Source organism: Pinus tabuliformis, chromosome 7, assembly GCF_031772625.1.
Source record: "Pinus tabuliformis cultivar Carrire ecotype Pingquan chromosome 7, CPIR1, whole genome shotgun sequence".
Lineage (NCBI taxonomy): Eukaryota > Viridiplantae > Streptophyta > Pinopsida > Pinales > Pinaceae > Pinus > Pinus tabuliformis.
This window is the reverse complement of record NC_142293.1, coordinates 10,110,379-10,254,557: the sequence shown is the minus strand read 5'-3', so window position 1 is coordinate 10,254,557 and position 144,179 is coordinate 10,110,379. Positions and strand designations below refer to the sequence as shown.

At 39.0% G+C, this 144,179-nt stretch overlaps 1 protein-coding gene across 1 annotated transcript; it reads left to right on the top strand.

Moving 5' to 3' along the window:
- Positions 1-23,014: 23,014 nt before the first annotated feature.
- On the top strand, positions 23,015-100,548 carry LOC149244875 (keratinocyte-associated-like protein). Its single transcript, XM_089457580.1, has 5 exons — positions 23,015-23,178; positions 37,565-37,728; positions 58,699-58,750; positions 58,849-58,915; positions 100,121-100,548. The coding sequence occupies exons 1-5, from the start codon at positions 23,172-23,174 to the stop codon at positions 100,212-100,214; spliced, it is 384 nt and encodes a 127-aa protein (XP_089313706.1). The 5' UTR covers positions 23,015-23,171; the 3' UTR covers positions 100,215-100,548.
- Positions 100,549-144,179: the final 43,631 nt, after the last annotated feature.

The window sequence follows — 144,179 nt, the reverse complement described above, 5'->3', positions numbered from 1 at the left end:
AGGAACACTTCCTGGAATCAGATGAATAGCATGATCATGATCACGAATAGGTGGGATACCTTTGGGAGTCTCAAATACCTTGGAATGATTGTCCAAGACTTTTTGGAGATATGGAGAAATAGATGATTCCAATGTGGAAACGTCTAGCGAACATAATTGTGCAATTACACCTATTTGTTCCTTTTTTAGAAGCTTTGTCATACCGTTAGAGCTGATTATCTTTCCTGGTTTCCCTGCATTACCCCTTAATTCAACTTCCTTTCCTTCCACAGAAAATTTCATGAAAAGTTCTTGAAAGTTAAAAGCTATTGTACCCAAGGATTGTAGCCATTGGACTCCTAGTACAACATCAGCACCTCCCATTGGAATGGAAAGCATTGGGCTAGTCAATACATATTCTCACATGGATAGCTTGATATTATGGCACTTTCTAGAGCAATTTATTGTTCCTCCATTTGCAACCATCACTTGACACTCTGGTGCTGGATATAAGAAGCAATTCAATTCTTTTTCTACCTTACAATGAAAAAAATTGTGGGTACTTCCTGAATCAATCAACACTATTACCTTTTTCTTCTTGATTTGTCCTTCTATCTTGATGGTTTGAGGAGTGGTAATTCCTGCGAATGCATTACAAGATATGGTCGGATTCATTTCTTATTTATCTAGGCTTTGTTCTTGGAGTATATCCTCTTCTTTTGACCTTTCTTGCTCCTTTTCTTCTTCCTCTTCCTCATAAGTCATGCTAGAGCTTTCAGGTTGCTTACTAGGTGTTTTCATTTTCTTTCTTCTGGGCATCAATTACCGATTCAAACTAATTTTTCAAACCAAGCTTACGCAAAAATTTAAAAAAACTACACATCTTTTTTCACTTTGTAGAAGCTTGATATTGAATCTGATGTATCTTTGCAATTTCAGATCATCCAGTTCTGAAATTCTGACCTGTAGTAGCCCTTTGTGCCCTCTTTCCAATGCCACTAGTCTGATCCAAGTTGGATTCTCCAAGGGAGAGTTATGCACAATCTCCCAAGATGACCTGATTATAGACTAGTTCAGTAGAGCGAACTTGTACGACGTGCCACGAGTCACTATTTCGACCTTTGGATTTGAAAAAGATTTACAAGAAACTACAGTCCGTCCTCTTTCTGTACCTTCTTACGAAATTTCAATCTGATGCTCAGAGAGAAAGTCATGACGATTTTCCCCAGGTCACCTGTTTGGAATGTAATTCAGGAGTCTGCAAAAAGACCAACTTCCGCAGATCATAGCTCCGCAATATAGTGCGAAAAGCTCTGAAATTCGGACCTAAGATTCAACGCAATTTCTTCTCAAATGGGTTTTTTTTTAGATTCTGAAACATCGCAGAAAAACTTTTATAGCGAAAATGCCACGATGACCTGTTTGGAGCAGTGAAACCCTAGAATCCAAAGCTCTGATACCAAATGTTATGAAACCAGCTTAGAAAAAAGATAGAAAAGAGAGATCCATGCCTTAGAATTCAGCCTCTTCGAGGGGGCAACCTCCTTCACATTACATAAATGAGCAATTCTTGGATAATTCAAATGACAAAACCTCCTTTCTATATATAGGAGTCTAAGGAGTCACAATATAACCCAGCCGACCTAACAATAATAATATAACGCCACAAAAATAACAATAGAGGGATTCTATGGGGCACAGTAATAACAATATGGGGACAATAGGGGCACAACAATATTAATAAGGGATACAACTACAATAGTAATGGGGTAATCACTAGTATTATAAGGACCCAACAATTATCCTTAGGGAAATGGTTTGGCCGAATATACAAATAAAAATCTCATAAGGATCATCAAATGAACTATTGATCAAAGTCAGAAAAACTAGCATAAATCTTTAACATTTTCTCTATGGGCAAATCGAATAACATAGAAGGCCTCAATAGGCACTTCTCCTTTTAATTTGGTCTATGGGAAAGAGGTTGTTCTCCCTACAAATGTAGTTATTCCCTCTCTAGCCCTAGTTCAATTTATTGAAGAAACTCCTTCCTCTTCTATGCAATTAAGGCAATCACAAATCCTCAAACTCGAAGAAGAAAGAGACAAAGCCAAGATCATACATGCACATCATCAACAGTTAGTCAAATCTTCATTTGATGCAAATTCTGTAAGTCCTAAATCCTTTCAACTCGGAGACCTTGTATTGAAGTGGGATAAAGCACACGAGGAAAAAGGTAAGCATACCAAATTCCAAAGAATGTGGCTTGGCCCATTTCAAATTGCGGAACAAATCGGCCCATCAACCTTTTTATTGCAAGATTTATCAGGCAAGAGAGATTCTCTGCCTGTTAATGGGCAGATTTTGAAGAAATATTTTTCATAGAAGATAACCTCTTCTATCCCTTGTACATTATTGCCTTTACTTTTCCTAGGAAAATAAAAATTAAATAGTATTTACTTTTGACCTTTCAATAAAAAATCTCTTTTATATTTTGATTTTTCGCTTGTATAAGTAGAGATTGTTGAGAAGATAATTTTCACATTTGAGACATAAGCTAAGTTCTATTTCTCTGAAACTTGCTTTTTTTCCACCAAAATCATTTATCCTTTTGTTGGGCGTGGAATCCCCCCAAGGCATGTTTTGGGGCTTAAAGCCCAAGTTTTTACCAAGTCCTTTGTAAAGACTCCGCAATTTGTGGGCGCAGAGCGCGAAGTCATAATAGAGTCACAGGGTTGTCCACCCTTGTTTTTGTAATGTAATGTCGTCTTGAAAGATCCACCCATGGTCCGCAAACCATGGGATTGTATAAATAGAGCGAGGCTCTAAGTGTAGAAAATAGTTAATAGAATCTAAGCATGATGATTCTAAGGAATTGATTGAGTCGAAGTGTAATTTATGTCTTTGGGTCGTAGAGTAAGAGAAGGCTCTGCAGCTATGTGCACAGAGGCCTAGTAGTCTGCAGCTGAGTGTGCTGACCCCTGCAACTGAGTGTGCAAGGCATATTGAGTCTGTAACCATGGGAAGAATTAATAAAAGAGAATTTATACCTTATTTCTGTGTATATTTTCCTATTTTATGTATTATTGGGTATGAATTGCAAGTTTACTATTTATTTTTCTGCACAAATTCATATGAATGTGCTGTATAAATAAATATAACATAAGGCATCCATTTACGCAAAGATAACTAACTAGTGTAAGAAGATAAGTCAGATCTCGGGTGTGACTTAGGGAAATAGTGCGAGCACTGATCCAACAGCGCGGAAGCCCCACAACCCCTGGTTAGGGCTACACGAAGGCCAGGGAAGTGTGCGAAGTAACCTGCGCGAAGTTGGACCAACTCAACCTCTCAGATATTTCAAGGGTGTGGAAACCTAGTTCCAGTGCCCCCCCATACTACTTCGAGTGGGACTTTAGTATGCGCTCAGTGGATTGTTGCCGAAAGGGCCAGTAGTATAGGGATTTGTTTGGCTAATTAACTCTGAACCTGGGTCAGGCCCCAACAAGCCAACAAATGGTTCCATTGTCGGAACCAAGATCTGCATAGAGATGTCTGATGTCGTGTCAGTGGAATCCAACTAAGAAAGGAATTGAGGATTGGTTCGATAGGAAGATTCACGAGTTCACGGCGCAGGAGAACAGGAACTCGCGACTATCAAAAGAAGAGTGGTTAGACTGCTACTTATACATAGAGATCCACGAATTTTTCTTCACATATTTCCCTACTGAGTTATACGAGTGGATCGGGAAGCTAGCTGATAGCCAAGGAAGGTGCAAGCTCATCAGACCTATTGTGTGGACTCCAGAATTGGTGTGCAGATTGGAAGCATCAAAGGATAAGATCACGTGTGTTGTTGATCACTGGCTCGATCGAATTATAGGAGGATTCATCATTGATTTCGCGGTAGATACTTCAATCAGCTATAGCGAGGCAGAGCAACGCTTCCTCAAAGGACCGCGAGGTAAGTACGTTAAGTCTTTGAACACTTGGATTAAAATGCTATTGTGTGAAAATCGTGTTATGCGAATAAATTGATGTTTGGGGCTACGCGAAGTGGGAGGATCTACAGAAACGAAGGTAGTTCGGAACTAGAAACTAACCCCTTGATTTCACCTCCGCGAGGGGACAAGGAAGAGCTCGCAAAGGTCTCACCAAGAAGTGCGATCAATTTGATAAGGCAGAGGATTCCGCGCATACCACCCCCACCCACACCACCACCAGTTTCACCATCTTCACCCCCATCTTTGCCCATACCACCTCCGCCACCACCGCGAGTCAATATGGCGAGCGCGATAAAGTTGCCAATGTTCAAGGGAGTAGGAAATGAAGATCTGGACCAGTTTTGGTTCATGATAAAAGCTGTATGGGAAGCATAGGGAGTTACAGATGACAATATAAAGAAAGCAATGTTGGTCAGTGCTCTGCAGGATCGCGCGCTGACCTGGTACATTAAGCATTCCAATGAAAATCCGAATGCAGGGATTGTGGATATCCAAACTGCGCTAAACAAAGAATTTAGCAGGCCAAAGTCAGAGGCGCAGTCGATCATTGGGTTCAAGGAAATCACAATGCTACCAGGCGAGACCCCTTGGGAGTTGGATCAGAGACTGAAGTGCACAATTCGCGAAGCTAACATGACATTGATGGATGGACAACACTGCGAATGGTTTGTAGCATCGTTAACGCCGCATCTAAGGAACGCGCTATCACAACAAAGGCTAACAACTCAGGCCGAGGCCTTGGAGATCGCGATGAGACTGCACGAGACCCCGATACAGGATCCCAACCTGGGAGTTCAACAGATTCACACGCAGTTGAAAAACTTGTGCCTTGAGATGTAGAGTCTGAAGCAAGACAGGACAGCTCGCCCAGAAGTGCGCGACGAGGTATGGTGTGTAAAGTGCAAGGGTCAAGGACATGACAAGGACCACTTCCTAGTGTTTATGAATTACCTCGCGGGAGGAGGACCAATGCCATTGAGACCGGAGGCACAAGCAAGACCTAGCGCAGCACCTGTGTTGTGGTGCGCAATTTGTAAAATAAGACGAAAGCATGCTACAGATAACTGCCATTTGTTGCAGAAGTACACACAAAATTCATAGCAGTTATTCTGTAATTTCTGTAGATCATTGGGACATGATGAGCGCACCTATAGAAGTTATGAGCTGATGATGGATCGAACTCCTACCTACAAGGTTCAGGTTGAAACACGGCCCCTTGACCAGAACGGAGGGATGGCGCGAACCAGATTTCAAGGGCGCGGATGAGGCCGAGGTGGAGGAGGACCTGGAAGAGGTCGCAGATAGCTAATATGCTACAATTGCAGAGGGCCAGGACATTATGCCCGCGATTGTACGAATCCAACGTGTCCATCATGCTTGTATTGTACATTGTTTGATCATGAGATGGAGGATTATCCCACACCAATAACATGGTTGCGTAATAAAGGAGAGATCCAACCTCCCCCGACTTAGAACCTGCAAATGATGAGGTTTGAGCCGTGCGAGGAAGACCCTAATGTGAATATTGTGCTCCGAAGTGGAATTACGACAAGGGATGACAAAGGCAAGCAACCTGAAGAGAGTACTTGGGTTCGCAAGGCTCTGACGAAAGAACCAGAGTTTGATTTGGAGCGTGTTAAGGAAACCTTCATGGAAGCCAGGAAGAGCTTCGCTGATGCCTCCACTTCAGGAAGCAAAGATAGACCGAAGCCGGAAATGGACCCATCGATTCTCACAACATTCCTGGAAACATGCATGAAGCTACTACACGACAGCAAGGTTGTAAAGGGGCTGCAAGAACTCATAAATAGATGCGCTGGGACCGCGTCAGGAGAACCGCGCGTAGTCTGGAAGCTCAGAAAGCACACGACAAGGACAAGAAGGGAGATGAGATTGACCACGCAGATTGGAGAATATGAGATGGACCAAGTGATTCTAGACCTAGGATCAGACGCGAACGTTCTGCTGAAGCAAACATGGGAGCGCATGGGAAGGCCTACATTGCAATGGTCTCCTATCCAACTGTGAATGGAAAACCAACAAAAGATCCTACCTATGGGAAGATTGCAGGGAATCACAGTGGATATCGAAGGAGCAAGCGCGCTAGCAGACTTCGAAGTGATAGAGATTGTTGATGACAGCAATCCCTACCCTGCGCTATTAGGAATAGATTGGGCCACTGACATGAATGGGGTGATAAATATAAAGAAGCACAAGATGATTTTTAAGAAAAACTCTCTCCGCGTAGTTGTACCGTTGGACCCTGCAGAAGGATCTTGCCACACAGAGCCAGTGCGCGACTATGAAAGCGACGACAACTTGGACTACATCTACAAGATAACCGTGCGAGAGAAAGACTGGGTAAATACAACTGCGGATAGACGAATCTCATGGGAGCGCGAAAGCTCCTACACCTCAGATTCAGATGAGGAGATAAAATGATGGCAGAACCGGTTACACGAGGTGACCACGTTGAACTGTAACATGATGATGAGATCATTGCACTATGTATCAACGGAGGTAAGGGATCTGCTTACGTATGATGGTTTAAGTGAGGTAGATGACTTCCTAAACAAATTTGAAAGAGAGGTGTCGAAACAGCAATGTTTCGAAGCTTTGAAATGGGTACTGTGCACTACGCCCGCAAGGTGGTGGGGTACGCACCAAGGAAGCTTTGGGGACTGGCGCGAATGCAGGAGAATGATGTGCATATGGTTTGGGAAGCCTCAGATGCGATTCACCGACATAAAGGCCAAAAGGAGTGATCCACGTGTGCACCTTTCTAAATGGGTGCAGGCATATGTTACAAAACCTGCGCGGATGCATACTGACTGCGCGTTCAAAACATAGTCAGTAAGCATGTGCGGGCGAGGCAATTGCACGAACGACCTCTTAGGTTGGAACAATAGAGTATGGAAAGAGCAGGTGGGCAGAAGCTTATCCATGTGGAAGCCTTTGACAAAGTATGTGAAGCACTGAACAAGGTACACTATGCGCATCGCACTGATTGGTACCTGCACGTACCAGTAGTTCTGTGGGTTTATAGGACAACGTGTAAGAAACTGACAGAGCAGGTGCCTCCGAGGCTGGAGTCAGGAGTGAATGTTGTAATCCCCATAGAATATAAAATGCCTTGTCCACACATAGCAGCACCAGATACGACGGTTTGTGGAGCCTTGGAAGAAGGGATCGCGCAGCTGAAAGAAGCAGAATGCTTGGGACCTGTTGTGGTAAAACACAACCCCCCCATTTTTTTTTTATCTATGCACTTCAATAATGGGGACCCTTTCTATTAATTTTTGGCTAAACACCTTCTATGATTTTTATTAAGTTAATTATCCTGCAATTTTGTTATTTTTCATTTTGTCGGATTTCCATTTTGATTGTTTCATTGAATCTGATTTTTCACAAGCTTTCCAACGATACTTGTTTCGCTCCATTTGGTCAACCAGTTTGTAAATGACACTCTTTTGAGTTTGATCATTTGTGTCACCTGGGTTAGAAAATGTATAAAATGTACCAATATTTTAATTCTCGTAGTTAAAATAGTCGTTTATTGTAAATATTAATCTTTAGTTGAATTTTAATTAATTTTTAATTTTTCTCTAACGATCTTGCTAAATAACCCAGCCAAATCATAGAACACTTAAAAACGTGTTTTTCAGAATTTTAGTAATTCATTCTAATTTCCTATTTTAAAACGAAATACGAAACTTAAAATTTCATAATGGCAAAGTGGTTGTAGTTCATTTTTACAAAAAATAGTTGTAGTTTAAAAAGCAAAATCTCACTCTAAATAAACCCCACTTAACTTCATTTGATAACTTAACCAAACCTCATTAAACTTGGACCCCAAATAAAATAAAAAGAAATAAATAATAAAAAATTTATAACATGATTGTGTCCATCACAAATCGCACTTCGCAAAATTCACAAACGAATTAAGTTTTCAAAACTCGACGGAGGCCCTTAATGCGATGCGATGTTAGGTTTTTATGCCATGCGATGTTCAATGCCAAAGTCCTTTCCCCTCACATGTGTTTTGGGATTTAACTCACGTTATTCATTGGATGAGTAAATGGGTAATGTAATATGAGTACTTTGACTTTTAAAATATATGATATCAAAACATTGTAATATAATTAATATATAATAATTTAAATTAACTAATATCTATATATATAATGGGTAATGTAATATGAGCACTTTGACTTTTAAAATATATGATATCAAAACATTGTAATATAATTAATATATAATAATTTAAATTAACTAATATCTATATATATAAATTAAAATTATTTGTATATTTTAGTTAATTAGATTAATACTAATTATTAATTAGTTTGTAAATAATTAATTTAGTTTATAGTTAGATTATAATTAATTATTAGATAATTAAAATTTAATTTAGGATTAGAATTTAATTAACAAATTTTTATTTTTTGGTCGAGACAACAAAATTTCCAGAATTCTGGCAGTTTTGACTCATCAACTTTGGAGACTCATAGATTAAGTTTTACTTGGCCAAATGAGGCCCAGGATGGCTCATTGGAAAGATAAAATCATGGAGAACATTTCTGAGGAGGATTCACTAACAGATTTGATCATTTATTGGGTCTAAAAATAGGCAGAAGATCAAGCTCCGAATTTTTAAACAAAATCAATTTTCTGAGTTTTATTCTCTGCATTTTCATTTGCCCAAACCTCTTCTGAATGCAGATCCATTCGTCAATGATATCCTTGGCCAATTAAATCATTACAGGAATCAATAGAAAGCTAAAATTTCATTTTCAATTATTTATTTAATTGAAATTAATTAGATTTGTTTCAATTCCAGATTTGGCATTTTAATTGTGTTTTGATTTGTTTTTCAGGAAAGCAGTTGAGAGAGATGAGGAAAACAAGATCTCAATCAATGGGAATACTCCAACAATTGAAGAATGGAATTTTGAGCAAATAAAATTGATTGAACAAATTTCTTCTTCAACAAACTTTCCTACTTTGTAAATATTATAAATAACAAATTGTAGAATGTAATAATGGCTTCTCTCCTCTGTAATTTTGGAATTCTAAAAGAACTTCTCTAATATGGATTTAGAGATGTAGATGGGAGGAGTAAAAATCTCAGATTTGGAGATTATTGAGGTTTTTATTTTACATTCTGAGTTATGTATAATGAACATAGTTTGCACTATTGTAGCTCTGCTTTTGAAAGCAGAAACTCGGGCATTGTAAAACATTGTTGGAGACTGGAGCTAGAGAATGGATTCAATAAATTGGTATTTATAATACTATTATTCTAAATGCTGGTTTCATTTTCTAATGATAGGATTGTGTCAATTTACTTTTATATTTGTGCACTTTTGTCGGTATGGGTAATTTGTCTCTATTTTATGTTATTATTTATCTCTGCTTTTATGGATTAAATTCTAATTTCTGAGTAACTATTTACTCATAAATCTATATTACAAACTGATTTATTGAATAGTGATATGTTGTGAACTTCTTCCGCATATTATTATTTAATTATTTAAGTTATTGATTAAATGATCAATATCATTTTACGAACTTCTTCCTAAGTGTTGTTGATTGATTATTTCAGTTAAGATGTCTCAATAGGATGTGTTTCGGTATTCATAATTTCAGTTAATTGAACTATTTCATTAAATTGATATTCATTATAAACCAGACATATTTAAGTCTGTTATGAATCAAGCTGACAAAAAGATAGAAAAGATAGATCAACGCCTTAGAATTCCGCCTCTTCGAGGGGGCAACCTCCTTTACATTACACAAATGAACAAATCTTGGATGATACAAATGACAAGACCTCCTTTCTATATATAGGAGTCTAAGGGATCATAATATAATCAGAGCCGACATAACAATAATAATGTAAGGGCACAATAATAAAAATATAGGGCACAATACTAAAAATATGGGGACTACATGGGCACAACAATATAATAAGAGGATTGTACTAATAATAATAAGGGGTTACACTAGTAGTATAGGGACCTAACATGCCCCTCTCCTTCAAAAAGTGTTGTCCTCAACGCTTGAGTAGTTCTTGATGCTTCTGTATAAATTCTTGTCCTCCAATGTGGAATCTTCAGCGGGTAAGTTCTTCCACTTGATGAGATACTCTGAAATTGATCTATTGCGTAGCTTCCGATTTCTCGGTTCTGTGACTGCTTCAGGTTCCAATATGGTTTTTCCTTCATTGTCAAGTTCTCGCGATACTGTTTGAACTGGGATCTTCTGCAACTTTTGAATGAGTTCCCACTCCTTTGGGCATATGGATATCTGTAAGGCCTGATGTTTGGAGGAACACTTCCTGGAATCAAATGAATAGCATGATCATGATCATGAATAGGTGGGAGGCCTTTGGGAGTCTTAAATACCTTGGAATGATTGTCCAAAACGTTTTGGAGATCTGGAGAAATACATGATTTCGATGTGAAATCCTCTAGTGAACATAATTGTGCAATTACACCCCATTGTTCTTTATTTAAAAGCTTTGTCATGCTATTAGAGTTGATTATATTTTCCGGTTTCCCTTCGATACCCCTCAATTCAACTTCCTTTCCTTCCCAAAAAAATTTCATGAAAAGTTCTTGACAACTAAAAGCTATCGTACCAAAAATCATAGCCATTGGACTCCTAGTAAAACATTAGCACCACCCATTGGAATGGAAATCAATGGGCTATTCAATACATATTCTCCCATGGATAACTTGATATTATGGCACTTTCTAGAGCAATTTATGGTTATTCCACTTGCAACTATCACTTGACACTCTGGTGCTGGATATAGGAAGCAATTCAATTCCTTGGCTATCTTACAATGTATAAAATCATGGGTATTGCCCGAATCAATCAACACTATTACCTTTTTCTTCTTGATATGTCCTTCTATCTTGATAGTTTGAGGAGTGGTAATTTCTTCCAATGCATTACAAGATATGGTTAGATTCATTTCTTGATGCTCGATGTGATCTTTCACTTCTTGAACATTTTTCTTCTCGATATGTCCTTCTATATTGATAGTTTGAGGAGTGGTAATTTTGGCCATTGGATTACAAGATATGGTCAGATTCATTTCTTCTTTCTTGATGTGATCTTTCACTTCTTGAACCTTTTTCTTTTTGATATGTCATTCTATCTTGAGGGTCTGAGGAGTGGTAATTATTTCCAATGCTTTACAAGATATGGTCGGATTCGTTACTTCTTTCTCTGGGGTGGGTTCCTGGTGTATATCCTCTTCTTTTAATGTTTCTTGGTCCTTTTCTTCCTCCTCTTCAAAATCTATGTAAAATAATTTCTTCTCAGCACACTTATGACCTTTAGTGTATTTGTTATCACAGTTGTAACAAAGCCCTTTTTCTCTTTTTTCTTCCAATTGTTGTGGTGTAAACCTTGTAGGTTGTGGAAGGCTAGGAGAAAAAACACTTCCATAATTATAGTCGTGAGTGGTGGGATTCCTTGTTTCCATAATTTTTCTTTCAATTTTTCTTGCCAACCTGAATGCCTTCTCCAATGAATCAAGTTCCCAAAGACGAACCTCATGTTGAAGGTTATCCTTTAAAGTCCCTATGAAGACATCAACCATTTTCTTCTCTAGAATACCATTTACCCTTATATTCAATTTTTGGAAGTCCTCAATGTGTTGTACCATTGAACCCTTTTGTTTGAGATTTATCAATTGGCTAAAGAAGGTGTTTCTCTTTGTATCCTCATAATGTGCTATCATTTCCTCCATGAAAATTAACCACGTGACAAGTGGTTTACGAGAACAAAGCCCTTTATACCATAAAAATTGATTCGATTCTAAATAATTAGATGCAATACATACCTTTTGTAATAGTTGTACACCATGTATATCAAAATATTTCTCCATCTGTAGTATCCAGTTTACCGGATCCTTGCCATCAAACTTCTTCATCTCATTTTTTCTTGATTTTAGGAGATCGATCTTGAAATGACTGTAACTCTGTACTTTTGGATCTTTAAGTTCTGAAATTTCGGTCTGCAATATCCCTTTGAGTCCTCTTTTTAACTCCGCAAGTCTAATCACAATTGGATTCCTGAAGAAAGATTTATTCCCAATCTCTCGTGATGACCTAATTATAAACTAGTTCGGTAGAGTTAACTTGTATGACGTGCCACGTATCACTATTTCAACCTTAGGTTCTAAAAATTATACCCAAACAAAATACAGTCTGTCCTCTTTCTGTAACTTCTTACGAAATTTCAATTTTATGCTCAGAGAGAAATTTATGATGATTTTCCCAAGGTCACTTGTTTAGGATTTAATTCAGGAGTCTGCAAAAACTATAACTTCCTCAGATCATATATCCAAAAATATAGCAAGCCAAGATCTGAAATTCATACCCGAGGTTCAGACCGATTTCTTCTCAAATGGGGTTTTTTTTTTAGCTTTTGAAACTTCGTAGCGAAAACGTTATAGCGAAAATTCCACGATGACATGTTTTAGATGAAATTCTAGAGCTTGCAAAAACCCTAACTTCCTCAGATCATATCTCCGAAAATATAGCGAGACAAGATCTGAAATTCGAACCCGATGTTTAGCGCGATTTCGTCTCAAATGGGTTTTTTTTTCACTTCTGAGACGTCGCAAGGAAAAAGTTAGAGTGAAAATGTGACGATGACCTGTTTGGAGCAGCGAAACCCTAGAATCCAAAGCTCTGATACCAAATGTTATGAATCCAGCTCATAAAAAGATAGAAAAGATAGATCAACGCCTTAGAATTCAGCCTCTTCGAGGGGGCAACCTCCTTTACATTACACAAATGAACAATTCTTATATGATACAAATGACAAGACCTCCTTCTATATATAGGAGTCTAAGGGGTCATAATATAATCAGAGATGACATAACAATAATAATGTAAGGGCACAATAATAACAATAGTGGGCTTCTATGGGGCACAATAATAAAAATATGGAGACTACATGGGCACAACAATATAATAAGGGGATTGTACTAATAACAATAAGGAGTCACATTAGTAGTATAGGGACCTAACAAAGTCTCAATTATTCAAAATTATCTTGCTCTTAATTAGGTTAGATCTATATCTACCTAATTGAGATAGGATTAAGATAGTTCCTTTTGCTTGAATTATAGAATAAGTTTGCATTTAGATTAATTTCCACATTCTTTTAAGTCCTCTTCCCAAAGAGAACTTAAGGTCCAGACCACCATTCCAAATGGAAAAGGAGCTACTTTAAGGCTCAGGCCAGGTGGTCACCCCCCATGTTGTTGCAACGAATTTTGAGGCTTCAACAACTTGGCGCTAGAAGGAGGGCCTGAAACTTGTTGTCTATTGAATTCTTTTTGAATTTTAGAGTCTTTTTGAATTTTAACATTTTATTTAATCACGATGACTCCTCTTAAACTTCCAATTTGGAGTTGTATCCATGGACGTGCATCTTCCAATACTCCACCCAAGGTGGTAAGACTCTTGTCTCAGGTGAAGTTCAATGGTAAGAGAAATTCTTCTGCTTTTAATCATGTCTTTCAATTTTTCCAAATTTTTTCTAATTCTACTTTCCAAGGAATTGATTGAGGCATTTTATGAAGAATTTTTACTCTCACATTCACGGCAAAAGCCAGAAACTAGTGTAGAACTCTTCCAGTTGCCTCAATTCACAGCTGGGATTAATTTGTTATAATTTTCATTTGTAAATTTGACGACTGTGATTATGAACATGTATGTACTGAAATTGAATATCTACGAAGGTTTGAAAATGAGTCTGTTAGATATTTTAATATTCGATTTCATTTGAATTGTTTAAAATTTAAAGTCGAAGATAAACCTCTAGAAGAAGAATCACTAGATTGGTTTGAACATATTTGTTCTCTTCCTCCCATTCCCAATCCATATGAAATTAGTTCAAGCTTTGTTCCATCCCCTTCCAACATAAATGAGAATTCCAATATGGATGTGCAAATAAATTATGATGAAGTGGTCTCACAAAGCTTGGAAAATATTTCTATCCAAATGCAAGAAGACAACAACAGCAATTTTGGAGAAAGAGCTGCCTTGAAATCTGAAAATTACTCTGCATTGAATTCAGAAAATCAGATCGCAAATCAACAAGTACAAGCAGCAATCAAAGTAACCAATAACACACAAACTGTTGTACAAATTTCTGAATTCTTTCATGATGAGAAAATGCCAAATTCAGAGCAGCAAAGCAACCTTCTTCAAGAAAGCATGAGTACACAAAGGAATGATTTAGAATCTGAAATTTATAATGAACAGAATGCACAAGAGTTCTCAAACAGAGAAACTTTTAAGTTCATTATTTCTGATTCTCATTTTTCCCTTTATCCTGATATTTTTACTGATGGTAATTTTTCCCCTCTTGGTATTAATGATATTTCAGAAAATACAGAGGCTGATCTAAATGAAATGCCAATTAGTTTTTATCAAGATAGAGAAACAATAATTGATCATTCTTTTGGCATTAATAAACATGTACTTTATATTCCTTCTTGTTTTGATACATTGGATGAGATCGAAGGGAATTCTAATAAATATCGTGAAGTCATTTATGATAATTACTCTGACAATGAAGATGTTGATTTGTATTCTTCTCAAGTCAATCCTCATGAGAAAATTCAAAACACATATGAGGATGAGGAACGCTTTAATTCAAAAATTATTCCAACTAATCCTCATTCTCAAGCAACAAATTATCTTCATGATTTTGACATCCAAGAAATCATTCCAATTTATGATTCATATCATGATCAAGCTCTCATTCCTATTCATGGTCATAATTCTCTTTCTAATTCACAAGTTGGAATTGGCAATCATTCAAATTCCATTATTCTGGCCAAATCTTGTGAAAAAGAAATTATTTCAAAACAATCCCAATTGTGTTGTAACATTAGTTGTACCATTAGTGATTTTATTTTATTTTTGTTTCCTCACTTATTTTGTTTAAAATCAGATTTAACTTCTGATTTTATTTTTCAAATTTTTGATACTTTATGCTGGCATATTGAACATTGCACTATCAAACACTCAATTGATGCATTGCCCTATTGGGAAATTGAAGTTTCATATTATAATCATGAACATCAAAAGCTATCAATATTTCAATTTCAATCGATGCTAATTTTTTATCAAAAGCTTCTATCTTCTCAAAAGCAATATCAACAAGAGAGTGTATTTTTACAATCTGACCAGCAATCTAATTCAATTAATAATCTTCCATTGTATCTAACATATTTCCATCCATTTCTCATTAACTCATTTGAAAAATATTTGGAAAGTTTTCCTTCATGGAAGATTGTTAATAGTTTAACACTTACACATAACACTAACAATTTTTTTCAGGCCTGTGAATTTAAAAGCTCATATCCACAATCTGGCCTATTATCTTCTCTTTTTAATCTCTTCCAATCATTAATGGAAATCCATTCAGATTTATATGATCCAATTGAAATCCAATTGGAAAGGGCATTTCAAAATAAGGAGATCTTAAATAAGTTGCTAAGTTAAACAAAATATTTAATCTAGCCTAAAACTAAAATGACATACGCATATATCATAACCAAAATACCTATGCTAAACCTATGGAACGCTAATACGATAACCTCAAATGATACGACTTACCAAAAAATCGAGTTTTTTCTTTTGTTTCTGCTATTGTGTTTCAACGTGTGCAGGCCTGGTGAGTTCGATGGCAAAAGGGATAGCAGCACGCAGGGTTTTAACACTGGAATGACAGAAACGCAGGAGTAGTGGGTTCTATGCTTTTGTTTGTAGATGTGAGGAATCATGGACAAGTGTGAGGGTTTGGGAGAAGGGAACGCAGGTGGCTGAGGGACATGAGAGGAAAATTCGATGGCGGAGAGGAACATTCGATTGGCAATGGAAAATGAGTTCGATGGCGGAGTTTGTTGCAGGTCTTTGGCGTGGAATGGAAGGAAGACGTGAGGATGCAGCTAAAAATGGTAGCGTGGAGAAGGACGCAGCGTTGGGAGAGGAAGATTCAAGTGGTGGTAGCAGCGAAATGGGGAAGGGATCGAGCATATTTGGGCAGCGAACAGGAGCTGCGTGATGAGTACGCAAGAGCAGAGAGGAGAAATGCTGGGAGAAGTTTGCGTGGAGGAGAGTTTGAATAACGTTGTGAAAAAATGGAGCCGGTTATGGAGCAACGTGGGGAAGGAAGCAGATATGTATGGCAAGATTGGCAGCGTTGAATGTGAGGAACGTTGGAAGGAGGGTAGACGCAGGCAGAGTGCTGCGTGGAGAATGCGCAGGTTCTGAATGGTGAAATAATGGACGCTGCTTGATTTTGATGGCAGAGCTGCAGCTTGAAGGACGCGGGTCTCGGGCAGCAAAGAAACTTAAACCGGAGGAAACATATCCGTAATCAAGAAATTTAATCAAAATTTTAAATCCTTCCTACTCTAGATTGCCTGATAGAAACCCTGAAAATTTTTCAAAATCTGTACCTGCAACCTGTAAAAAAACGAACACCCAGAAATAAAATGTGCAAGAGACAAAACCTAAAAACCTAAAACCAGCTAAATAATTACAGTAATTACAGCTTAAAGGCTCTAAATAGCTAGATTTGTCAATATGCCATAGAAATATTTTTAGAATTTTAAATTTAATGTGAGGTACTTCAGAAAACCTTTCATGCATTTGTAACAAAAATTCTAATGATAAGCCCGGGATTAAAACTGGCCGGGCTTTTTCAGAAAACACAATCTAGGAGTTGGTTGGTTCAGCCGAGAACTTCCCCTAACGCCCAATAAACTCAAAACTAAAGATATCCTGCACAGCTTAAATCAACCATTAACATAAAGGGAGAAAACAATAGTGAAATTCAGATCAAATGGAGATACCTGCCATTATATTTCAGAAATTAAACTATCATCCAAACCCCAGAGATCAAACAAGATACCTGTGCCTAGATCAATCTTCATCAAGCTATTATCAATGGCTGAAAATAAAATTATGCAGAAAAATAAAACATCTTACAGCATTTCCAAAAGAGTAACACCAGCAAGATTTTCAACCCCAAAGTCTTTCTTTATTGCACAAAAAAATGACTACAAGAGAGCTTTCTTTAGCACTAGACTGTAAGATCCAATCTAATCTCAAATGACCCCTGACACCCTATTTAAAGGAAAAATTCCCAATGGCTAGTTCGAGTGATCCATGTCAAACTAATTTCGACCGTCGATGAGGATCAAAATCCCTTTCAATCTCATCCGTCGAAATTTTAAATGCATTTTAATATATTAAAAATTAAAATTTTGCATTTATTTTCTCAAAATTTTGACTTATTATTATTTTATTTTATTTTTTAATTTTAATTTATTTTTTTTTTAGTTTTTTTTTTTTTGGATCCTCGAAGTTAGCCTTTGGAAAAATCACCTAGGACTTAGGAATTAGGACCTATGAGGGGATAAAACTCTTTCTAACCCTCAAGACACTTTACATCATGACTTTTACAATTTTACATCTCAAGGGGGAAAACCCATTTGACATAGACCCTCATAGACCACCTACTTCTGCGACACAAATATAATTTAGCAGATCAAGCAATTTGTAATAACTTAACCAATGGTTAGAATTATTTCCAAAATACTTTCACATAGACTCGAAGGACACTAGGATTCCCCTAAGATTCTAATGACAAAATCGATTCCGGCTTTGGGGTTAGGCTGAAGGAAAACTCTGTTGATCATGGATCAGTGAGACAAAAAACATTCTGGAACATAGATTATCACTAGAAAATTAGGTTTGCTTAGGTAATTTACATACATGACTCAAATCTGATAAGATTATTTACAATTTACACATGCAAACTGGGTTTACAACATAACATGATCGGGCTGATGATGACAGTTGAATGGCACAGACACGTCGATCAAGCGTTATCCCTTTTGTCGAAAAAGGGGGTGTACTGCTATGGGTAGTTGACACGTAGTGGTCAACAATGCCATATCTAATACCTGCTAAGCCAAAAAGTTGTTATTTCCCAAAATAACGAAGTCATCTTCTCCATTCCCCTGAAAGTATTTGCTAGGCCCTGCAACTTCAATACCAAGCCTCTAATCATCCTTTCTCAATCGATGTATTGATGGAATTATACAAAAAGTTGATTTTCCCTCAGAGAGCACAAATCTTCGAATGTTTCCTTCCCAAAAATGTTGAATTACCCCGGACCAATCCCCCATACCCAGTCTCGATCTTCCCAGAAATGTCCAAACATGTAATTTCTATGGTAACTCGATTGCTTGGGTATTATAATGATCAATGGGTAGATGAAATAGTTTTGGGATTTTTGTCAATTTTTGTAGTTGGCAAAAAGCAATCCATTCTTTTCAATTACAATAAATTTTTGTCCAATGCAATGCATGATCAATTTGTACATTTCAAAGCCGAAGGTGTTTTCAAATATCAGCCACTATTGGTTTATCTTATGTTATTTCATCAGTCAAACAGGTTCAAATTTCCTTTAAAGAAGACAAATAATGAGGGCAATCCTTTGTCAGTGATTCACTAGACTTCTCTGATTATAAATAACTCAGGATTATACTTACATTGATTTTGTTGATAAGTTTCTACATACCTCATTATGCTTGCTTTGCAGTGATGTGATCTTGAGGATTTCACTAGAGATAAAGAAGATATCGCACTTGTCAGAGCAATCAAAAGTTTAAGACCGGTATTTATACTAGAATTACACTGAAATTAGAATATATGGATCAAAGTTACCTCCTCACATGTTACTAGTGTTTGTACCAGTTAGAATATTTGCATTAGAATACACTAGACAAATGCTGAACATGGATGAGCTACACTTTGTATCCTACAAAAAGAAAGCACAGTTCAAGCTAAAGGCTCATATAGGTCCTTATATTGTCAACACCAGAGTTGCAACAAAGAAGGTGGAAGCTATTTTAAGTCAAATGAAATTTAAGCCTAGTTTCTCTTAGTCTTATGATCCTTTGGGCATCATTTCAAAACTTAGAATGGAACAAAAGAGTACTTCCTATGCACATACACCAAGGCCCGAAATTGAACAGTATGTGAACTAAGAGGAATGGAGAGAAGACACTTTATAAGAAGCTAAAGAACGACTGGTTAGTTAGTCATCCATGTAGGCGACTATTCCTAAGGAAAAGGAAGACAAAAGGGAGAGAGAGGCCATGTCCCCTACTGAATCTGAAACACAAGGTGCATAATTTATTGTTTTTAAAAGAAGAAATAAGGACCCAAATAGTACTAAAAAATTAGACCCTCAAGTTGATCCTTAGGTGATTGCTATCCAAGATGAATCTCCAGAAGAAAGGGATACATAGCAATCGACCATAGTAGTTTTGACAGGAACTCTTGTCACTCCTTTTCCTCAAGCAGAAGAAACAATTCAGTCACCTACTGTAGAACCAACAGTTTAGTCTCCAGTATCTTCTAGTTCTCAAATTTCAACTCAGCAGAGTATATTTTCAAGGTACAGGGTGATAAATTTAAAAAACGAAACTTTAAAGGCTTCAACTTACTCAGAATTTTGGAAGTAGACAATGAAAATGCAGCATAGATTGCTCTTTGCATTCAGCTCAGAGAAAGGACAGTTCCAAATGGCCTTCATAGAACCTTTAGTGCCAACTCCCAGGAGTGTTGAAGACTACAAAGCCTCCATTTTATTAATTGATACAAAGTAGATACATGAAACTGATCAAATCGATTTACACAAACAAACAGGGGAGCTGGTCTTTTCAACAATTACTAGTTCAGCCATGACTGCTTCCAAATTACAGTCATCCTTGAACAATGTGCATTCTCAGTTGAAGATTGAGAAGATGCCCTCATTTGATAAAGACAACGGAATCAAATCTCTAGAATGTTTGATAATAAAGCTAGGACATGACCCTGCTAATCTAAATGCAACATAATAGCTTATAAAGAGAAAAGAGGTAGATATTCAAGCATTAAGAAAGCAATTGAAGCTACCATCCATGGAACATCCTCAAGCTAAAGAAGTTGCTAGCATAGAAATGGAAACAGAAAAATTATTTACAATATTTGTTGAGCAGAATGCACAAATACAGAAAATGGAGTAGGACATGGAAACATTGTTAAGATAAAAGGAATAGTTGGAAGCAGCAGGGACATTTACATCAGGCACAGGTACAATAGTAGAGACTTTAGCAAAGGCCACATCTTCATATTCTACAGAAGAGCTTGCTAAAGCTTTGGAAGAATTATCATAAGTTAAGGTAAAGAAATAGAAGTTATTAGCAACATTAATTCGAATGGAGGAGAATGAAATTAAAGCTGGTAATGCCTATTTAACAGAAGTGCAGAAGAACTTCAAGCTCATTCAACAAATTCAGAAATATGAAGACCAGTCTTTTATCATTCAGATGTTGGCAGAGGCCAAAAATAACATTTGGCATAATATAAATGCTAATATAACAGATATGTGGCCATCAATTCAAATCACTTTTTAGCAGGAATAACTCATGCAAAGAGTTAAGACAACAATACAACATACTAAAACAGATTTGGAGCATAGACCAAAAGAGGCACAAAGGATTATTGAGTTGTTAAATTCCAAGACCAAGGATGAATTAGAGGACCTAAACATTCCAGACAGGACAACAACATTAATGGAGGTTAAAAGAGTTTTAACAAAAAAGAATTTGATGATACAGCTAGAGAACAAATGCAAAGAACTCAAGTTGCAAGTCAGAAGATTCAACAAAAAGTTCACATTACTACAAGACAAGGGTCTACCTACTCTCAGGAATTCTAATGGCAAATTGATTCCATTAGAAAACTATCAAGAACAACTGTGTAACATAGCTACTAACGCTTCAAAGTTTGTAAAGGCCAAAGGAGCTATTAGTGGAGAAGCATTTATAGAAGGCCTATAGTTTGATTTAAATATTCAACATGAGATTCATCACCTTTTTGTCAATAAGCCAACTTTTGACATTTACACTGAAGTGGATGAAAGGTTTGGATAATATTTTCTATCCCAAATGAAGAAAGGCAAGACCAGTTGCTAGAGTTGATCGAGTAAGTACACCTAAAGCCCTGAAATTTTGGCAGTAGAGAAACGACATTTGTAGCAAAATAGCCACAGTCAGCACCAGATTCCTTCAAAGCCTCAACAATGCATCAAATTTTACCAGACTTTCCTTATCTTCTTCTATATCTAAAATATTTGTCTTTAACAAATATTATTTTGTAAATCTATTTTATTTTGAAGTCCGATCTGAGATGTGATTTTTTTTATAAATACTTAGTAAAAGGACTTAGAAAAGGTTGGAACTTGTATGAAGAAAGGAGCCACATTTTGATGTAAGCTATGCATTGTACTGAAGTGATCAATTCACAATAATACAAAGAAGTTTTTGTTCAAGGATTCCCATGTCAAGCAATTGGTGATGTACTTTCTCACGTGAAATTGTTATTTTCTCAGTTTTCCATATGTTTCCAGTCTCTATTGTTTCAAGAAGATAAAGGGCCGAATTTTCTTAAGTGTACTCTGTTATGGCTTGTAAACAATATCAATGTTTTCACTCTGATGTTAAGTATAGAATTCATCTCAGCATGCTCTATATTTAATTGAACTTAAATCATTTTCATCCCAGACGCTCCATAAATACTTTGAAAGATCCAAAAGTTTGCCTATTCTGCCATGTTACATATGCTCTATTATTTTTGTATTTGATCATCCAAAGTCTCATGACTCCATGCCCAATGGTATTTCCCTGCAGTTTTCAACCAAATTTTTGAAAAACCAACCTCAGAACTCAATAACTAGCCTAATATCTTAAGACATAAATCTAAATCAGATAGAGAGATCCCTCTCTAAAGCTGGAAAGGCTAGATCCTAGCTTTAAAAGTGGTTTTGTGGTTACCTCTGGGTTTCTCTCCACAACCTAGGGAAATTATGGAGTGATAACAGAGGGGATCGATTCAACTCTCGAGTGACCTTTAGTTAGCTCCAAATATTTGATATGCCATGATGTTCTTTTCTTTCTGTCTTGTCAGCTCATGAACAACTTATAATATTTGTCTATAAATATTTTATATCTTTTTTTCCATCAGGAGATTAGTGGTTCAGTCTCATTAGTTATGTAATGTTTTTGCATAAATCTTGTTTAAGTTATTTTCAACATATAGCAATATTTGTCATGCCCATTTTTGGTTACTATCAAACAATTTTGTGTTGGTGGCTTCAGCTGAAAATGTTGTCTATGTTTGATCATATATATTAAGCCATATATATTTTCTTGTAACCGTATTCCTATATATTAAGCCATATAAAAGAGTTGGGTAGAAAGAAGAAATATTACATTGATGAATTCAAACCTACGTGTGATCTACAACAAAAAGAGTTCATTGGAGCTAGCATTTCATGGAGGGAAAATGTTCTTATTTCTCAATTAAGGACCAACTCACATCAACTTCGGTGTGAAACAGGAAGGTGGAAAAGGCCTAAAGAAGCTTGGGAAGAACGTGTGTACATTTTGCACATCTAGGGCTATGGAATCGGAAAAACATTTTATTTTGGAATGTTATGCATTCAAAGACATCAGAGAAAGTTATGCGAACATGTTAGCATTAGTTTATTGGTATTGCTTTTTTAGCGAGGGGATTGTTGGAAGGTTGGGCCAACTCATCATCAATTTGAATCAGAAAATGATTGAATTGCAAAAAGCGAAAAACAAGTAACTAATGGTCTCATAAACCATTTTTAGTCTCATGGACCTTAAAATATCATTTCATTTCATTTCTAAAAAAACCACTTCTCTAAAAAAAACAAAAACACATTCTTAAAAAAAAAAAAAAAAAAAAAAAAAAAAAAAAAAATATTTAAAATAATATATATATATTTTATTATTATTTATAAAATAATATATATATTTTTAAATCTTTTATGTATTATTCATTTTTTCAATTCAATTTTAACGGAGATATCAGATAAACAAAGTAGATCACAAAGTAAGCGTCACATAAATATTTTCTATATAAATATATAATTTCTTCCTCCCTCCCTCCGATGCATCGATTGGTCGCTCAGGTTCTATGTTTTTTCTCTAAGCAATTCTGCACTTTACACGCGCAAAACCTCCGGCATTAGGGTTTTGATCCTTGGATCTGCTCAGTCATGGCAGGTAAGCAGATCGGTGGACTTATCTTACGTTATTTATTTTCCATTTTATTGTCCCTGCTCCGGATGATGGGTTTGTGTGCTTCGTCAATCAATTCTGTTTTTTTGCCTTAAATTCTCTCCCGGGCTAGAAACGTTTGGGCTCTCTATTTTGCCAATTTCGCTGAGGGCTTGTATATCGTCTCCTTTGTTTGCCCAAGACAGTCTGCTCAGGGTCAGTTAATTATGAAATATTACTGAATAAACTACCGAACTGATCGCATTAGCACAGCGGTATGTTCTGCCGGGATAAAACGAGGTCTTCATGGCGAAATATCTTTGATTTACCACTTAACTACAATATGGTTGAAGACATCCTTCATTTTGTTATGTTAGGACTCTGAATACTAGTGGGCTAAATCATTAGTCTGGTTATATTAGTATTAGGGTGTTTTTCGCTCTCGAGTCTCAATTTTTTCGATTTTACCAAGGGCAGAATAATGAAGCTTTCCTATAGTCGGTCTGGTTAATGTCAGTAAAATTTTAGGTTGTCTTTGCATTAAATTATGCTCGAATCTGATTTGTACAAAAAATGATAATATGTCTTATGGTGAAATTTTTAGCGTACTTGTTATGGTTATTCAAGTGTTTGGAGTTCAAGTTCTTCTGAGTGTGTCATGGTTGCAGAAACAGAGATGAATAGAGTAGACCCCCAGAAAAGCTTTAGGTGCATTTGGATGATCTGGTGCAAGGCTGTGATGGCTTTCATCGATTCCTAAAAAAAGAGCATCGATTTTTCCTCTCTTTCTGTACTCGTTATCAGCAACTCTGATTCATTGGCAGGATTTCAAAATTGGATGACAGTTGTTCTAAACTACACATAACTTGGTAGCACTTCATAAGTCAAGTACTTAATCTTCTCTTGTGGATTCAACTTTCAAGTACAATTTTGATGATTATTTATTGGTTAACACATGTCAGATCCAAGCACAATTTACTCTATCTTGATTACTATATGGTTTAATAGTCCAGATTACGTTTATGAATGGACTTTATAATTTTACATTAGATTGTTGATACAAGAATAAACTTCATGTCATCATATTTTCAATAACTTGCAAATTTGATGCTGGTTTATTGATCTAAATTGCTAGCTATTACTAAATCCTAGACATTTGGAGTTAATATCACTATGTCAAAGTCATAACACTCTTTGATAACATGTAATGGCGATGTTTCTTATTGAACGGTTCATGTATAAGTAGAGGCATAACTGGGCAAATGTCATAAGAAAATCTGGTCTTGCAATTTGACGGATGGGATTTCTCAAGCTTGAGTACTGTTGCACTCAAGCATTGTGAGCCCTGTTATGTCGAAGTCATAACACTCTTTCACAACAAGTGATGGTGATGTTTCTTATTGAACGATTCATGTGTAAGTAGAGGGCCGAGGCATAACCGAGCAAATGGTCATAAGCAAATCTGGTCTTCCTTGCAGTTTGCTGGATGAGATTTATCAAGCTTGAGTACTTGTGCACTTAAGCATTGTGAGCTTAAATACGGATTTCAAATGTGATATCTAAATTACAAACACAAGCATAAAACTTTGTTGATGTTGTAACCTCTTAACATCACTTTGGATTCCAGCATTCTTGGATGGGATACATAGTGGATTCATCATTTGTGATCTGATCATAACTAGTAATATAATATGGTCACAATCACTTAAGTCATTTCCAACACTTTAACACACATGTATATCTTGATCTTGCAATTTACTTGGAACTTGTGTAAATACTAAGTGATCTAACAATCCGCTAGTAGACTAAATTTTCTCCTCATGCTAAAGTGAGTTGATTGTGTAGATTTTTTGTAGCTTGTGCATGTACTTCTACCTTGGCCATCCGTCTAAGCGTGCATAAGTTGCCCACATTCGCCTTCGAGCACTTGCTCTAGGTTGAGCAAGTTGTTGATGTAACTTAGCCTAAGTCTAATTTAGGAAAATACATTAATATGTTGGCTTATTGAGCTAATAGAAACTTAGGAAAAGTAAAGTAATTTACTTTAGTGATTTTGTTTTAATCTTAGCCATTGATCTCAAGTGAGGTGAGATCTAATATTGGTTGTTAATCACTTTGAGATTAGGGTTGAGATTAGGGTTTTAGCTCAATGTAAAGTTATAAAAACAAGTCTAAGGAGAGTGGAATCTCAGTTAGTGGCGTGTTGGGTGCTAGGGAGTGTAGATCTGTAGGGGAGTTAGTGGCGTGTTGGGTGCTAGGGAGTGTAGATATGTAGGGGAGTTAGTGGTGTGTTGGAGATCTAGATCTGTAGGAGAGATCGACCACCAATCTAAGGCAAATTTGCCGGTTCAAATTCAGGTTATTGTATCTATATTTTCTCAGGTGGACCATTATTTGAGGACGGGATCCCATGTAAGTTTGGATTTGTTATGAAAAACTTATTGGGCAAAATTCTATTTGTATCGTTGTGATTAAGATCGTTATATTTGCTTCTCTAAATGTTTTGCTAGGAACCTAGCTATGTGTTTATTTAGTATGTTTTTGCTAGGAATTAAATATTGGGTGCTAGGTTCGTAGGAAAATTAACATGGTATCAGAGCTGAAACACGAAAGAAAATTGATCTCGGAACAGGTGCTAGATTCGTACTGGATTGTCGGGGCCAGGTTCAACCGCGATCTACGAGCGAAATATTTTTAAGGGAGGTTGAAGGAATCAATCATACAACCTAACTGCCATTGTAGCGAATTTGTTTTAAAAGAGAAGGTCAATTATTTATTTATTTTTTAATTTCTTTTAATAAGTATTGTAGACAGTGTCGGGTTGTTGTGTATAGAATTAAAAAAAAGGAGGAAAAGGGTTTGATCGATAGTAGACAACATAGTTGCAAACCACCCAACCGCCATACTTGACAGTCTACCAGTAGCACTTAGGGCAGAGGAAGTAGATTGTCGGCACTGAGGAAGAAGTCATCAACGACACAGGTCATGTGAAGTAGATGGCTACGACGAGAGCGAACTAGAGGCCACGCGAGGAAGAGGCACGACGACAAAGCACATGATGTTGTGTTAAGAGGAATTTTTTTGTTGTAGACAAAGCAGTGTTGGGTTGAATGATTGGGAGTTGTTGACAAGTCTAACTTGCAACCCATCGACAATAGTTTGGAGATAAGCAGTCGAAGTGGTTAACAACAGGCCTAAACCACACAACCCACAAAACTCACCGCTATCACAAGTTGCTGTCAAGAATTTGGTCATGAGGACAGCGAGCCACCAAGATGAAGAGTGACCACAGTGACAATCGAGCTAGCATGTGAGGAAGAGGTGCTCAGTGCAGTCGTCAAGACTGACTACAGGGGTTAGAGCCGTCACACAAGGCTGTCGAGAGGAGTGGGGGACCAAGCGGTAGAAAGACTCAGTCGACCGCCAACACATAGGAGGACCATTCGTGCAACAAATCACTCAAGGGACCAGATGCCATAGAAGTTGTAGCTGCCCAGTTAGTCACAGAACCAACACAAATCAAGGGTTGAGGGAGTCGAGTTGCAGTCGCTCAACGACAAGGATTGGTAGTCGGTAGAGTGAGGATGAGAGCTTGGGGGCCACTAGCTGAACGCCAACAGATAACATGCAAAAAAAGGGGCTTTGAGAAGGCTGAGAAACTATAGGCAGCGCAAGGAGTACATGTATCTTTTTCATCGAGGAAAGTTGATGTTTGGCAAGGTTTGATCAGATGGAAAAAGATGGTTACCGGTCTCAAGTTTGAAGATCACTAGGATGGGTTGTCTAACTCAATGTTATCAGAACTGGTAGACTCCCTAGACCGGAAATTGGTTAGAATTGGACTAGAACGGGTAAAAAAACCAGATTAAAAAATTGGTCAACCAAAAACACACAATATTCATATTTTAAAGAAAAACACATATATTCATGTGCATCCGTATGAATCCAAACCATTTATACACAATTAAGGAAAAGTTCTCAGTATATAGCATTTAAGGGCACACATAACCAAAATAACATAGAGTGCAATCCATCTTTGAACATAAAATACATAAAAAACAAACCCTAGATGGCCTATAGTATCCAGAAATCATGCTACAACAAATACCTACATATCATCAAAATATTTGCTTATATTGGGATCCTCATCATTAATATCACCCTCTAAGCATAAAAATAAGATAAACAATTCTTAGCATGTCAATTCAAGATTTTGTTTGGTGATGGGTACATTTTTAGTAGGATCATGATAGAGGAGTTTAATAATCATTGCCACTACCATCAAGGTATATAGAGGATTTGGTGCTCTTGGTGAAATACTAGTTCTATACCCTTGCACATGACAAAATCCAATGGAAACATTGCAATCCCCCTAGTCTTGAAATCCTGAAAAACTATTAAGTCTGCTGGATTTTGCGTGAGATATAAAATTCTACTTTCTACATATGAAATCCAATGAGGTTGGAGCCGCTCTCAAACATCCTGAGTCATTTCATGGTAATGTTGAAAATTTAAGAAAAAGGATGAAAATGAATTGCATAGTAAGAGTAAGGCCATAGGCTTGAATATTAGTCACCTATTACCGACCAATACCCAGCGAAGACAAAAAAAATCAAAATAGGTCCCGCGTGCTGCATTGTATGCAACTTTATTGAACCGGTATCGAACCTGCCGGTTCCATGAAAATTTACTGAACCAATCGTTTGGTACCAAACTGGCCAAAAATGGCTTAGGAGGTTGATCCAAACCGTTTTTTCCCTCCAACCGGTCGGACTGGCCCGTTCAAACCAGTTCGGTCCGGTTCTAATAACTTTGGTCTAACTGTAGTATCTGAAGGAGAGGATTGCGTTGGTGTTAGAGGAAAACAAAATCTGGGAGTTTGTATCGCAAATTCATATTTGCCCTACAGATGCAACATTGTCGGCTGCCCATAATAAGAAGGACGTGAAAGCGAAGAGGATTACTTTGGACGATGTGAAGGATCATATTATTTCTTGTTGAAATTTCTAAGTCTAACCCATTAGAAATTCTTCCTGCACTATCTGGTTTATCTCACCTACTTGTTTAATTTCTTAACAAGTTATTTAACCATATAAATACTGAAAATAAACACAAATGCAATCTCAACCATCTAAAGATCATCAACTGAAAGAATAGACAAACACACAAGGGACACCGTTATTTTTGGACAATCGTCCCTGGAAAAACCCGACTTGGGAAAACTGGTGCAACAGTTCTGAGGGTTTTATTATTGAGCAGCTTTCTTGAGTACAACTAGGGTGCCACACTAGCTCACCCAACAGAGAAATCAATCTGGTAGTAATACCTCTCTTCGGAAGTAGATATTTGGCAAGTCTGCTCCATGAAAATCTCTCCAACGCCTCTCTGAGGCTTTGCGTCAACCCTCCTGGCCTCTGTGTTAGCCTAGAACCCTCTACCTTAGCCTACAGATGCTCCGCGTTGGCTCTCTGACCCTCTGCGTCACTCACGCAGGCCCTTTGGCCTTTGCGCAGTCACTCTGGCCCTCTGCGTGGCTCCTGTTGGCTCTGCGTAGCCTTCTCTGCCTCTGCGCTGGTCTTCCGGCACTATTTCTGCCTCTTTGCTATGCACTCACTGACCCTCGCTGCAACTCATATCACTTGTTCGATTTCTCTCAGCAAACCCCGCTCTAGAAAATCGAATTCACTGATCAATCTTGGTGTATCTCCAACTGACCCTCAAGCCTCCTCTTATACTTTTTCTGTTGAGTCTTCAACGACCGATATTACATCTCTAATCAACGGCTAAGATTAGATTTGGCTTGATCCGTGTCATTTAGAACCTTCTCACCCAGTTTTATTAATACCCATTAATATTTTTATTTTCCTAAGTTTCGACTTAGGAACCCATTAAAAATGTTAATTATTTTAATATCTCTCTAACTGGGTGGAATTTCCCCAAACCTTATCCGGGTCTTGGAGATCTCATGTGCTTTAGTCTCCCCACCAATTTTCATGGGTAGAGCACATCCGATGCTACCCCAAATCAACACTCCCTCTTAGCGAGGAATGTGCTTTAGTAATGCTCCACTACTGAACATCACCCTGATCATCCGATATCGGTACCTGTGATGATGTTTGGCCTGCTGCCCAACATCCTTTGCCCTGCTGCCTCCTGTACTGTTGCCCATGGTTCTGCCGTTGCCACTGCTACATCTGTATTGTAGCTCCCTCTGCATCCGTGCTGCTGCTGGTCCTTTCTCCCAACACTGCATCTGCATTGCAGCCCTCTCTCATCATTTTGCATCGTGCTGCCCATAGCACTACTACTGGTAATGCTGCACTGCAACTCAGTTACTGAGACGTTGGTAACTGATCCACCCAACTATTGACATCCTTGTCAGGCTAGAAGCCCTCCTGATGCTAAAGCTCTCTCTGCTGCTATCCTGTGCTCCCTCTGCTGCCTCTGCCTTGCTGCAACAACTCTGTGCCTCTTGCACTGCTGCAAACACCTCTGTGCCTTCCTGCACTGTTGCAACAACTCTATGCCTCTTGCACTGCTGCAAACACCTCTGTGCCTTCCTGCACTGCTGCAACCTCCTCTATGCCTCTCGCACTGCTTCACCCTCACTGCGCTGCTACAGATCCCTGCACTCTAGCACTGTTCCGCCGCTCCATCCGCATCTTGCTTCTACCGACATTCGTCATCCTGCTACTGTCTCTCGGGGCTCCCGTAGCCGGATATGATCCAAGAGTTTGGGTACCTCAAGGATCCTGCCCCGCATCTTCGGTTGTCCTCATGACTACAACTCGATGTCTCCCCACCTCTTTTCTAGATACATGAGCACTCATGGCACAATCGTCATCAGTTTCCACTTCCTTCTTCGCCTTAGCCGACGCTACCTTGGAGTCAGAAGCCTCTCCCTTATTCTTCTTCCTGGGAAACTGGGTTGCATAATGGCCCAACTCCCCACAATGGAAGCACTTATCTTGGAGATGTCCTTATTCTTCCTCTTCCCCTACTGTCTTGTAGATGCCATAGCGGCATCCTCTTCCTCCTCTTTCTTGATTCGACCCTCTTTGCTGCTACTTCCCGCCTTGGTCAGCCGTTTGATCTCTTCTTAGCGAAGAGCTACCCACAATTCTTCCCAATTTGGAAGATTCGCTCTGCCCAAAATGCTTTGGACGAATGTCTCCCACTCCTTGGAGACTGCGTTTAGGGCAATTCTCACCATTAACTCCTAATTCGGCGTTGCCCCTATGGAAGTTAGTTGGTCTCGAATCTCTTGCAACCTGTTGAGGAAGTGATCTATCTGCTCCCCCTTCTGCATTTGATATGACTGCAGCTGATTCTCCAGTAGCATCTTCCTCTGCACGGAAGTGCCCTGATACAATGTCAAGGTATCCGACATCTCCTTTGCCGTATTCTTCTCGGCAATATGCTGAACTACATGATCCTTGACCCCATCAAGGATTATGCATTTTGCCTTGGCCATTGCATCCTCATACCTTTTGTTATCAGTTGGGTCAACTGGGATAGCCACGGTTCTCAAGGCAAAGGCCTTGATGCGATGTCTATCCAGAACAGACAGGATCCTGGCCTTCTAGATGACAAAGTTGGATGCCCTGTCCAACCTGTCCTGATCCCTCAGTCCGTTCATTGCCATCTCTGCTCTTCTCTTCAACTCCCCCTGAGCCTCTACTTCCCTCCTGGAAGTTCTCTCTTAGACTCCCTCTGAGTCTCGATGTCCCTCCTGGAAATCCTCTTCTCGACTCCCTTTGAGTCTCGATTTCCCTCTGGAAATCCTCTTGCCAACTGTCGAATCGCTCCTCTCTGATCCCTTTGCTCCTGCAATACTGATCTGGATTTCTTGGCTAGAAATCCGCCTAGGTAGCGACTCCCTCTACCTTGGTTTTGTCCTGTTAGGTACTGTTATGCTTCGACAACAACAACACCCCACCAACTTCACAATCCACAATCTGCCCACAGCTCCCTAGGCCCCAACAATTGAAGAAACTGAGCCTCTTGGCTCTACGCAATCCCAGCAGTGGCTGAATCGCTCCTCTGGCCAACTGTGTCACTCCTACCTGGCTGAGCAGGATGACGTGGCTCTTCGTGAGCCTCTTCTGCCTCTCACTGCTTCTGTGCTGACCCTTTCTCTGGCTCGGAATGATGACGCAGGCCCTCTGCGTCACTCCCTCTCTGTTGCCTTCTGCTTAGGAACAACTCTGTCTCTCGGGACAACTGTTTTTGCTGCAAATCTTCTGATTAAGTTGGTGCCTTCAGTTCCCCTGTGATCTGCAATGCTTTGATACCATGTTGAAATTTCTAAGTCTGACCCTTTAGAAATTCTTTGTGCACTATTTGGTTTATCTCACCTACTTGTTTAATTTTTTAACAAGTTATTTAACCATATAAATACTGAAAATAAACACAAATGCAGTCTAACCATCTACAGATCATCAACTGTAAGAATAGACAAACACACAAGGGACACTGTTATTTTTGGACAATCATCCCCCGGAAAAACCCAACTTAGGAAAACCGGTGCAACATTTCTGAGGGTTTTATTATTAAGTAGCTTTCTTGAGTACAACTAGGGTGCCAAACTCGCTCACCCAATAGAGAAATCAATCTGGTAGTAATACCTCTCTTCGGAAGCAGATATTTGGTAAGTCTGCTCCACGAAAATCTCTCCAACGCCTCTTTGAGGCTCTGTGTCAACCCTCTTGGCCTCTGCGTCAGCCTATAGATGCTCTGCGCTGGCTCTTTGGCCCTCTGTGTCACTCATGCAGGTCCTCTGCGCAGTCACTGTGGCCCTCTGCGTGGCTCCTGCGGGCTTTGCGTAGCCTTCTCTGCCTCTGCGCTGGTCTTCTGACACTATCTCTGCCTCTCTGCTATTCCCTCACTGCTCCCTGCAATTCAGATCACTTGTTCGATTTCTCTCAGTGAACCTCGCTCCAGAAAATCGAACTGATTGATCAATCTTGGTGTATCTCCAACTGACCCTTAAGCCTCCTCTTATACTTTTTCCGTTGAGTCTTCAACGACAGAGATTATATCTCTAATCAATGGCTAAGATTAGATTTGGCTTGATACATGTCATTTAGAACCTTCTCACCCAGTTTTATATTAATACCCAGGAACCCATTAAAAATATTGATTATTTTAATATCTCTCTAACCATGTGGAATTTCCCCAAACCATTTCTTGGTCTTGGAGATCTCATTTGCTTTAGCCTCCCCACCAATTTTCATAGCTAGAGCACATCCGATGCTACCCCAAATCAACATTTCTCATATATTTGAGAAGAAAACCGTCAGATATGTGGGAGGCGTTGACCAAGTTATACCAAAGTGACAACCAAAATCGAAAAATGGTGTCGAAAGAGAAACTTAGGGGCACCAAGATGTCCAAGAATTAGACATCTCTTCTTATCTCACTTGAATTTCTCAAGCACGAGATGAGCTTGTTGTAGTAGGGGAGACAATGTTAGACTCAAAATTGGTAAAATCCAACTCTGAATGGTTTCACAGAGCAGTGGGGTACCTTCATTAAGGGAGTGGTGGGACAGGAGAATCTCCCAAACTGGGATAGGTTGTAGGATGACATCATCCAATAGGAGACTTGCGAGGAGGCTCTACATGGCAACCTGGTAAAAGGTGAACGTTGCTCTTTCAAGAGGAGAATGCTGCTCTTTCAGGTCATGTAAGAAAGGGCAGGGGGTTGCGAAACTGAACAAAGGAGAGGGAGGATCCTCTCATGATGGGAAGAAGGACATGAGCAAAGTCAAGTGCTTTGCATGTCAGAAGCCAGGGCTTTATGCAAGCCAGTGTCCAAATAGATAGAAAGAAAATGGAAAAGCACAAGTTGTAGCGTCAATAAAGATTAAAGATTTTGCAACAAAATTTGAGGAGTTCTCATTAGTGGTTGCTTGTTTTTTTGGCACTAGTGTTAGTAGTGCTCAGTTTGTGGATAGTAATGCATGATTCATGGGTAGTGGAGCATGTCACCATATGGCATGAATGAGGGAAGTGTTCTTTAGTGTTTCATAGGCGGATTTAGACATACTTGTGAAAGTTGGTATGAGTACCATACATGTAGTGAAAGGTGTTGGAACAATGTTATTCTAGCTAGGTTTAAGAGGATCTTTGGAGGTGGTGGAGGTGTTATATGTCCCAGAATTGAAGATGAACTTGCTCTCAGTCTCATTTCTGGAGCACGAAGGGTATGATGTGAGTTCTAGAAAGGACAAGAATTCATACATTCCGAGGAAGCTTCTTAGGACGCAACAATCAGGCTTGGTGTCAAGAAGGGTAAGTTGTATAGCTTGTAGGGCCAGCCTGTACACGGTTCCAAGGGCATGTTGGATCGAGGATTGATGTTAGTGACAAAGATTGAGCGGGAGGCTCTAAAGACTGAGTTGAGACCGTGGACTCAGTTTTCTAATTTGGAAGATGGGCATGAGGCCTTTTCCAGATTTGTCAGGACCAGTTGGTATGAGCTAACATTAATGGACGTTCAGGGGCAAGGTCCTAGGAGCATGGCTGGGAGAAATAAGCCTTTAGTGCAGATTCTAAAGTAGGTAGCAGGGAAGTCTTTCAGTTCGGAGGGAGTAGCTACAATAGTTGATGATGTGGTGGGATTGGAGACAGATCCAGGTGGAGGTTGTTCTAGAAGTATCTCACTCGCTAAGGAGTGCTGATTTTTTGTAGCCCGGGCAGGTATATTTGCACAAGACTTGTGTCTAGGCCTGTAGAAGTCATCCACAATCTCCTTAGAACACTTGCTCTAGGTTGAGCAACTTGTTGATGTAACTTAGACTAAGTCCCTAGGAAAAAGCACATATTAATATGTTGGCTTATTGAGCTAATAGAAACTTAGGAAAAGTAAAGTAATTTTGTTTTAATCTTAGACATTGATTTTAAGTGAGGTGAGATCTAATCTCGGTCGTTAATCACTTTGAGATTAGGGTTAGGATTAGGGCTTTAACTCAATGTAAAGTTATAAAAGCAAGACTAGGGAGAGTGAGAAAGACACACCAATAGCACAAGATAGAGAGGAACATCTCAATTAGTGGTTTGCTGGGTCTGAAGGAGTGTAGAGAGGTTGGAGATCTATATCTGTAGGAGAGATCAAACATCGATCTAGGGCAGATCTGTGGATCAAATCAAGGTTATTGTATTTGTATTTTCTAAGGTGGGCCATTACCCTAAGACAAGAGCCGACGTAAGTTTACATTCGTTATGAAAAACTTGTTAGGCAAAAATCAATTTGTATAATTGTGATTGAGATCGTTATATTTGCTTCCACTGAATATTTTGTTAGGAACGTAGTTATGTGTTTATTTAATAATTCTTTGCTAGGAATTAAATATCAGGTGCAGGTTCACAAGAAAACTAACAGATTGTTGGGTACTTGAGTCATACACAATCTACGCTAATTGAGCTCCCATTCTTACATGATTTAGCTAGATTGACCTTTACGGGCTCCCCTTAAATTAGGATAGTTTCCTTTCCTTACTTTTAAAAGTGGGGCAAGGCCATTGAGATGATATGTTAAAATTTCCTTGAACCCAACAACTTGGCTATTCACTACCTAATAGATTATCTACTGAATGACAATTGGGATCTTAACAAAACTTAAACAACGGAAGCAAAGAAGACAATCAATCTCAATCACATAAGCACACAAATATTTTCCCAATAAACAGTTCTTCATTAAAAATAACTTTAGAACTAACTCGGGCACCCTTGTTGGGAAAATGGTCCTATGAGGAAATTACATATACAGCAATGGACCTGGATTTGATCTAGTTGATCTCATCCTTGATCTATCTCCTGGTTGATTTGGATCTCCCTTGCTTTTCCTTGCACCTTCCTCGGACTAGGCACACTTGAATGGAAGTCCTCCTCCACCCAAACATTGAGATCTCACTCTGACTGTGTCTTGTGTGCCTTCTCCCTTGGCCTAGCCTTTCGTTTCTAAGCTTGAATATGACCGAATCCACAACCCTAATCTCCAAAGTGATTGATGGTTGAGATTAGATCTCAACATTACTTGAGATTGACGGATGAGATTCATGTAATTCATTAATGCAAAAACCTTTGCATTTCATTAGATTAACTCACTTTTATCTTATAAAAAGAAATTGCTTTAATGACTAAAATAATTGCTAAGGTATGGGTGTATTAGGCGACTTTCACACCCCCAAACACTTAGCCCTGTGGAGAAGTACTTGCGTGAGCTACAAACATCAACATGATAGTTGGTGGCTTGCCTGGTAGTGACTCTATGGTTTCAAAATTTGTGGTTTGGATTTTCTTCACCTATTGGAAATTTGACCAGTAATAGGGTTCACAATGGATCCAAGGAACATTTATAATAATTAATTAATTATATAAAATAATCAACCAATGCACTTTTAGCACCATGTGCTATGTTATTGGTTGTTTTGCAAAATGTGCTATGCATTGTTGGCCACCTTGTAGTTCCACAATGGATCCTTAGCTTCCTTCTAGTTTTGTAAGTCTTCTAACTGGCCAAGGTGGTCACTGGAAGTTCCACCATCAATACTATCACTAAGTTTGGTGGATTCCCTTTGTTTCAACACTTTGCGTCTATTTTTTTGTAACATAATAAGTTAGGAGAAAAATTATAGTGAGATGGAAATGGGTAAATAGTTTGTCAACTTGGTCAAACTTGACCATTAGAGAGGCATGCCTGGTTGGGTCCATAGCAGGCCCAAGCAGTACTTAGTACTTACAATGATTAAATAATTACATAAAGGTCATCCATTAGGCTTTTGACACCACACACTAATCCTGACACAACAATCACCTACTTTCTACAAAAAGGTTGACTTGCAAAACATGTGTTATTACTAATTAGCTTCCTCGTGGTGCCACATAATGCATCCTTAGCTTCTTTCTAGTTTCTTAGGTCCTCTAATTGGCCAAGGTGGTTATTGGAAATTTCAAAGTACTAAGTTACATGCCTTTCTCTAAATTTCAAAGTACTAAGTTACATGCCTTTCTCTAAGTTTGGTGGGTTCCCTTTGTTTTATGATTTTTGAGTTCTTTTTATCTCTTTGTAACGAAAGAATTTAGGAGAATTTTCACTATGGTTGGATTTTTAGCAGTTTGGAATTCAGGCTTGAACCAGACTTTGAGGACATTTGATTTTGAGAGAATTAGAAGCACCTTTGAACTAATCCACTCAAAGAAATACAATAGATTTCATCTAAGCATGACTTATTGATCTTTATTTTCTCATGGTTTGTTATGGTTATTTGATGACAAGCATTTGGAAGGAGCCTTCTAAGTTAATGTTCATATCGTGAATGAAGAATGTTGTGACCTTGGTCCTTGACAATAACGTTACATAGGATGAGCGAGATCTTGAGGAGGTAAAATTTAAAGAAGAGCTAATGGAGCCCATGACATCGGGAGGAGTTATGTTTGGGCTTTGGAGATTTTGGAGTCTTGACTCATTTTATAATCCTACATATTTTACAGAACATGTACAATGAATAAGTTTTCTTTTTAATTAGTGATTGTTGCGCTTTTGACATACTTCAAAGTTGCCAAACCGACCTACTTTCTTGTATGTTGTGGCTATGTTATAGACATTACTCATGAACCACCTCGTCTCATATTGGTTGTAAGAGCCACTGATAAATGTAAATCTAATTGATGCTGCCTAAAAGCATGCCAAATAAATAACATCTTGGCTGATAGAGATGAAGGGAGAACTATCACGGTGGCAATCTAATATCCAAGAGAGGAGAAGAGAAGAACAACGTTTCCATTTTGTCACCATGCCCATTTCACGGAAGCATACCCATTTCATGGTCTTTGACAAAATTTGGGAATGCGTGGTGTGAGATTGTTAAAAACCATGTCTGTTTCCGAGGGTTGATGTCTTGACTAAAAAGGAAGTAGAGAAAACATTGACATTTCCCTTTCTTATAGCCAAGCAGAATTTTAAATGTCAGCTTACATGGAGGAAAAATCACAAGCAGCATTCATAAAGGTCTTTTGGATAAGCAGGCATGAAATATAATGTCATTCTTTGTTTCTTTCCTTTGGCCTGTTTCTTTATTGTTATTTAGTTCCTTTGACATGAGCCTCTCAGCTATTTAACATGCTTGTTAATAGAATTATTAGAGAACAGTGTAAATGATTTGTAATATATCCTTATCAAGAGAAATAACAACTCCTCTCATGGTCTCAGATTTATTGACTTTTATGGTATTGTAGTCCAAAACTCTGACTATTTGTTTTTATGAAATTATCATTATGACTTTAGTTAGATCAACAATTGAACTTCTTCTGTAGACATGATATGATTACTAGGATTACATGCTTGCAATATTTCAACTAATGCCTGACTTTGGTGTAACCTTTTGCAGCACGGAGTATGACAGGTCCAGGAAACTCAATGTTATATTCATTCCTCCTTTTTGTAATCACACTTTCTTTGCAGCAAATGCACAAAGAGAAGTTGGCCTCAACAGAACTTTACACAATTTTGGGTGGCTTTGTCAGCTCCCTCATATTTCTTCTTGTATTAACGGTGAGCCAGTATTTCCATTGCTAAAACATCATCTTGTTTTTCCTCTTTGGGATGTCTGCATTAAGAGAGGCTTGCATGAAATGGTTTTCCCAAAATATTTTTCATTGAGGCCTTGTTCAAAATCTCATATCGTTCTTTATGGGATTTGTTAGTTTCTCTTTAAAGTTTGTCATGTCATCTATCTAATATTGTCATTGCCACTTCTCTCTCTTTGGTTTATATGCGGTAGCTGCAGATGTGTAATGTCAGGAGACCAATTGAGCCATTGTTTCTTGTGGCCATATTTTAGAACATCTTTCCAATTGAATTGGTCCAGATGGCATTTGGTATGAGTTTAACTTGTAAAGACTAAACAAATTTGAATAATGGTTTCTCGAAAACAATGTCAATTTTCATCGACAGATATGCTGTTTTGTTTAATAAAAATCTAATTATGTTGAGAGGAGAGATTCACAGCTTGTGTGAGAGGAGATGTTCAATATTTTTGTGTTCAGTGCTAAAAATGAAAAAAAGAGCTGATGTCTTATTTATTGTAATTACCATAATTTAAAAAAAGAGTTGATGTATTGTCCACGGGATCTTGGATAGACGGTGATTGGGTGCTTTGTTAAGACACTCCTTGATGTGAAGTCACCGGTTCAATTCCCTGCCCCGATTGGGGTGATATATTGGACATGATGAAGATGTAGTCCTGCCAAGCCTACAAAAAAAAGAGTTGATGTATTATTTATTGTACATCACCTGTATTACTGGATCCACAGGGTCTTGATGTTGGATTTGCGGATCCACATTTTGGATATGGATATGGATGCAGATCCACCTAGATCCACGTAGGATCCGCCATGTAAACGGATCCTTGAACAGGTCCCATGCTACTGAAATGGATCCTGTGTCATCTAGCCATCACACACCTGTTCCCAAGAAATTAGAGTTATTGGTTTATTTTTTATGTTTTTAAGGATATTTTCCACTTGTTTGAAATCCTATAAAGCAAATACTCTATTTAGATTTTTGGTTAGATTACTTATTAGCAATCTGTAGGCTGTATAGTTGTATAAATAAGTTATTATCTATAGGATGCATAGCACATGATAATGCTAGTAGGAAAGGTCTGACGCATCAAAATTTTAACTTTCAATTTTGATGATGCTAACAGGAAAGCATTGAGTCTATATATATAGTGTACGAAGGATGGCCATCACCTCTATAATTTAATTAGATCAATCACATCCAACGCCAGGTGAAGACTCCTCTTAGAACAACATGATACATAGACTATAGCATGTCCTCAAACAACGTACAATAGTTATTTACCATTGTAACTAGATGGGAATTTTTAGATTTAAAGGTAAATTTCAAGGAAGATGAGAGGTTGATCATGATGTAGAGATGAAATATTTAAATGATGAGCGTGTAGACCATTTTTGGACATGTAGTTAGATCTACTCTACATCATCATTCAATAGAGTGATCATTGATGAGACACTCAATTTTGTATTTACAATTATCCTTTTTGTAAAAGTCATGATGCATCTTGATTTCAATCTTTAGATTTATAAATTATTTAATGCTTTCAGTTTTAATGTTGTGATTCATAAATGGTTTTGATTTTCAACTTTGAATATGTTTTTAAAAATAAAAAAATATTATTTGTATTTTTTGTATGTTGTGTTTCCTCACCGTATCTAGATCAAACACTGTTTAATAAACATTGAGGTTTGTAGCTCACATTGATTTGTTGAGAGAAGTGAGGTGTTTCCCAACATGGGTGGGGAAGATCCTTGTTACGTCGCAAAGCATCCTACTTTTCTCAGTAAATTAAATTATAATTTAAATCCTTCTTAACCCCACATCTATAAGAATTGATTGAAGTTTATCACTGGTCCTCAAACACTTTTTAATTAATGTTGAGGTTTGCACCTTATTGAGAGAAGCGAGGTGCTTTACAACCTGGGCGGGGGAGGTCATGGGTTTGAATTTCCTTTTCCCCTTGGGGGTTAGGGTATGTAATAAGGGCTGATGACGTACTTTATTTACCATCCATGGATCATGGGGAAGTACTTAGAGGGTTTTCCATGAGTATTTTTATTGACACACACACACAGACCTCTATCTCTTATGAAAATGTTAATACATAACCCAACTCACAGGGGACACGAACAACAATTGTTATGGAAGTCTATGACCCTCAATACTTAGTAAAAATCACCCTTCAACCAACAGAACTTGACTTGGGTAGCAAAGAAGGAGTTCAAACCCCCTTTTAGCAGAGAAACTCATTCCTAGTGAGCCCACAAATGACCACTTCGACCCAACAATCTTTTTTCCAAGCATAGACTGTCTTCAATGGTCAAATCGTTCTCAGCTGTAGCATGTGCCTCCACCTGTGATAAGAAATATAGAAAACACAATCTAAGGAAATAAAATCAACTGATAAAACCTCTTCCAGCTCAATATCTCTTGCAATTTTTTTCTCCATGAAAGCACAATGGTGAAATCTGAGTGATTTCACTCTTGGAACCATCTAGGGTGTCTAGTTTCAACACCGAAGCTAGCTATGGCAGCTAGGGTTTCTCAAACCCTAAGCTTTTCTCCAAAAAAAACTCTTTAAGGGGTACTTTTCTCAAAATGCAAGTAAAAGAATGAAGAGAAACTCCTCACTTTTTTCTTTTTATAATTCAATGAAAACTAGTCAAAAGAGAAATGGGGTCTTAAAACCCTTAGAGCCTCAGTGTCAAGAAAAAAAGTAGACAAAATGATCCAATCCAATTATGCCTCAAATGATTCTAACCCTTTTGTATTTATAGATTTCCTTGATGGGATTTTTCTCCTTAATTAATTGAGTTATGTTCATAACAAACCCAAACTTTGGGCTTTTTTCCCCCAACGGTCCCAAAAAATGCCCTCTGCTGCCCAAACATTGGGTATTTTGGGTTTTTCCCCTTTATCAAAGACTATAGCCTACGGAGATTGATAGGCTACTTCGTCCCTTGGGCCAATTAATCCCTTGGGGACATTACAGTCCCCCGTCTTGACATGGCTTGTCCCAAGCAATGGCAAATCTAGGTGCAACAAATTTCACCCTTCCAAAAACTTTTCTTCAGCCTCTAACTTCCTTCCTTTCCTAGATAATTAACGTGCTGACAGGGATCATCACAAGTGTAGTCTGTGCAAAATATACAATTATAAGTCTTTAGAATCAGTTTGTTGGTGGTGGATCGTCCCTTAAGTTGTGAACCCTTTGCAATATTTTCCACATGTTGTCCATCCTTTGCTGTTGGCCCCTTTTCCTTTAAAGGTGACTTATTTCCAATTTCCTAAATGCTTTCTTCTAGGCATGGCTGGTCATTGAAAATCTTCAGCCTTGTGTGGGAAAACTACTGGAAATGTAACTAGATTCATTCTTCATAATGATTTTTGTAATCATGACATTGTAATTTTATATAAAAGAGAAGAAGAACTTTTATTTATTGAGGCATGGTCATGCTCAAAGTCTAGGTCAAAGCATGTTCTTCATGCTTCTAGGGCTTGTTGAGTCAAAGAAGATTTTTTGTCATGTACTGTAGTCCTATTTGGACTTGTTGTAACAAATGAAAATCATAATTTTTGAGTCTAGAAAGTCACTATGTCCTCCAAGACCAAGTCGACCTTGCTAAGGATAAGTCGGCCTAGGAGAGGCTATTTGACCTCTTGAGATGCGTATATCTAGGAAGGGACTTCGACACATTTGGACAGACTTTACAAGTTTGATATAAAGGAAGAAGAGAAGGCAATCTAGAGCGAAAAGTTAAGGAGGAAAGGAGAAGTTAATCGAAGGAAGAAGACCTAACAAATCTAATCTTTTTTGCCCACACGTGCGAGAGAAATAGGGTTTCTGTGAGAGTCGCAGGGCCAAGAGTTGTAGGTGCGAATTGCAGACCTAAAGTTGTAGAACTGAAGTTTTTGACAAAAGTAGATTTTGATGAGTTTGACCTTCGTTGAATTTGATAGAATTTGACTTGTTTGGAAGAGATCTTATTGGAGGGTTGACTTGGTGCTTGGAAGGAATCTTGTCTTTGGGTTTTGGAGGTCTCATCTTGATCTGATTCTATAAGAAGAGGATTTTTCAGGTTTTCCCCAATTATGGGGTTTTGCCCTGACATGGAGCCTATATCTTGTGATCTTCATGTTTTGTTAATTGCTTGATGAAGAACAAATAATGAAGTAATAAAAGGCGAACAAATCTCACAAGTAATTATCAAGTAAGGAAAATCAACCATAATCTACAATGTCCTTGATTTTTCAACATGGTATTAGAGCTATGGTTATTGGAAGGCAACTTGAAGATCACCTTTGTTGGCATGTTCGAAGATACCTCTATAGCAACAACAGTTAGATTTGAAGATCATCATCAACTACAACAACCATCATTCAAAGGCATTCTTGATAGTCTCTACAACTAGTCTCTTTACAACTTGCAAATATTCTTCGTGACTTATGAGTAGAAGAACAAAATTTATCTCTGTAAGAGGCACAATACCTTTGTGATGAGAATTAAAGGAAGGAAATTAATATTCCTATAAGACGAGCTACTTAAATGCATTTGTTCCTCATGTGAAGAAAGAAAAGAGGGCCAAATTCTCCTGACATAGTTGCAGCCCTAGAAGCCTAGCGAAGGAGGAGATCAAGTTTGGTTATGGGTTGATTCTTTATGTTTTGTTTGGGCTATGGTTAGGCAACTACACACAACAACGAAAAGGAGACTAGGCTGGGACTTTTGAGGACAAAATCTAAGCATAAAAACAAAAGTAATTTGTCTCTAATAGGCCAATATTTCTGAGGTGTTATAGGTGGACGAAATTGTGGTTTTGGAGGGCCGAGTGGTCTTCTTGGAGCCAAGACTAGGCCGCATTCACCTAGAACAAAAGTAAAGCGATCAAGGACTATTAGAGTGGGTTTGTAGGTATTTAGAGTTGCTTCAAATTGCCCTAGACAGGGTCGTGTCTCTCAGAAATGTCTTGCTCAGATCCAAGATGCATTGGTAGAGCTGTGTGGACATTCTATAATCATGCCTCATACCTTTGTGATTTTGGCAAGAGGGCCGAGCTTTGAACTTTAGGTTTGAAGAGGGTCGAAACGCCTAACGGGCTAGAATCAGCCGTAGAAGCCAATGCATGAGAGGAGCTTGAAGGAGGAGGAAGACTGCAACTAGAGGAGGGGTTTTGGACTAGATTGGTAGGGTTGAAGTGGACTGATAAGAAGCCCTAACCAGGCTGAGATCCTACAACAGATGCACAAACCCAGAAAAATGTAAAAAGGTATGTTGTTTGGTGTCTTCAAGTTGATTTGTTGCTAGTGAACGAGAATCCTAGTTTAGGACAATTTGAAGGATATCTTATGGTTGTTAGGGGGGCAACAAGTAGGTGTCCTTATGTGCCCTAGTGTAGGGCTCCTTCAAATGATGTGTTGCCCTTAAAGGGATGCCCTAAACTCTGTGTTAATTTGCTCAAGAACAATGCATAAAATGGGAGGCCGAGACCCTAAGTGAAGAAGGTATGACCACACTGTTTTGAGGGTATCATGATCTTCAAGTGGGCAATATTAAGCCTCAGAGAATGTACAATAGTGAGAACAGATGGGCAGTAAGGAAGGGCTCACATAGTGAAGGATGAAAGGTCTGGTTTTGGATAGTTAGAGAAGCAACCTATGTACGGTGGCTAGAGGACTGTTAGTGGCTGTTTGGGAAGCCCTAAGTGTTGTGGACAAGATGTAGACTTGTCACAACAAGTGTGTTGTATGTTGATGTCCAAAAAATTGACTTTTGAAGAAAAGTCGTAAGGAGAGTGACAAGAGCAGTTGACTTGTCACAAAGTTAGGGCAGTTTTGGTTGCCCTAGGAGCAGTCTTTTGAAAGGACTAGAAGAATGGAAAATGGGCAGATCTGAGAATGGAAAGCAGTGCAAGACATAGTGCCAGATGCAGTAGGTGAAGACCTCTAGTATAGGATCATAGACTGTTAGGAGGTAGATTTGGAGCCTGTTACCGCTCAAACTAGCAGGGGTGCTAGTCTATGTCACAAGGTTTGTCAAACTTTAACCTCGAGGTTCGAATTTTGGCGAACCTTAAATTTTTTTTGAGGTTCGGCGAACTTCATCGAACCTCATAACCATTGAGCAAGTCCATATATCAAAACTCATAACCTCATGTCACAACTCAAGCTTGTAATTTATCCTTGCAGTTTCCATGTCTGTGATAACATTTTTGATGTTTACTGATGTTGATTTCTTACTATTTTATCCTATAATTCATTATATATATATATATATATATATATATATATACGAACCTAATGGCGAACCTCATCAAAAAATTTGAACTCAAACTGAACCTAATCATTGCCGAACCCGAACTTGAACCCAAACCATGTGAAATTGGTCTTAGGAGGGGATCCTATAGAGCAACTACTAGGTCAAGGGCAATAATGGAACAATGGTCCACTATCACCTCAGCTAAAGCTCCCTGCTCTTTACGGACTTTCACTGATGGGAGGAGACCTAGTATAAAGGGGAATCACTAGATGAATGGAACAATGAGAGGGACAGGAGTGATTCCTAAGGCCTATTCATAAGAGAGACTCAATTATATGGCTTTCTTGCTCGGGAAGCACGGTGATATGCTCTCTAGAAAGGGCTAAGAGGATTCTCGAAGGGTTTGGGAATATATCTAGCAAAGATGATCCCTGGGCCCGAAAATCCTCATGGAGAATTGGTCTTTATGTGATCTTTGTGGAATTGGTGTTAATGGGTTGTGGGACCACACGGGACAAAGTAGACCCAAAATTAGGTCAAGGGTATGGAGTTGATGACCAAATGAGGGGCTATAGGGAGGAGAAGAGGATTAAAGAACAAATTTTCTTTCAGTTTTGAATTCAATGATACTAATGAGGACACTAGCCAAGAGAAAACTAGGGTAAGAAATGGTCTTTGAGCTAGGGCTTGCTATATGTCGAGATCCTATTGTAAGATTTGCTTCAACTTTGAAGGGCATTTAGAGCAAACCTCAACGTAGTTGTGGACCAAAAATGGAAGTGTTTTGAGGGCTAGATTGTGAGATAATTGATGCCCTAGGTCACCTATTTAGGCTAGGCCTAAAAATAGAGGGAGGTGAAAATAATAAGCGTTGAAAATGATCACCAATGGAGGATTAGTGCCCTTGTCCTTTGGGAGAGATGGAGTCAAGGAGAATTTATGGTTTGGGAAGAATTCACCCAATCAAGGAGGCCTTCAACAATTTCGCATGGCATCATGAGAACAACTGCTGCAAGGAATTTATACTTCCGTTTGCAATAAATGATGACTTATCGAGATATATTTAACATAAATTATCTCTAGGAACATTCACCCATTCATACATGGCTCATAACATGATGCAATGCTATAAAGAACAAAAAATCCCACAATTTCATATAGAGCAACAATAAATTTCAGACTTGTATAGCGAAAATCCCAAAAACATTCATGTGACAAAAGTAAATGACAAAAATAAGCATTAAAAGAGTACTTACATGTATAAAAGAGTATACCCAATCATCAAATTAATAATTATGCCAATAATGAAGCTCCAACGACAAAAGTGAGATATCCAACCATCAAAATTCATCCATAACATCTAAACTTGTCCTCCAAAAGGGATAACGAAAATTTCACAAGAGCAAATAATCCAATCCAAATGATGATGATCACAATGAATCATCTCACTTCTATATATAGACTCTCTAATGAATTCGATTTAGCTAAATTGGCCTAATTGAGCCCCTAAAATAAAATAATGTGCATAATAACAATACTTTTGGTGACAAGCCCACCAAATAGCTCAATAATGTAAAGATAAGCCTCTCAAGAGGGTCGAATGATCAACAAAGTGAGTCGTTGGGCCTTTGAGGAGGCCTAATGAAGTCCAATGTGTCCCATGATGTAGAAATGGACTCCAAACATAGTGGATAAGGGGTTGGCCCCTTGTTTTCCAAGCAAGAACCTGTGGTGCTCCCAAGTGGGTGTGGGGGCACAAGGACATCCTCATGGGTCTCCAAGTGGATCAAAAATGCCTGTAGACCATCTGTAAGGGCTAGGATGGTGATGTAAGCCCTCCCTCTGCAGTGGGAGATATCCTCTAGACCCTGGAACATTTGCCAAGTGCATGGTGCAAGTGTGGAGCTGGTTGGGCATGGTGAACTAGGTGCATCATCCTCATCCAAAAAGGTGGAACATGAGCAATCAATGATTGGTGTTGGGGATCCATGAAGTAATATCTGTTATGGTGGAGGCCCATGGCTCTCAACGCTCACCCTACAAGTGCCAATGTGGCCCTCTGGAGGGCTAGGACCCCATATAGGGAGACCAAGCCCCAAATGAAGACCCACTTGCAATCTTGCATAAGATCCAATGCGTCCCCTTGCCTTCTAATACAACAAGTCATTAGAATAATCAAGTAATAAAGCTTACAAGTCATGGGATCAATGGGGCACTTCATGGTGGCATGTACAAGTGTTTCCAAGCTCAATAGGGGGTTAACCAAGGACCCTATTAGGTGGTTTCAACCTCTAAAGGGGGTGACATGTCCATGGTACATCCCTTAAGTGGTAGGTGGCAAATGATATAATAATGGAATGGAGTGGGGATCAGGGGAATCATCCAGACCACATGTCAAGGTGCAAGGGTAGCTATAATAAGGGAAGCCCACACTTGGGTATATGAGTGTAGGAGGGAGCAAATCGTGGTACATGAGTTACCTCGACCTTTGTTTTTCCACCCTTCTTCATATGCCTTTTGCCTTTGATTGATTTTTCTTCATAATTGCTTGGGGCTCCAGGGGATGGAGAGCATGATGTGTAATATGTAGCAGTGGATACCCCTTGAGGTGGGGCGGTTCATCGCCCACCAGGGGTTGGGAAAATCATGGGTTCCTTAATGATGGAGAGAGCTCATGAGGGCTCATAGGAACTAGGGTGATGGCCATGGATAAGGGGTAGAGCTCATGTTTGGCTTTTGCCCACGTGCTAAATTTGTGTGTCCTGACCATCTTTTGCATTTTGTGGTACATTTCTTATTGAGAGAGGCCAAATTATGATTTTTATTTTCTTTTTAGCTGTATCAACCTCCAGGGCATCATTCCAGGCCCGATAAGGGGAGGGGGAGGCTAACCTTATGTGGACTTAGCTGACACATGTGGAACCGAATGGAGAAAGAGATGAATGGGGCTAAAATGAGTGGAAGGGGAGTAATGTAGTTGGTATCGGGAAGTAGGTTCACACAACCAAAATCAGGATTTCCCATTTAGTGCCAGCCCTAAAGCTAATGGCCAGTAAGGGAGATCCCACAGAACTAGGATACAAGGGTAACCATGAAATCGAGCAATGGAGAATCCCCCGACCAATTCATGCCCAAGAGTGCCCATGACAAGTAAGGAAAATTACTTAACTATACCAATGAAAAGCCATCCCAAATGCCATATCATTGGGGTTGGGAGGCCCACCTTAAAACATACATTCATAACAGATGGGCGAGGGACCACATGCCTGGCTCAGTTGGTGAAGAAAATGGCACATCGAGCTATCTGGGGGCTGCAAGGGGCTGCCGACTGAGGATCATCTAGGAGAAAATTTTTCTCCCATATACACTTCCCACAGGTGGCGGGTAACAGAGCCCTAGTTCAAGAAGTTTCAAGATGAGCAAACTCAGTGATAAGAGGGCTGGTTGAGAAAGCTACAACAATTGCAGGTAGTTGATGTAAGGGAAGTATGAGTACTTTCGACAGAAGCTGAGACTTGTTGATGCACTCTCCCTGTTTGAGAGGGAGTGAGCATGGATTTCTCCTCTCAAGTTGAGAGGGAGTAAGGTTGGACACTGGTTCTCCTTGTGTCAGGTACTGTGATAGATTGACTGATATCCTAAGTCAAGTACATGGACATGGATAAGGAGAATGGTGGATTAGATAAGCATTTTGGACAAACATTCTTGAGTCATGTACTGTGATGGATTAGGATGGAGATCCTAAGTCAAGTACATAGACTTGGATAAAGGATGGTTCGATGGATAGACATTTCCTTGAGGGAAATGGTCCAGTTGAGGACATACTCCGGGTATCTTAGGGGGAGTATGTACGTCAGTGAGGCGGTGTGGTGTCCCATGGAATGTCTCCCAACATTGTGCTCCGATCTTGTGGAGAGATAGAGTATACTTGTCAAGGCTTTGGTAATGTGACAATGTTGGCTATGATGATATTATCATCATTGATGCTTATCAATCTAGATCCATTCTTATGAAAATATTTCAACTTGAGATAGACATATTGAGTCATTATGAGTATCTCCCTAGTTAAGAGGGAGTGTTGGAAATGTAACTAGATTCGCTCTTAATAATGATTTTTGTAATAATGACATTGTATATTTTATATAAAAGAGAAAATGAATTTTTATTTATTCAAGCATGGGTTTCATGCTCAAAGTCTAGGTCAAAGCATGTTCTTCATGCTTCTAGGGCTTGTTGAGTCAAAGAAGAATTTTTGTCATGTATTGTAGTCCTATTTGGACTTGTAACAAAAGAAAATCATTATTTTTGAGTCTAGAAAGTCATTTTGTCCTCGAAGATCGAGTCGGCCCTGCCAAGGATAAGCCGGCCTAGGAGAGGCCTATTCAGCCTCTTGAGATGCGTATATATGAGAAGGGACTTCGACTCATTTGGACAGACTTTACAAGTTTGATTTGAAGCAAGAAGAGAAGGCAATCTAGAGCGAAAATTCAAGGAGGAAAGGAGAAGTCAAGCAAAGGAAGAAGACCTAACTAATCTAATCTTTTCTGCCCACACGTGCGATTGAATTAGGGTTTCTGTGAGAGTTGTAGGGCTGAGAGTTGCAGGTGCGAATTGCAGACCTAAAGTTGCATGACCAAAGTTTTTGATAAAAGCAAATTTTGGAGAGTTTGAGCTTTGTTGACTTTGATGGACTTTGACTTGTTTGGAAGAGATCTTATTGGAGGGATGACTTGGTGCTTGGAAGGAATCTTAACTTTGGTCTTTGGGTCTTGTAGGTCTCATTTTGATCTGATTCTATAAGAAGAGGATTGTTCGGGTTTTCCCCAATTGTGGGGTTTTGCCCTGGCATGGAGCGTATATCTTGTGTTCTTGTGATCTTCATGCTTTGGTAATTGCTTGATGAAGAGTAAATAATGAAGTAATAAAAGGCAAAATTCACAAGTAATTATCGAGGAAAATCAACCTTAATCTACAATGTCCTTGATTTTTCAACAAAACTAGCCCATCAAACTGCGAAGATTTAGTGGCAGCAATTTATGTTGCAATCTTGCAACTTTTTTCCTTCGATGAGAATGATTTGGTAGGCTTCATAATGATTACCTGACTTGGAGGTGGGCTGTGAATCGTCTTATTTCCATGGATCAAATCTTTTCTTCCTGTAATTTCGGCCACCCCAAGAGGCATTTTTGCTATTGCATACCCTTTTCCATGTTCCTTGAAGTGCTCCTTATAACCAGTGTGACTTGTGCTTCTTCCCTTAAGCTTTTTGGAAGGATATACTACTACAATTTGCTCTTCTTCATGGTCCCAGTTTGCACTAGTAGTCTGATCTATACATGTTGTTGTATAGTTCTTGAGCTGAGGGTGAGTAATTCTAGCTGGTTTGTTATGTGTAGTTCTCACGAGTTTCTTCCTGAGTGTAGATTTGGGGACAAAGTATATCTCATTTTCATAAAAGATAATCTCGTTTCCCTCTTTGTACCTATCATCATGTATGAGTTCGACCAATACTTCGCAAGCAAATTTATTCTTGGAGTACTCTACTAAGAGATGGGCTCTCCATTCTCTCAAGAATGTTTTATGTTCCATAGTCTCTTCATACTTGAACTCCTTAGATTGTAAGCTGTTACATGTAGTTCTGCAAGCTGACCTGCAAGAGACTTCTCCTTGTTTGGGTACAACCTCACTGGGCTGTGACAATTCGGGGATCCCCATTGGTCATGCCTCTTAGCACTATCTTACTGCCGTTTGGATCTTGGAATTCAATTTCCATCACTTGGTAGTTCATTAAGATCTTTCCAACGAGTATAACCATTGTACTCCCAACACCACATTAGTATTGGCCAATTCTATTACATAAAAATCATCAGTAAGTTTATACTTATCTAATGCGACGCTCAAACATGGAACTACTTGGTGCATGTCATATGATATCCGTCATCCACCCTCACTTCGAAGCCCTCAAATTCTTAGGCGGGGATGGCTCTTCTTACCACTACGGCTGCATCATAAAGTTGTATGTTGCTCCACCATCTATCAATGCTATGATTCATTACCCTTGTATGTCACCCTTGATCTTGAATGTGTGATATTTAGGAATCCCTGAGAGAGTGGCGATAGTACCTCCTTCAATTCTTGGAAGTGGCTTCCTCGTTGCTTTTAGGGGTGGTGCTTCTTCATAAATGCTAAGCTCCTTGCTTGGTGGCTGTGTTGTATCACTCTCACTATCGCTATTGGGTAGTACTTCAATGTAGTGAATCTTACCCTTTCCCAAACATCGGTGACCTGGTTCCCATGGCTCTTTGCAAGTGAAACAAAGCTTCTTTCTTCTAAGCTCGTTTTGAGTCTCTTCATCCAATTGATCCTTCTTGGTTTCGTTGTCTAGAGATATCTTCTTGCCCTTGTCTTTTGGAGGGACTTGTGGCATGGGTGGAGTTTTCACTTTTGGTGTTGCACCTCCTGTATCTCGAGTCTTCTTGGTGGCGTCCTATAGTGTCGTAGGATTGAATGCCTTAACTCAGTCTTCTTGATGGCGTTCGGATAATCCTTTTGTGAAGAGGATGATTAGTCTTTCTTCAGCTATGTCTGTGACCATGACTGCAGTTTGTTTGAAACCTGCGATATACTCTTCTTGCGATCCGGTCTTTTTGAGTTGTGTGAGCTTTGTAAAGTGTATATCTAGGTTCTTTTGATCAAATCTATTTATCAATCTTTGCATAAAGTCTACATAAGAAGTGATGTTTGCATGCCCCAATGTAACCAATCCATGATGGCACCACTCATGTGATTCTCCTTCTATGTGTTGTGTCGCGAATTGAATAGTGTTTGCTTCTAACATTGGATTGAGCCTAAAGTAGGTGTCTAATTTTTGCACCCAATCTTGTTGAACATTTAGATGATCCATCAAAAGAAGGGAGGGATAGTTTACTTACCTTGCACATTAAATCAACATTACGCTGCCCCCTAGGTCTATTTCTGTATTTAATGTCGCTGTATTCTTGGAAAGTCATAGCTGCTTGGGTATTCTCTTTTAGTGCTGCATACTCGTGAAAGTAATCATCACAAGGTTCCACTGGTTGCCCTGTTGTGTTTGAGTAACAACATTGGAGGAGCCAGGGTTATGGATGTCGCTTCCTTTAGTACTAACCCTATTACCTGCATTCAATCCACTGTTACCAAGATTATTTATGGTTTGGACAATAGCCTAGGTCATCTGTTGTTGTCCTTCCAGTAGCACGTTGGTCATTGTGTTGTTGCTGGAGTATTGCATTTAGTTGGGCACAAGTATCCTGTTCCCCTTACACTTTCCTATCCCCCATAGCTGGCTTATGGGTTTTCCTCTTTCGTCTTACAATGACGTTGCTCGTATCGTCTGGAAGCATACAAGGCTCATGCACTCACGAGCTGGCAGGATGCTTTTGCTTTGATACCACTGTGGTGTCCTAGGAAAATTTCTGCCCTAGGGTTTACGATAAAATATCTTTGCTGATTCAGTAGTGAATCAAATAACTCATTCAATAGTATAGTATAACAAGATCCATAGTAATATAACTGTTCATTTAACAATAACAATACCATTGCTCCGTCAACAACAATATCACTGTTCACTGAACATATTTAGTGCAATAGTTCACAGTATGGTAGTTCAACCAATCAAATACAGTTCCAACTTCAACAGAATGTAACTAACCAACAATTGTATTGACCTAAATTTCCTGCACAAATATGCAGACTATTAGTGGTATATAGCTTGGACTCCTTTGTAAGTTCATATCAGAGAATTGATGGAATAACCTCAGGCTAAATCTGCTATAGGAAGATTATTGGTCAAGCCTGAATTCCTCAAGATGTCAATCGATTCTGTTCCAGGATTTGTGGAATCCGTCTTCTACTCACCTCAGGAGACTCCTTCGAATCCATCTCAGGGTTTGTACCAGTGAAGCACGACCCGCATAAAACTCACAGGTAAGGACGTGTCCGATGCTGGGCTGGGTCACCCGCATAGAACCTGTGGTCTAGACCCGGACCTGGCGGGTTTTCCATAGGATTCAGCCACCTGTATCAAACCCGCGGGTAGCCCATTAAACCCTTATCGGACCTGTATAGGACCCATCGGGCATGAAAAGGCACAAACAGTGCAGAATTTCATTTTTTTTTTTGGAAATAAGGTGGAGGGAAAGGGAAATTGGAGGGAAAAAATGCTTTATAAGCACCTCTCTCCCTTCCATTTCTCATTCACTTGTCATTTGAGTGTTTGGCTAATTTGTGTGAGTGTTGAGAGTGAAGCTAAAGGAGGCTGAAGGAGTTGTTGGAGGAGGCTAAAGGAGGCTTCATGGGATTAGACTTAGCTTTAGGTAGGCTTCATGAACCTAGTTAGAATGTTTTCCATGCATTCATTTTTGTTTTTATGTTTGCAATTTTTTTTTATTTATTTTTGTTTTTGGGGCTGCCTGTGGCTGAGTTTCTCAGTGACACAACCAAAAAAAATTACAAATTAAAAACAAAATTCAAAACAAAAAAAAATTAAAAACCAAAAAAAAATTTAATTTTTTTTTTTCTTCTAGATTTTGTCACCATGCCACCAAAGGGTTTCAGGCAGTGTCGTGATCCGGCATGGGCACATGGTCAATGAATCATTGCCGGTAATTGACCATAACATCAAGTGCAATTATTGCAATGCCACAATGCATGCAGGCATAAACAGGCTGAAATACCACCTAGCTAGAATTCTTGGAATGGTGTGGGATGTTGTCCAAGTTGCCCTGATGATGTCACTACTGAAATGGTAGTTGCTTTGGAATCCATTAAAGAAGCAAGTTCTAAGAGGGCAAGAAGGAACGATGAGATTGTTGGGATAGGTAGATCTTCATCTTAGAGTGAAACACAGTTTCAAAGTCCAGGTATTGGTAACTCCTCTTCAAGTGCTATGGCAAATAGGAGTATAACTGCTTCTTTCTTCAGTCCTCGTACAACTCCAGGATCTCAACCAACCTTGGACAGTTTCAAGGAAAAGAAGAGGAAGGAGGTAGATATGGCAGTGAGGAGGTTTTGGTACCATAAAAGTTTTTCATTCAACTATGCAAAGTCTTATTTTTATCAGCCCATGGTGGATGCCATTGCAAGTGTTGGCCCTAGATACAAAGCCCCATCTTATAATGCACTTAGGGGGAAAGAGCTAGATTAGGAGCTTGAGTGTGTCAAGGAACAATTGGAGAGCACCATGGAGATTTACAGGTTGTACAATTATGTTTGATGGGTGGACAGATTAGAGGGGTTGAACAATAATAAATTTTGTTGTAGCTTGCCCTAAAGGAAGGAACCATGTTCCTAAAATCCATTGATGCATCTGCAAATGTAAAAGATGCACATTTGATTTTTTCGTTGTTGGCTAATGTGGTGGAGGAAGTTGGGGTTGCAAATGTTGTCCAAGTAATCACGAACAATGCAACAAATTGTGTGGCAACTGGAAGGTTGCTTTGTGCCAAATATCCCACCATTTTTTGGACTCCATGCGCTGCCCATTGCATAGACTTGATGCTAGAGGACACTGGGAAGTTGGAGTGGGTGCAAGATGTTGTGCAAGAATGCAAGCAAATTACCAAGTATATTTATAATCATGCTTGGGTGTTGAACCTTATGAGGGAATTCACACAGGGTGAGCTTAGTCGCCCAACTGTCACACAATTTGCTACAAACTTTCTTTCCCTCCAAAGCCTTTTGTATGAGTACCAAGCTTTGAGAAGAATGTTTTGTAGCCAACAATGGGTATTTTGGAAAGATAACACAAAACCAGAAGCAATGTTTGTGAAAACATCTATCTTTGCTGATAGTTTGTGGGACAAAGTCACTGAGATTGTCAGCTTCACTGAGCCCCTTGTGAAAGTCTTGAGATTGATGGATGGAGAGAAACCAGCAATGGGATATATTTATGAGGGCATGGACAAGGCCAAAGAGGCCATCAAGACTTTCTATAGGGGAAATGAATCTAAATATTTCCCTATATGGCAAATTATTGATTCCAGGCGGGACATGCAACTACATTCATCATTGCATGCAACAGGAGCATATCTCAATCCGAGCTTATTCTATAATGAGGGGTGTAGCATTCAAAGAGATCCCGAGGTGATGAGAGGTGTCATGATATGCATTGATAAGATGTTCCTGGATCAAGATATTCAGGACAAAATCAACATACAACGAGATATTTACAAGGAAGCATCTAACATGTTTGGATTCAGCTCAAGCCAACGTCTCAAGGACGAGAAAATGCCTTATAAGTGCAAATTGTTAGAACTTAGCTTGTAATTTTGCTAGTTCTCTTTTATATGTTTGGCATTGCGAACTGATAATCTTTGTTGTTATATTTTTATAGCTCATTGGTGGATAGATTGTGGCACTGAGGCACCACAATTACAAGAATTTACCATCAGAGTTCTAAGTCAACCCTGTAGTGCCTCTTCTTGTGAGTGCAATTGGTTAGTGTTTGAGGCTTGAGCACATCCACAACAAAAAGAGAAACAAGTTGGAGCATGAGAGGTTGGAGAAGTTGGTTTTCATCTACTACAACCTTCGAATGCTCACAAAACAAGTGCAACCAAAGGATACAGATCCAATTTTATTGGATACTATTGATTTAGAGTCTGATTGGGTTGTGGAGGAGGAGGCCCCTGATTTGAGTTGGCTTGATGAAGAGACTAAGGATCTCTCCAGTTTGCCATCTCAAATGGAGATTCCAAATACACCTGCCTCATAGTTGCTTCAGCCTTCCGATGTTACCGCTAGCTCCACGAGGTCTTATTGTAGGCCTGGTCGTCCTTTGAATGCTCACAAAACAAGTGCAACCAAAGGATATAGATCCAATTTTATTGGATACTATTGATTTAGAGTCTGATTGGGTTGTGGAGGAGGAGGCCCCTGATTTGAGTTGGCTTGATGAAGAGACTGAGGATCTCTCTAGTTTGCCATCTCAAATGGAGACTCCAAATACACCTGCCTCACAGTTGCTTCAGCCTTTCGATGTTACCACTAGCTCCACGAGGGCTTATTGTAGGCGTGGTCGTCCATGAGTGATGAGACTCAAGATTGTTATGAGACAATCATTTATCATTTATGACATATGTATTTGAATTTTGAACTTGCTGACATTTTTGATTTTAATTATGGAATCACGAGCCCTTTTCTTATTCAGTATCTAAATGTTTTGCTTACAAAAATCGAATATGCTATGTTGTACTTCTATAGATATGAGATGATGTTATGAATTATTGCATATATTGTGGTTTTTATAACTTATAAGGATTGGAATTGTCATTAGTTTCTTTTTTGTGCTTAAAATTTACCATATTTTAAGTTTTTGTTTGTTTGTTTGTTAATCTAATTTTTATTGACGAGTCTTATAAGGGTCGTTCCCGAGTCTTATACAAGTCGACAAGTCAATGCCTTGACAAGTCTTATACAAGTACGAGTCGTGCAACATTGGGTGGGATCACCTCCACTGAAACTAGTCGAAGGAGAAATGGGGTCTTAAAACCCTCAGAGCCTCAGGCTCAAGGAAACAGAGACAAATTGATCCAATCCAATTATGCCTCAAATGATTCTAACCCTCTTGTATTTATAGATTTCTTTGAGGGGATCTTTCTCCTTAATTAATTGAGTGGGTTTCATAGCAAACCCAAACTTTGGGATTGTTTGCCCCAGCTGCCCCAAAACTGGCCTTCCACTGCCCAAACGTTGGGTATTTTGGGGTTTCCCCCTTTATCAAGGACTATAGCGTACATGGATTGTTTGGCTGCTTCGTCTCTTGGGCCAATTAATCCCTTGGGGACATTACAATTTTATTATTGATGTTTTTATAGTTTTAATATTTATATTTTCATATATTTAAATTTAAAATATTTGGGGCAGGGTCCCTGATATCAGCACCCTCTGTGATTCCCTGATATTGATGGAATGTTGCTTCACATAGATATATGTGGTGACACTATTTGCTATACAAAGGGCATATATGATTTTTCAGTTTAACAATACATCAGATGGCAATATGATAATCACTGATAAAGCATATGTGCTACGCACCATGGATTATTGCATACCTTAGATTGTTTTTCACAGAAATGGCTATATTTTGTATTAAAAGGAGTTGAGGCTGAACCAGACAATGAGGAAATACAAAAATGATACAAAAAGGTGACTACCTATTATCAAGAAGATGCTGTTCTCCAGTGAATTTCCTAGGACATCCGACTTTAACTCAGTGAAAATGACCCTGACAGGTAAATTTCCTAATAAACTAAGATAACAAGACTAAAACTTTGCAAATAACAAAAACTATAAATTTTGCCTATCTGGGCCTACCTGAACTTCCATTGTGGATTCCTCAGGGTGCCCATCAGTTTCCACTTGTTCCATGAGGGTAAAAGCTACGAGTGAGGCCTCTTTTTCATAGCAGAGTGCATGGCATGTGCTTCTTCAGAATGTGCTCAAAAGAGCCCACTTTTGGGAGGATCACCGATTGACACACATCAAAGGGCAGGGAGAGTGAACTGCCTGTTGTGGTAATTGCAGAAAGGATATAATCCTATTAACCAGTGCAGTCAATGCCCCTAGCTTGATATCAAGCTTCAAATACTGCTGTTATGAAATGGTCACAAATGCAGAGAATTCCTTTTCTGCCTCCCTGAGCTTGAGCAATTGTGATGTTGTTTCCATGGTGCAGTGGTTACACTCCTCAGTCCACCGACTACACTTCATAGTGGAGTTCACTACAATGCTTTTTACCTCGGCTATCTCTCTCTCACATCTTTGCAAACCAAGCTGAACCTCCTTTAGGTCTTACAATACACAACAACAATTTCTGTAGTGACAATGGCTCATTTCTGCAGTAGATTGATAAAATTAGGCCAAAAGGGGAACCGCTGTGACCAGCAGAAACCAACTACAAGCCAAAGGCCTCCTCTTTGTGTTCATGCTGCGAGAAAACTGATATCAGAATTTGGGTTGAACTTTGTCAACAACAGCCAAACCTCCCACCTAAAAAACTGACATTCGCTTTGACAGGGATTCAGTACTATCCATGAATTCACATGCTGTTGAGGATGTAATAAGGAATTGTGTGGACAGTTGTTTGAATTCCCGTGCCCTGCTATATAGAATAGAAAGACACATGCATCTTGGAGGATCCTGTCATAAATGTGCTATATTAATTGCAGGGGTGTGAAGATTGGCACCTATCCATTTACATTGAGATTCCCTCTTCTAACTTGTTGTGTTTTTTGTTGGCCACCTTGTTTGCTTCTGCAACAGCTAGAAGGAGGAAATCTGTGTGATACAGAGACTTAGATCTTAGGTCCTTTCAATAATGCATGTGAGCCTGATATTTTTTGAAAAACAGTGCTGAGTTATAGATTTGATAATGATGGCAAAATTGCCAATCACTGTCATCTGGGTCATTTCTCTTTCCTTGAGAAGGGAGAGACCTTCGATACACTGCCCAGGCCTCACCTTCGTTGTTAGTCAATGCCCCCAATCCCCAAACAAATTTCAAGTCTTTCTGTCCTCAGGGGAATACATACCTTAGATTAACGTACTTGATAACCATCATAATACTGGGGGACATTATTCCTGTGCAGCATATACATGCAACCTAAGCCGCATGATTTGCCAGATTTGATGAAATAAGTTTGAAAATGAGCTAATATGAAAACAAGAGATAAAATTTGGCCAACTTCACCAATTATTAATGAGAATAAAGAGAAAGTGTTTGTCTATTACCTGTTGCCATGTTGCCAAGTTGCCATGCACTAATTATTATTCACTGCTTTTTAATTATCATATACTTTTTCCTTCCTGAAATGACTGCCACTGTGGAATGTATGCCCTAGAAGGGTGTTATAAGCATCATCGGTGCTCACTGCTTTGTTTTTGTTTTCACTCTTCTCTGTCGGAATGTGCCTGTATGTTGTGGGTTGCCCATTCATCATTATGGGGAAGGATCAGCACATGTTCTTTGACATACCTGCATCCTCAATGGTGAGTAGGTTGTCTCACGAATTTAAAATTTGATTTGTGAGAGAGAGAGAGAGAGAGAGAGAGAGAGAGTTTAAAAGGTAAATAACACATATAATTATTATCTATATATCAGTTGAATATATTTATATACACATACGATAGGAGTGTCAACTATAGCTAATCCAAGGGGTTTAGCCCAACTCATTGCCAATGTTGTCAGGCATTTGGTTAGGTCTTGTGCCAGTAAGGGCCTTTTAGAAATCCCTTGGGTGAGGTGCATTGGTCTGTGGATGGGTTCACTAGGGCTGCCATCAACAAATGGTTCGAACCAATGAGGTTTTCCTTGAAAAATGAAAGTAACTTCTATAAGTTTGAAGCTTTTATATATATATTCAAATTTTGATTGAATTTAATGACAAATTTTATCTGGTGATTTTTTTCTGAATTTAGTTGCTGTCGAATTTGAACATGAGCATGGACACCAATCATGTGACATAGCATGCAAACATAGTTCACATAATTGCTGCATAGCTTATTCTTTTGTTGAGAGTCTGGATAATTCCTAGGTTGTCAATGAAACAATAGTGCACTGAAAAAAGAAAGAAAAATTATAGCGAGTTATGAGCTGGTTATATGATATACCTCTCTGACCACTTATGGCGTGATGTCTTGTGCAGTTTATTGGGAATTTCCAGGAATCAGTGGGTAGTAGAACTGGATGGGGAGCTGGTAAGTTTGAAACTTCCTCTTTAAATTTAACTTTGATCACATTTGTTGTTATATACTGATTAGTTATAACTTATTTTATTTTCCATTGCTACTGTTAGTATTTTTGGCAGAATCTATTGCACTTGTGGCCGCTAGTACTGTACACAGAGTCTGCATTACTACTTGGTAAGTTTCTTGACATGTTGTTTCGATATTTAGACTGATTTTTGTGAAACGGAATGGTTATTATGCTCGCTATAGGATGTATCCCTAGAAGTAAGATCTGCAATTTCATTATTCTCCATTAAGCCTGTTGCAAGCACTCAAGTTGTAATCACTGAACTTGGACTCGGGATTCATTTCCAATAAATACCACCTTTGTTGGTCTTGTGATTGTTGAAAATGTAGCGAGCAAGGTCTTCTGGCTTGTGCCTTAGCCAGTGAAGACCTCAAATTGTCTTCACGAGTTAGAGTTCAGTTAGGACGAGCTATTTCCAGTTTAGTGAAATAATCATTAACATGCGTAGAGTTGGAGCTTCAATTAAGTGGAAGTCTTCATCAGTTTGACTACAGAACGAGGTGGCAGTTAGCAGTTTAATTAGAGTGAGTTAGTCTTCAGTGTTGATTGAATGAAAGGCGTGTTAGTCGCCAGTGTTGATTGGAGAGAGCATGAGTTAACAACTCCAGTGATGATTGGAAGGAGAGTGAGTAACACTCTCAGTTAACTCGCTCTTAGAGCTCGAGTTTTAAATTAAGTTGGGCCTTGCTGCATGGATCGAAGTTGACCTATAAAGAGAGGATGAAGCCACAAGTAAATTACAATTGTTTTGTGTACAAAGGTTTGTGACAAGAGAAAGCTCACGAGATTGTTTGAGAGAGCCTTGATTGTGGAGCATAGGATTTGTGTCCTAAAGAATAGGAGGCACAAGTGCGCTAGAATTTAGGAGAATTGGTTGTGCGCAGGTTGTGTGGAGCTGGGGTCCTAAAAAATAGGAGCTCAAGTGTGCTAAGAAATAGGGCCAAGAGTGCGCTAGGAAATAGGAGATCAACGCAAGGAATAAGGGGACCAAGTGTGCAAGGAAGGAGGAGCATAATTGAAGCAAGACAACAAGGTTTGCAGAGCAAGTCAAGGAGGTAGTAGAGGATCAATTGTGTGCAGGAACTAAGATCAAGTAGTGATTAATGGATGCCAAGAGCAATTGTATTAGCTAAGATTTGTGTGAGAAGCAGAACACTTCTTAGAGAGACAGTTTGCTTTTTAATAGATTCAATTGCTCCAAGACAATCAATAAAAGTGTGTCAATTTGTGCATGTGTTTTTGTTTTTTTTCCGCTACATATGAATTGTTAAGAAACTATGTATCTTGGAGAAAGTAAACTAGCTTTGGTTTTCAGTTATTCATCTAAGTAGTTGCAAAGTTTCATGGAAATTTAACGAGATCAACATAAAGACCAACACCAAGTTGCTCAGTGAGTGAAGAGCATAGATCAGTCAGGAAGAGAGTTGAGCAGTGAAGAGAGTATAGCAGTTCTTTGGATAGCAGTATGGCGTTCCAAGAACAAAGGTCAGATCACAATTTAGAGGGAGCCTCAAATTTTTGTGCATGGAAGGAGAGGATATCAGTGGTGTTGGAAGATAGTGGGGTGCTAGAATTTGTGAAGAATCAAATAATGCCACCTATAGATCCCCAACAATTGGCCCAACATAACAAGAATGACACCAAGGTGCGGAGGATCATTCTTAAGGGTATTAAAGACCATACTATCCCTCATATCCATGAGAAGAAGACAACATATGAGATGTTTAGAGCCATATTAGATTTGAATTAGGCTTCCAATGATGACAAGAAGCTTTCTCTTAAGGAGAAGCTAAGAAGTATTCAGATGAATAAAGAAGCCATCATCACATATCTTTCAGAGTTCACTCAGGTTCGGGATAAGCTAGGTGGTGTGGGTGAGACGGTTGCAGAAAAACACCTTGTGAGTCTTGCGCTTCTGGGACTCCATAAGTCTTGGTATAGTTTCCTGGATGGAGTAGGTGGCAGAGATAATATTCCCAGTTGGGAAAGGTTATGGAGTCACTATGTTCAAGAAAAAATTCAGAGAGGAACGAGAGTTGGTAGAGAAGGTCCAGTAGAGGATGATGAGAACTTTGCCCTGGTAGGGAAAGGTAGCAGAGCCAAGCGAAATAAGGGCCAAGGAGAGGCCGAGTCTAGTCAAAAGGGTGAGAAGGAGAAGAAGGATTTGAGCAAGATGAAGTGCTTCCATTTCCATGAGTTTGGGCACTATGCCACTAAGTTCCCTAATTAGAAGGAGTCCAGTCACGGTCATGTAGTTGCATTAGCTGAGGTAGATGCATTTTCTACTTAGTTCGAGAAATATTTCTCATTGATAGCTTGCATGGAAAGCTCAACAGACAACAATGTATGGTATATTGATTCAGGAGCATCCTTCCACATGACTACTAAGAAGAAGTATTTCAACCACATGAAGGAGAAGGACATGCGGTTTCAGATTGAGCTAGGAGATGATGGCATGTATGTGACTAGAGGAGTTGGTACTGTTAGTTTTCAGAGGGAGTCACGTAGTCCTCTCCATCTTAGAGATGTCCTCTATGTTCTAGGCCTGAAGCAGAATCTTGTTTCAGTAGTTATCCTTGAGGACAAAGGTTATGATGTCATCTTTAGCAGAGGTAAGGCTTACCTGCAACACTTAGCTTCTGCATGGAAGAAGCAAATAGGTGCGAGGATGAAGAACTCTACAAGTTCTAAGTAGAGATAGGTGTAGTCTTGTGCAACAAGGCAAGAAGTTCTCAGAGTCGAGAAGTGATGGTTGAGGAGAGCAGAGCTTTGAGAGAGTCCTTAGAGCAAGAGCAGGTTAGAGTACCTGAGAAGAAGCTACTCAAGATGGAGCCTTAGCTAGTATCTTAGTTTGAAACTCGATTAATTGGCAGTTGGGTCGACCAACAGGATGCTGAGGTCTTGAGGAGCATAGCCTAGGGCGAGTGGAGGCAACCACTCAATCAGTGACTCCCAGTATAGGGAGAGTTCGAGCGAAGTGGGTAGAAGAGTTGTTTAGGGAGGATCAGAAGAGAGTTGGACTTGCTAGTACCGCCTTTAGATAAAGTAAGCAAACACAAAGGTACACGGGGTACATGGCACTTATGATTGAGGTGATAGACTCGCAAAGCATGGTTGTAAAGAACACGTATTTAGATAATATTCCACAGGAAACAACAGGGAAGTCTTCTAGTTTAGAGGGAGCAGTTGCCGCAACGGAGAACGTGGTGGTGTTGAAGACAAATCCAGGTGGAAGAGATTCTTCCAGAAGTACCTTGTCGCTAAGAAAAAGTGTTGAAAATGTAGCGAGCAAGGTCTTTTGGCTTGTGCCTTAGCCAGTGAATACCTCGAATTGTCCTCATGAGTTAGACTTTAGTTAGGATGAGTTATTCCTAGTTTACTGGAATAATCATCAAGTTAACATGTGTAGAGTTGGAGCTTTAGGTAAGTGGAAGTCTTCATCAGTTTGACTACAGAAGGAGGTGGAAGTTAGTAGTTCAGTTAGATCGAGTTAGTCTTTAGTGTTGATTGAAGGAAGAGCATGTTAGTCTCTAGTGTTGATTGGAGAGAGCACGAGTTAACAACTCTGGTGATGATTGGAAGGAGAGTGAGTAACACTCACAGTTAACTCATTATCAGAGCTCGAGTTCTAAATTAAGCTGGGCCTTGTTGCATGGATCGAAGTTCACCTATAAAGAGAGGACGAAGGCACAAGTAAATTACAATTGTTTTGTGCACAAAGGTTTGTGACAAGACAAAGCTCACGAGATTGTGAGAGAGTCTTCATTGTGGAGCGCAGGAGTTGTGTCCTAAAGAATAGGAGGCACCAGTGCGCTAAGAAATAGGGCCAGAAGTTCATTAGGAAATATGAGATCAACACAAGGAATAAGGAGGCGAAGTGCGCAAGGAAGGAGGAGCAGAATTGAAGCAAGACAACAGGGTTTGTAGAGCAAGTCAAGGAGGCAACAAAGGATCAATTGTGTGCAGGAACCGAGATCAAGTAGTGATCAAGGGAGGCCAATATCAATTGTATTAGCTAAGACTTGTGTGAGAAGCATAACACTTTCTCAAGAGAGACAAATTGCTTTGTGATAGATTCAATTGCTCCAAGACGATCAATAAAATAGCCACATCAAGCAAGCAGGTTTTGCCTGTTGGGTTTCCTAAGAAAAATGTGTCAATTTGTGTGTGTGTTTTTATTTTGCTGCATATTAATTGTTAAGAAACTCTGTATCTCGGTGAAAGTAAACTAGTTTCAGTTATTCATCTAAGTAGTTGTAGAGTTTCATGGAAATTCAACATGGTATTAGAGAAAAGATCAATATAAAGGCCAACATCAAGTTGATCAGTTAGTGAAGAGTGCAGATCAGTCAGGAGCAGAGAGTAGAGGGCAGTGTAGTTCTTTGGATAGCAGTATGGCGTTCCAAGGACTAAGGTCAGATCACAATTTAAGGGAGGCTCAAATTTGTGTGCATGGAAGGAGTGGATATCAGTGGTGTTGGAGGATAGTAGGGTGATAGAAATTGTGAAGAATAAAATAGTGCCACGTATAGATCCCTAATAGTTGGCTCAGTATAACAAGAATGACAACATGACGAGGATGATCCTTATTGAGGGGATCAGAGACAACATATGAGATGTTTAAAGCCATCTTAGATTTGTATCAGGTTTCCAATGATGCCAGGTGATCCTGGAGGATCCAGGATGGCCTGAAATTCAAATCCCCCAAAGTTTGATGGAAATAGCGGCAATTCGAAGAGCTCGACAAGACGGTTCCAACGCAATTTGAATTGCGTCAAGTGGAGTCCTTCTGAGGAAGATATCACAGTTTGAAGAATTTTAACTATTCAACAAAAAGTCAAAGTCAACATGCCATGACACGTGACAACTTCTTAGAGTGACACGTGGCATGCCATACAAATGACAATTTGAAGATGTGAATGATGTGGCAGTGATGTAGGTGATGTGGCAGTGCAACACGTGGCAGAAGTTAGGCAGACTGGGCAGATTCTACGAAACCGTGAAATCTGCTATGAAACTGTGAAATTTGTTACGAAGTCAGATGCTATGAAACTTCAAAATCTGCTACGAAACCAGATGTTGCGTATTATATATTAAATATGTTGGTTATAACAACAACTGACAATGATCACGTGGGTGTCATATTACGTTGGTCATCGGGTATATTATATTAAATATGTTGGTTACATACCATGTTATGGTTGGTTCAGTGATACGTAATCTTGACCACGTGGACGAAGTATGTATCGATATATAGTTGTTGTAACCACATCCAAATGCGCCGTTGATATTTTAAAATGGTGGATATGTTAATTCCCATGTTTGATGACAACCATAAAATACGTGGACCAACGAATATCGAATACGCCAAGATGAGGATTGATTCAAGGTATATCGGCCAATGGTTTATGATATACGCGCTGAGGATAGTTATAATGATATGCCATATATAATGAATGGTTGTAAAGCATTTTAACATATGGTTTGTTTGTTAATAACAATATACCATTTTTATATGTGTTGGGCCGTACCCCTCGCGTGCTCGACCTTGGGGTGCGGACCCTCAAAACATATTTAATGTAAAATGAATTGCCAATGTGCATAGCTTTGTGGTATTGTTTTTTTTGCCTAATGCTTGTCTTTTAAGACCTAGTTTTACATTGTGTATTATGTGTAAAACATTGTGTTGGCCCTTTTGAAGTGTAATAAAAGGAGAGATAGGTGGACAAGAGTTTGTAAAGGTCATTGTGTAGCTACAATAGAGATTACAAAGTTGTGGTTTGTAGAAAGGCTAAGCCCTTGCCGTATTGTAGCATGGTTATCATTGTTTATGTGATAAGTCGTGACTCATAGAGTTTTTCCCTTTTGGAGAATTTCGAAAGGAGAGTTGTTGTGAGGGTTTTTTAGAGTCTTTTGAGAAGCTGCAAAGTAAAGAGCCAACTTTGGAGATTGGGGATTTGATGTAATTTGAGTTATTTTGCATCATAATTGAAGAGGCCACTCCTCCGTTGGCAGTGGTCCTGCAGACGTAGCCCACACTGGGTGAACTTTGTTATCAATCTCGTTTGTGTTCTTTTTGTTATCTGCAGTTGTTTTATTTATGTTATCATATTTTTAATAGCTTTTATCAAGCTTGGTATTTCACATTTAATTTTTAAGCCCGATAAATCATAGGCTCATGATAAAAGATCTTGATCACCAGGAAGCTTGCTCTCAAGGAGAAGCTAAGAAGTATCTAGATGAGCAAAGGAGAGCCCATCATCACATATCATTCAAAGTTCACTTAGGTTTGGGATGAGCTAGGTTGTGTGGGTGAGATGGTAGCAGAAAAAGACCTTGTGAGTCTTGCACTTCTAAGACTCCATAAGTCTTGGTATAGTTTCTAGGATGTAGTGAGTGGTAGAGAGAATATTCTGAGTTGGGAAAGGTTATGGAGTGTCTACGTTCTAGAAGAAATCCAGAGAGGAATGAGAGTTGGTAGAGAATCTCCAATAGAGGATGATGAGAACTTTGCCCTGGCAGGAAAAGGTAGCATAGCCAAGGCAAATAAGGGCCAAGGAGACGCTGAGTCCAGCCAGAAGGGCGAGAAGAAGAAGGATCTGAGCAAGATCAAGTGCTTCCATTGCCATGAGTTTGGGCACTATGCCACTAAGTGCCCTAATCGAAAGGAGGATTCTAGTAAGGATAATGTAGCTGCATCACTAAGGTAGATGCGTTTCTTGCTCAATTTGAGAAAGATTTCTCATTGATAGCTTGCATGGCCAGCTTAATAGACAACAATGTATGGTATATTGATTCAGGAGCTTCCTTCCACGTGATCATGAACAAGGAGCATTTCAGCGACCTGAAGGGGAAGGACATGTAGTTTTAGATTGAGCTAGGAGATGATGGCATGTATGCAACTAGAGTAGTTGACATAGTTTTAAAAACCGTTCCGGTCCAACCGTTACCGGCCTAACCGGCCGGTTGGGAGGCTCACCGGTCAGAACCGGTGAAAAAAACCCGGTTTACAGCACCCTTTGCCCGGAAAATTGCCCTAACCGGTAAAAACCGGCCGGTTTAGGGCAGAACCGGCCGGTTTATTGCTAACCGGCCGGTTCTGTCCTAAACCGGCCGGTTTATGGACAAGTCAAAACAGATCCAAGGAAGATAGTCAATGCTGGTCAGAAATGTGGGGCCAACTTGTCTTCTACGAGGCTGACTTGGCCAAAGTCATAAATATTAAGTTTCTCCATTAATTTGCTAACGAAATTCTGACCGAAGCTGCCAATCTTCAACAAGATTGACAGTTCTATGATCTGACTGATCATATTCTTGTGAAATCAACCTCTTGATACATGTCTTTTATTCCAAGCCTTGAAATTTTTTAAGAATGATGCCAAAGCAAAATCTTTAATATTGATTAAGGTCACTGTGGGTAAATCAAGCCATGATGCATACCTTTCATTTGCAGACTTATAATTTTGTTAGACTCATTTATGGCTGTGAGTTATGAGATGCTGAGCTACCCATCATTGTAATGTCTTTTGCATGGAGATCTTAGAGTCCTTCAAACTATGAAATGATTTGTATTTCAAAAAAGCACAAAATAAATCTCAAAGAGAAATGAGGTACTTGACAGTGCAATTCAAAATCTGTTTGTAAACTTCACGACGGGCCTTCTTTAATATGTTTTGGACTTTGATTTCTGGCTTTGTTTCAATGATCTTTTTGTAGGTCTGCATTCTCATGACTAATTCATTACTTCTTTCCTGTATAATAAATTCTTGTCATGCATCTTCGCTTTGTGATTGAACCTTTTATTCCACAGGTTGCTGGCGTCAGTCCATCAACAAGGTGTCATCAATATGTTTTAAATATCTTGATCAAGTTCTGCTAGAAAATATCTGCAACAAGGCCTAGATTAGGCCCTTTTAGGAGAGTTCAGATTACACAACAATATTACAGAGATCTGGCTTTGAACTTCTTTCACGACTCAGTCTCAAACACATAGGTAACTCAGACCTTACTCTGACTTGTGCTGAGGCATCCTCAGACTCTGAACCAGATGATGTCTATGTAGCTCCTGATGATGATCCTGTGTCTACTGTCTAGTAGTGGTGATGGACTTGATGATTGATCATGTGTACACTGTAGACTTGTAGTAGGCCAATGGCCTCATAGCTTGCAGCATTGTTTTTGGACTTTATAGGCCATTTAGAGCCTCATTTCTTATGTATTTTGCTATTTTGTCGATGATATGTATTGCACTCGGTGCCATTTTGATATATTCACCTTTGCATGGTATATAAATGAGCAAACTTTGCATATTTTGTCTCTATTGGCTTGGAATCATGGTTTTACATCTTAAAAATAGTTTTGTTTCATTAAAAATTAATTATTTAATGTATTTTTTAAAAACCGGTTCGTTTAGACCAAACCAGTCCCGGTTAGACCGGTTCCGGTCGGTAAACCGGTTAGCTAGGTGGACCGGTTCGGTCACCGGTTCCGGTTTTAAAAACACTGGTAGTTGATACTGTCAATTTTCAGAGGGAGTTAGGTAATCCTCTATGTTCTAGGGCTGAAGTAGAATCTTGTTTCAGTAGCTACCCTTTAGGACAAGGGTTATGATGTCATCTTCAACAGAGGTAAGGCTTACCTCCAACTCTTAGCTTTTGGATGTAAGAAGCAGATAGGTGTGAGGATGAAGAATCTCTACAAGTTCCAGGTGCAGTCTTGAGCAGCAAGGCAAGAAGTTCTCAGAGTAGAGCAATGATAGTTGAGGATAGCAGAGCTCTAAGGGAGTCCTCAGAGCAAGAGCAGATTAGAGTACCTGTGAAGGAGCTACTCAAGATAGAGCCTCAACCAGTGTCTTATTTTGAGTCTTGGCTAGTTGCTAGTTGGGCCGACCAGTAGGATGATGAGGAGCATATCCTAGGGTGAGTGGAGGCAACCACTCAGTCAGTGACACCCAGTATAGGGAGAGTTCGAGCCAAGTGGGGAGAAGAGTTGTTTAGGGAGGATCAAAAGAGAGTTGGACCTCCTAGTACCACCTTCAAGTACAGTAAGCAGCCACAAAGGTACACAAGGTACATAACACTTATGATTGAGGTGATAGACTCGCAGAGCATGGTTGGAAAGAACAAGTCTTCAGATAAGGTTCCGCAGAAAAAAGCAAGGAAGTCTTATAGTTTAGAGGGCGCAGTTGCTACAATAGAGATAACATGGTGGTGTTGAAGACAAATCCAAGTGGAAGTGATTCTTCCAGAAGTACCTTTGTCACTAAGAGAAAGTGTTGAAAATGTAGCTAGCAAGGACTTCTGGCTTGTGCCTTAGCCAATGAAGACCTCAAATTGTCCTCATAGTTAGACTTTAGTTAGGATGAGTTATTCCCAGTTTACTGGAATAATCATTAATTTAACATGTGTAGAGTTGGAGCTTCAGTTAAGTCGAAGTCTTCATAAATTTGACTACAAAACGAGGTGGTAGTTAGTAGTTGATTGAAGGAAGAGCGTGTTAGTCTCTAATGTTGTTTGGAGGGAGCTGTTGTATTTGTTTCTCGAAGACAGTTCTTGGCTGCGAAACTATGTCGAAGAGGGAGGGAGCTGTTGTATTTGTTTCTCGAAGACAGTTCTTGTTTGAGGGGGCTCCCTCAAATGTTACGAGGCCATTTTTAACGCTGTTCACTGTCATTGGACACCAGGCTATGGAGCACAATGGCCAGATCTATAATTTATAGTGGGTGGTTGCTGATGATTGTACAATCTTTGTCCATAATTAAATCCCTCTCTTGCAGAGTCCTTGGTCAAAGTGCCAACATCTAGTTTGACAAAATAGCATGACTTTTAGAGAATTTGACAGAAGAATATAAGAGAAGTCATGATAATTAAGCAGTCATACTGAATACTTAATCAACCAGACATAGTGGATGCATATAGAATATTTCTACAGCTAAACATAACACATTCAAATGATGATAGAAGGCAACCATTAAAAGATGTAGAGGAATTAACTAAGACAGACAATTCAATAAATTAATCTCTTTAAATAATTATAACTTTGCAAGGGGCTTTCAGAGAGATTGACACCCAATCTAATCTTACCCAGATCTCCTATGTTACCTTGAACATGTGTAGAAATAATGTTATGAAACTAGCTCACAAAAAGATAGAAAAGATAGATAAACGCCTTAGAAATAAGCCTCTTCGAGGGGGAAAACTCTTTTACATTACACAAATGAACAATTCTTGGATGATACAAATGACAAGACCTCCTTTCTATATATAGGAGTCTAAGGGGTCATAATATAATCAGAGCCGACATAACAATAATAATGTAAGGGCACAATAATAACAATAGTGGCCTTTTATGGGGCACAATAATAACAATATGGGGACTACATGGGCACAACAATATAATAAGGGGGTTGTACTAATAACAATAGGGGGTTACACTAGTAGTATAGGGACTTAACATACCCCTCTCCTTTAAAAAGTGTTGTCCTCAATGTTTGAGTAGTTCTTGATGCTTCTGTATAAAATTATTGTCCTCCCATGTGGAATCTTCAATGGGTAAGTTCTTCCACTTGATGAGATACTCTGAAATTGATCGATTCCATCGCTGTTGGGTTCTTGTTTCTGTGATTGCTCCAGGCTCCAATATTATTTTTACTTCCTCGTCAAGTTCTGACAATATTGTTTGAACTGGGATCTTCTGCAATTTTTGAATGAGTGGCCACACTTCTTCGTCCTTCTTCCATTCATCCCTTGCTTCGTTTATCCAATCTGATTGGATAATAGAAATAACACAAAATAATGCTTTCACATCCACATCCTTTCTTGAGAGTGCATCTGCAACAACATTTTGCTTCCCTTTTTTGTAGATGATTTCAAAGTCATAACCCAACATTTTTGTGACCCCTTTTTTCTGTTCTTCTAAACATAATCTTTGTTCTAAAAAGTATTTAAGACTATCGTGATCCATTTTTACCTGGAAGTGTCTTCCCATTAGGTAAGGTCGCCATTTCCTAAGTGCATGTAGGATTGCCAAGATTTCCGTCTCATAAATAGCTTGCTTGAGATGTAGCCGTAAAAATACCCAATCCCCTACATCAAAACTTTTTTCACTACAATGTTGATTTGCCCGTTGTTTCATTCGATTCTGCACCAAAGTGGCGTTATCCTTTAAAAGTTGGAGAACTTGTTGATGCTCGATGTGATCTTTCACTGCTTGAATTTTTTTCTTCTTGATATGTTCTTCTATCTTGAGAGTTTGAGGATTCATAATTTCTTCCAATGCATTACAAGATATGGTTGGATTCATTTCTTGATGCTTAATGTGATCTTTCACTTCTTGAACATTTTTCTTCATGATATGTCTTTCTATTTTGATAGTTTGAGTGGTAATTCCGGCCAATGCATTACAAGATATGGTCGGATTCATTTTTCTTTCTCAATGTGATCTTTCACTTCTTGAACCTTTTTCTTCTTGATATGTGTTGGACACCTAATCCTAAAGGGTTAGCGTGGAAGTTGAATGGACAAAGCAGTCCAAGAGACCTTGGGATCTGAAACCCAAGAGTCAGATATTGTATTATAAATGTACATCTATTGTTAATAAAAAAATTACACTCACTGATTTATCTTTCCTATTGTTTTCATATCCATGTGTGTTTAACATGGTATCAGAGCCACTTGTGTTTTTGTGGCCTGTTATATGCATGGCAGTCCTGGCCCTTTGTCTGCATAAACTCATCTGTCCACAATATTCTCTGCGCATATGCCTGACATAGCGCTGCCACAGCTGAGTCTATCGCCCTCTGTCCTGAGCGCTGCTCTGCTGTAGACTGTGCCCTCTGTCCTCTCTGCCTCTGCGCTCTCTGGCCTGAATAGGCTGCCTCTGTCATGCGTTTTATTCAGGCAATTCGCTGCCCCTCTCTGCGCTGCCTCTGACATACCTGCTCTGACATACCTGAGCGCCTCTGTGCGGTGAGCGTGGAATGGGCTGCTGAATGTGAGCGTTTTTTTGTTGATATTGAACACCTGAGCGTTTCTATCACTGATTGCCCTACGGCCTGCACTCGCTTTCATTCCCTTCTGCGTTATTCATGAAGAGTTGAATGCTGTAGCCAGTGGACATTCGAGTATCTGCTGCAATCACGCAGAGTCCCTTGAGACATCACAGCACCAGACAACACCGTTGTGTCCTAGATAGGTCCCAAGGCGCTCTCCGTTGTGTCCATACCAGACGGTGGGCGTGTGATCCTTCGCACCAGAAAATCAGTGGGAGTGTGATCAAAATCGGCCTCATCTTGCTTGCATGTATTACTTAAGTGTAGACAATCCGCGAGCACTGTGGACCAAATACTGATACAATGACCTTTGTATTACCGAATTCAGCATAAGCAGACCCTGCCGCTGCATTCACCGCCCCGGTCTTCTGATTCTTTTGATTTCTGATATGAAGAGCACAGTCTTTTGAGCACGGTCTCTGAGCACGGTATCGTTTTATTGTAAGAACTATTGAGGCGAAGGTAAATATCATAACCTGTTTGTATAGAAGCCGGAACACTCACATCTTGAAAACATCTCGTGGTTTCCCTCAGTTTTTAAAGAGGCCTTAAGTTCTCTGCGTTTTTTTATTGAAGACTGATATGGTTCATTCAGTGCGCAGTTTTGAATGGTATATACACGTGCTGTAGACTGCGTTTTTTATAGATTGAAATGGTGACTGCGTTTCTGACAAAGTAGTGCTGTGACCGTGGATTTGAAGACTGCATTTTTTTATAGATTGATATGTTGACTGTGTTGTGCGTATATGGTGAATATATTGGTGGTATATGTTGACTGTGTTATACGTATATGTTGACTGTGTATGGTGCGTATATGGTGAATATATCCGCTCCCAATTTTAATTGGTATATGCTGAAGACCTCGTCCGATACAGTGGCTGTGGCAGATCAGAAAAACGCAGCTCTACTTTTACCTTGGGGTTCAGAAGATGCGATTTCAGTATTGCCATCATTCAGAGACCCCTTTCTGAGGTCATTGAATTGACGGGGCTAAATCTTGCACTTGTAAAAAGCTGATTCCCCTACACGCTGGTTCCATTTCACCTTCGTCAAAGGTAAATATCGGTAGCAAAAAAATTCAAGCTCGGCTTGGGGAGAGAATGGGATAATATCCTGAGCCGGTCCTCATTCATCAGAATACTCTCGTCAAACAATTACTGGGCTTGCCTCTGAAAATAAAGTGTTTACCTGTGTTCTAGGACGCTCAGGACCAGGCCTAGAGACGGAAGCTGCAGATCCGGGCGAATCTCCAAGTCATTTCGAATTTCCCCATGTTGTGTTTTGGGTTCTTCTCGAATCTTCTAAGTGATTTCGATTTTCACTATATTGTGTGTTATGTTGTCGAGTGTCCTCCCTCCATAAACCAACATATATGAATCTTTACTTCCGATTTGTCACTCTCGACAAGTGGAGAGATTACATATAACGACCAAAAGTTTTCAGAATTCGTTGTCCAGAGGACATCAGCATACGTTGGGGTATTCTATCAAACACTTGGCGCGCATTCTCGACAGTTCTTCGCGTGGAGTACACGTCAACAAGTTTGGAACCTAAAAATGTATCTTTTTCAAATCCATCTGTGATCATACACTTGCCCCACTGCTTCGATATTTGTATAAATTTCTAACACAGAAGCATAGACTGCAGCGTTGGAATCCACATTAATGCCTCTGTGTCGTGTTCGATTCATCGGCTTTGTTCTCAATTTTTGTGGGTAGTGTTGCTTAAGATGATGAAATAAGCGCGTAACAATATGAATTTGCATGCCATGACGTCTACAGGTTTGAAAAGAGCACGCTAACGACATTGCAGAAGCAATGATAATCTGATATTATGGATAACAGTGTGGCAAGCCATGTGGGGTTTCAAAACTGTGCTGGTAATACCGATCATTAAAATTACTGAAACGGCGGCAATGGCTATTGCAGTGTAAATATCTTTGTCGAATTCAAAGTCTCAGTCTCAGTGTCGATGCTATGAGAGTGAATATACTTATATGTTGTATCCATCTCATCGTGTAACCAAGTTCTCTGCTTCCCAGCTACTTCTTCATTACAGTCTGTTGGCCAAGATGTTTTTTTCTGTGTAATTTTGCGCACAATATGTTCATGGAAAAAATATGTCATATGGTATGAAATTGTATGGTATATGGAAGTATATTGAAAAGCTACATACTTGAAGATTTTTTTTTGAAGACAAAGTGGTACACCTATCATTTTTTTGCAGTCAAAATGGATAGAATGGGTGTTGTATTAGAATTGCTGAACACTCTAATACATTCTACCACGGACAATACAATTATGATTGATAAAGCCATTGTCGCAAACATTCAAATCTGTTTGAAAAATGTACAAGAAAATATTGAGTTTTTGCAGCTGGAAACAAAGCTACAGCAGGAAGAATTACAGCAGTGGAGTCATCATTCTGAACCTGTTTCTGTTCAGAACATTGAGACTGCAACCCATCAACAGCAAGTCAGTAATGTTACTGTTCATTCAAATAAAGCAGCAGTTGTACATGCAGATGCAGAAACTCAGCCTGCACCTCCCAAGCCCATCATCAGACCTTGGGAACAGCTTGTCCACAACAAGCACAGAACTGGTCTTGGATATGACAAGGACTTGTCCTTTCATATTCCAGACTATGCCAAGCCCATTCAGTTTCAGAGTGCTGGTTTCATTAATGACGGTTCACCTGCTCCTAATGACAGTTCAGCTTCAACTGTTCCAGACTCTGCCCCTCTTCCACAGCAACAACAACAACAGATCGTGAAATGCCAACACTGTGATCGAGTTGGCCATTTGAAAGATCACTGTTTTGATCTTCATCCATGTAAGCACTGTCATAAAACCAGCCATTCTTCACACAGATGCTTCAAAAACAAACGTCCTGCAAGAACAAAGATTCATCTTGGATGGATCGCTTCTTGGCAATGGGCATCAACAGCCAAGAAGATATTCCAAACACATATCAGAACTTGTTCCAAAGTATTGAACAGTCTTGCAGTTGAGTTTTCTCCATCATCTCACCTTGTATCTGACAGGGGGGGAAATGATGGTCATCTACAAGCTTCAAAGTCACATCAAGCGAGCCTGAGCCACAACCTGCCACATCAGTTTCAGAGTTGCAGCCAGAGACAAAGATGCCCGTGAACACAGATTGAGAACACTTCCTCTAGCAGAAGACTCCAGCTTCTTGCCAGCTTTGGAAGAGTTCCAGGAATTGCATTAAGCATTCCAGAGTTGTTGGTTATCCTTAAACCATCACAGGTTGAGACTTCCCTTTTCAGGTTGAAGTTTTACCTTTTATGCAGGGTGAGACCTCCCTTTTATGGTTGAAGGTTTTCCTCTTTGAAACAATAGGATCACTTCCTCTAGCAGAAAACTTCACTTTCTTGCCAGTTTTGGAAGAGTTCCGGGAACTGCACTAAGCGTTCCAGTGTTGGTGGTCATCCTTAAACCACCGCCCTTTTTTACCAACATTTCATAGAGCACATTCAGCCTAGTGTTGCCATGCATTTTTTGCACATGTTGTATTACACCTCTCTTCTTGGACTCATACACAACCCTTCGGATTACGGGGGGGAATGTTGGACACCTAATCCTAAAGGGTTAGCGTGGAAGTTGAATGGACAAAGCAGTCCAAGAGACCTTGGGATCTGAATCCCAAGAGTCACCTATTGTACTATAAATGTGTATCTTATGTTAATAAAAAATTACACTCACTGATTTATCTTTCCTATTGTTTTCATATCCATGTGTGTTTAACAATATGTCCTTCTATCTTGCGAGTTTGAGGAGTGGTAATTCTTGCCAATGCTTTACAAGATATGGTTGGATTCATTTCTTCTTTCTTTTGGGTTGGTTCCTGGTGTATATCTTCTTCTTTTGATGTTTCTTGATCCTTTTCTTCCTCCTCTTCATAATCTATGTAAAATAATTTTTTCTCAGCGAACTTATGACCTTTAGTGTATTTTATATCACAATTCTAATAAAGCCCTTTTTCTCTTTTTTTTTCTTTCCAATTGTTGTTGTGTAAACCTTGTAGGTTGTGGAAGGTTAGGAGAAAAAACACTTCCATAATTATAGTTGTGAGTGGTGGGATTCCTTGTTTCCATAATTTCGCTTTCAATTTTTCTTGCCAACCTGAATGCCTTCTCCAATGAATCAAGTTCCTAAAGACGAACCTCATGTTGAATGTTATCTTTTAAAGTCCCTATGAAGACATCAATCCTTTGCTTCTCTGGAATATCATTTACCCTTATATTCAATTTTTGAAAGTCCTCAATGTGCTCTGCCATTGAACCCTTTTGTTCGAGATTTATCAATTGGCTAAAGAAGGTGTTACTCTTTGTATCCTCATAATGTGCTATCATTTCTTCCGTGAAAATTGACCAAGTGACAAGTGCTTTATGAAAACCAAAGCTCTTTATACCATAAAAATTGACTTGGTTCTAAATATAAAGATGCAATATGTACCTTTTGTAAGAGTTGAACCTCATGTAGATCAAAATATTGCTCCATCTGTAGTATCCAATTTACCGGATCCTTGTCATCAAACTTCCTCATATCGACTTTTCTTTATTTTAGGAGCTTGATTTTGAAACGATTGTCACTCGGTAATTTCAGATCTCCAAGTTCTGAAATTGCGTCCTGCAGTGGCCCTCTGAGTCCTCTTTCTAACCCCGAAAATCTGATCAAAATTTGATTCTCCAAGAAAGAGTTATGCCCAATCTCCTAAGATGATCTGATTATATAATATTTCAGTAGAGTGAACTTGTACGATGTGCGACGTATCACTGTTTCGACCTTCGGATCTGAAAAATATACACAGAAAACTACAGTCTGTTATCTTTCTGTAACTTCTTACAAAATTTCAATTTGTTGCTCAGAGTGAAAGTTATGACGATTTTCCCAAGGTCACCTGTTTAGAATGTAATTCGGGAGTCTACAAAAACCCTAACTTCCTCAGATTGTATCTTCGAAAATATAGCGAGAAAAGATCTGAGATTTGGACCTGAGCTTCACCAAGATTTCGGCTCAAATGGGTTTTAATTTCAGAGTTTGAACCTTTGGAGAACAAATATTATAGAGAACATTCCACGATGCCCTGTTTGAGATGAAATTCTGGAGCTTGCAAAAACCCTAACTTCCTAAGATCATAGCTCCGGAAATATAGTGACACAAGATCTGAAATTCGGACCTGAGGTTCAGACCAATCTCTTCTGAAATGGTTTTTTTTTAGCTTTTGAAACCTCGTAGCGAAAAAGTTATTGCGCAAATGCCACGATGACTTGTTTGGAGCAGCAAAATCCTAGAATCCAAAGCTTTGATGCCAAATGTTATGAAACCAGCGCACAAAAAGATAGAAAAGATAGATAAACGCCTTAGAAATAAGCCTCTTTGAGGGGACAACCTCCTTTAAATTACACAAATGAACAATTCTTGGATTATACAAATGACAAGACCAACTTTCTATATATAGGAGTCTAAGGGGTCATAATATAATCAGAGTCGACTTAACAATAATAATGTAAGGGCACAATAATAACAATACTGGGCTTCTATGGGGCACAATAATAACAATATGGGGACTACATGGGCACAACAATATAATAAGGGGGTTGTACTAATAACAATAAGGGGTTACACTAGTAGTATAGGGACCTAACAAATAAAGTATGAAAGCATTGGAAAAACATACAGGAAAAACAAATTCTGCCATGAACTAGAACTAGAATACTTCAATTAGGAATTCTGTAATAAAAGTTTTACAAAGTGATAGGGTTTTGGCATCAAAAGCCCACCACTGTTCATTACAAATCAAAGAATATATAGAACATTACATCAAACTAACTGTGTCTAGCTTTCTGGAATAAAAATCTGAACAATAAATAAAAAATAAAAACAATCTCTGAAAAATTGTAGGAAATTTGCAGCTGTTTGCAAGTCTTCTGCCTTGAACTCTTGAGCTGCTTAAACTGTCTGTTGGAAAATTGCACTTTGATCCCAGTTTGTTGATCTCCTGCTGCTAGGTGTCCTTTGAATGCTGATATCTCTGCCTCTAAATCTGAATAAGAATGACCGCTAATCTTCCTCCTTCAAATGCTAAAATCATGTCTATAATCTGGTTGATTGATCCTTTTTACTGGGTGTCCTTTGAACCTCCAATGCTTGAATTGACCAATGATTTTTTGTCACTCTTTAATTTCCAAAAATATAATTCTTTAATTATCTGGGAATAAAATATTTTGATAAAAATATTTCCCAAATATTTGTTAGCTTGTAAAGCCATATTTCTATACTTCCATAGAAAATCATTTATGCCTATGGTATCTTGAAAAACCATGTCTCCTATAGAAAACCATGTCTTGTTTTACCTTGATTTTATATACTTATGAATAAATTAAATCATAAACATATTTCATAAAACCATTGATTGATTGCCTTCCCATGGTTTTGAAAACCATGTCTTGTTTTGAAATCCATGTTTTGTTTTGCGCTGAATTTATATATTCATGAATAAATAAAATTCATAAACATATCCTTCCCATGGTTTTGAAAACCATGTGTTGTTTTGCCATGATTGGTAAAATATCGTTTAGTTTCCCTTTTTTACTCTTGTAAAATATATTTGGATAAGACTTTATCGAAATTTTATGTTCCTGTGCATTTCCTCTTCATAATTTCTTTTCCTCCTTAAATTCATATCAGAAAACATTATTTCTCTGCTCTGTAAACTTTATTTTTGAGCTCTGTAAAATTATCCCAAAAGGAAGAAACATTTATTTCTAGCATTAGAAACTCCGTCCTCATTTTACCTCATTTTACTCCGCCTCCTTTTACCTCAATCTTTCTCCCGTAAGCTCATTTCATAAAAATACGACTTCAAAAGTCTTCCCTCCATTATCTCCTTTCGTACAAACTTTATAATATATAAATTTTCTTGCATACCTCGTAGACCTTCCCGCCTCATATTCATAAAATTCAAATCAATATAAATAGTGGTTTTCGAAGGGGGTAGTAGACGGTAAATGGTTTAGGATGGGTTGTAGGTTAAAAGTAGAATAGGTAGCTCCCCTCATAAAATTCAAATCAATATAAATAGTGGTTTTCGGATGTTGAAATTTGGTACCGGAGGACAGGTGGTTCCCTAAGGCTTCGATCTTTGGCCTAGGGAAAAGTGTCCAAAAGAATTTAATTTTTCTCCTAAAGTGACTATAATTTTAATAAAGTCAAATCTAATTTAAAAGTGACTTTAAGTGATAAAGTTACTAAAGTCTAATTTTAGAGTGATTTTAATAAAGTCAATGTAAAATTAGAAAAGAAAAGTGACTTTGGAAATAAATGACTAAGTGGGTCTTTATTGATGATGATGATGATGGTTAACGTCCACTGAGACCAAATTGGTCTATCGGACCTACAATTTTCTTAATTTTTACTTGACTGGCTCCTCGTCTTTCTTGGCGAGATTGGTGTTGTAGCTTTCTTTCTTTTCTCTACGGTCTTCCAACTTCCTTTGTCTTGCATCTCCTTCATCTCTTCTGGTTCTTGGGACATTGGTGTCTTAGCTTCGCGATCTATAGTCGGAGAAGTTTGGTCTTTGCTGTTAAATGAAGGTTTATTTTCTGCGGTATTCAAATCCTCATAACTGTTGATTTGTTGGGGCGGGCTTTCTCCTTGCTTGCTTTGAAAGTTGTTTCCTTCTTCCTTGATTTCTTGCGGCTCAGAGTTTTCTCTAGAATATTCTTCTTTGATGACAGTGTAGTGTTTTTTTTGTGCTCCTTCCCACCATGTAGATCTGTGGTGGTTTTTTCTAGCAAAATTTTTCTCAGAGGCTTTTGGGCAATTTTTGGCTAGATGCCCCGTCTCAAAGCACGATCGACATCTGAAGAGGACACTTTCATAATCAAGCTTCTGGTTCCACACATAGTCTTTACTTGTTAGATTTATTTCAGCTGGGAATCCGGCGCTGAAATCCATTTCCACACAGATGCGTGCATAGGTGGTTCTGGCATATTCCTCTGTTTCTGGGCACCTGCAGTAAAATTTCCCAATTGCATTTCCGATGGCTTTTAGCGAGGAGAGATTCCAGAGATGCAAGGGTAGGCTTGGCAATCTCACCCAAACTGGTGCTGACGTTATCACTGCTGTAGAGGGATCGAATGATGGGTTCCATGGCTTCATGAATAGGCCTGATTTTTCCCAAAACCAAGGGCCGGAATCTAGAATACATTGTCTGCTTTCAGGATTTTCAAAATCTACTATAAAGAAACCTCTAGCACAGGGGTAGATATTAATTTCATCAGAAATGATAGGCTTCCATACCTCCGAGATCCAATTGTGGAGTGCTGTAAGCCGTGGCCAAAAACCATTGAACCAACAAATTAGGGCACTTTCGGAGAACTTCAAAGCTTCATCGAGTGAGTCCTGGACCACTTGGATAGTGGGAGCTGAGGCTTCACTCACGATATGGGCAGGAGATTGCCCTCCAGAGGCGGATGAGCCACCAGTTATTTTTGCGAAGCTCGGAGCCATATTTTACGCAGATCTGCACCAGATCGAAAGCCAAACCCCAGATCTGAAAAGATACGCAGCTCAAGCCGCAGATCTGAAACTCACAAATAAACCGCAGATACGCAGCTCAAGCCGCAGATCTATTTACTTAAGAATGATCTATATACCAGCGTTAGGCTTCGCAAGCATTCGGAGCTGCCGTGAGGAGCGTTAGCTGTCGCAGATCTATTTACTTAAGAATGATCTATATACCAGCGTTATACCAGCGTTAGGCTTCGCAAGCATTCGGAGCTGCCGTGAGGAGCGTTAGCACGCAGATCGGAAGAGTGCCGCAGAGAGATGGCTGCAGATCACTATGAATCACTATGCCGCAGAGAGATGGCCGCAGAGAGATCACTATAAGTCACTATGCCGCAGAGAGATCACTATAAATCAGAGAGATCGGAAGAGTGCCGCAGAGAGATGGCCGTACAACAGTTTTGGTTCAGATTCCAAGGAGGTGAATTAAAAAATAGAAAGTGAGATTTAAATGAGCATTTAATCTCAGCCTTAGATCTCAATCTATTTCAGCCATTGGATTTAGGGATTCCCCAAAAGTCACTTAGGGTTAGATTAAAGGAGGGAAAGGAGGAAAACTCATTCATTCTTTCATGAGCAGATTGAAAGAACGAGAGCAAGAGAGCAAGGGAAATTTCTGGACAGTGAGGAGGAGGAGGCAGCAGCTTGGCACACATTCCAAGGCAGCGTTTCAGCAAGTCCGTACAGCTGAGTTAGCACACAGTGAAAGGCAGGTTTTGGGCACGATTTTCTAGAAAGGCCGTACAACAGTTTTGGTTCAGATTCCAAGGAGGCCATACAACAAGTTAGCACAGAAATCGAGGAGCAGAAAATATGAAGTTTGCTGGCACATTTTTCAAGGGAGGTCGTACAACAAGTGGCTGTACTTGGGCACACTTTTCTAGGCAGAAATCCGTACAGCCGTATTGCTGTTTTCTGCACAGAAATAGAGGAAAACTGTACAATAGCATTTATGGCAGCATGCACACTTTTCTAGGCAGTCTGTACAACAGCATTTAAGGCTGAAATTTGGGCACAAAAATCGAGGAGGCCGTACAACATTTATTGCTGTTCTGTTTTGTTGTTTGCAAGTTTTTCCAGTTCGCTGTGAGGCACGGAAAACGAGATAAGTTGTAAAATTTTGCTTGCTGATTTTTTTTTTATTTTTTTTTTTAATTTTTAATTTTTATTTTTATTTTTATTTTATATTGTGTTTTCTGAAGAAAAAGCGAACTTTTTACATTGCATATGTTGCGCATTTCTGTTGCTGCTGTTTGACTGCCCATGCAATCAAAAAACGACCTACCTTCGGGAGGGTCTATCTGATCTAGAAAAAAGACAGCTGAAAACAATATAGATCGGCTGCTTTGAACTGTCCAGCCATGTACCGTATCAACCCTTTCAAAAAGAGGGCAGCAAAAAAACATCATAAAGCGGGTCTCCTCATATGAGGAAAACAACCCTTACAAAAATAGATAAGTTCTGAGGTGTCTAACATGTAGTTTTTGAATCAAAATTTCCATAATAAAGTCTGTGTAGCTGAATATTTCTCTTACTGTAAAAGCATTTTCCAGAAATAAGGAGCTTTCGAACTGGTTTTCCCCAAGAGTTGTAGGGGGTTTTTCCAGGGTCACCTTGACCAAAAATCACTGTGTTTAAATGTGTTAAATGACTGTTTGTATGTGCTGATATTTATTTATGCATTTTTCAGCGTTTTGTTATATTTCCATAATTTGTGTTTTCAGCAAAATTTATTTTCCTGTTGTTGAATGTATGGATATGGGAAATGGCATTTAACTATTTTTGGAGAAATAAGGTGAAACTGAAAACCGGGGTGGGAAATGAGAAATTTCTACATGGAATCAGAGCTTGAGTGCTGAAGTGCAACTTGGGACAGCAAGGAAGAAAATTAGAGCCAGCTGATTTTTCACTCAGAAAATTCCAGCAAGTTGATTTTTCACAAACAGTAGTTTTATCTTTACTACAACAGTGCTATTTTTCAGTTTTATGACAACAGGATGTCATTGGGATTGAGGGTGGAGGATAGGTTGGATGGGCATACCAATTACAACGTTTGGAAGGAGAGAATGCAGAGTATCTTTGAGGAGGTAGAAGTCTGGGACATTATGGTGCATACCACACAAAACCCTGTTGTTGTGCCTACTGATGCTACTCAGTTGGCTGCTTATAATAGAAAGAACAACAAGGGTAAGAGATTGATTCTAGATGGAGTCAAAGACCATTGCATTCCTCATGTGAGAGGAAAGAGAAATGCCCATGAGATGTGGACAACATTGTCCAATCTCTACAAGAGTACCAATGAGAATCGGAAAATGGTCCTGAAGGAGAAGCTGAAGACCATTAAGATGGGTAATGATAGTGCAGCTGGATATCTCACAAAGATTACTAATGTGAGAGATGAGTTGGCAGCAGTTGGAGAGGTCATTCCACCCACTGAGTTGGTGCGGATTGCAGTGAATGGCCTCCCCCTTTCATGGATGAACTTTGCTGATGGGGTTTGTGCACGTGAGACCCTTCCCACATGGGAGAGGTTTTGGATGATTGCATTCAGACAGAGATTAGGAAAGGTCAGCTTGGGGCAGCCAAGCCAATTGAGCAGGATGAGGATGTAGGACTGTTGGCAGGAGGCAAGAAAGGCAAAGGAAAGAAGCAGGCTTCCACAAGCAATGGTGGGGGCAAAGGCAAAGGTAAAGGTAAACATGGTAACACACAGAAGGACTATTCCAAGGTGAAGTGTTGGAATTGTCAAAAGATGGGACACTATGCAGTTGTGTGTCCGGAGAAGAAGAAGAAGAAGGGGAAGAACCAGAGCTTAGCAGCTTCAGCAGAGGTTGAGGACTTTGCAGATTGTTTTGACCGGGAGTTTGGGTTCACTGCGTGTGAGTCCTCTAGTGCAGGATCACTTGCCACACAGGTTCAGAGGGAGCATGCTTTTCCCTCGATTAACGGAGCATCTTCGGGTATCTGGTATGTGGACAGTGGGGCTTCACGTCACATGACAGGAGTCCGTGAGTACTTCTCAAAGCTTTCAGAGAGTGGCACTGATATAGAGGTAGTACTCGGTGATGACAGAGTTGTTAGAGCAGTCGGTTTGGGGACACCGACATTTCAGAGGGAGTCCAAACCTCCCTTGAAGGTGTCAGATGTTCTTTGTGTGCCAGGGATGAGGAAGAACCTCATATCCGTCTCAGCTTTGGAGGATAGAGGATATGAGGTACTGTTCAGGGGAGGACAGGTGTTGATGTATCCCCGGGGCACTCCAGTTGATTCAGCTAGAGTGATAGGTGTACGCCATGCAAAGGTGTACAAGTTTGCATTCCAGCCCCTTTTGGCATTGAGTAGTAGTACTGACAACAGAGCTAGCAGTTCTGAGCTGTGTGAGATTTGGCACCGTAGGATGGGGCATATGTATCATGGAGCCTTGAGGACCTTGCGGGAGATCACTACAGGTGTGCCAGATTTCAGTACTGATCACTTTGATACTTGCAGAGGATGTGCGATGGGCAAGTTTGCCAAATCCCCTTTTCCCAACAGTGACAGCAGAGCGACTGGGATACTTGATTTGATTCATTCCGATGTGAGCGGTCGGATGTCTCATGTTTCCTTGAGTGGATATGAGTACTATGTTTTATTCATTGATGATCACTCCAGGAGGACCTGGATTTATTTCTTGAAGACCAAGAGTGAGGTCTTCAAGCGGTTTCAGGAGTTTAGAACTCTTGTGGAGACACAGACAGGTCAGAAGATCAAGTCCCTGAGGTCGGACAATGGGGGAGAGTACACCCTTGGAGAGTTTGTTGACTATTGTGCGGAGGTAGGCATTAGGAGGGAGTTCACTGTTCCTTACAACCCCCAGTAGAACGGGGTTGCGGAGAGGAAGAACAGATCCATCGGAGGGGCTGCCAAAGCTATGTTACATGATCAGGGGTTGCCATTGTTCTTGTGGGCAGAGGCCTGCAACACAGCTGTTTATTTGCAGAACAGGAGTCCGCATCGTGCCTTGGAGCACATGATTCCGGAGGAGGCTTTTTCTGGGAAGAAGCCTGATATTGGTCATCTTCGTATCTTTGGGTGCATTACATACTCCTACATACCCAAGGAGAAGAGGACCAAACTAGAGCCCGCCGCAGAGAAGGGTATCTTTGTGGGCTACAATGAGACTTCAAAGGCCTTTCGGATTTACATTCCTGCACAGAGGAAAGTTGTTGTCAGGCGGGATGTGAAGTTCGAGGAGGACCGGGCCTTTAGGAGGTCACGGGAGTTAGAGTATCTGGATCAGCCAGACCCTCAGCAGCAGTTGAGTCAGTCGCATGGATCCAGTGGGCAGGGATTAGGAGGATCCGGAGGTACATCTATGAGGATGTCAGGTCCGTCAGTGAACAGTGGCTCGCCGAGCCAGAGGGGTGGTGCTTCGGGCAGCATGCAGAGCAATCCATAGAGCAGTTCACTAGGGAGTCCACTAATGGACAGTTCACACGGTACCTCAGCTTCTACAGGTTCAGGTGCAGGCAGGAGGACAACAGACAGACAGTCAGGAGTTTAGGCTCCTGATGATGATGAGGAGGAGGAGTTTCATTCTCCAATGGGAGAAGTATGCTCAGGGAAGAGGAAGCCCAAGTGGCTTCAGGACACCTTGAGAGATGCCACATCTGTTGCTGAGCCTAAGAGGCCGGTCAGAGAGAGTAGACCACCTGAGAGGTTTTGTAGCTATATGGCAATGGCTACCAACATCCTTAACTCTGAGCCTTCTAGCTATGAGGAGGCAGCTGGCTAGCAGGTCTGGAGAGAGGCCATGCAGGAGGAGTATTCTTCTATCATGAAGAATGATGTTTGGGAGGTGGTGCCGAGGCCTGAGGGCAAATCCGTGGTTACTTCCAGATGGATTTACAAGGTAAAGCATGCTGCAGATGGCAGCATTGAGAAATTCAAAGCAAGGTTTGTGGCTAGAGGGTTCTCCCACGTAGAGGGAGTTGATTATGAGGAGACCTTCGCTCTCGCGGCTCGATATACTTCGATCTGCTCCATTATATCGATAACAGCAGAGATGGGTTGGAAGATCCACCAGATGGATGTGAAGACTGCATTTTTCAATGGCTTCATACAAGAGGAGGTGTACATTGAGCAGCCACAGGGCTTTGAGGTGCATGGGAAGGAGTGTCCCATGTGTGCAGACTGAAGAAGGCCCTTTATGACCTGAAGCAAGCTCCCAGAGCTTGGTACTCCAGGATAGATACATACTTGTAGGGGATGGGTTTCACAAAGAGTGAGGTTGATCCGAACCTTTACTATATTGTGATAGGTGAGGAGCCTCTCATTCTGGTGCTGTATGTGGATGACTTGGTCATTACAGGTGCAGAGAGACTCATAGAGCACTGCAAGAGAGATCTTGCGGCGGAGTTTGAGATGAAGGACATCGGCTTGATGCATTACTTTTTGGGTTTGGAGGTGTGGCAGGAGGATGGGCATTTCTTCCTAGGGCAGGGGAAGTATATTGTGGACATCCTTGGTAGATTCCACATGGAGGATAGTAAAACCATTTCGATATCGATGATCACCAACTGGAAGAAGCTTCATGCTTCGGATTCCGAGTTGGTGGATCCCACATTGTATAGGCAGCTGATTGGTTCCTTGATGTATTTGGTCAACACTAGACCAGATATTTGTTTTGCAGTCAACACGATGAGTCAGTTTATGTGTGAGCCTAGGAAGGTTCACTAGGTGGCTGCAAAACACATTTTGCGGTACTTGCAGGGGACAGTGGATTATGGTCTGGACTACAGGCAGGGGGATGGAGTGAGATTGGCAGGTTATACTGATTCTGATTGGGCAGGTTGTGCTTTTGATAGGAAGAGCACTTCAAGGTGCTGTTTTGGGTTGGGTTCGGCAGTAGTGTCATGGTTCAGCCGACAGCAGCAGTCAACAGCATTGAGTTCAGCGGAAGCAGAGTATATGGCAGCCAGTCTAGCTAGTTGTGAGGCCATCTGGCTTCGCAAGATGTTGTTTGACTTATTTGGTCAGCCGTTGAGACCTTCAGTGATTTACTGTGATAATCAGAGTTGCATTAAACTCACGGAGAATCCAGTATTTCATGACAGGTCAAAGCATATCGGGATCAAATATCATTTCATCAGAGACTATGTTCAGAAGGGAGCTGTGAAGCTTGAGTATATTCCCACTGATGAGCAGGTTGCAAATATTCTTACCAAAGCCTTACCACGGGGCAAGCATGTCTACTTTAGAGACAAGATGGGTGTGGTGAGGAACACCTTCCTCGATAAGAGGGAGTGTTGAAATTTGGTACCGGAGGATAGGTGGTTCCCTAAGGCTTTGATCTTTGGCCTAGGGAAAAGTGTCCAAAAGAATTTAATTTTTCTCCTAAAGTGACTTTATAATTTTTATAAAGTCAAATCTAATTTAAAAGTGACTTTAAGTGATAAAGTTACTAAAGTCTAATTTTAAAGTGACTTTAATAAAGTCAATGTAAAATTATAAAGGAAAAGTGACTTTGGAAATAAATGACAAAGTGGGTCTTTATTAAAGTGGGGTGAACTAAAAAATAGAAAGTGAGATTTAAATGAGCATTTAATCTCAGCCCTAGATCTCAATCTATTTCAGCCATTGGATTTAGGGATTCCCCAAAAGTCACTTAGGGTTAGATTAAAGGAGGGAAAGGAGGAAAAGGTCATTCATTATTTCATGAACAGATTGAGAGAAGGAGAGCAAGAGAGCAAGGGAGATTTCTGGACAGTGAGGAGGAGGAGGCAACAGCTTGGCACACATTCCAAGGTAGCGTTTCAGCAAGTCCGTACAGCTGAGTTAGCACACAGTGAAAGGCAGGTTTTGGGCACGATTTTCTAGAAAGGCCGTACAACAGTTTTGGTTCAGATTCCAAGGAGGCCGTACAACAAGTTAGCACAGAAATCGAGGAGCAGAAAATCTGAAGTTTGTTGGCACATTTTTCAAGGGAGGCCGTACAGCAAGTGGCTGTACCTTGGCACGCTTTTCTAGGCAGAAATCCGTACAGCTGTACTGCTGTTTTCTGCACAGAAATCGAGGAAAACTGTACAACAACATTTATGGCAGCATGCATGCTTTTCTAGGCAGTTCGTACAGCAGCATTTAAGGCTGAAATTTGGGCACAAAAATCGAGGAGGCCGTACAACATTTATTGTTGTTCTGTTTTGCTGTTTGCAAGTTTTTCCAGTTGGCTGTGAGGCATGGAAAACAAGATAAGTTGTAAAAGTTTGCTTGCTGATTTTTTGCTGAATATTTCTCTTACTGTAAAAGCATTTTCCAGAAATAAGGAGCTTTCGAACTGGTTTTCCCCAAGAGTTGTAGGGGGTTTTTCCAGGGTCACCTTGACAAAAAATCACTGTGTTTAAATGTGTTAAATGACTGTTTGTATGTGCTGATATTTATTTTTGCATTTTCCAGCATTCTGTTATATTTCCAGAATTTGTGTTTTCGGCAAAAATTATTTTCCTGTTGTTGAATGTATGGATATGGGAAAGGGCATTTAACAATTTTTGGAGAAATAAGGTGAAACTGAAAACCGGGGTGGGAAATGAGAAATTTCTACATCGGAGGCGGTAGTAGACGGTAAATGGTTTAGGAAGGTGTGTAGGTTAAAAGTAGAATAGGGAGCCCCCCCGAAAACCATCAATTTGACATTTCATAGATCTCGATGCATTTAGATTATGGTGGTTTAATGTGTTAAGTGTGGAGTGAGGACATAAGTGTAATTTGAATTGGCTTTATTTGCTTCACTGTTGGTGAACTTCGATCCTTGGTGGCTACATGTGGCGTGTGGCATAAATTGTTTTTATAAAAAATATAAAAATATATTTCTTAGAAAATTAAATTTATTAAAAAAAATTAAAATCAATATTTTTTTTAACCCAGCCATTCATATAATAACGATTTTGCTCCAAAATTTGCATATGCCTCCAAATTTAGCCAGAAAATTAATTAGCAAATTTTTAAAAGATTTTGTAACTTTAAATGGTGTCAAAAAATGTTACAACATAGGCTCCATCTAGGGGTTGCTTCCCCTGTGGGACACAAAGAACTTGGTAGACCAGTTGCCTTGAATTCATTGGGCATGGAGTCCTGTCATAAGAAATTAATCATCTGCAATCTCAAACCTGCAATCTATGGCCTGAAACCTGTTCTTCTCAAACTGAACAATATATGCTGCAATCTACAACTTCAATTTGAAACCTGTAACCAACAATTTGTACTAGTCCTTTTCTGAACATGCCTTCAACATTGAAACTATTGCATACTAAGGACTAATATATTTAAGAAATCAACAGTATGCCAAATCCTTTGGGCTAGTGGAGTCATTAGTCAACCACTGTTCTTCTTCCCATCTCCTGCAACTTATTGCACTTCAAGAAAACCAAACTACATACTGCAACTAGAATCCAAACTAAAATAATTGCTGATCTAAAATGAATCAATCCATAAACTGCACATCAAAACTGAATGATCTACTGTACATTGAATTGAAAATAACTAATTCAATCCCACACACCTCTATCTAAATGCGTTGAAAATTTGCACTGTTAGGTGTAATCAAATTTCCACTGTAACCACGTGGGAAGTGGATTAACTGGCATGTCACTTTGCATGCAATTGAAGATGTGAACAATATTTACAATAGGAAAAACAAGCTCCATAGGTAACTGATCCTTACAACTGAAACTTGAACACTGCATCTTCTGTAAGCCTCTGAGATTTTTGATCATAGTAGAAAGGAAGGAAAATATGCTACTGAATGCTACCATTGCTATGAAAAAGAAAAACATACAACTGTGTGCTATTATCATAGCCAAAGATGCACTTATCATTTTGAACCAACAAAATCCGGAAACCAGTGGAATTGCCATATGACAAAGTGGAGCTGCCAGATGAAAGCAATGCAACCAATATCAACTGTCTATTCTTTATTCACCAGCAAAGAGTAGATCTAATCGTGATCGTGACCCGGGGAAAAATTTCTTCATCACTTCGCTCCTCGGAAATGGCGCAAAATGTTGTATTTGTTTCTCGAAGGTAGTTCTTGGCTGTGAAACTATGCTGAGAAACCAACTCGACTAGTCTTTAGGTTCAAGTTAGCCCTTGAACCAAAGGGGGCTCCCTCAAATGTTATGAGGCCTTTTTTAACGCTGTTCATCGTCACTGGACAACAACCTATGGAGCACAATGGCCAAATCTATAATTTATTGTGGGTTGTTGCTGATGGTTGTACAATCTCTGTCCATAAATAAATCCCTCTCTTGTAGAGTCCTTGGTCAAAGTGCCAACATCCAGTTTGACAAAATAACATGATTTTTAGAGAATTTGACAGAAGAATATAAGAGAATTCATGATAGTTAAGCAGCCATACTGAATACTTAATCAATTAGACATAGTGGATGTGTATAGAAGATTTCTACAGCTAAACAAAACACATTGAAGAGATGACAAAAGGCGACAATTAAAAGATGTAGAGGAATTAACCATGACAGATAGTTCAAATAATTAATATCTTTAAATGATTATAACTTTGCTAGGGGCTTTCAAAGAGAGTTTGACACTCGATCTATTCTTACCTAGATCTCCTATGTTACCTTGAACATGTGCATAGATAAAGTATGAAAGCATTGGAAAAACATACATGAAAAACAAATTCTGTCACGAATTGGAGCTAGCATATTTCAATTAGGAATTCTGTAATAATTGTTTTACAAAGCGACAGGGTTTTGGCATTAAAAGCCAACCACTGTTCATTACAAATCAAAGAATATATAGAACATTACATCAAGCTATTTGTGTCTAGCTTTCTTGAATAAAAATCTGAACAATAAATCAAAATGAAACAATCTCTGAAGAACTGCAGGAAATTTGGCGCTATTTGCAATTCTTCTGCCTTGAATTCTTGTGTTGCTTAAAATGTCAGCTGGAAAACTGCACTTTGATCCTAGTTTGTTGATCTTTTGCTGCTAGGTATCCTTTTAATGCTGATATCTCTACCTCTAAATCTGAATGAGAATAACTGCTGATCTTCCTCCTTCAAATGCTAAAATCATGTCTATAATCTGGTTGACTGATCCTTTTTACTGGGTGTCCTTTGAACCTCTAATGCTTGAATTGACCAATGATTTTTTGTCACTCTGTAATTTTCAAAAATATAATTCTTTAATTATCTGGGAACAAAATATTTTGATAAAATTATTTCCCAAATATTTATTAACATGTAAGGCCATATTTCTATACTTCCATAGAAAATCATTTATGCCTATGGTATCTTGAAAAACCATGTCTCCTGTAGAAAACTGTGTTTTGTTTTACCTTGATTTTATGTATTTATGAATAAATCAAATTCATAAACATATTTCATAAAACCATCCACTGATTTCCTTCCCATGGTTTTCAAAACCATGTCTTGTTTGGAAATTCATGTTTTGTTTTTCCATGAATATATATATTTATGAATAACTAAAATTCATAAACATATTTCATAAAACCATCGATTGATTTCCTTCCATGGTTTTGAAAACCATGTGTTGTTTTGCCATGATTGGTAAAATATCTTTTAGTTTCCCTTTTTTACTCCTATAAAATATTTGGATAATAATTTATCCAAATTTTATGTTCCCTCCATTATCTCCTTTTGTACAGAGTTTATAATATATAAATTTGCTTGCATACCTCGTAGACCTTCCCGCCTGATATTCATAAAATTCAAATCAATATAAATAGTGGTTTTCGGAGGGGGTAGTAGACAGTAAATGGTTTAGGGGGGTCCCAAATGAACGAGAGGATGACAATTGTAAAACGCAGTAAAGGTGAAACAACTTTTCCAGGGGGGGGGGGGGGGCGTAGATTAAAAGTAGAATAGGCAGTCCCCCCCGAAAAGCATCGATTTGACATTTCACAGATCTCGATACATTTAGATTATAGTGGTTTAATGTGTTAAGTGCGGGGCGGGACATAAGTTTAATTTGACTTTTCGATTTGACTTGGCTTTAATTGCTTGACTGTTGGTGAACTTCGATCCTTGGTGGCTATATGTGGCATGATAGGAATAGAGATATAAAATTAATATTTAATATAAATAAATCGTTTTTATAAAAAATATAAAAATATATTTTTTAGAAAATTAAATTTATTAAAAAAAAATAAAATCAATATTATTTTTTAACCCAACAATTCATATAATAACGATTTTGCCCCAAAATTTGCATATGCCTCCAAATTTAGCCAGAAAATTAGTTAGCAAATTTTTAAAAGATTTTGTAACTTATAATGGTGTCAAAAAAAGTTACAACAAGAGCACAAGTTAACAACTCCAGTGATGATTGGAAGGAGAACGAGTAACACTATCAGTTAACGCGCTATCAGAGCTCAAGTTCTAAATTAAGCTGGGCCTCCTTGCACGGATCAAAGTTCACCTATGAAGAGAGGACGTAGGCACAAGTAAATTACAATTGTTTTGTGCATGAGGTTTGTGACAAGACAGAGCTCATGGGGTTGTGAGAGAGAGCCTTGATTGTGCAGCGCAAGAATTGTGTCCTAAAGAATAGGGGGCATAAGTGTGCTAGAATTTAGGAGAATTGGTTGTGCACAGGTTGTGTGGAGTTGGGGCCCTTAAAAAATAGGAGCTCAACGCAAGGAAATAAGGAGGCCAAGTGCATAAGGAAGGAGGAGAAGAATTGAAGCAATACAACAGGGTTTGAAAAGCAAGTCAAGGAGGCAACAGAGGATCAATTGTGTGCAGGAATCAAGATCAAGTAGTGATCATGGGAGGCCAATATCAATTGTATTAGCTAAGATTTGTGTGAGAAGTAGAACACTTTCTCAAGATCGACGTATTGTTTTATAATAGATTTAATTGCTTCAAGACAATCAATAAAATATCCACATCAAGCAATCAGGTTTTCCCTGTTGGGTTTGTTGCCACACAATCTTGTAGGGGTACCTACGGGACAACTACTAGACCAAATGACAACAATGGGACAAAGGCTCACTGCTCTTTACAGACTTTCATTGATGGGAGGAGTCTCGGTATGAAGGAAATCACTTGTAATGATGGAATCAAGGACTAGGTATGAAGTGGTTTCCAATGCTCATTGAAAGGAGACACTCAATTATGGCTCGATCAAAGAAAATCTCTCCAAGAAAGACCCAAGAGGAGAGTCAACGCCTAGGGTTAGGGATATTTAATAATAGTGAGTATGCCTAGAATCAAGAATTCTAATGTGAGGGAAGATCCCTCTAAGGGCTTTGCAAGATTATTCTTCTCCAAATAGGGTTTTCATTCCACTAGAGAGACCTGGAAAGTTCCAAGCGAGACCTAAGGTTTTTGAGTAATCGTGGGAGGAAGTCCTCCAATATGATCACTAGGTCAAGCTTGGGATAGGAAAGGGTCAGGAATGATTGATTTCTCAAAGTTTTATTTGCAAATGACCCTCAAGAAGACCTCTTAACCTATGACGCTGAAAATAGGCCTTCAAAGTCAGAGCTAGGACTTGCATTTTCTCACAATCCGACTGTGGGAATTCCTTGAAACCTTGGGGATCCCTAGAGGAGACACCAACGCAACTCCTTGTCTAAACAAAATTGGAAAATCCCTCCTCTAATGGAATTCGCAGGGAGCCCTAGCAAAGCCGTCTAGGATGAGAGGTCTAACATTTTGGAGGAAAAGAGAGGTAATTTGAGGGTGATCACCAAATTTTCTTGGACTAGTGCCTTACCCTTGGGCTCTGGAGTCTATGTGATTCGAAATTTGTCTAAATCGTTTCTCAAGGAGGCTAAAAATTGTTGCCCTAGCACCTACTTTTCAACAATTACCCACACAAGATCTATGAACTTTCATTGAAGAAAAACAAGTTTCAATCCACTAGGAACATTCATCTACTTGTTATTCAATGAGTAACATGTGCAATTCAACAATCTAGTAACCTTTACAATGATTTTCAATACATTAGGGCACAAAAGAAATAACTAGTTGCAATAATTCCACACATTAGACATCATTCATGAAAAAATTTCAACAAAATTTCCTTACAAGATAACAAGAGATATATCCAATACAAGACCAAGAAAGCAACTCCAAGAGAAAGCTAATTAAGCTGTCAAAAATATCGAAATGCATCAAAATTTCTCCTATAGACATCCAAAGAAAAAGTGCTAAATACTCAAGAGAGATCCAAGTGTGATGATGCGATCTCTCTCAATGGGAGAGATCTAAATATATATGATCCTCTAGCCTAATCGAATTAGCCTAAGATGCCCCTAAAATTATTTTAATGTGCAAAATAACATGTCTTTGGTGACAAGCCCACCAAATAACTGATAAAGTGAAGAATAAGCCATCCAAAATGAAACCAAAATGATGTAACAATGGTGTAGGTGGGCCTCGTTGAGTCTTCAATGTGCCGTAATGAGAGTGAGGACTCCATGAATGATAGACAAGGGGGTGGCCTCTTGATCTCCAAGTAAAACATCATTTGGTGCTCCAAAGTGGCTTTGGGGCATAGGTAGTGGTCTCATGGGTTTCTTGGTGAAAAATAAGCCTGTAGATTGCTCCAAATGAGGACATGAAAGATGATGCTTGCCCTCCCATGTCTCAAGGATGAGACAAACCTCCTCTGGGCCTCAGATCAACTGCCAAACCCTGTATATACTGCCAAGCTGGCTGGGGGCACTGCTGGTCCAAGTGCATCATCTCGCATATAATGTGGGGAAATGAACAAGCTGCTGAAGGTGCTGAGGCTGCCCATGGCATGAGATAATGCTTTGTCACATGATGGAAACCCATGGCTCTCAACGCTTCCCCTACAAGTGTTAATATGATCCTCTGGTGGGCTTGGGCCGCAGTTAAGTTGTCCATCCCATGATGGAACCACAAGCCAATCTTGTATAAGATTCAGTGCGTCTCCTCACCTTTAGACACAATAATTCATTAGTGCAATTGAGCGAATGAGCTTGTTAGTCAAGGGCAGAAATGAGACTTCATAGTGGGTTTCCCTTCCAAAATTGGGGCTTTGAACATGTAATGGTGTTACCTCCCTAGGTAGGAGTGGTTAATAAACAACCCTATTAGGTGTTCCTAGCCCCTAAAGGAAAGGACATCTCCAAGGTACATCCTTTAAGTGGTAGGTGTTATGTGCATAATAATGAGGTGGATGGGGACACAAGGGTCTTAAGGCCAAATGCATGGGCTCAAGTGTGGTAATGGTGAGGGATGTCCACATATTTGGGTGTAAGAATGTAGGAGGGAGCAATTGTGGTACATGAATTACCCCAACTTTTGTTTTTCAACCCTTCTTTATTTACCTTTTTCCTTTTATTGATTTTTCTTTTATTTAACTGCACGAGGCTCGAGGAGATGAGAGCATGATGTATATGATATAACAATGATTACCCCCTTAAGGTGAGGTAGTTCGTCGCCTACCAGGGTTTGGGACATACATGGGTTTCTTAATGATGCAGGGGGCACTCATAGGGGCTCTAGGAACCAGGGTGATGGCCATAATGATAAGGGACAGAGCTCATGTTTGACTTTTGTCCACGTGCTAAATTTTATTGTTCCGAACATCTTTTGCATTTTGTGGTATTATTTCCTTTTGTATGTGGCCATGATATGCTTTTATCTTTTTTCTTTCGTTGCATTAACCTCTGGGGCATTGTTCCAGGCTCGACCCAAACATGTGGACAAGGGGAGGGGGAGTACCAGATCCTTGTGGACCCAGTGGTCATGTGGACCTAGAGAGGGGAGATGATGACATAGGGCATGTAATGCGCGAAGAGGAGTGAAAAATGTGGAACGGGAAAACAAGACCATGCTACCAAAATTGAGGTTTCCCAAGTAGTGCCCATCCTAAAGCTGCAAGCCAGTAGGGGAGATCCCACGATACTAGGGTTGAGAATTAATCCCCCAGTTAAGGTAAGGGAACAAGACTACAATCAAAACCCTTCATCCTTCCATGTCACCCAATAATCCATACCCAAGTGTGCCCAAGAAAAACAAACATAAACACCCAATTGCATAATGAAAAATCATTCCTTTAGGATTGGATGGCCCACCTTCAAACATATGATCTCAACAAATGGGCGAGGGGACATACAACTGGCTGAAGGAGTGGAGACATCTGGCACAATATTGGCTACACTAGTGGCTGTCAGGGGTAGCTGGTTGCAGGCTGAAGACAAATCTAGGAGAAAATTTCTCCAATGGGGTCACCATTGGTGGTGGGTAGTAGGGTTTCTTGAGAAAATTGTGTCAATTTGTGCATGTGTTTTTATTTCGTTGCATATGAATTGTCAATAAGCTCTGTATCTTGGTGAAAGTAAACTAGTTTCAATTTTCAGTTATTCATCTAAGTAATTGCAGAGTTTGTAACGAACATAGTTTGTATACTCAGAGGAATGTTTTGATACCAATGTAACAAAAAAAATCGTATACGCAGCAGAATACTCAAAATATCTGGTATATAAAAATATCCATCATAGGATATATATATATAACATTTGAATATATTTTTACTTTAACTGATTGGTTGACTTCTTGAGTTGTGATGTTGACTAGATTAATATTCGTTCATCATTCTTCGACTTGGACTGAAGACTTCGACACTTCTTTTGTGATAAGTTCTTCTAATTTGTTTTTCAATGATTTCTTATCATCCTTAAGTTTCTTAATTTGAGTGAGTAGACTTTGATTATGGTTTCTGAGACGTAAGAGTTCCTCATTTTCTGAGTCAACTTTATTTTGGTATTCAAGCTTCTCATCTTTTAAACACTTGATTTGTTCTAATAACCTTTGGTTAAGGTTCTTTAAGCATAAATTTTCCTCTTCTTTTTCTGATAGACTTTCATTGAGTTTCTTTTCAGAAATTTCCTTTTCTTGTTCTAACTTGTGCTTCTTAGCTTTACATTTTCTGACTTGTGCAAGTAGTTTTTGATTATGTTCCTTCAAACATGAATTTTCCTTGTTTTTGTTGGATATGACTTCTTCAAGCTCTTTCTGCTTCTTTGATACTATTACTGGATTCTCTTGAAACATTAGTTTTGAATATCCTTAAGATTTGTTGATGAAAGCATTATCAATTCTTGGAATGTGACCATCTTCTTATTGTAAGGGAACATCAATATTTTTTTTTTTTGTGTTTAACATGAACGTACCTAATTCTTTGAACCAAGGTCGACCGAGAATTATGTCAACCTCTCTGTCAAGCATAGTTACGACACAAATTTGAGATATGTACTCATAATGATCAATTGTCACTTGTAAATCATTAATTTCATACTCTTTTTCGCAAAAAATTCCTTTTCTTTTGCTTATATTTGGTTTTAGAACTAATAGTTGATTTGCCAAATTAATATTGATGTAATTAATTTCGGTGCTTGTACTAATAACGATACTAATCTCTTTCCCTTGGATACACCCCTTTAATGTAAATAATCTATAATCTACAATTGGAATACCTTTACAGGAGAATCTTCCTTTATTTCCGAACTAGACTCCATTGATCGTTTGTCGATGATCTTGTTAGTGGTACTTTGTGTTGAGAAATCAATGCAAGTATATTAGCGTTTGATTCCTCTTTCTTGATAATTACTTGCGAGTTATGTTGGCTTCTTTTATTTCTTTATTATCATATCTTTCATCAAGGAATTACCATATTAAGTGTGTATGAAGATCACAAAAACACAAGACACAAGATGTAGGCACTATGCCAGGGCAAAACCCCCCTTGAGGGGAAAACCCAACCAAAAGTTCTCTTCCTTCAGTAGTTTTCTTTGAGACTCTTCAACCTAGACATAGACCAAACCTTCCCTCCACACCAAGTCAGCCCTTCCAGATCTTCGAACCCTTTGCAGCAACACTTCCACCCCAACAACTTCGACTATGCAACAACTTATGGCATCAGGTAGTAATTGGCGGCAACAACTGGCATCAACAACACTTGGAAGACTTCGATCTCCCAAACTAGGGCACGAAAGAGAGAGAGTAGCACCAAAACTTCGATGTCTTCCTTCTCTTTGACCTTGACGCAACTCACACTCCTTTTGGCTTCCTTGATCCACTTCACACGTTTTTTGGCTTCTAGAGAGATATCAAACTTGCTTGAGATGAGATGCTCCAAATGAATTCGATCTCCTTCCTTTTATAGGCTCCAAGTGAGGTCAAATAGGTGTCCTTTAGGTCGACTTGATCTCCATTAGGTCGACTTGGTGTGTGTTGAAGAAAGTGTAACTAGGTTTGGTCTTCATGAAATTGTAATTATGATTTTTGTAAAACAAGAAAATGAATTTATTATTATTCCTTGCTGCATCGGTTTCATGAGAGAGGGTTATTTTATAGATGGCTCCCATTGAGAGCCTTAGGATGTCAAAGAGTCACTGTCATGCTCTTCTTGAGCCTATATGTAATGTATACAAGTCTATATAAAGGTCTAGAACTAAGTTGCACGAAACGGGGAAACGGAAACGAGTTTCCGAAACGGGAAGCGAAACGAAACGCGACCTCCCCAAATTTTGGAAACGGGGAAACGCGAATATATATAATAATATATATATATATATATATATATATATATATATATATATATATTAAAAATATTTAAAAATTATTATTATATATATGTGCTCACTGCTCATAAACACCCTAGCTGAAACAACTGCCAGTCTCCAAGAGAAACGACTCGCTGAATAGTGTGATGAGAGAATGAGACAAACTGCTCTTTTATAACTTTAGAATAGGTTTCTAGAACATCCCGGAAACCTAAAAAAAATTTAAAAACAAATTAAAAAAAAAAAATAAAAAACAACACATAAATTTGGGGAAACATGGCTCGTACGGCCTGGAAACGCGTTTCCGGCCGTACTGCCACGTTTCCGTTTCGGGAAATGTGGCAGTACGGCAAGAAACGCGTTTCCAGGCCGTACGGTACGCGTTTCCGAGTTTCGTTTTGTTTCCCCGGAGGAAACGACCCCTAGGGCCACGTTTCTTGCAACTTAGGTCTAGAACAACCCTCCAAGACAAGCACAATCCTCTTGAAGAAGGCATCAAGCAAAACGATAAAGAGAGCAGTCATGCCTACCTCAATTTGAATTAAATAAACTAAAGAAAGTCATGTCAGCTCAATAAAAGGACACAACGCTTCACACTGTCACGTCGGCTCAAATACAGAGACATAACTACTATAGATACGCAGTTAGGGTCACCACAGAAAAGCAAGATTTCAGATTCTTCTCTGAACTTCGGATGGGCACAGGAGGTACAAGAATCTTGGATCAAGGCATTAGAACAGTGCCTCGGATCTCTAAAACTTCAGGTAAGTACAGGACCTTAGATCCTCTCGGATGGGTACAAGAATCTGAACCTCACATTATAGGAGGACACATCTCGGATACCCCTGCTATTTTGGGTATAATTTCAGTAATTAGATTACAGTCTTCTCCTCCTTGGTGGTGACAGTCTAGGGTGCAAGGAAAGACCACAGTCACAATCTCGTTATAGATGTGATTACATAGACCTTAGTGTTGATCACTATATCAGTATGTTTGTTATGAAGAAGATGAAGATGATACACTGATCACTGTCTCGACATAATAGTAATCCCACAACAATGCTCTCTCAACATACTGTACACAGTTATGACCTCGACATAATGATCTTAGTGAAGACAAGGGCATGATGAAGACCTCAGTGCATCGATGAAGACATGGTGATGATAACAGAGAAGAATGCATAAATGATCTAGGTGAAGGAATAACAATGGTGCAACAATAATAACCTCAATGATGCAGTAAGTGATGACCTCAATGGCGCAACAATGATGATGATCTCAACAGTGACAAAGAAGAGGATTGGTGTCTTGGTCTTAGAGTGGCATAGCATGTCAAGGGTCACGGTCTTGGTATTCGTCAATTGGAATCTCTATAAGAAGAATTTTGTGCGGGTTTTCCTCTCCAAGAGGGAGAGGTTTTGGCCCTGGCAGAAAGCCAAACATCATGTGTTCTTGTCTCTTTGTTTTGGTAGCTATTTGATGAACTAACGAAGATACACTCTAATAATAACAAGTGAAGACTATGTTAAGAAGAAAAGTTAAAACACCTCACAAATAGTTATCAAGTCTAGAATAATCCTATTATATCTAATTGCCCTAGATTCTTCAACAGTGTGGAGGTTACATAAATCATATTTTACTCAATAATAAACCTTTTTACATGATTCCAAAGCCCAAAAAGGGTCTCTTTAATTGTACAATGACTCTATTGATTCAATATTAATCCTAGGAGTCCACAATGAGGACTTTGACTAATATAATGATGACCCAAGCATGAAACCCATGCTTTAATAAGTCATTGATACAATAATAAACATTCTCTTTATTCTTTTGACAAGTACATTACATAATGACTCAAATACATTTATGAAGACCAAACCTAGTTACATTCTTCAACACTTTGATCAAGGACTTATATATTCTCCGTACGCAATACAATTTCCTTTTCTACTTTTCCCAAATGTCCTTCTTATGATACTCTTAATACATGTTTTTTTGAATTTTGCAATATACCCTCTTTTTCTTATTATTAATTTTTTTTACAGACTTTGGAAAAAAAATTAATTCACTTAATATTAAAGGTACTTTATATATTTAATAATGTGAGACCTTTTTTTTTTGTAAATTCCCTTTTATAATATGTATCTACTTGTGCACCTTTAATTCCTTGTAATTTGGATTACCCTTTTCTCCCCTTTTCTTTTATAACTTCAATATATATACATATATTTTAAATTTTTAATATAACCTTTTTTTTAAAACTCTGAGAGACCTTTTAATTAATTGTACTCAGTAATTTGTGTTTTGAAATGACGACTGGTACGCATAGTTAAATGAGATAACCTCTGCTCTGATACCAATGTAACAAACAAAGTTCGTATACTCAAAAGAATGCTTTGATACCATCGTAACGAACAAAGTTTGTATACGCAGTGGAATACTCTGAATATCTGGTATATAAAAATATCCTTCATATGATTATATATATATTTGAGTACAAAAAATATATGAGATTGTTACAAATAAGGCCCGTTTATATATCTAGGCAGGTGCCTCTTCATGGATGATCATATCCTTAGAGACATAATCATGTCCTTAGAGACATGCCTCGTCATTATTAACTACTAGTTAATTAATCATTATTTATGTTTATTATTGTTTACGTTTTTATTATTTTTACACTGATTGGAATTCAATTATTATGTTTATTCTACATTCTATTGGGCAAAGAATGAAAAGCATATATATCTAACAAATTAGGGCATGTCCCCTGTTAAGACAATGAAGGAACCAAGGAACAGGATAATTACAATAGGTAAATGTTTTCGTTTTCTTACTCTATTGAAGAACATGTGCTTACGACATGGACTCTGCTGTCTGACATCGAAATGGTACATATTGTGAAATTAGAAACAGTAGTGTCTCTTTTGCCCACAATTAAATCGCAAGTTTCCTTCACATCTTTCTTCAGTTTTGCAGAGAAGATAAGTGGTTATATTATATAGGCAATTTTAAAGCAAAACAATGTATTTGGATTATTAGGTTAGCTTAAATTACTTTCTTTGATTGTTCTCAAGCTGGTTGGTGTGGTGGTTTTGCATGCAGCTTCCTGTTTTCTGTGGGGCTTCTCTATGAAGTAAACAAGATTTCTGGTATCATGCACAGGAAGGTAGAGGTTAAAAGCAAAAAGTACAATTGACAAGTTAGTATGGTTTAAGGCGGTCAGAAAGTTAGATTGAGTGGAAGGAATTTTTGTTCAGGCTGGGTTGTGGAAAATTTGGAAGCTTTTATCTGGTTTCTGGTTTGCGACAGGGGCAATGAAATTAGATAGGTATTCATTGTTAGCTTAATGTTGTTGGATGATCCAATTGAGCCAAATATACATATTGCTAATATTGAATGAACTATGAAGCTCATCTCTGACAAAATAATGTCCACTGTAGTTACGGCTTGAAAGTGAACAATGGAGATAATCATGATAGAGTGGAATATACGTTACTAATGTTAAAATGAAGCTCAGTTTGTAGTATTAACTGTAGGGAAAGCTTGAGCCAACGATTATCATATCTGGTTATCCAGGAAAGCGTGTTTTATTTGCTCTCTTCCGGAAGAAGTTAAAATATGGTCTGTAGATTTCATTTTTCTTAATGTAGGGTTATACAACATAGAAATCCAAAATATATGAACCCAAGGCGTCGGTTGTTTTTGTTGAAATGCATAATCTAAAGGAAATCCTTAACCTGTTTAGAGAACCTTGCAGTCTGAATCTTGAAATTGACCATTGTATCTAAAGTTTAAACACCCCCACTTTTCAGTTTCATGTGCAGAATTTCTAAAAAAACAATAATCTAACGATCTCTGTACTTTTATAGTTAGAAGTTGCAAACTTAAGATTGTATGGGAGGGATCTCATTTGCTGTTTTGATTTGGGTATAATCCATAACTTTCTGTATTACCTTGTAGCATTTTTAAAACTTCGTTTTCAATGATCTCAATGTCTTAAAGTAGTTTGCAATTGTTGAAGGATTTGGTCTTAATTTACACGAATATGTAGTCTACAACTGAAGCCAAATAAACTGAGTTACGTTGGTCAGTGTTGGCATTCTCCTTTCATATTAATATACAGAGTTATAGGAATACTGCTTATACGTTACAGTGGGGTTGGAGAATGTTTGCCCAAGCTTTCGCTTTTGGATTGTCAATGGTGCAAGAATCAAAATGTTAGTCAACAGGCTGTAAATTGTTTTATTTCAATAACAGGAATCTATACATTTCTCAAATTGTAACAAAAGTGTTCAATATATGATTCCCTTTCAAATCACAAGATTGCCTTCTTGCCAAAAGCAAGATAGTTTTGATAAAATGACATGTTGATTTTTTTGTTTATATTGGACAACCCCTTGTAACACCCATCCAAATGAAATTTCAGGCCATGTTTTCTTGATAAATTTAATGTTGTTGGCCAAAAAATGTTTTCCAACTAAAAAGTCAAGATGTACACAAATATCAAATGCCCCTACATCCAGTGTCATTATTTAGCTCATTCTTCTTCGTCCCCATTTTGAGTCCACTTTATTTCTAGTTTCATAGTGACTACTAACTAAATATGAGAGGAGAGTTAGGTTGGTGAAAACAGGGCGCTGCCACAACCTCCATTGTGGTTCGATTCCTGTGTTAATTTTAGGCAACAATGGTATGTTCTATGCTTTAGAGCAATTTTACTTCAATTTCTTTATTAGCCTAGTATCAATATTCAGATTAACAATCACATCAACATGATAATAAAATGCAGATAGAACATAAAGATAAACAGTAGAAGACAAGCCAAGACAAGAGGACACAAGATGTGGCACCAGCTAGGGTCAAACCCCAATGTGGGGAAACCCTTGATCAAATCTTCTTTTAGTCTTCAATAGTTCAGCAGAGAGAGATACTACAATTTACAAATATGGTAATTTATAACAGCAGCAAAAGAGCAAGATAAAACAGCCCTCAACAGTCAAATTCAACCCTGTCAAAGTCTGGTCAAACAACCCACCTGCAGTCAGTGCTTGCTGCAGTCAACGCTGGTCAACAATCAACGTTTAGCCTCGATTTCTGTGCCCAGTAATGTGGCCTACCAAAACAGAGATAGCCCTCACAAAAAAATGCAGTCAAAGGAGGTCAACGCAGGCTAGTCAACGCTTGGTCAAACTGTCCAGAAATTAAATCCCCTGAAATTTCGGACGTGTAGAGAGAGAGAGGCCCTTAAATCCGTACCCAATCAATGAGGAGAGAGAGAGAAGTGTGAAGATGAGTGTGACCAAATGAGGCTAAGTCACCTTCTATTTATATTCAACGTTGAGGATGAATAGACGTGACTATTGGGCTTCTGAGCCTACATAAGTTTGTTGGCCAACCTTGACAATTTGACCATAATGAAAATAAATTCATAACTTCATTTTTTCATGTTAGAATCGGATGATCTTTAGATCAATCCTACACCTCTCGGAGAGAGGAATCCAAGAAAAATATCAGCTGTCATAAATAAGATGACCCATGTGGAGTTTGGCCCTGGTTGCCAATTTTAACACTCGCGCTCAACTAGGGAGAACTCCATCTGCTAATCCATTTGCCAATCTGTACTATCTCTGCCATCAATGCACTGCTCTGCTCTACTGAACTATGAAGAAGAAGAAGTGATCGATAATGTATCATACCATTCTCTACTGACCTGAAGTCAGTCCCAATCAAAGGAGAGTGTGTCATACCACTCTTATTGACCTGAAGTCAGTTCCAATCAAAAGAGAGTATCTCATACCACTCTTACTGACCTGAAGTCAGTTCCAATTGATCCCAAATCAATATCGGTCATCCTAGCATAGGGAGTATGTTAGTACACGATGCATCCATCGGTAGTACTATGGTCTCTATCCTCATTTTCCTACTCATTGGCCAGATGAGAGGTACTTTCCATGAGTCCCAGACTGCATGGGTATGATGTCTCAGCAGGGGAATGATGAACCACTCATCTAGCCTACATGTCTCCAAGCGGTATTGCAGGGGGAGGCTGAACCACTCACCATGTACATAGAAAACCACTAAGGGAAGGCTGAACCACTCACCCTATGGTTGCTCATCGCTCCAAGAAATACTCCAAGCCCCCCGGAGCTCCCAAAGCTCAATGTCCATCTCATACAAGACCCTCATAAGAGGGTCTTTCCACGACTCCAAGTCGTTCTCAGAAGGCCAAGAACTTGACTTTCCCCAGGGGCTTTGTCAGAATATCGATGACCTGCTCATCAGTCCCAATGTGATGGAGCCTTATTGCTCCTCGTTGTACCATATCCCAGAGAAAGTGTTACTTGATATCTATATGCTTGGAGCGATCATGAAACACAGGATTCTTTGATAATCAGATCCCACTTTGGTTGTCGCAGAGGATCACGGTGGTATCCAACACATGTCTAAACCCTGCCCTTCCTTCCTCCCTTAGATCCAGGCTTTCCATGGAAATGACCTTTAGACCCTGCATTATGTCTCCTTTTGGCATGAGCGGAGAATGCAGTGGGGTTGCTTCTATTAGAAGGCATTTCTTGCTCCACCATTCTTGTTTCTTCTTGAATGCATCTCAACATCAATTCTTCAAACCTTGGAATTCGATCATTGTTGTGGACGGTGGTTCTAAATACATGCCACTCAGGTGGGAGTCCTCCAAGGGTGGTGAGAGTAACTTCCCTGTCAGGAATGACTTCTCCAATTGAGAGTAGATCATTTTTGATCTCAGTAATCGTCAAGAAATAGGATTGAATATCCTCGTCCTTGCCCTTCTTAATATCCTTCAACTTATTCTTGAGAAATAGAATTTGATTAGCATTACTAACATTGAACATGTTGACCAACCTGTCGTAGATCTCCTTGGAGGTCTTCAATTCGGAGATGTAGGCCACCAGATGCTTGTCAATGGAATCCCTGATAATTTTCTTTGCTTTGACTTTAGCCCTATTGTACTTGGTCTTCGCAGCAGCTGGTGCATTTGAAGGAGGTTCAAGGATTTTACCCTGCACATAGTCCATCACTTCTTTTTCTTCCAAGGTCAAATCAAGAGACATCTTCCATCCATGATAGTTAGATTTATCATGGAGCTTGTCTTTAGCAGAGAAGTAGGATGAGGAACCCATTGAACCTTTTGTCCTTGTTCAAATGTCTTTGGTGATTGCTCTTTCACTCTTGCTTGGGCTTTGTCTTCACCTCAACTCTGATACCATGTTAATTTTAGGCAACAATGGTATGTTCTATGCTTTAGAGCAATTTTACTTCAATTTTTTTATATGCCTGGTATCAATATTCATATTAGCAATCACATCAACATGATAGTAAAATGCAGATAGAACATAAACATAAACAATGGAAGACAAGCCAAGACAAGAGGACATAAGATGTGGCTCCAGCGAGGGACAAACCCCAATGTGGGGAAACCCTTGATCAAATCTTATTTTAGTCTTCAATATTTCAGCAGAGAGAGTACAATTTACAAATCTGATAATTTATAACAGCAGCAAAAGAGAGATAAAACAGCCCTCAAAACAATCAAATTCAGCCTAGTCAAAGTCTAGTCAAACAACCCACCTGCGGTAAGCCCTAGCTGCAGTGAACGCTGTTCAACAGTCAATGTTTAGCCTCGATTTCTGTTCTTAGTAATGTGGCCTGTCCAAACAGAGATAGCCCTCACAAAAAACACAGTGAAAGGAGGTCAATGCATGCTGGTCAACGCTTGGTCAAACTGTCTAGAAATTTCGCTCTCCTGAAATTTCGCTCTTCTAAAATTTCGGACGTGTGGAGAGAGAGGGGCCCAGAAATCCGTACCCAATGAATGAGGAGAGAGAGAGAGAGAGAGAGAGAGAAGTGTGAAGATGAGTGTGACCAAATGAGGCTAAGTCACCTTCTATTTATATGCAATGTTGAGGATGAATAGATATGACTGTTGGGCTTTTGAGCCTACATAAGTTTGCTGACCGACCTTGACAATTTGACCATAATCAAAATAAATTCATAACTTCATTTGTACATGTCAGAATCGGATGATCTTTAGATCAATCCTACACCTCTCGGAGAGAGGAATCCAAGAAAAATATTAGCTGTCATAAATAAGATGACTCATGTGGAGTTTGGCCTTAGTTGCCCATTTTAACCAATGTTCCACGGGGACTCGCCCCCCCCAGGGGTCTAGTTTCCTCGCTCCCCCACGCTCCGGGGACTTGGGGACGAGTAGGGGACGTTTCCCCACGCTCCCAAAATGGAGGAAACTCAGGGGGACGTGCCAGGGAAACGTTTCCCTTCCCTGAGGGGGCGTTTCCGAAAAGGGGGACGTGGGGGGACGAGAGGGGACGAGGGGGGCGAGAGGGAATGTGGGGGGACGAGGGGGGATGTGGCACGCCTTTAATGCATTAAAAACCATTTTAATTAACTAAACACTGAACTTAATCTTTAATTAAGAGTTAATTAATGTTTAGGGTTTTGGAAAATCGTTGTTTCATGTTATAAAAACGGCACCCTGAACCATGAACAACACACTCACAGCCTTTGCAAGTTCGCTGAGCGCTCCACTCACAACGTTGGATTTCACTGTTCGGATTTTAATAAACAGTGCCTGTATCATTATTGATTGTATTAGGAATTGTATACAAAAGGTAAATTACCTAAAAAAAGTCAGTGAATTAATACAATTTGTTGAAAGTGCAAGCTAGGAAAACCAAGACCTTGAATCGGTTCAATATGGGCTCTCCCCGTTCATGGTGATAGTAGGTTTAGGAAAAGAGCCTACTGTCACATGTTCTGAAAAGTGGATTTGACTATTTTGTTTCCAGGAACCAATTAACCACAAGTATGGGTGAAAAATCCGACTTGTAAAAACTTAAAACACTGCCTCCTTGACTACCATGCGTTGTGTTGATGAGACCTCACTGAAATATAATATTGTTGATATAATAAGACCTGATTAAAATACAGAATGTTAATATTCCACCAGCCACCCAACTACTTTCCTATATTATTTCTCAAAATTCTGCCTTGACATCTAATTTTGATCCCATGAGAACTTAAAGGGTTCAAAATATACATTCGCTCAAAGAAAGAAACCAGCAGGATCTGTAAAATGGAAACTAACTAAGCAATCTAACAACATGAAAAGAAGAAAGTAACTTCCACTTACGTGTCTACCATTTTTTGCATGAGATTGCCGATGGAAAAATCTATGGCACAAGGTTATGGCTGTCGCAATGGTTACCTGGGAACTGAATAAACAATAGACAGTCAGCCTATTACTATATTAGGCCTATGGTCTTTACCTGTGGAAAAAGCATCCAGGTTCCGTTTAGTCCAAGTTCCAAAAATGGTTTCTTTTAGACTTTTTCTCTAGGTTAGCAGTATCTAAAACAGAATTGTGACGGTATATCATACCTATGGGCTAGTCCTATGGAAGCATTGCCAAATAGGCTATTCATATATTAATATTATCAGTTGAAAATCTACGGCCTGCCTAACTAATATGTCAAGAACTTAGAAGTCCAGTTTCTCAAAATCATTATATATAATCCACTATAGTTCTGAGTTCTCTCTATGTTTAAGTTTTGTTCTAAGAAGGACAGTTCTCTCTTTGTTTAAGTTTTCTTCTAAGAAGGATTGTGTAAATTTTCAAATTCATTGCTTTCTTGCTCCACGAATTCATATCAATGATCATGCTTTGCAGCTTTTCAATTCAAACCAAATTGTCATAGTGGACTCAATTAATAAATTATATTTTATATTTATAAATTTTTAAGACCCTGACGCTCCCCATGTTTCCTAAAAAATGGTAGGGAGCTTTTGCATAGGCCGCTCCCGCGCCCCCTCGCTCCCTCGCCCCCTCGTCCTGGAACCTTGGTGGAACATTGATTTTAACACTTTGACATCATGTCATTGTTTGCTTAGAGGAGTTGACATGCCCTTGCAAGTTGGTTGTCTTTTGTGGTTAGCTGTTATGGCCATTAAGTTGGGCAGAATGGTCTCAATCATCTTACAACATGAAGAACATCCCACCTCTTGATTAGGTGGTGGGTGCTTGTTGCTTATGTAAAATATGGAATTATTATCGATTGGCAGAGTGGTCTTACCCATCTTACAATGTGAACAACGTCCCACCTCTTGATAGGTGGTGGATGCACGTTGCTTATTGTAAACTTTGGAATCATCTTCGATGCTATGATTCCATAGTAACTACTAATAAATATATCTGTTTTCACTGTAATAAGAAAAAATTGGTCTAAAAAATAATGTTTCTAGATACCAGTTTGGAATGTTGATTTCGAATTACGTGTTGGACCAAGTCAGCAATTTGTTAATAGTATGTCACACAGGTGCACCACACAGACATAAACATAGAGCTGTGTGGTTGAATGATTTAATGCCGACCACACTTTCCAAACATAAGTCATGACCTATTCTTATTTTTCACCCCAGAATGATTCATTTTTCAGAGTGGATTTCCTTGTGGTACGATGGTCTCCGCAATGGCTAGTCATGAAATTTCTAATATTATAGTATGTTATTAGAAGTAATCTAAACCATCAGTGACATGATCATTAGTGTATATGACACGCTGATGGATCTCTGGAATATTTTCTGTAATTTATGTATTGTCACCATATGTTGTATAACAAATAAGCTGCATCGTTTATGTAGCAATCACGCAGTTTGATTTAATCTCTGAGCTACTTGCATGAAGAATCATTTAATCGTTACTACTGGGTTTGCATGGTGACATTCAACAGGGATGGATTATCTGAACAAGGTCTCTTTGAACCTTGTAATGAGAGCCAGTGGTTAGCAATTCAACAAGATTGATAATGGCTTCTTCAGATGATTTCCATATGGTACATCATTTCCGTTTTAAATAAGAAACTTCGGCCACATTGTCACATCCCATGATAAATTATAGGTATCCACCTGGAGCACAAGCAACGACATTGCATGGGGTAAAATGACTATAAAGCAACTCTGAATTTCAAATAGTTTACAATTGTTGTGAAATATTACAGTGATAGAATGCAAACAATTACAGGTTGCACTATCTGTATGGCTCAAATATGATGAATGCAAGATGCAAAGGTTAGTCCTTTTGAGAATACAATGTAAAACGATAATTACAATGTAGATAAATGCTGATTCTGGGAACGAAACATGCGACTACACTATCTTGTTGCTGATTAGGATTCTGATAAAAACTACAAAAATATATATATCCTGCATGTAATTGATCTGTGCTATCCATAATTTTGGTTAGGACAAAATGGGGGTAATCAGAGAAGTCTAGGTTTTGGAAATAGTGAGAGGGGGATATATTAGTATTAATTAGTAATTTTTAGCTTCACAGAGTATTACTTATCATTAGCATTAAATTAAAACATAAGTCAGCGACACCATTCAACAATGCACAACATCAAAGACAATACACGAGGTTTTTAGGTGGAAATTTTTTGGAAAAAACCATCAAATTCTTTTAATATAGGTATTTAATGGTTACATCAACAAGAAGCTTCAACTTCCAAGGTTCTTCAGCAACAACTGAAAAGAGGCTCCAACCCGCTGATTTATCGACTCCATATGAAGGATGCTCCAACACCTTGATTTACTAGCTCTAACTGGAAGGGCGTTCCAACGCTTTGATTTACCAGCTCTAACTGGAAGGGTGTTCCAACACCTTGATTTACCAACTCATATTAGAAGGACGCTCCATTGACATGCATAGGCTCCAACGTGCCCTAGCACCACCTTGCCGCCTTGAAGTGTTTTTAGGCTTCAACTTGAAGGAAACTCCACGCTCTACCTTGTACCACCCTGCCACCCTTAAGATAGAATATAAAAGAATAAGATAAATTACAATGAATACAATGTTCAACCACTGCTATCAATAACACTGTTGTACTACATCTACTCTTCTCATGTCACAAACTGCTATAATTGCCACTGCTATCACTATTGTTTGGTCACTTACTGTCATACACCATCATAATACTGCTGTCCATGCCACTACTGTCACTGCTGTCAATATTGTGGAGTCAAGTCACTGCTAGGTTTTGCCCACATGCACAATCCGATGTATGACAAGTTTGTCCTGTGCCCAGCCTTGAGTTGTCTCAACTTTTGCCCGAGGAAACAAAAAAACATACAAGCCTTCTCTGTTGTCTCAAACCCTAGCTGCTCATATTAGTAATATGTATATGAACTAACAACACCACAATAAGTTCTGTAAGGTCATTATTACAACTAACATGAAGTATTATTGCAATCACTGTAACCATGACAAACACTGTAAAAACATCACATTATGCTCTTAAACCTTTAAAACATTAGAGATTTTGATCATCAAAGTTACGTCAATAAAATTTATTGAAAATAGAAATTAACTCCAAACAGATTACAGAAAAACACACATAAAAATCAGAGACAAAATATTGGCGGAAAAAGGCTGAAGCCTCATGTTTCTCTCACATTTTCATTCATTAAAATAATTGAATATAGTGTTACAAATAAATAGATGAGAGACAATGTTCTCAAGATAGTGCGTGCTATCTTAGACACTTTTGGTTGAGATAATTTCTCCTTTGGTTGAGATAATTTCTCACCAGGCATACACCAATATAGGAGTTACCTAAACTAACTCCTATCTTAGAGGAACAACCCAAGAGTTAGGCACAAATTCCTAACTTGGAATATTTAATTAATTAATTTATTTTTGGATTTATTATTGTTTTATGAGAGAGGCTAACATTCCCCCCTTCAATGATAAATCCAAAATAAGAACGAGGAACCATCTTCCAAGTTCTCATGTTGATCCTCAAAAACATTGCCTGAAAAAACCGCCAAAACTGGATGCTGGAAAAAAGTCAAATCTGAAGAGAACATGAATCAGCTGCATGCCTGATTCATCTCTGAATGTTGCTTGACAACTCCATCACGTGCCAAGCCGCAAAAGGATCCAACTGTCCTTTGTTTGAAAACAGCATCCGGTGTCCACTGACACAATTTGATGAACGCCCACTGGCGTGTTTGCTGATGATGATTGCCCACTGGCTGAAGATGTCGAAAAACAACTCAATGTTGTTTTTGCTATGATCAAAGCTGCTCACTGCTGCTTTGGTTGTCGATCGCCCACTGGCGAATTTGCTGATGCTCACTGCTGATGACAAATGCCCACTGGCTGATGAAGATGCCCACTGGCTGCTTCGTTGATGTTGTCGAGACTTTCAGTCTGACAACCACTTGTCAATTTCATTGACATTTTCCCCCCTTTGTCAGCTGAAATGAGAGACAATCTTCTCCAAAATATATTTGAACTCCCCCCCTTTAGGTGTAGGAGAGTTTCACTGTCGTACTCCCTCATTCAACTGCATGAGAGTACCATCATCGGTTCACTGCTCGCTGCACTATGTGTGATTGTAGTCAGTTGTAGAACTGAGACAATCTTTTGACTGTGGATGACCATTCCCAAGGATCGATCCATTCATAATGTATCTTCAATCTGGCTGGTTTTTGTTGGTTGCGGCATTTTTCTGAGGAATGATTGGGCTTGCCACAATGGCAACATGGATTGAGATCAAAACACTGATCTTCCATATGACCAGTTCTTTGACAATGAGAACACTTTGGTTGAACTTCAACTTCAGGTTGCGTGCAATTTTGTTTGTCTGCAATTTTCTCAGAACCTTCTGAGGTGAGTTGTTCAAGAAATCCTGCACTCACAAACTTAATTGGCTTGGAATAATCTGGGATTTGTAAGTTGGTGTCATCAGTGACATATCCTAAGCCTCGTCGATTCTTGTTATTTTGAATCTCTTCCCAGGGCTTGATGATGGGTTTGGAAGAAATTTGATCATGAACAACTTCGACACTTGAAGTTGTTTGGATGAGTGATTTGGAATCAACATCTTTATCTTCATCTGTATGGTTGAATGACCTAGAAGAAGCACTCTTTTGTTGCAGCTCATCTCTTTGTAATTGCGACTCTAGTTGAAGAAACTCAATGGTTTCATGTGTTTGTTGTAGATGCCGTGAAATATCAGCAAGAGTTTCTTTGCTGATGTGCACCATGTCTTCATCACTGGAGATGATCAAACTGTGAAGAATGTTTAACAACTGAATATGTTGCGCCATCTGAACTTGCTCACTTGAAGTCAGGCTCTCTTGTCGTAGATGTCGTGCTTTGAATTGTTTCACTTGATTTTGTTACTTGAATGACAGGCTCGCTTGCTATGGGACTTGAATGGCACGCTCGCTTGATTTGTTGCTTATTGTACTTGCTGAGAACACTTGCTAGAACTTTCTTGCTTAAACTCTGGAATTCACGCTCGCTTGATGACGATTTTGTTTGTGTGACTGCTCATTTGCCTTACTTGATGACTTCACGCTTACTTGAATGAATAGCCACGCTCGCTTGATGTCGATCTCAACTTGCTTGATTGGTGTTAGAGTTGAACTTGTTTGGTTGCTTTGATGGTTGTTTCAATGATCTTCACTCTGGCTCACTTGAAGGTTTGAACCTTGTACAGTTTTGACACAAATTGCTTGAATGAATACTCACGCTCGCTTGCAGGAGATGTGAACTTGTTGTTTGTTTCATTTGGAGTTAAAACTCATGGACTCACTTGATTGTGCTTTAAAGGAAGGGTGTCGAACACTGTCGAAAATGCACCCAAAAAGCTTACAATGATTTCAATGACTCACTACAATGAATTCAATTTGACTCAATTCAAGGCTTGGGTGTCGGTTTCAACCGAGAATGCACTCTTACAATTCAATGTAATTTGAGTTTGATTACAAGTTCAATAATGTTGATGTAGACTGTGCTCTGAAACGTTGAAGTTTACAGATTCATTAACTTGATTGTATTGAGTGAAATTGTTCGTTGAGGTAGAATCCCGATGTTGAAAACTTTGATTATTTGTTGTAGTGACGCAAATGCATGTGTTGAGCTTAATTATCCTTCCTTGCAGCGATTTTGTTACAGGTGTTGTGCTTGCTTGCATTGAACTTTATGCGTGTTAAATGAGATCATTTGTGTCAAAACTAGACACAAAATAAAAAAGCAACAACATGAAGTATACACCATCATCAACACACTCTTCGTGTACCTAAGATCCCCTTATTCAATTTCGGGCGGATCTAGGACACAATCACCACAAATAATGTCTTTATTAAATTTTGGAGTACATAAGCGCTCAGCGTCACAACATCTTCATGGAATCAAAGTTCTAGAATTTTTTGAAAGAAAAAAATGTCTTCAAAAAACTACCTGCACTCACTCACTCTCAAAATCTCTCTCAAAGTAAAATATTACTCCGGATTACAAAAAAAGAATTTCTCTCAAAGAATTCCACTTATCACTTTGAATACAAAATCACTTCTTACTTCAAAAAAAAACTTTATCACTCCAAAGTATTAAAACATGCCCTCATTATCACATACCACTCTTATTCCTCCAAGAACTTTACTTCAATATCACTTTATAAAAAAGTGAAAACATCACTTCAAACATTGTGTTCAAACATGCACCATGCAGTATTAAATAAACACACATAAATATGCCAGAGACAAAATACTGGGGAAAATGCCTCAACTTCAATGTATTGCTCTCATAATGTTATTGTTAATGAACCCATTGGCATGAAAATCCTGTCCCTCTTCTTGATCATCGTCACCGTTTTCATCTTGGGCACAAGGAATGTGAAGAAAAATTCGACGGCGCAGATAATAACGAGTAGCAGCAGAGATTTCTTGATTCCGATTCCCGTGGCTTAACCTGTATCCGTCTCCTTTTCATGTGTTCTCTCCACAGCGTAAAGAAACCCAAATGCTCCCACGATGTCTCCAATTTTTTTCACAGTCGTACCGATAAGAATGATTGTAAGAAATCAAGTGACATCTTAATGAAACGATCGGAAGACTTACCAATCAATGTAAGAACTGTTCCAATACGTAACTCCTTCATTGTCGTCTTCCAGTTCTGCAGCGAAATATTGTGGTGTCGGCTCTACAGTTTGCCTGGAAATCGATGTTGACAGAAATTGGAGTGTTGTGGTGGTGGGTGATATTCATGGCCAGTGGCACGACATTCTCAATCTACTACCCATGTGTCAATGTGCTATTCGGCTTACAGTTGACAAAGTGCACCATGAGAACCTTCTCTTAATCCAACACTGATTCTTTGACGATCTGGTGACATAAAACCTCAGATTGGATGACACAATGGGCGTCGTGAAGTGCTTATTATAGGCGCTGACACCTTCACTCATTAGACCAAAATAACGATGTTTTCATCACAGTTATCACACGAAGAAAACGTTCTCACACTATGGAGAAAAACTCCAAATAGTTATGCCTGCAACAGTTCATCTATGCAATACTTGAAGACTTCAGCTCCTTCTCATACAACTAGGTTCATTGCAGCAACGACAATTGATCTTCAGTCATTGACCTTTTCATGAACTCTTCTTGAATTCTAGCACCAACGAAGTTCCATAGCTCCACATATTTGCCTTTGGTATCTTCTTATAAATTGTGATTTTTAAATCGAGCGTGGAATCCACCTTCCATTATTTTTATTCTCTCCAGTATATGGGCGATCTTCTCCTCACACTCTACGTTAGCCACTTGTGTATGCAGCTTTTTTGAACGTTCCTCAAAGTTGCACGCATATTTGCACGCAATTGTGAAGTGGCTTCACCTATATCTTCACAGGACTTGGACGTCGATTGATGATCCAGCGTCGGACAGATCCAGCCAGACACACATGCAAGCCTTAGAATAGATCTTGTGTGAACTCTTTTTATACTAGATCATCTTTCCAAACTCGAGATCGACGTAGAATCTTGGTTATTTGGCTGTTACGACAACCCACTGTAATCGTATCATATTATACAGACTGCGTCAATCCCCAACAGACCGACTCTCTGTTCGTAGTATCTTTCACTTTAGCATCATCTACCTTCCCAACAATACATCTCCAATTCGATGGATAGCCTTCAACTCTGATACCACATATTGAAAATAGAAATTAACTCCAAACAGATTACAGAAAAACACACATAAAAATCAGAGACAAAATATTGGCGGAAAAAGGCTGAAGCCTCATGTTTCTCTCACATTTTCATTCATTAAAATAATTGAATATAGTGTTACAAATAAATAGATGAGAGACAGTGTTCTCAAGATAGTGCGTGCTATCTTAGACACTTTTGGTTGAGATAATTTCTCACCAGACACACACCAATATAGGAGTTACCTAAACTAACTCCTATCTTAGAGGAACAACCCAAGAGTTAGGCACAAATTCCTAACTTGGAATATTTAATTAATTAATTTATTTTTGGATTTATTATTGTTTTATGAGAGAGGCTAACAAAATTTTCATGCCTTCAACAATGTCTGTCTCTGAGCTCTAATCTCAGTGCCTCTTTCAGTTATTAGTTTGGATCAATATTGGCATCAATAACCCATAAAACTATATAAAATCACATCTTGAATTAGTTGTTCTACATATTCATATTTTCTGGGCATTGTTCTACAAATTGATCATTTCAAGATGTGCTTCTACAAATTCCCACTTTTAGCATCAATATGACAAATTGTGCACCACAAATTGTTATTCATTCAACAAATAAAAACACGAGTAACAAAAATTATGACCAATCAATTATTGGGTCTTGACCTTGAGACTTCAAGTGCGCAATTGTGTTTAACGTCAAACACATACTAATCAACAATACACTATCTGGCAACCAATGTAACATTATACATGCAAATTCACTTGATATGTTACTCTATCAAGGATAACGTTTGTCCTACCTCCATGTCAGTGATCAATCGCAACATTACAAGGATCATGTCATTGTTTTGCCAATCAATAGGAAGGCAACTAACGTGATAGTTCAAAATTATTTTACCCTTCTGTTGGATTGCCAGAACTCAGCGATATAGCAAAAGTGAAACCTGGACTTCCGCTACATATGGTGTCCTCTGCCAGATCTACGACTACTGCCTCTTGTGGATTAATTAATACTACAACCAAATGAGAAAGAATTTGGGAACCATAGTCTTCAATGATAAGCTCAGAGGAGATGTTTGGTTGTCGTGACGAATCAATACTTCGATCTGGAAACTATATAAAAAGATACACAAGATCCACGCTATATATAACAATCATGGGTGCATGTCGACGTATTTGCGTTGACAGGTTCGATGAGGTGCACAATCGAAGTTTTCCAGTCGATTTACATACAAAACATCAACTTTTCAACGCACCCTTCATAACCCATTGCAAAACGTGGTCCACCAGAACAAATGGTAATCTCTAGGTTTTTGGCCTCTGCGAACACTAGATACTGGTTTTGCTAGATTGGGCATTAAATTAAACCAAACTTCTGTCTTAGTTGATCGTTGCTATCAACTTGGATATATGTTAAATCCCACTATCATTGCATCGAGTAGCGAACCACGACCATGAACCAATGAATCATGGAATTGCGAATCATCCATGTCTTGGTTATCCTTTGATTGAGAACCACATTATTTGTGACCTAATCCACAAACTGAAACAACCAATAGTTTTATGGGGTTTTCCATGTCGTTGGAGTGCCACAGGGATCATGCCAGAGATCAATCAGTTTATGTGTGAAACAATTGAACATGACAAGGGTTGCAACAAGACACGCCACCAGAGCACGACTTTAGTACTCTACGTAAGTGTTATTCTAGCTGTGACTATTCATGCCGAACTTGTGCCCCAGATCAAATTCCAAATACTATGTGTTGAATGAAACCAAACAACAAACAAACTAGATTTCGATCGCATATTCTAGAATCACCTTTCTTCACGAATACTATGCGTGGAACGAAACCCTCCATTTGGTTTTAAACGAAAACAACAAACAAACTAGATTTCGGTCGTAGATTCCAGAATCACCTTTCTTCACGAGAGATGATAAGATAGATGTTTCCAGTGATGGTTCGCTCCAACCACACAAGATTTTAAAGATAATTGTATAGATATTATTTATTTCTAAGAAAACATGGCAACTTAAGTCACAGATAGATTCTCTGCTAGTAACCTTGGATCGATACAAAACGAGCTCAGATCTTCAACTGCGCATTGCCTTAGAGAGAATACACGAGCTGATGAGAGAGATGTCACATCAAGAGTGCTTACAAGCGATATATATACTTGTTCAAGGGAATCGAGAAGGGGGGAGGTGGGTGATAAAAACAATTACAAATGATTTCAAATTTTAATTAAGGTTACCCCAAAATAGTTGGTGCTGACCTCATTTGGTTCATTACTATTATTTAAAAAAAATTGTGCAGGTTTTGGGGAAATGGACCATGCATTGGGGCACAAAATTTGATGAGGCATATCTCCTTAACCGTGAGGAGTTATGAGGTGTGCCACTTACCGAGGCGTGCCACCTGTTATCACTCCAAAATTTCTTCTAAGTTGTTCAGAAAAAGAAATGATAGAGGTAACCACAAACCAACTTTGAAGATCATGATCTAGCCTTCCTAATCTCATAGAGGGCTCTCTCTTTTTAATTTAACTTTGTTTAGTTATTTGATTTCAGGCTAGTTATGATTGTGCTTGGGTTTTTGATTTGAATTTGGGTGGTGGGATCACTTAGAAGAAAAGGGTTGTCTTTTACCATTGGGCTATGGGGTCAAATGTCAGACAAATAGGATTTGATTAAGTTCTAAAAAGCAGTGTCTACAGGGCAAGATAGAGGAATTACTACAAATCTCAAAGGCTTGATGGTGAAATGGTTTCCAATCGGATCCAGGGAGCAATTAAGGGTTCCCTAGGCCGGATTATGAAGAGAAATGAAAGAGGTCAACCAGGATGGGAGAGCAATTAAGGGTTCTCAAATCTGGATATCAGAGGAAAACATATAAATGATTAACTGTGCAAAACAGAGTGTACTTAAACAAATTTTGAGTTAAATTTCCAGTTAATTCATTCAAATTTAGATAACATTTAAGTTTATCAAACACATAAGAAAGTAACAAAATCAGACAAAGGAGATACTTCACTGCAATAGCTCATCTCATGAATCCTGTAGAGCATTCTTTTTATTACGTGCTCCAGTTTGTTGACTTGAAAATTGGTACAATAACCCTTAGGTTTAAGATCAAAATAACTCTACAAATGTATAGCAATCCACCTCAATACGTTGAACTATGAAGTATTTAATACAAAAGGAATTTACAAAATATCTCAAACTGTCTTGGGAATTAATCTAGGAGAAAGAAATATCTTCATGCAAGAAGATAGAGACAACTATTGAACTGTTGTTTGCTGTCCCTGTTATTTAGGTTTTGCTGTCTTTTAATCTTTGATCTTTTGCCCTTTAATCTGCTTTGCTGTTTGGTCTTCACGCTGGATGTTATATTTACTATGACCTTTCATCTGATACACTTTCAACTGTATTTCTTTATCTGCCTCTTCTGTTTAGTCTTTTACCATGAATGTTCTGTCACCTGCTTTTACTTTTACTTGTCACAGTGAATCACATCATTTGGTATCTTTTATTCTTATCCTGCTTTTATCTCTCTAGTAAAAGCGATTTTTACTAAAGACCTGTTTGACTTCATGTAAAAATGTGAATATGCTGTTGCTGATTTATCTTTGTTTTAACAATTATTACCTCTGTGTAAATGATTTCTTCCTACTTTGTCTCTGGTTTAAACTTGATTTTCTCTTTGTACACAAAACTCCTACTAAATGAAGCCTTTGAATACATTTCCTGAGAATCCAGAGCAAACAGGTTTTGTGACTAGTATCAAAACTTGTTTGTTCAATCTCCTGGCCTTGCTAATTACTTGGAAATTGGTGATTTGGCGTGCAAACTGGGTTCTAAGGTAATTGCAGAAGGTATTGAGGCTTCAACTGTCAACTGGCTGCTTCAATTGGGTATCCAGAGCGTCTTCAGGTGGCAGAAGGTGGTCAAATTTGGTTGCAGAGGTTCAGGGTGTCGCAAATGGCTAAGTAGCAATTTGCAATGAAAAACGAGCGAAAAGAGCACTTTGGGGCTTTTTGGCCTTTTAACAAGGAACAATCACATTTTGGCACGACAATTATAAATGAACATTGGGTAGTTTTCGGTTTAGGCAAGGAGGTGGTTTTCTGGGCCATCGCACCGCTTTTGGCAGTCGGGTGGTATTTCTCCGAGAGCACACGATTTCACCTGGAGCTGCCACGTAGCCGAAAAGGGCCCGAGCAAAACTATGAATCTTGCGTGCTCTTGGGCTGGTAAAGATCGGAAAGGGAATGAGCGAGATATGGATGCGCACTGTCAGATCTGGGGGTGAGAGATCTAATGGCTGTCGTGCAGTGAAGTTGCACGGAGGGAACAGGGGTGGAGATTTGCGGGGCTTGGGGGATTAATCACAACTAACTATAATTAATCAATGAACAAAATGGGGATTAAAATATAATGAGCGAGATTAATAAAGTGGGACTAGGGTTGAAAGTAGTGGGGTTTTCTTAACTGCACCAAGGGTGGTGGGTTAAAAGGGCTTTTTGGGAAAATTGTGAATTGGGGGAATTAATTAAATAATGCGGGGAGGAGGGGGTGGGGAATAAAACTTAGGATAAAGGGTTTTTATGGGTTTTTAGGGAAATTAATAAGGGGGAAAGTGATTTTTTCAATGGGAAATGGGTTTCACACTAGGGAAAAGGGGTTTCGAGTAGGGAAATGACCTTTGGAGGGTAATTTGTTAGGGAAATGTGTGAAACCAAGGGGTAAGAGTCAAAATGAAGGGAAAATGGTATCTTCATAAAAAATGATGGGATAATGGAGAAATTAGTAAGTATGTAGTGGAGGATGAAATGAAATGAGGGAAAGTTAATTAAATCATCTTGTGAACATCCTTTCACTTTCATAACTGCTCCTGCATGTTGAAACATAATATTAAACATGATAAATGTGTTTATGCTTTAACAACTTTGTACTTTTGCAACCTTTCTTCTACCTACCTTTTACTATATCCTAACATTTTTTTTCACTTTATTGGGTGCATTTAAGCTTGCAGACCCTTTCTTTCTTTTTTCTTTTGAAAAGCAAACTATGTAATTCTAACTTTATATCTTCCAATGACTCATATTAAGCTATTGAGCACATTTTATTTCTCTACCTAACTACTGATCTGCCAAGATTAAACAATTTGGCTAGATCTTTATTTTCTATCTATAAACATGAATTTTAAAGCATGAATTAGTCAAGATTAAACTATTTGACTATCATGGGCTATGGCATTTATGATAAGTTGCATACAACCATTATTTTACATAGTGAAATAAAAAGTAGTGGCACTTGAATTTGCACACTTTCATGATTTGTTTTTGTTTGGGGTTCATATTGTTTTCACTTTTCTTATTCTTTTTGTCTTTTGATATTTTTTTGGGACATGCCCTTTTTACATTTTTTAATTTTTAACATGGAAAACATTTTGTAGAAAGCAAAATTATGTACAATATTACAAGACTAGTTATAATCAATTCAAAATTATGAATCCTATTATTATAGGACCATAACAGTGGCTCCACATGGGGATGACATTTCTTTGTGACATGTCAAGAAATTTAAGATCAATAGCCTTTGAATTGTGACTGCAGTTACCTTATAAACTGTTCTTCTGTGATTTATGCCTTATTCATATTTATGATGGTGAAACCTTCAAAGCTCATGGCCTTCTCTCCGGGCTTCAACTTCAATAGATCACCATCCAATCCAATTTAAACTCTACAATGTTATATATAATGCGTAAAGTAAAGTGAACTATTGTTAATCTGTGGAAAAATAATGCTTCAACATTCTACCATTGACTGGTCCTCCTGGTAGATCTGATCCATGTATCTCTCTCAAGAAAAAAACGTTCTTACCTCTGTAACCATAAATGACATAAGGGCATTGCCATAAGAAGTCAAATTTTCTATGTTTGCCCTTGTATTCTCTTTTTGAATCCCACTTAAGAACTTCATCACCTATGTAAAAATCATCAAATTTAGTATTTTTATCAAATATCCTTTTGATTTTGTCCCGGATTACTTATGATTTTACATATACTTCTTCTCTAGTCTACTGCAAGTGTATGGTTTGATTTATCTTTCTCTGGCTATCATTTGGTTCTACCCGCAACTCTTGGATGATCTTCATCACTGGAACTCCCAAAGAGGATGGAAAAACAACATCCATCCCATATACTAACTGATAGGGAGATGTACCAATGGACTTTTTGGTAGTTAGTCTGTCTGCCCATAAGGCATTGACAAACTTTTTGTTCCATGTCTTTTTGTTGTCTTCTAGTAATTTCTTAATGATATTGAGAAGGCTTTTGTTAGAGGATTCTGCAAGTCCATTACTTTGAGGGTAATAGGCAGTGGAGTGGCTAAGGGTGATGTGGTATTTGTTACAGAAACCTATTATTTTCTTGGACATAAAAGCGGCTGCATTATCAGTAATGATCTTTTGGGGGCATCCAAATCTTGACATGATATTGTTTTCTAGGAAGGAGATAATGATAGAGTCTGTAGCTTGTCTAGAAGGGATGACTTTTATCCATTTGGTAAAATAATTAGTGGCTGTCAAAATTCACTTACGCTGGGTTGAGGAGGCTGGGTGTATTTCCTCAATGAAGTCTAACCCCCATTGTTGAAATGGAATTTCTGTGGAGATGGGTTTGACAGGTAAAGGTAAAAGTTTTTTGTTTTTTTTTTTTGTTTTTTGTTTTTTGTTTTTTGTTTTTTTTGTTTTTTTCCCTCAAATATCTGGCACTTATGACAGGAAGTCACATGTTTCTTAACATCTGCAAACATGGTGGGCCAATAAGAACCAGCCCTCAGAATTTTGTCAGTAGTAGTCTTCCATACAAGTGTCCTCCACAATTTCCTGCATGAAATTCTTGCATAATTTTATCAACTTCATCTTTAAGTAAACAATTCAAAAGAATACCACCATTGTCTTCCCAAAACAAAGCATTATCTATGATACGATATCTTAATGACTTCATTTTCAAAAATCTAGCTTTAGTTCTTGTTAAACTAGGAGGAGCTTGTAAGTTTAGTAATACAAATATAATATCTGCATGCCAAGGTGAATCTGTAAAAGGTTCGCTGATTTGTGGAGTCGCCATCTCTTCCTGATCATCAAGGGCACCAATGAAATTTATATCTAAGGCCTAACAGTTCGATTCAGCCATAAGTTTGGCTAAACCTTGGCCTTTGATAAGTTTAGTGGGCTTTATTTCTATGTCATATTCCAAAATAGTGGCAATCCATTTGCCTCTCTTTCCTTTAGGCCCATTTTGTGTCAAAATTTCCTTAACTACTGAATTTGGAACATAAGCAATGATGTGAGAATACAAAATGTACACTCTAAAGTCTTTAATAGCCTTCACTAAAGCTAATGCTTGTTTCTCCATAATGTTGTATTTGAGTGTGGCATCTCTTAAGGATTTACTGAAAAATGCTATTGGTTGTTCATATCCTTGGTCATTCTTTTGCAACAAGACTGCTGCAATAGTATATTCTAAAGCAAAAGAAAAAATTATAAAATCTTTTTGAAAATAAGGACTTATAAGGACTAGAGTTTTGGTTAGGGCTTCCTTGATGGCTTCAAAGGACTGTTTTTCCTCCACTGTCCATTTAAGTGTTGAATCTTTTTTTAACATGTTATTTAGTTCTCTAATCAATTCTGCTAAATTTGAAATGAATCTCCTATGAAAATATTTTTTCCTAAAAATGACTGCAATTATTTGATGTTTCTAGGATGGGTGATGGTCAAGATTGTCTCTATTCTAGCAGGATCTATTCTAATTCCATCTTTGGATATTATATGTCCTAACAATTTTCCTTCTTCTAGACCAAATAGTGTCTTTTTGGGATTTAAGGAAATACCAAATTCCCTGCATTTAATGAAAGCTCTTCTCAGGTGATCTAGGTGTTCATTATCAGATTTAGAAAACACTGTGATGTCATCTTGGTAAACCACTAAGAAATCATGGATCTCCTTGGCAAGCTATATCCATAGCTCTTTGAAATGTTGCTTATGCGTTCATTAATCCAAAAGGCATCTTCAAATACATAAAAGTACCCCAAGGAGTAGTAAATGTAGTTTTGGCTTGGTCCTCTGGTTGAACTAAGATCTTGTTATATCCAAAAAATCCATCAAGTAGTGAAATTCTGGATAAGCCTACTACCCTTTTGTTATAGACATTTTTGGGCACTGCAACCCCAATCATAAATGTCCATAAACCAAGGGCTCTTAAGTCCCTAAAAGTGTTGTTCCAACCCTTAAAAGAACAAGGTCAGCGGATTACATCATCTCCCAGAAGTTCTCCATGAAAAACTACTAAGAACTGGTCAAAACTGGACCATCTCACCTGCTCCATGGTCAAAGTGCGCTGCATCCCACCTAAATGCACACGGGAGGTGCGATGCATACTGAAAAGCCCTTCTATGGGGTGCGATGGGCGAGAGTGGACAAATGGCAGGGTCAATCTGCAAGGTGGAGGATCATGGAATCTTCCAGAAACTTCTCCTGTGACACTTGCCTCTCTGCATTCGCCCAGGGATGAGTAAGAGATCATCAATCTCCAAGTGGAATCAAGAACTATCAGAGAGAGGACACTAATCAAATCTCAAAAGCTGGCTCACCCCCCTTACAAACATCTATATATGGATCCCTCATCCCAGAGATCCAGAGGCTGGAATTTCGTATCTTGTAAGGAAGTGCTGCTGGTTTCTTGGTGCAACATCATAGTGTTGGGTGATCTAAGCTTTTCATGAGGTGAAGAAGGGATTTCTTGCTGAGAGGATGACGCTAGGTCAGAACAATTGGTTGTAATCCTCTTTGCTATTCTTGATTATTAATAAAGCTATTCAAGTTTTCCTCCACGTTCTTGTATGATTGATGATATATGTATTTGTGTGGTCAATATATATCTGGTCCTATATTGTTTATGATAGTAGATCTCTATTCTTGTATAGTGTTATGCTGCTTTGATTCCACATGTGCTCTTTGAAGCTGGGTAGACGAGGAAGCGAGTGGCAAAGACCTATCAGAAGGGAGAGGAATCAAGCAAGGAACCAAGCGCAAGACAGAGGTTGGTCTTATTTTTCCCCTCCTATCTACTTCTCATAAAGGAAAACGCAAGTAGTTTTAGTTTGTTTGTTTCTAAGGTAGCTACCAGCCTTAGTGGGACTAGTAGCTCTTCATAGACACTAGATTTCCCGATAACAAAATGGCGACTCCATTGGGGAGCGAATAGATTGTTTGTTTGTCTATATTTGTTTGCTTTATAAACTTACAAACGGAGCCTGAAGTCAAGCCAGCTAGCCTTCAAAATGCATTTGCTATTCAAGTGCAAAGTAGATCAATGCTGCTTCAGTCTATCTCCGGGTTTTGTTTATGAACTGAACAATTGGTTTACAAACTCTCTAATTGCCCTTGTGGTGGCTCTAGTAACCTCCTTAGATCTACCCCTGTGATTTAATTACTGATTATCACTTGCTCGACCTAAATCCCTGAACTGTGCTGCAAACTGTGATCAAGAACTGGATCAAAAGTCTCGCACTGTACCATCGCACCCTCTCTTCAAGGATATTAGTATGCATCACACTTCCCGTGTGCTGTAGGTGGGATGCATACTGGAATCCCTGTGTAACAGGTGCGCTGATCAGAAAGGGCTAATTTTGCCTCCAGACTTTGGTTTTTTCACTCTTTTCAGCTCTATTCAAGAGTTTTGCTGTCTGTAGTCAGTATACCTCTGTTGGAAACCCCCTTCCTTGCCATTATTTCGCCTCCATTGTGCAAAGAACTGTAAATGTTTTTATGTATTGTGAGCCATTTTCAGTTCTCTTTTACAAAGAAGTAGCGTAATTGAACTGTCGTTTCTTGATCTGGAAGTGTCGCAAGTGTCGTTTTCAGTCATAGAAGAGAATCTGATTGTTCTTGATAGTCGATTACACTGTTACTCTTGTATTTGATTTGAATTAATAGTTTTTCAAGTGTCGAAAGCAAGTTTTCAAATTCCAAATAACAAAGTGTCATCATTGTCTTCATTTTGTCTTGAAAAGAAACTTGTTAGTAATGTCACTTTGAAAAATAATTGAAATTTGCACTTAGCTTTCTTTTTATCATTCACACATTAAGAAGGCTGAAAACAAATACATGCATGTGCATTTGCATTTAGAATGTTTGTTGGTTTGATTTAGGATAGTGCATATAGTGTGTGCTTTCTGCTCCATGTTGAAAGAATACCATCTCTCTTTCTTTAGTAGCTAGGATTTTCATTGCAAAAAGAAGATTAAACGATTGTTTATCATCTTAGATTGCATTTTAGGAATTGTATATTTACATCACGCGGTGAACTTGAAAGACAAATTTCTTAAGCAAGATCAACTGTAAAATAAATTTAATGAATCTGAAAACGCTTTGGAACCTAACGCACAACATTTAGAAGTCTAGGCTAGAGACATATTCCGACGTCGTAAAGCCTGGTAACTGTTGTTTTCATCGCTAGTTGGGTGATTCCTCCACTTTGAGACGATAAGTGCCAGTACGGACTTGTGCTCCCACGTACCGTCGAGTATATATTAGGAGACCACAATAGGCTTTATCCTTTATCCATAAGAAGTTGTGTCTGCCGCCCTATCGATCGCAATGCACTGAACATAGCATTCGGGAAGATTGACTGCCGTACCGTAAAAAGTATTCTACAGTTTTGCGATTGGTTTGGTAATCCCTCTGTCTATATTTCTAGAGTAGTCTCTTTCGTTCCTTTTCAGACTCCTTAAAGGAAAAGGTCCATCTGAGCACTTGTCATTTCAAGCTCATTAAAAATCGAAGGCGTCTAGAGTCATCTTTTGTTTTTTCTCGACTCTTAAAAATTGAAAAAACAAGTTGTGTCAAAGCGTCTAAAATTTATTTTAATCGGAATAAACATCACCTTTCCTACGTTGATTTTAGGTTGAGAAAAATGGAGTCCACCAACCAAGGATTTTCCTTTGGAGGAAATCCTAGTCCTTTCTCCTCTTGGGGAGATGTTGGTGCACCCCATATGGCCACATTGTCGCTTCCAGGATTGACAATCGGCTTGCCCATATGGCTCTTCTCGACCTCTGTCGTTCAGAACACCGTGATTCCTGAACAATCAAGTCAACAACTAAACGATACCAAAGTTACCCCCAAACCTTCTACTTCGTCCAATTCTCCCGCTCCTCCTTCCTCTTCGCTTGATGAAGCTGGTAAAGCCAAAAATCAAGTAACTGAGAAGAAGAAGGAGAAGAAGAAGAAAGAGAAGAAGAAGAAGGAGCCAAAGGCGAAAAGGGGCAACCAGGCGTCGTCTAGTGAAAATCCACACACTGCACTGTCCAGACCTAAATCGCCATGTGTCATTTGCAAAGGAGACCACTATCATCGAGATTGTCCTTGCATCCCTCGGATTCTAAGGGACTCGTCTCCTCGTTTGCACAATCCGGTGTCATCAACCTCTGATGATCATGTTGAGAATACACTATCAACTAGTGAAAGTGAAGCCCCTGGACAAAAAGGAAAATGTAAATTTCCTTGTAAATTGTGTGAAGGCGATCACGCCGTCCACCGTTGTCCCTTCTTAGATGAAGCTAAAAGAGTTTTGGACGACCGTCCGGTTTCACCGTTATGGCTTCCTCCTGGATATAAGAAACTCTTGCCGAGTCCGTCACTAGTTGAAAATCCGGCTGACACACCATTGTGGTCGGCCGAAGCGTCTATCATTGAAGATGAACCCTCTGAATCCACATCAGATGAAAGTCAAAAGGTCGAGGCGACAGTTGACCCGGTCTTGCCTTCAGAAGGTCCATCTTCAGATGATACAGTCACCGGAGAGAACAAGAACGACACCGTTCAAATTCTCTTCGTAAGCACAAACTTCGATGAACATGGGGGCAGTCTACCCGTTCCTTTACCGCAGGAAGGAAGTTCGTCAGAGTCATATCTGGCCGTCTATTCAGTCCCACCTCCAAGCAACCTAGTTGTTTCCTTCGATTGGAATCTACTAGGCAGACCCCGTTTACCGGCCAGTGTACCATTTCGAATCATTGCTCAAATATGTAGAATGGTCATAGCCGGTACCATCATAGATGAAGGGGCTTCTGTGAGTATCCTTTCCTCAACTGCTTGGAAAGCGCTTGGTTCGCCATCGCTTTTGTCTGAAATGAGAAATCTAACAGGCTTTGACAAAGGAACCAGTCGACCGTTAGGGATCCTTCCCAATGTGCCGATAACATTGAGAAGGAAAACCGTTCACATGAACGTAATGGTAGTCCAAGGACCCCTGGATTATAATCTACTCCTTGGACGCGACTATATTTATTGCATGGGAGCCATTGTCTCCTCACTCTTTAGAGTAATGTGTTTTCCGCATGAAGGAAGAGTGGTCAAGCTCGTAGACTAGCTTTCATTCCCCGGTTCACACATGGCAAATAGTCAAATACCATCCCTGAATGGTCTTTTCACGTAAGGAATGTCTCATCAATCCCCAACCCGTCCACCTGATGAGCGTGAGTGATTCGGAGGACATGACTGAAACCCAGGGGGCATGCACCCTGGTCTGTTTCGACAAGAAAACCTTGGGTATAGGGTAGGTTTCCGTGAAGGATATATGACTGGTTTATGAGATTAGACTGGAATAAGATTCCTTCGTCAAAGTTATGTGAGTGGAGCCAGTTGCACCACTCACCTTTGTTTATTTCGGTAGACATTGCCGAGGAAGTGTTTTGTCCGCAGTGCGGATAAAACAATCTTTGGTAACTTGGAAATTTTTCGCTATACCCGGGGGCAAGCAAACCTTTTGGCATGAAAGCGAAGAGAGACCATTTATTTTTTAAATTTGTAGGTCCTCTAACCCTTTAAACTCGTAGGATTGGTCGTTTCCTAACTTGCATAAAGAAAGGATGTGGGGCAAAGCTTTGAAAAAATGCCATTTTAAATGAGACATCCTTATTATACGACTGGATCGAGCAGTTTTAACGTGGAATTCAAGCTCGTTAAAAAATAAACATAAGCAATGAGAAAACGTTCCCCTAGATTTTAAGCTCATTAAAAATGAACCAATTTCTGGTAAATAACCATCGTAAATGAATTATCATCAGCCTTTGAAACCTTGGTTGTGTTCTCATCATCACCTCCACTCCATATTGGCCGATCATTCACCTCCATTTGATTGTTTACCCTTTTGAGGAACAGTTGCGAAGAGTGATCCTGTTAGCCACCCTTGTGACACTGTCGTGATTGGAAAATTCCAAACCTTACCTGGAATTAGTTTCTACTCAAATTTATCACTCGTTCCTCGAAAAACGAGTCCCCTTTAAGGTCTTTTCATCTGACTAGTAAATATGAAAAGATTGCCGAGCAATTGGCCTCTCTAGCTCGTTAAAGTGACCGGAAGTGCTATCCCTCCTTTAGATTTTACTCTTTTTGGACCTGAGCGATTATTACACAAAAAGATCGAGCGCTTGTTTCGTTCGGCTCGTTAAAATTACTGAAAATTCATCCCTTTTGTATTATTTTATACTTTTTCGGACTCAAGGGATTATATGACGAAAAAGGATTATTGGAGTTTTCTTTACGTCCATTTTCAGACTCTCTAAAATTGAAAAGGACTGAGTTATCTTTGTCGTTAAACTCGTTAAAACCGAATAGCGACAAACTTGTCCATACAAACGAGAACGAGTTTCACTATCGCTAGGATCGTTAAAACATAGCGATGGGTTTGCCTGAAAGGCAAATTATAGAACAAGCATATGTTATCCTCCTCAAGCTTGACAAAAATAAAGAGGCACTAGTCAGCAATGACTGGGGAAAAATTGGGAAGAAAACTTGAAGAAACTTTGTTGTAGCAAGTCGCTCTTGAACATGACACTTTCACTCCGCATCCAAGTCGGGTTGGGTTGTTCTGTTCACTGGTCATATCACCATTGGTCCATCACACCATCCATATTTGGGGTTAACGCTACCAATCCATCATGTCAGTGTCGCCGTTATGTTCAAAAGAAGTCGCTCAGAGGATTCACCCATGTCTCATCCACTGCAACACATTTACGCTCCATTCTTTCATGACCGCCACCCTGAACCTTATGTCATCAGATCGTTTTCACCTCCATTAAAATCATTTGCTTCGTTTCGTGTCATTGATGTGGGATTCACTAAGGCCCTCCTATGACGGATTACTTCTTGTCGACATCAGCTCATTATCCAGGAAGTCGATCTAGGAACAACCCTTTCAGTACTTTGAAGCTTGCATGCTTCAATGGCAAGTTTTTCACTTCCGGCGACAGGTTTACATCAATGGCCTTCGACCGAAAGATTTTGCGTGGTGTTCGACGCTAAGTCCCTTATTCACACCACGTGAATTGTACTGTAGTACCTTGAGGGTCATCATCATTATTGGTGATTCCTCTCGCGCCTGTTAACAACTTACATCATTGGCTGGTAATCAGGCGATATCTTTCCATGTTCGACTCCAGAACATCTCTCACATGGATCAACTTGTACTTTGAGTGAAGATTGAACGAGATTGAAGACCTCGGATCTAGTTTCGTCCATCCGGGCTGCGATATATATTCAGGAAAATAAAGACATCAAATGTACATCATTGCTGCACAGATAATCATCCAATCCAAGGGATGATGACTCTACCAGAATCATCAGTCTGCACTCAGAAGATTGTCTGTCTTATGTACATGAAAATGAATTTATAAAGCTGAGCATGGGAATGCCCGCCTCAGCTAGATCATGAAAATATTATGAAGATAATGTATTGTATTGTATCTTATTACAGGTTTCCTTCCAGCTTGAAAAAACTTCGGATCCTCATGATAAAGCATTTCACCCGACATCAAAAGATTAACGACCTCATGCTTTAGTGGGCAACTGTTATAGAAATTTTTGGGCACTGCATCCCCAATCATAAATGTCCATAAACCAAGGGCTCTTAAGTCCCTAAAAGTGTTGTTCCAACCCCTAAAAGAACAAGGTCAGCTGATTACATCATCTCCCAGAAGTTCTCCATGAAAAACTACTAAGAACTGGACCATCTCACCTGCTCCATGGTCAAAGTGCACTGCATCCCACCTAAATGCACACGGGAGGTGCGATGCATACTGAAAAGCCCTTCTATGGGGTGCGATGGGCGAGAGTGGACAAATGGCAGGGTCAATCTGCAAGGTGGAGGATCATGGAATCTTCTAGAAACTTCTCCTCTGACACTTGCCTCTCTGCATTCGCCCAGGGATAAGTAAGAGATCATCAATCTCCAAGTGGAATCAAGAACTATTAGAGAGAGGACACTAATCAAATCTCAAAAGCTGGCTCACCCCCCTTACAAACAAATATATATGGATCCCTCATCCCAGAGATCCAGAGGCTGGAATTTTGTATCTTGTAAGGAAGTGCTGCTTGTTTCTTGGTGCAACATCATAGTGTTGGGTGATCTAAGCTTTTCATGAGGTGAAGAAGGGCTTTCTTGCTGAGAGGATGATGCTGGGTTAGAACAATTGGTTGTAATCCTCTTTGCTATTCTTGATTATTAATAAAGCTATTCAAGTTTTCTTCCACGTTCTTGTATGATTGATGATATATGCATTTGTGTGGTCAATATATATCTGGTCCTATTTTGTTTATGATAGTAGATCTCTGTTCTTGTATAGCGTTATGCTGCTTTGATTCCACAGGTGCTCTTTGAAGCTGGGTAGACGAAGAAGCGAGTGGCAAAGACCTATTAGAAGGGAGAGGAATCAAGCAAGGAACCAAGCGCAAGATAGAGGTTGGTCTCCTTTTTTCCCCTCCTATCTACTTCTCATAAAGGAAAACGAAAGTAGTTTTAGTTTGTTTGTTTCTAAGGTAGCTACCAACCTTAGTGGGACTAGCAGCTCTGCATAGACACTAGATTTTCCGATAACACCTTTGAAGGATATGGTCCATTTTTGGTAGAGGATAGTTGTCTTTTAATGAGACCTTGTTTAAATTTCTGAAATCAACACCAAGCCTGATTTCTCTAGTTTTCTTCCTAGTAGTGACTAAGTTTGAAACCCATTCTGAGTATCTAATGGGAGCTATAATTTGGGCATCATACATTCTTTTAACTTCTTTCTCAATAGATGGCATAAGAACTGGATTAATTCTCCTAAGTTTCTGTTTTAAAGGCTTATGATCCTCTTTGATAGGTATCTTGTGCTAAATTATGCTGGTGTCATAAGGTTCAGGTCTTTGTAACTCCATGCAAATACATCTTGAAACTCTTTAAACATATTTATGTATTTAACCTTTACGGGTTTAGGTTTTTCTTCAGTTCCTATGTTACATTCTTTTATATCTGCTCTCAAAGGCTCCATTTTTGGCTTCCTAGCTACATCGTTGGAATTAAACAAATATTCTAAGGGGACTAATCCCTTAGGAAAAAAATTATTTTTAAGATTAAGAATTTCATGATCATCATTCATTATTTCCTCTATTTCTACATTTTCTAAGTTATCTACTTCTAATTTAGTGAAATTAGTAGGTTTACCTATATCTAAAATATTTACATGTGTGTTACTATCTATGTCATTGTCTAATGTACAGTTTGTATCTATTTTACAATTCTGAAACTCATCTTCAACATTCATGAAGCTATAAATTTGGGAATCCTGTGAGAAAATCTATCAATATTTGAAACTGTTTGGTATGACAGGCCTATGTCTCACTTCTGCAGTGTACTGATGGTTGCGCTGAAAGGGAAATTTGTAGATACTAGCAAAAGTAGCTAGATTATGGGCCTGCATATTCTGTTTTCTAGGAATGGCAAAAAAATTTGTTTCCAGAAGGTCTTTGATCAAATCTAGGACAATCTCTCTATATTGACTCAGTCTGGGATTGTTTACAGAGTATTCACCATTATTGTTTCATAATCAATTCCGAGTCTCCAAGTATAGAAACTCTCTTGGCTCCAAGTTTTCTAACCATTTGTAATCCTAAGATCAGAGCTTCATACTCTGCCATGTTATTTGTGCATTTAAAATTTAACCTAAATGCATGATCTTCGGCATGATTATTCTCCATATTGTGGATCCACACTCCTGCTCCTGCTCCAAGTCTATTCACAGATCCATCAAAATCTAAATGCCAAAGTGATTCATGAAAAATGTTTTCACTATCAACTGTTTTGTATTTCAGTTCTTCAGCTGTGATTTCCTTTTTGTCATGGTTTGAATTGTACAAGATGAAAGAGTCCATATCAGAATGCATGGAGTATATAGGGAATTTTTGTGGTTTTTTTACACTACTCACCATGTATTTCATCAAGGTCTCTCTATACAGTTTCCTTTGTTGGCCAAAAATAGATATGGTGGCATACGACATATCTAACTGCAAGGATCCTTGCAATTTTGCTCCCCATGAGTGAGATAACAACATTCCATATTTGGATGGGATGTCTGCAACTACTATGTCCATCACAATAGTCTTTGCTGGGCACTGGACTAGAGTTGTACATAAATCCTTAATCAAGCCAAGGCATTTAACTTGGCTAGAGTAAAAGGAAAACAAGTCTTTATATGGTCTGGTAATGTTTAAGTTTAGTCTCTCCATGATTGCTTTTGGCATCAAGTTATGGGATGCCCCTGAGTCTAACATAGCATTATGTAATATTTTGTCATGAATGTTCAGGCTAATGTAGAAAGGAGGGATTCCCCCTTGCTGATGAGTACCATTCACCTCAGGGCCAAACAATAATTCAGGTTGATCATCATTCAAATTGACAACATCTTCTCCCTCTCCTATATTTAAAGTTTCAGTTATCTGTGATCTATAGGATTCATTCTTTACTAACTCGGTCAAAGGAACTGATATCTTCAATTTTGCTATTTCAGCTTTGAGGTTGAAAGGCAGTTGAGCTTTGTTTGTTTGGATGAGATCTTCCTTAACAAATGTAGTTTGTGTGTTTTTATCTTGTTTTTCAATAGTTGGCATTTTACTCTGTGTTTTAGTAGTTTTGTTTTGATTACTCCTATTTGGAATGTTTTGAGTGACTGTTTCAGTTTGAGTTTCGGATGAAGTTATATCTACAATTTTTGGGCTAGAAGTCTCCTGCGTTCCCCTAGGAAGGATTTGTAAAATTTTAGGAAGATGAGCTTTTGTTATATTTTTAGTTTGGTTCTGGATTGATCTTTTAGTGGGAGCTTCATTGTTTATTTTACTTTTTAAGCTATACTGTTTGTGAACCTCATATATAGCTGATTCATAACCCTATTTAAAGTCAAAGGACTCACCAAATTCTAATTGCAATTGTTGCAACATGTACAACTCTTGTTCTTCTTGAGTAAGAAAAACATCATCTTCATTTTTTATTCCTAGCAAACTTATTTTGGTGTCATCCTCTCCTTCATGGCTCTGTGAACCCTCAACATAGTTTTCCTGGAAGGGAGGCCTAATCTGTTGATCTGGTATAGCATTCTTTCCAGTGTTAGGATTCTTCCTAAAGTTGGGGTTTCTTATTGGGGGTGGTTGTTGATTCTCCCATTGAGTTTTTCTTTCCATGTTTTCTAATCTATCCATTATTCTTTCTACACTCTTTGCTAAACTATCTATTTTTCCATCAGAAGTGGAAGTTTCCTATTTAATTACAACTCTCTTTTCATTTCTCATTCTGGCTTTCTTGGCTAATAGGTTGGCCTCTACACTAATATCATTACTTTGCATTTGTTCCAATGTTTCTGGGTTTCTTTCCCTTAGCTGGTATGACATGTCAGTGTCAAAACCATCAGGGAATTTGATTAATGCTAAGTCAGGTGGAGGCTTAAGATTAGCAGGGATTGCATTGTAGATGTTATTGAACCTAGTACAATAATTATGAATTGACTCATTAGGAGCTCTTCTAATGTTATTATATTCAGAAAGTATTTGCGAAGGGTTTTTCTCTCTCCCATCTATCAATGAATAATCTATGAAAAGCAGCTAAGTCTACAATAGGGTGGGCAGGTAAAGCTTTGAACCATTTCTTAACATCCCCAGTTAATGTTTGAGCAAACGACCTCATTTGGACATCTGATTCATCTATCTCATGCAACTCAAAATAGTCAGTCATTTTGTTCACATGTTGTTGGGCAGTGTACTGACCAATAACATCAAACAAAAAGATTTTCCTTTGATGATCTTGGGGCATGGCATGGAGTTGTGCTGGTAAAACCAGGGGTGCATATTGGTTTGCGATGGTTTGGATTCTAGCTTGACTAGGGGGTAAGGTGCTAATTCTTGAGGAAGGGCTTGAAAGGAATGGAGATGAACTAGATGAGGATGAGGTTTTTGGCTGATGAATCACTGGTTTAGGGAAATGGATTGTGGTGGATACTATTGGTGAGGTGGTGATAAATGAAGGTGTATTTACAGTGATTGAAGATTGTGCATAAATTTCATAGGCAGCAGCAGTAAGGGCAGCTAGTTCAACAAATTGTTGAAGGTAAGCATCATTTATATGGCTTATCAATGTATCAATGTAGAAGTTAAAGCTTCTAACTTGTCAAAAGTATCCAACACAAATTTATCTAAATTTGGATGTATAGGCACCTTTTTTTATTCAATGAATTGAATAAAATTAGGGTCTAACACAATTTCATGAATTGCATTCTCTGATTTAGTTTTAAACAATGAGAGATCAAATGACAAATCAAATGGAATTTCCTCTAAAGTTGATAATTCTTCAGGGAGTGAATTTTCATGCCAATGGATTGCGGTTTATCCCTCATCTGCTTTACCATCTATCCATAGGTGAGGGACTTCTTCTCTGGTAGATAATGAGTACGTCGGGATATCATTTCATATGTTAATTATTGATCCAGTGCAGTTGCAGGTGCTTTAACTAACTGGCTACTACTTGCTTGAGTTTCTACCGTTTTTGGTTTTCTTAAAATCCTGTCTGGGTCATCAACTATATTAGCAAGGTTTGGATCTGGGTTTGCCCTGGTATAGTGAGTCTTCTTAGGAGCCAGAATTTTAACTTTTTAATTGTTTTTTTATGAAACTTTTTGGACAACTTATAAAAATGACCTTAAGGGGCTCAAGATGAAATTTAAGGTTTCCTTAAAGTTTTATTTGATTGAGGATCGAGTCCCCAGTATGGTCGCCAATAATGTTATCACTCCAAAATTTATTCTAAGTTGTTTAGAAAAAGAAATGATAGAGGTAACCACAAACCAACTTTGGAGATCAAGATCTGGCCTTCCTAATCTCAGAGAGGGGTCTCTCTTTTTAATTTAACTTTGTTTAGTTATTTGATTTCAGGCTAGTTATGATTGTGCTTGGGTTTTTGATTTGAATTTGGGTGGTGTTGTGCCCTACAACAACCCCCCATTTCATAACATTTTTATTACAAACAATTAACATATGAAATGGGTCCCTTTTAAAAATTTTAATTGGCATTAATGAATTTGTTCGAAAAAGGTATGATAATCAAATGAATTTGTTAACAAAAGCCTTTTTGAACAAATAATAAGCAATTTTTGGTTAAGTCCGAAAAGACAATCGCAAGACCGTTTGCTACCTTGGTTCTTTCCGATGCGATATCGCTATCGGCCATCGGCGATAGCCAATGCACACACAGAAAAAGCACACATCTTTTCCCCGATGCGATATCGCTATCGGTAGTCGGCAGAATCCCATACATCTTCATAAGACGTTCAGATCTTTTTCCCGATGCGATGTGATATCGCTATCGGTAGTCGGTAAATCAATTGATATGCATTTAGGGATTATGTTTGCGCGCTAATATGATACAATGTCGCAATCGGCATTCGCCAAGATCTCTCCCAAATGATAATGTCACTCACACTCCCGATGCGATGCGATGACGCTTAATGATGACCAGAACTCCTAATAAAAGGATGATTATTTCAAAACATTAAAGTTATATTTAAATCCGATTTGACAAAAGCACAAATTTCAAAATGCCGTTAAGTAAAGGGATAAGGTAATGCATGCGTATTTAAAGCTTTGCCCCTTCGAATTAACGAGCAATTAAGATTAGACCTTTGAAGAAATCTATTGCACGCTTTAAGGGGTCATTCGGTTTAATAACTTAAGTTATGGTCATTTATGAAGCTGCAGGCCGTAAAATCACCATCATTGCATCTGCGGTGCCCTCTCAAATCATTAGATCCGCAGCCACTTTTAGAATTAATCTCACCACGCTTCAAGTTATATATCTATCCCGATATGGATCGTCATTGTTATTTCTTTGTTACGATTTCTCTTGCATTTGTGTAGAATTCAACCGAGAGGAGTCTGAATATGATGGGAAAGAAGTTCAAAAAGGTGGCAGGTTCTACTCCAACACCTGTCTCAGGCCAAGCTGCTATGGTTTCAAAGAAAGGCTTAATCTCAGATACTACATGCACTGGTCTTCCTGGTACTACATGGCAAGGTACATACAATTTGCTAGAAGCAGAACAACCAGAACAGACAGTAACGGAGGCTAGTGTGGATGAACTAAGAAAGTCTGAGGCAACTCTTAAAGATTTGGCTGACTCCTTTCTGCACAGAATAGCAGCCAGAGAACAAGTCTTGCCCTATATTGATGTGGTACGTTGGGCAATTGAAGAAATTACTCTCACTGATAGAACCTTCCATACTAAGGATGGAAGGATTTTCGGTTCCTTCAAGCCTGATGACTTGAGACGGATGTATCATTTGCCTCAACCCGAGCTAGTCTATAATAGAGCCTTTTTGGAGAAATTCGCGAAGGAGAATGAATCGCCATCCGAACCTCTCCGAGAGTGGAGGCAGAATCCAACTAAACACAAGCATGATATGTCGGGTAAGTACTCCAATGCTTCTTTGGCTTCACCTTATTGCTACGCCGGAATTATGATGTGTAGATTGTGGGGATTTCATGACTCTGCAAATATTCATATTGATATGGTTCCTTTAATGGAAGCAGCCGTCAATAGTATAATCATGGATTGGGCCACTATTTTGTCTGATAAATTGGTCATGGCTATTCGTGAGTTTAGGGCCAAAACCAGAGTCACTGAGAGAAAAATCCCACCATTCTATTACTCTGCTTACATTATGGATACCCTTTGTTTTAATTCTGAGTTTCCTGTCCTTGGTTGGAGATGGACAACCCATGACCCAACACCCATTCACTTGTACCATCGGAAATTGTGGAAACCCTCTCACAAAGACCATTTATATCAAATCTGCAATGGTTTTATGGTTCCCGTTCACTATTCTATTTTTGACAGACCTATCCCTAGAATTTCCTATGAAGCTTCTTTTGATCTCCCAGCCGTAGCCCATTGGTTCAGCGAAGAACATTTTACCTATATTAGAGTTTTTGGAAGCAAAGCTAAGCCACATGTCCTACCCCTGTACGTCCCAGATAAATTGTTAGCCCGGGAAATCTCCTACCGGATTATGTCTGAGGGTGTCACACAAACTCTCAAAGAGGAGAAAAAGAGAGGATGGCCCTCTTTTCCTTTAAGAATTGGAGTTTATACGCTGCTGAATTACAAGCATGCAGAGAAGGAAGCAGCAAAACTCCAATTGATATCCCTGGCTTCTATTCCAAATAGACTCTATGATCCAAAAAAGACTGCTTTCATTGCCTTGGAACAGGCCAAACTGTCAAAGGTTGTTCATCAAGAAGACCAGTTTGACGACCTGTTCATAAGTGCCGATTCAATAAGCCAGGTCAGACAACTTGCTAAATTGAGTTATGAAGATGAGGAGTTAACTGAATTTAATAAACTTAGAAAGCAAAGGTTGCAAACTTTGCCTCTAGATTTATTATCCACAGCCCAAACATCCTCCTCAAGCGAGCCTGGTCAGCAGCAAATACACCTATCTCCTGTTACAACTAAAGAATATGATAGACAACAGGAGGAAAGGCAAAACAAGCTGCAAGAAGAGAAGCATAGAAAGGATCAAATAGAAAGGCAGCAAAAGGCACAAAAAGATCAAGAGCTAAGAAAACAAAAGGAGTTAGAAGAACAGAGGAAAAGAGAAGAAGAAGAGAAAGCAAAGAAAGAACTGGAAGATAGGCAAAAAAGGGAATTGGAGGAACAGCAGCAAAGAGCACAGGAGGAGCAACGACGGAAGGCATTGGAGGAACAGCAGAGGATTGAACGGGAGACAGAACAAAGTGAGCAAGTCTCTACTGATCCTGAATTAATTAAAGAATGGAACCAATTCGATTCCATCATAAGTGGTAAGGAAGCCTCCAAAGACTCAGACGCCTCTAAGACTCCCAATACTACTTCTTCTCCGGTTCTAGAGGGAACGAGCGGCTCACCCATGGTACAGAATGTAGAGGTAATCACTCAAGACCCAATCGATCAAATTGATCTTCAGGTGGAGGAAATTCCTCCTCTAGACATTTTCTACAGCCCAAAGCATAGAGCCGTTGTAAGGCGCTCGAGGAAAAGGCGAAGGCTTGATCAACCTTCTATTTTGCCTGAGCAAACAATCACGGGCAATGTGGTCTGGAAGGGAGAATTGGATCCCTCTGAAGATCTGACAAAGCTATCGCAATTTGCGGGAGCTTATTCAGCGGCTACTATTGACAAAGCATCCGAAGTAAGTCTTCTTTTGAAGACTAAAGAGCATGAGATATACGCATTACAAGCAGAAGTGATAGAGGCAAGGAATAAGGCAGCACAGGCAGAAGAACAATTGCTGGCCCAACAACAAGAGAATCATTTGTTAACCCAGCAAATTGAACAACTGAGGATAGACCAAAGTGACATTCAGAAAGCAAAAGAATTGTCAGAGGCATTATCCCAGTTGAAGGCATCGAATGAGCTGATGATACAAGCTAAAGACGAGCAAATAATTCAGCTATCAGCTCAGCTTGAAGGTATTAAGAGCGCCAAGAGTATCAATGATTTCAGAGCAGAGGCAACTCGAATAAACAACGCACTGATATCTCAAATCAGGATCTTATGCCAACAACTTGTTGAAGCTGAGTCACTGTGTGAAACATCTACAGCAGTGTGTCAACAAATCGAGAAAGCCAGAAGTAAGTTGGATCAGGCTGAAGACGATATAACAGAATATATTGAATGGAAAGACTCTCCAGAAGGGCAAGCCACAAATTTCTCCCGAATCTGTGTAACATACAAGGACATACTCTTCATGGAATGGAACACACAGATGATGAAAGCAGAAAGAGCAGCCTCCAGATGCAAAATGATTGCCAGTAACATGATCAATCTAGTCAATGATACATTGTATCTGGCAAACATGATTTCACAATGCACACCTGGAAACATAACAACGGCAAATATGCTGGAGCTCAGGAATTACCCTGATCTGGAGAAACAAGGGTAGTTAATTACTGGAGTAAATACCTTGACCGCCGATTCATACTGGCTTTTCCTGATTAAACCACATTCTCAAAGGTCGGCTCTCAATTGTCTAACAGATGCTCTCCGATACCTGATTGCCGATATTCGAGATGCCACATATGATGCACAGCTGACTTCACGCCTCAATACTCCACCAGAAGTAGAGCCAATGCTGGCGATATGTCAGCAAAGGAGTAAAGGCAAAGAGACCTCTGACTGAAACATCGCCGCCGACTGCCGAATCACCAAGATACAAAATGATATTTGTTAATGCCGATTTAGTTGTTTTTCAGTTTTATATATTTAGATATTTTAGATTAGCATAGTATTTATAGACCCTTTCATTGTTTTGGAAAGGGTCGTAAAATTTTGTAAAAGACTTAAAGGCTGAAGTTTGCACTATTGTGCTTCAGTCTATATTCTTTTTGAAACTCGACCACTGGTTCTTAATTTTACTTGGAAGGCTGTTTTAAGTAAATTGTGCACTATTGTCGTTTGCTTGGAATGCTTTCTGGTCTGAAGGAGGAACCGCGACATAGCGATTAATATATTGGATTGATCAAACAGCTTGCATGGTACTATTATCTGTATCTGTTCTCTTTTCTATTATATGAATTGCTGTGTTATTACTTTTGCTATTGTTGATTACATGTATGCAATATAACAACAAGTCTGCATTTCATATCACTATTGAATGTTTTGTGATTTGTTATCTCTTTTAATCATGCGTGTAACAATGATATAAATGACTGAGTACAGTAATTCGCTATTATCGCTCTGCATAACTACTTATGCAGAGCAATCTTAAATGATTTAAACATTTATGCTTGTTGTTAGTGTCATCTATATGCCTGCCAGTAAGCCTAAATTATCAAACGCTGTATTCAAATGAATCAATAAGTCCCGGGATTAGCTTATAGTTATTATATTTCTTTTGTAGTTTAGTTATTTATTTATTATCACCTTACATCGTAAATCATTCATTCATCCCGTTTACTTATAATCTTTGGGAAACTGGTCCCATTATCCCCAGTCGGAGCCACTATTCCAAACGGAAAAGGAGCTGCACTAAGTTCCGGACCGGGTGGTTTCCCCGATGTTGTTGCAACGAATTTCGGGGCATCAACATTTTTGGCGCTAGAAGGAGGGCATCGACTGTGAATGGCAAGTAGGTCCAAATCTGCAAACCATTCTAAGAGTAATTCTCCCTCCAAATCCTCTTCACCTTCTCAATCACATGCTGGTTCTCCGGCACACAATCGAGAAAAAGAGGAATCAACCACCACTGCTCATACCCATCATATTTCAGAACATTTAAGTCTTGAATCCCCTGAAGTTCAGTCTCTTATCCATAAACTTCAGAGCTTCTCGATTTCACCGCAGAAATCTGAAGTATCACAAAGCAGTGTGACCTCGCAGTTAAACTTATCCCATCCACTTACCAGACTTCAGAGCGAAAAACTCGGTATCGAACCTACTGAGTTCCCTTTACCGAAAAGGAAAAAGGCTAAGAAGATTACTGAAGTATCTGATAGTGAAGATCTTTCTTCCATATCTTCCATCTCAATTCCTCCTCTGCGAAGTCAATCGTCCACTCCTCCGTTACACATTGTTGTTCATCAGGGAATAAGTACTACAACATCTCAAGCTACTCTTGCTCCAACAACTTCTTCTCCTCAGTCATCTGGAATACCAATAGTAGTAACAACTATTATCGCCAGCATAATGGCAAATCCATGGACTACGCCAGGTGCAGTCAATATGCCCGGACCATTACATGATCTACCTGATGCTCCCGAAAAATTGTTGCCTAAATTTAATCCAGATAACGGAACACAAGCTGAAGAACATATTAACAATTTCATGTTAGCAGTTAACTTAAAAGGAGTGACAGAACAAGATGTTGTTGTCAGACTTTTCCCTTATACCCTGCAAGGATCGGCAGGATCCTGGTACTTCTCATTACCTTCTGGTTCTATTACCAGCTGGACCACATGCCAAGAGCAGTTCCTTACCAAATATGGAGATGACAGGTCTCTAGCGACTTTAATAAACGACCTCTCCAATTTGAGAATAGAGCATAGGGAACCAATAAAGGAGTTTAATGCTCGATTCAACAAACTCCTAAATAAAATCCCCACCGCTTCGAAACCAAGTGAACAAATTAGGAGCGAATGGTACATTACTGCCCTCCCTTCCAATATAGCTATTTTTGTTGATAGGGCTGGCAAACCTACCTTAGCTGAAAACATGAAGGAAGCACTTGCAGTTGAAAAGCGTATTAATGCTCTAGAGAAGAAAGCTGCCTTGGAGGATAGAAAATCCAAAAAAGTTTCATTTAAAGAAGATTCTAAGAAAAAGACCCCAAAGGACCCATACGACATGGAAGGTTTACAAAAGGTCCTTAAAACATTGTCTAATGAAATGGTTGAAATTAAAAAACAGGTGGCCGAAACTTCGAACAAAAGACCATTTAGAACTTTCAAGAAAACTGAAACAAAGCCACCCAATGTTATATCTAATGCAGACTCTGAACAGGAAGAAGAAGAAGAGGAATCAACCTCTCAAACGGATGATGAAGAAGAAGTAGTTGATTGTCACGGCATGTGGGATTTCATACTCCCAAATTCTGACACCGAGAATCAAGAAGAAGCTTTTCCTGTTACTACAAGAAGTAAAATTGCTTCTGAACCTACTCAAACAACTACAAAAAAGAGGAGTGCGGGTGCTGCCATACCAAAAGAAAAAGTTCTTCCAAAGAAGTCTTCGGTAGCAGCCCCTCAAAACCAGCCTCCGATTTCTAACTCTCCTTCAACATCCAAGACACTAGTGGTATCTGACTCCATGGAGTATAATATTGTTGATGATATGAAAAAGACTAAGGCAAACATAACCATGTTTGAACTAAGTAAGTTAAAACATCAGCAGAAATTGCTCCTAAGAGAATTTAACGCTGTCCCCTCTTCTCCTCTTCCCAGTTCAAAAGCTGCTAATGATTCAGGACAACCCCCTCCAGATATGGTCGAAGCTACCGATTCGGTTCTGATCGGAGATAGATCCAATTCTCATACCCCACCTTTCTTGCTCACCTATGAAATCTATAATCGAAATCTGCATAACTGTTTAATTGATTCAAGGGCTTCATCTAATATTATGCCAGCTTCAGTTTGTTCTAAACTGAACATAGAACCCCAGAAGTCCGCAATTCATATTGTACAGTTAGACAGAACCAAAGTACAGGTTATTGGAGAAATTAATTCCGTGACTATCAGGTTGTCTGCTGATCCCAGAATAGTACAGAGAATAGATATTTTGATTGCTGACATACCTGAATTCTATGGTTTAATTTTGAGCAGAGATTGGTCTGAGAAACTGCATGGATACATTTCCACAGATTGGTCACATATGTGGCTCCCCTATAAGGGTAAGCCAAATCAAATAAGGATCGACCGTGAGAAACACATGACTCACACAGTAACCGACTTCGAACAAGAAAACCAGCCTGTGGCCTTCAACAACAACATTTTGGGAAATTATTCCTCAGAATCATTCTTTGGCAACTTTGTTGCCCAATCTTCCCCTTTTTTAGTTAACCATTGTACATCTCAAGTAGAAAATTTTTCACAAACCAATTTATCCAAATGCTTCAACGAAAATCAAAAAGATGTAAATACTTTTGTTGATTCTCCTTTATTTTGGTCTTTGTATTTTGATGGCTCTAAGTCCAGTGAGGGATCAGGAGCAGGTTGCATCTTGGTTAGTCCGCAAGGCGAAAAAACAATGCTATCCTGTCGATTAGAATTTGAATGCACCAATAACACGGCCGAATACGAAGCTCTAGTGCAGGGACTATATAAGGCAATTGACCTTAAAGTCCAATATATAAAAGTATTCGGTGATAGTGAGATCATTGTTAAACAGGTAAGAAATACAATTCATTGCCTTTCAAGCCACCTTAAGCATTATCAATCGCTAGTGCAAGATCTTACTTTGCATTTCTCAGCATTCAACATTTCTTCAATTCCAAGATCACAAAACTCGGCAGCTGATTTACTAGCCAACGTAGCTTCCAAACTCCTCCCTTCCGAAGACTATAGCCTTGATAGATTTTCTATAGAATTAATTTTCAGACCTTCAGTTCCCGATAACATCACTAACTGGAGGGTTTTCAACCATGACGAGGACATCTTGCAATTCTTAACCTCTGAAAAGTCTTATGACAATCAAATCATTGAAGAGCATGACCATGATTCTCAAATGAAAGAAACATCTCAAGATAACGCGATTCCTAAGCCTGTAGTAAAGCTCGAAGACCTTTATGACATTAAAGATAGGTTCAAACCTGTAATTAATGCAAAACTCCAAAGCTCTACTCTTAGGTTTGAATCAATCAATTTGGGAACAGATCAAGCTCCTCAAAATATCAACTTAGGACTAGGACTTTCTATAGAAGAAAAGGAAGCATTCATCAAACTCTTAAGAAAAAACAAGCAAGTTTTTGCTTGGAAGTATGACGACCTCAAGACATATGATACATCTATCATACAACATACTATTCCTATGCTTCCCGATCAAAAACCTATCCAGCAGAAGTTAAGAAAAATACACCCGAATTTGGAGAGCCAAATAAAGTCGGAACTTAATAAGCTCCTAAAAGCTAAGATTATCTTCCCTGTCCGACACTCAAACTGGGTCTCCAATATGGTCCCAGTTAGGAAGAAAAACGGCGACATTCGAATATGTATTGATTTCAGAAACTTGAATAGGCAAGCTTGAAAGATAATTTCCCACTGCCACCATGGAACAAATCCTCCAATCGGTAGCAGGATCTGAATTAATGTCCTTTCTCGATGGTTTCTCAGGATATAATCAAGTGTTGGTCCATCCTGATGACCAACTAAAGACTACATTCAGGACAAAATGGGGAACTTATGCATATCAAAAGATGCCTTTTGGACTCATAAATGCAGGAGCGACATTCCAAAGAGCCATGGATACAGCCTTTAGAGGGTTAATTAATCGCACAGTAGTCGTCTACCTCGATGATATTACTGTGTATTCTAAAAAGAGATATAACCACTTGCATGATTTAAAACAGATTTTTCAACGATGCAAAACATATGGTATCTCTCTCAACCCGAAAAAGTCTTTCTTTGCTCTCAACCAGGGTAAGCTTCTAGGGTTTATTGTATCTAAAGATGGCATTTATGTAGATCCTGATCGAATTAAGGAAATTTCTGAAATTCCTTTTCCGCACAACAAAAAATCGATGCAGTCGTTTCTAGGGCAGATTAATTTCGTTAAACGATTCGTTCCAGATTTTTCACAGATTGTACTACCACTACAAACGATGATTAAAAAGAATTCAACCTTCAGATGGGGAATAGAGGAAAAGCAAGCTTTTAATGATATTAAGCAATCAATAATCAATGTCCCAGCTCTGAATACTCCAAATCTTTCTAATCATTTTATATTATATACCATTGCATCCGACTTATCTTACGCAGCAGTGCTCACCCAGTTGAATGATGACAATTTGGAAGCGCCTATCTCGTTCTTCAGTTCAAACTTTCAAGGCGCCGAATTAAACTATTCCGATATTGAGAAACAAGCTTTTGCTGTCTTTAAAGCAGTCAAACATTATCGACCCTTTCTTTTAAAAACCCATACTAAAGTGATAGTTCATTTCTCAGCAGTTAGGCAACTATTAATCCAAAAGGAATTGGGAGAAAAGAGGGCAAATTG

Bases quoted from the DNA above. Each gene is read 5' to 3' on its own strand.
- LOC149244875 (XM_089457580.1), top strand. The intron at 58,751-58,848 runs GTAAGTTTGAAA...TGCTACTGTTAG, and splicing joins TAGAACTGGATGGGGAGCTG to TATTTTTGGCAGAATCTATT. The intron at 58,916-100,120 runs GTAAGTTTCTTG...TTTTGCATGCAG, and splicing joins AGAGTCTGCATTACTACTTG to CTTCCTGTTTTCTGTGGGGC.